This window comes from Muscardinus avellanarius, assembly GCF_963383645.1.
Source record: "Muscardinus avellanarius genome assembly, chromosome: 13".
Taxonomy (NCBI): domain Eukaryota; kingdom Metazoa; phylum Chordata; class Mammalia; order Rodentia; family Gliridae; genus Muscardinus; species Muscardinus avellanarius.
In genome coordinates, this window is record NC_137799.1 from 24,828,094 (window position 1) to 24,972,272 (window position 144,179).

The 144,179-nt window shown below is 40.2% G+C and overlaps 1 protein-coding gene across 1 annotated transcript; it reads left to right on the forward strand.

Annotated features, from left to right (window-relative positions):
• Positions 1–34,977: 34,977 nt before the first annotated feature.
• On the forward strand, positions 34,978–100,244 carry LPAR1 (lysophosphatidic acid receptor 1; the record flags this gene model as incomplete). The annotated part of the gene is made up of 3 exons (XM_080708449.1): positions 34,978–35,022; positions 54,314–55,061; positions 99,943–100,244. The coding sequence occupies 3 exons, from the start codon at positions 34,978–34,980 to the stop codon at positions 100,242–100,244; spliced, it is 1,095 nt and encodes a 364-aa protein (XP_080564575.1).
• Positions 100,245–144,179: the final 43,935 nt, after the last annotated feature.

Here is a 144,179-nt window from a genome sequence, read left to right on the forward strand (position 1 = left end):
GGCTAGTTAAACTGTAGTCAGTCGATCGATTATTAAAACCAAACACAGGCGCACACACCGGCCGCATACATACGGATGATAAATGCCAGGCAAGTTTTGAATTGCCTTTGAACTTTATTATTTGCAGGTGTAGAAGCTCTTGAGTTTTGGCTTGTAATGTTTCTAGAAGCAAAGCGTTCTCTTGAACTGTCTTTGATGATCTGATGTTTTTACATCATGTCTGCTATGCATTTGGAAAACCCTGCAAAATCACTTCTTTAAAGATCAGAGGAATGTTGGATAGAGTAACTTTCCTCCTGATATTTGGTATTCTTGTTCTTTAGCTTGGGATCTGCTGTCAGAGGTCTGTTTCTGGAAGCAGAGGGAAAGTCATGGCATTTTGGGTGAGCTCAACGGTTTCCTATCGTTAGCTGATAATACATATTTAAAGTCGGATGAAAGTGTGTCTTGGTCTGAATTTTTATTCCTGAATAAATGAGAGATTAAAATCTGTGGTTTCCAGTTCAAGGATACTGTAACAAAAAGAAATGTGTATTCTGATGTGGGTTTCGATGTCATTAGGAAGCCAAGTGGCAGAGGCCAAACACCACCAGCTTTGTCCCACTTTTTCTTGCTTACATTGGCTCTTTTCCTTATCTTTAAAGGCCATAGTAAATATTGACTTTTCCCCTGTAATTGCCAATGATTGTAAATTTTAATGTGCTTTAAGATAGGTGGGTTTAGCTCCTACCTTATTTTTCTGGTCCTCTTGCTTCTATTGCTTGGGTTCCCAAGAATCAAAATTGAGACCAGATGTGTGTCAACATCCAGAAACACAGACTGGCCTTCTTGTTCTCTCCCTTCCCAGATATTAATGCAAGAAGGAAACAAGGGCAGCAGGGACAGCCACTGTTAACATTTTTCTGTGATTTCTGCTTTATTCTCCCGCAGGTTTTTTTTTTTTTTTATGAGCTCTGTGTGTATTTTTGTTCTGTGCTTTAAAATTCTTTTTTTTTGGGGGGGGGGTGGTACTGGGGGTGGAACCCAGAGGCTTTCTACCTCCAGGCTATACTCCCAGATCTTTTTATATATTTTTTTTGGAAACAGGGTCTCACTAAGTTGCTGAGAGCCTCACTAAGTAGCTGAGGCTGGCTTCGAACCTGTACGATCCTCCTGTCTCAGCCTCCCAAGCGCGGGGATTACAAGCGTGCGCCACCACGCCTGGCCTGTGTTTTAAAATTCTAACATGTAAAGGTGGTGCTTTCCTATAACATTAAAAGTTTCTGAAAACACTGTACATAAATATGCAAAGTATGTATATTCTTTGCATTTGCTTTCAATTTTGGTTCTGTTGAAATGCAGTTTTCTTGCACACACATTTTTTTCTAATTGCAAACTGGCAAAAAATATAAAATATAAACTACATAAACGGTGCAAATAACAAATCATTTTGTAAAGCATAAAAATTATAAATCATAGTAATTTAGAATCCATAAAAACATCTATTGATGTTTTCTAAAACTAACCCACCCCCCCACCCAGGGTTTATATGTATAATGTATTCAGTAATTGTTTAGAAACTACAGGTAAAAACCATCCACATCCTCACAAATTAGAAATTATTAGCTGGTGACATTTTTGCTATACGTTGCTTCATATACTCAAATACACATATATGCTCAGTACTTTTTTTTTCTATTATTTGTAAAACAACTTTTTCTACTAGAAAAGTGAGGCATGGGGCTGGGGATATAGCTCAGTAGTAGAGCAGTTGCCTGGCATGTGTGAAGCCCTGGATTTGATCCCTAGCACTACACACACACACACACACACACACACACACACACAGTCAAAATAACCACAAGCATACAAAAAAGATTAACATACAAATCAGGACCTCTATAAAATACGAAAAGCATGAATAAAAAGTGAGCTGAAATATTTCCACCCAAACATACACACCAACCATTATTATTATTATTTTTTACCAATTCTTGTGTACACTTTTGTCCATAAGCCCACACTTCTAAAAAATAAAAATGACATGAGTATGTGTTGCTTTGTATTATGTGTGGTCTTTTTTTCATACTTAGGAATATGTCAAACATTTGAGTCAGTACATGCTCCTAAAATTCACTGTAGATTTTCTTTTTTGGTTGTTTGCTTTTAGATACCGAGGGTTTATGTCTCACCCCCTAATCCTGGCATGGTTTGATCTATTATTTCTTTGTTCCTGTTGGTTCTCTGGCTTGGAATCGCCGCTTAGCTATTCACGAGACTTCCCCACTATCATTCCTGCCTCAGCTTCATTCTCAGGTTTCTTCTCTGCCCCTGATCTCTCTCCTGCGCGATTCCTTTGAAGCGATGGATGGTCTTGTTTACCAGTTCTCTTTACAGCTGTACTTCGTTAACTGCCTTACTCACCCATTGAGTTCTAATTTGAAATTCTATGCTTTTCATTTCTAGAAACTGAATCTTTTTCAAATTTTCATGATCATTTTTAATATGCCAACCTTTTAATAAAGCACTCTTTTATTCTTTATTATTTATTGACTTTTTTGTGGTGCTACGGATGGAACCCAGGGGCACCTTACTTCTGAGTGACACACCCAGCCCTATATTATTTTATATTTAGAAACGGTGTCTCACTAAGTTGCTGAAGTTGGTCTTGAACTTGTGATCCTCCTGTCTCAGCCTCCTAAGTATTGTGATTACAGGTGTGTGCTACCATGACTGGCTGTCCCCCTTTATTTTTATTTAATTAAATTAATTAATTTTTTTGCGGATCTGGGGATGGAACCCAGGGACATTTGACCTCCGACCTACACTCCCTGCCTTGTTTTTTATTCTTTATTTTGAAACTGGGTCTCACTGAGTTGCAGAGGGCCTCACTAAGTAGCTGAGGCTGTCTGCAAACTGCGATCCTCCAGTCTCAGCCTCCCGAATGCTGGGATTACAAGTGTGCGCCACCATGCCCGGCTCTTCTTTGATTTTTAAAAATAGTAAAATATTTTCATTTTCTAGTCTGTTTTCGACAATTCCTATATCTATAGACTTTGTGGGTCTGACCCCGCTATTTGTTGTTCTTGACAACTTTTGTAGGTATTGGCTTCTTTCCATTGTTTAGTGATTCCCTTCCCTGCCTGTGAGCTCATGTCTCCAGGAATTTTTTCCTTTGGGGATTCTTTGGGAACTGTAGGTGAACCAGCTTGGAAAAAATTTCCATTTGCGTGTGCTTCAACCATGTCCACATCACTTAAAGTACTCAGCTTAAATGTTTTTGGTGGCTATACATATAGTCTGAATTCAGGCCCCAATTTATTAAGGGCAGGTGTCTGGATATAAATTGTCTGGGGATACTCACTCTTTCTTACCTTGATCCAAGCCTGAGGAGTTAAGTTTCTTCGCCCTCTCCCTCTGTGGTAGAGTTCACCTAGTTCCCCCCCCCACCCCCCATACTTCACCTGTTGACATTCCAGATTTTTGCAGGGATCTTGGGTCTGACTTCTACTTTCCTAGATTTCTGCCTGTAAATGCCCAAAATCAAAGTCACTGAGATTGGGATCTTACTGTTAACCAGAGTCAGTACTCTTATGTTGGTTGGTTTCTCAACATATTTTGCTTCTTGGGAGATTCATTGTTTTTTTCCAATTTGGCTAAGAATTTTCAAAGATTGGAGGGAAGGAGAGAGAGAGAGAGAGAGAGAGAGAGAGAGAGAGAGAGAGAGAGAGAGAGAGAGAGAAAGAGAAAATGAATGAGAATGAATGAATATCTATGCATATGCACATTCAGTTTTAGATGCTTTTGTGCTGAAGGAGTTTTCAGGGTATTTTCCCTTTAGTATTCCTGGAAAAAAAAAGTCTACAGTGTGGCTTTTGAAATGGCAGGACATAGTTCATCTTCTCAGTATATTAAGTATTCAAGTAAGCTCCTTCTTTCGGATTTAAAGTTACCTTCGGTTTCGCTGTCAGTTTTGCAATTGATGCCCTTGTATAGCTATGCTTGCATAGATTGCTTATTATCTCCCTGCAATAAATATCTTGGATCAGGGTTGCCAGGTCAAAGGATATGCTTGTCTGGTGTTTGATAGATATTGCCGGAGACATCTTGAGAAAAGAGCATGATTATTTCACATTGAAATGCTTGATTGCAGTGCTTGAAACGGCTACAGTTTCATTAGCCCATGTATTCTACATTTAGAAAAACTCTCAGTATGTTTTGAGGGAGGATGACATTTTATATTTTTTAAAATTTAGGTTTCTTTGATTCACAGAAACCCAATTTTTCTTATACTCTTTGACCATTTGTATACCTCTTACACATTTCCTGTTTATTAGTCATTTTCCTATTAGCATGCTCATTTTTAAGTTTATTTTTTTTGCCTAAATTATATATTTTAATACACACAATTCTTATCTCCAAAACTCTTAAGATGTTAACAGTTTATCATGTGAGATAAAGCATCTTTCCAATTTTGGACCTTTATTAATCTGTTAGGATATTTTTTGCTTTGGCCTTATGCTAAGATAGGCCCCTCTCATTTTAAGACTATATAAATGTTCTGTTTTCTTTCAGATCTCTTAAGATTTATTTTTCATATGTAGTTCTCATGCATAGAAAACTTGTTTATGAGACTTTAAAGTTTTATCTTGCACTGTATACCACTGTGGATTTATTTCAGTTGCTTGGCTGTCCACCTCTTTGGAGGTAAGATTTGGATAAAGCCAAATTACTTAGGGAAAATTTTGTGTGTTTGTGTGTATTGAGGTTACAACTTTTGTAAATAGAATTGGCATGCAATGGCCAACGTAGATGTTTATAAAGGTAATGCAGAACTCTGAATTCCTGATGAAAAGGGCGGTACGGGGTTTGAGGAAGGAGAAATGAGTCACCAGTAAGCTGGGAAAGGTAGGAAGACTTGGCTACCAGCACGTTTTTCAAGTTGTGTGTTCTTTTATGGTGCATGAATGAACGGAGGAGTTTCCTTGGTCAGGAAGATAGTTGTGTTTAAATACTTATATGTTGGAGTCAACCAATTAATTAGTCCATTCCTAGTGATCACAGGGCCTTTCTTCTTTTGTTATTCAACAAACCTTGAGCACTGTTAATATGCCAGGTTCATGGAGCAGTAAGATAAAGGTAATGATAGTGCTGATTTTATCCTCAAGAAGTTCAAAGTCTTCCTGTGTACCTGCTGGTGAGATTGGCAGTGATAGCTTCATATAAAAGCCTAGCTTTATTTGGTCTGTTTCCTCTTTCAAGATTTCTTTTTCCTCTTTACTCCTCCTCCTACCAGTCTGTTTCCCTCCTCCCTTCACGAGTCCCTTTCCACTCTTCAACTGGTCTTTTATTTTCGTGAATTCTCTTTTCTTTCCTATTTTATCTCTAGCTTCTATGTATAAGAGAAAACATATGACCCTTGACTCTCTGAGATTGGCTGATCTCACTTAGCAGAATAGGATATGTTGTGTGTGTATATGTATATGTCACTTTTAATCTCACTATAATGTGTTACATTGCCCCAATAAAGTAATAAAGAAAATACTATGCAGAATAAATACAATTCTTCTAAATAAAAACTTTAAAAAGTGTTCAAAGTCCAGTAGAGGCCTCATAAATGGATAGAGTTTAGTAAGCTGAATGTTACCGTCTCCTCATGGGGTGCAGAGACGATGTTGTATGGGGACACCGCCAGCTCCTGGCTGGTCGTCATGTGTGAATGACTAGTGATGATGAAGGAGGTTTCTGGGACTTCAGCTGGGCACTGGAGAGTTGAAAAAGAGTTGGAAAAGGCAATAGGGAGAGGGCATCTCAATCAGTGAAAACAGAGGATGAAAAGACATAAAATAGTATGGTGTTTCCTAGAAACTTCACGTAGTTTTGTTCGTAAATAAAAGAAGGCTTGCTATTTGCTGAGGCAGAGGTCGGATCAGGGGAGGTCTGAGTATGTGAAGGCATCCGAAACGTACCTCCTCTCTCCTAAGTCTTAACAATGGAAAGGATTTCCAGAGTTGTATGTAAGAATCTCACAGGAGGTTAAATTGGAGCCGGACAAAGAAGTGAAATGAGATTAGAGACAGAGACTCTTACGATTGTCCAGGGGAGATGACCTGAAATAAGTGATCAGTGGGGGCTGGGGGAGAGAGATTGAATGTGAATTTATCTTAAAAAGTGTTTATCAGCAGGATTTAATGACTTATTAACTGTAGGAAAAACAACAAATTGGATTTGGGATGTATTGAAATTTGAGGTCCTTAAGAGATAAGCAGGACATTTGGAGTATTTGAGAATGTTCTGGAATGGGAATGCATATTTAAGAATCTGTGGCCTCTAAGGGTCTGTGGAATTCATTGGCATGGTTAAGATTGGTCCAGGCAGAATAAGCATAAGGAGAATGGAAAGTGCTAAGTAATGAACTGCAGCGGCAATGGGGGTGGTGGTGGTGGTGGTGGTGGTGGTGACAAACACTTCCCAGTTGTCAGAGGAAGAAGATCCTGCAAAGATGCTTGAGAAAGAGCTCCCAGAGGGTTGGATAAGAATCAAGGGAAGATGATATCATATGTAGGGCAAGATTAGAGAGAGAGTGATTACTGATGCACAGTGCTGCTTGCAAGTCAAGATAAGGACAGGGAAATGTCCTTATTTAAAGGAAAAGAATCTTTTCTAAAAGTACTGAGGAGGGGTGGATAGAAGTTATGGCACATCTTATAAAGGTGCAAAAGCGATAAGCAGAGTTTCTTGAATATTTTTGGCTTTGAGTCAGGAGGGAGAGAGAGGAGGGAGAGAAAGGGTAAGTTGAGGTCAGGGGAGTAGTTTTCTTCTTTTAATAGGGATTTTAGCATCTTTGTATTCTGAGGGTGGGAACTGAGGAGAGAACAAAGCTGAAGCCACAAAAGAATAATTAAGTCAAGTAAACTGTGGTTGAAAATTAGACTAATGGAAAAAATTAAAAAATCAGAATAATGGGTAATGGCTAATTGAGGACTAGGATAGATAGGGCGTAATTTTTTCAAAGTCAGTGCTAGACATAATTTAACTGACTATCATGGGAGCATCTACATTTTGAGATAAGTGTCTCACCCATGTTTGTGGGCATGAAGAACTATGGCCACTGGCTACTAGGTGAATGATAGGCCTTTGATTTTGTTCTCATGGAACGTTAATCAGATCTTCTTCTGTAAGTCTGAATTTCTGGGATAAACTGTTAAAATGGTTAGTGGGACTTTGATTCTACTAACAGCATATGAAAATTACAAGTCAGTTGAACAGCGACCAAAGATCATATAAATCAGTTAAGTTACTTTTGAATTATTGCTGCTTAGCCTAATTCTTGCCCTGAGCCACATGGACCTGAGATATAGCCAAAGGTGTAAGGAGAGAATCTCTAAGGTATGTGGTTCTAGCATCTCACTTTTGCTACCACAAAGACAGGGCTAGTGTTCCTGCTCCTGCTCCCTGGGAGGCCTTTGGGGAGGAGGAAGCTGCTGACCCCACCACCTTGCATTGGCACTTGGGCGACTCTGCCTTGTCCTGTGATTACCACCACCATTTTGTCTCTGAGTCCAAATATAGTAGTTCACTATATTCATCCTCCTTCCTCCAAAGAGAAGATTTCCCTTCCAAGTAGGAAAACTTTTTAAGGCATCCTCAATGATGCCCTTGAGTTTTATAACTCTTTTTATCTTTTTACCAATGATAGCTCTTTCTCTTTTGGTTTGCGTTCTGTCTACTAAGCAAATTATATGAGGCACCTGAAGAGGATGGGTCCCAGGATGATTCCTGCGCTACCCTGCTGTGCACCTTGGATTCTGCTTTACTGTGGAGTGTTCTGCTTTACCTACTAAGCTCCAGGGGTTGGAGTAGCCTAATAATACATTCTTCTCTGCTTGAGACTGAATCTCTGTGGTTTAAATGCTTTCCTATTGATTTCCCCAGGACCAAGGGGTTCCCGGTCTCAATGGGCTTCTGTTTCAGTCAGCACTGTCATTGCTGTGACCAAAAACATAAAAACAAAAACTGGATAACAACGTATGAGACTCATTGGCCCACAGGCGTATCTCTATGATTTTAGGCCCATATTAGATCAGATGAAGTCAATGGAGATCAGAGCATGATGTGGGGAGGAGGGAGGCAGAGAGAGAAGGAGGGGGAGGAGGAGGAGGAGGAGGAGGAGGAGGAGGAGGAGGAAAGAGAAGAAGAGAAAGAGAAAAAGAAAGGACAAGGAGGAGAAGGAGGAGAAGAGAGAGAAGAGAAAGAGGGAAGTAAAAGCTGTGCTCTCATATTGCAGCAAGAGCTCCCGAAGGGGACCACACCCCGTGACCACCTCTCTATCTACACCCCACCTGCCTAGGTTACTACGCAGCAAATCTACTATAATGGATTCATCCACAGATGAGATTAGAGCTCTCATAATTCAGTCATTTCCTCTCTGAACCTTAACACATGCACTCCTCAGGGGGCATGACTTGCTTGTATTTCCAGAGTTCTTCATCTGGGTGTACAAATTGGGTTTCTCTTTTTACATTAAAGAGAAGTCACAGAATCATAGTGCTTTGGACTTTGGACACATTTTTTTTTTAAAGATCTGGCCCTCTTTTATGGATAGTTCTAAGTGCCTTGTTCTATCAGCCTTATCAGCCTTACTAGGAAAAGTCTTAGCTCTGTGATTTTAGGTCCTTTTGGTTTATCCTAACTTTGATTTGGATTGTGATAATAGCGCAATCTACCTACTTCTCTGGCTCAAAAGGGGTGGACACAGCAGCAGGTCCGTCTTCACTGTCTCCTCATAGCTAGTTTACATCTATAGTTTTCCCATTTTTAAAGATAAGTTCTTTAAAAATCTTTTCTCTTATTGGATCATACTTATGGCTTTGTGTAATAGACCTAGTCACTTCATGAATGTTGTCTAGTAAAATTAAGTGGTTATTTTGCCCAAGATATTTAGAGTACCTATACTGTGTTATGTTACTATGATGTATTATTTAGTGTGCCCATTGAGGTGGCTTAGAAGTGAGTTTCAAAATTGGTTTCTCAAGGGATGTGGTTTCACAAAGCATAAGGAAAAATATGTAATTAGAACCACATTGCTTTTCACATAAAATATTAAAGTTTTATTATTAGTTTGTATTTTATCATTTGCCATCTTCAAATGGGATTGAATGCTTTTGTAGTAAGTAGTATTTAGAAGCTGAAATATATTTATATAAAATTAAGGCAGATACAAACGTAGAAGAAAGGAAGTTCTCCAACAGAACTTTTAAAAACCACATGATTTCCACATAATATATTTAATTTTCAAACAAGTTTAACATATATCAAAAGCTAAATCTCACTCTACATGTATCAAATAAGATACATGTATCTTATTTGAAAACAGAGTTCTAGATGGGCTTCTTATCTGTTTGCTAAATCAGGAACTCTCCATAGCTTTCTTTGGAATGGAAGGAATCCAGTGGTTAGTTTTAGGTGTCAAAGAGAACATTAAGCATGATCAATTTTTTTGCTCCTTGTTTTTGTATCTTTTCAGGAAATAATATGCAGCTTTCCCTACATGGGATCCTTTTTCTCCCATTTTCTCTTTTCTTGGGTGGTACTGGGGATTGAATCCAGTGGTGTTCTATCTTTGAGATATATCTCCAGCTCTATTTTATTTATTTATTTTTGGTTTTGAAACAGGGTCTCACTAAGTTGTTGAGGGCCTTGCTAACCTGTTGAGCTTGTCCTTGGTATTGAAGCTGTCTTTGAACCTTGAACCGCCTGTCTCAGCTCCCAAGTCCTGGGATTTTAGGTGTGGGCCATCTCACCCAGCTACATGGGATTCTTAACAGAGAATAGCAGTGGAAAGGTTCAGAAGTAAAGCTAAAAAAAAGAAGGAAGAGGCAGGTATGACTTCAGAGTGCTTTCCTAGACCAACCAAATCGGGTTTAGGAATCCAAATCCTAGGTCTGGAAACCCTAGGATTCTCTTTCTGTATGTGATGTGATGTTGGGGGTCTCCTCATATACATTTTTTCTTTTGGGCCATCTTGGTCCAATCCCTTTATGCCCCCACTGTAATGTCATGTCTTTCCTATTCGTAAGGTTCTGTGTTGTGATTCCGCACACCTCTTTATGACTAGCTCTCAACAAATATCACATCACTTTCATTGAAGCTTTATCTAAGCCTTGCCCTTCAACAGGTTGTGCCCTCCCCTTCTGTTTATCTTGGCTATTTGCACCCTTAACATTTCCATTTTAAATTTAGGATCAAGTTTTCCAGTAGAGTATTTTTAATTTTGAATATAGATAATCATTTGGTGACAAAAATAGTTTTGACTGTTTCTTTCCATTCCTTATGTATTATTTATGTAGTAGTCTTATTGAATGAATTAACTAAGCTGCCCAGGACCATGCTGCATAATAGGGGTGACAGTAGAATTGTTGTTTTTTCTTGTATTGACAAATATACTTCTGTGGAGAAACCTATTCCTTTTTATGAGTATTATTTAGAACAGCTGAGAATTTCCATATATTTGTTTTTTTAACATATTAAAATAGAAAACACACAACAAAAGGAATTACTTGTGAGTTTACCACCTCTGGAGGCTCTGTGCCCTGGCTTCTGAAACAGGGATAAACCCTGTCTCTATTCCCCAAGGCCATTATTTCCTAAGTTACAAGTCAGCAGTAAGAGACTTGGCCCATGACGAGGAAATTCTTTCTGAACACAGCTCACCTTCTAGAACTGGGTTTCTGTTTTCCCATATTTAGGAGGCCAGGAACCAAGCACTGGATTATTTATTGTACTTATTGATGTATAAGAAGGCTTCTTTGCATAGACTTCCTGAATGTGATTGAAGAAAGGGACGAGTGGTGTTACAGACTTGTGTTTATATCCCCCAAAATTCATGTACTGAAATCGAGTTCCCAAGGTCATGGTATCCAGAGGCAGGGCCTTTGGCAGATAATTTGTTTGGGAGGACAAAGCCCTCGTGAATGGGGTTAGTGCCCTTATAAAAGAGCCCTCACAAGAACCCAACTTTGCTGGTCCCCTGATCTCAGACCTCCAGCCTCCAGGACGATGAGAAAGAAATGTTTGTGGTCCTACAGATGACAATTTGTCATAGCATCTCTCATTGACTAATACAGATTGATAGCTGTCAGGCTCTTTCTGAAAGCAGGGCTGTGGTGTGGTGCTTCCTGTTGATTGTGTTTGTTTCCATAGTTCTGGTAAACGAGGCAGAGTCAGGAGAGGTTGGACCCTTCTAACTTTGAGTGTTCTTTTTTGGGAAGCAAAACATTCATTGAACACCGATGATGCTTTTAATGCAACTTCAACTTTACTGTACTTACAAGTTACCACTCCCAGGTTCTTATAAATGGCTGGCTACTCTTGGGTTCAGAACCATTTTGCATTTTTGTCTATGTGTGTATTTTCACTGGAAGTTGGGTGGAGACATAGGGACAATCTGGGCTGATGTCATCTTTATTCAGAAGTCATTTTATAACCACTTGCAGGATTTATTGACTTAATCACAGTTTTTGATCCTAATGAAGTATCTCTGGGCTGAATTGATCCCAGTGTTTCTTAAGAGGATTGATCTATCCACCTAGAGAGTGATGTAGTAGAGAGGAACTATCCTTTCACAGATTAAATTCCATTTGTAAATTATATAAAGCCCGGTTGTATTCATATTCCTCGGCCTTCTCTTAGAATCATATTTTAATAACTTAAAAAACCTTGTACAAATTAGCTGTTTCCTTTCCATTGAGCTATAGCACAATCTTATGCTCATGAATAAGAAGTGCGTTTAGGACGCCTCTGGCTTGTTGATCAGTCTTTTCCCTGAAGGAGACTTTGCTATCGACTCTTTCCAAACTAAGCCTTGTATTAACATCCTCCCTTACAGCTACTGAGTGATCGAACAGGATATGACATAACAGCAGAGTGATGCTACCACAGAAATTAAAAACACTGATTCCTGGGTGCTGCCCAAAGCCCACTGTATTAGACTTGGTGTGGTTGGGAGCCAAGAACCTGTATGTAAAAAAAAAAAAAAAGTTTTATTGGTGCATTATAATTACACATAATAGTGGGCTTTGGTATTACTTATTCGTACAAGAATCTGTATTTTGTTGTAGAATGTCCTCCACCATGTAGATGGACAGCACCGACAGTTTCATTCTGCAGGTCAGTACATATGATGATGGGTGATATGTTTTTTGTTGCTCTTTTTCTGGTGGACACATGCTATGTTGAAGTTGTGTTCAGAAATAGCATGTTCTTAGGTGTTTCATTAAGTGTGTGTGTGTCTGTGTCTGTGTGTCTGTTTAATGACTAAGCTTTATAAAAGGTAATACTTGCTCTTTGCTTTGTTCTTCCTCCATCTGTAGGGTTTTAGCTAAAGTTTTTGCTGAATAATTCAAAAGTTCTCTCCTAAGAAAATGTCTATAGTTCTTTATACTGGAAGAGGTGAAATGGTCTTCAATTTGGATTAAAGTCCAATTTATTTTATTTTTCTAAAGAAGATACCAACTTTTCCCTTTTATGTTGGGTATAAGAAATATATGGAACTATGTTTAATCCACAACACTGAATACTTGAGACACTTGTCAAAGGGTATGATTTTAAATTATTTACTTTCCAGTTCTATCAAAGGCTGTTTAAAGCCACAGATACATTTTCAATGGATAGTCTAGTGAGTGGTTCTCAAAGTGAGGTCCTAGGTCCAGCAAATGTAAATTCTTGGGTGTACCTTTTCTGACTGAATCAGAAACTCAGAAGGGTGGGGCCCAGCTACCTGTGTTTGAACAAGCTCTCCACTGGATTTGGGATGCTGCAGGATATAGTTTGAGAACTTCTGGTCTCAGAGTAGTTAGCACACCTGGCTTTCAACCTGGACCCACCTTGGACACATGTTAAAAGACAGATTGTTGGCTCTACCCACACAGAGTCTGATTCAGAGCCCAGCAACCAGCGTTTTTATTATATTTTTTGTTAAAGCCTGCTCTACCATCACCTTATATACAGTTTGATCACTCAATAGCTATAGGTAGAATGCAGTAACTGTTTTTTCTTGACTAGGCATTGTGGTGCATGCCTGTCATCCCAGGATTTAGGAAGCTGAGACTGGAAGATCACAGGTTTGAGGACAGCTTCAGCAACATAGTGACACCCTGTTTCAAAACAAAAAAATATAAAAATGGTTGGGGGTATAGCTGAGAGGTAGAATACTCCTGGGTTCAATCCGCAGTGTAAAACAAACAAACACACACACACACACACACACACACACACACACACACACACTTCCCGACATAAGTATCTTTAAAGAATTCTGATGTAATATAATGGCAATATCAATGCACTCAAAAGGTTTGCTTCAGAATTGCTTAAGGAGGTTTTTTAGAATATGTCTAGTCTCTACTAAATCAAAACCTCTGGTTAAGTTATGGTTTTGTTTTATGTTTAAGTTTCCTTAAACTATGGATGTGTGTGTGTGTGTGTGTGTGTGTGTGTGTGTGTGTGTGTGTGTTTGGCTTTTATTGAGGATTGATAGAAGAATTGGCCACAATAATTTCTTTGTATAATTTGTGCCCTATGATAACTCTGACCAAGATCTAGTAGAAGAAATTTCTCTCTCCTTTTCTCTGTCTCTCGTTAATGTACAATTCATTGTTTTCTCTTTTGTTTTAGTTACCAGGGAACTCAGCAAAATTTTGCACTCAATTTTGAAATATCTATTTCCCTTGCCCACTTTAATTCATGACTTTTAAAAAAATAATTTGCCTGAAACCTGTTTGGATTTAGGTGAGGTCTGAAACCTAAGCAAATGATGAAACATCTGCCCCTCACTATGAAATGAGCTACTTTTTTGGAGAACCTGCCCCAGCCCTGGGCTCCTCTTTGTCTTTTGTACCTGACGGATGCTCTATGTTCTTTGGTAGCCCGACTGTGAAAGAGTTAAAGCTTCCACTACCAGGCACTGCCATAGGCAGTAGGGAAAATCTGGTTCATTTTGTTTCAAAATACACCATACCCCAAGTAAGTGCAAACAGCTGCAAGGTGGGCTTGGGGCCAAAAGAAATCTGTGTGGGGCTGAGAGCTCCAGCTGAGAGGAGTTCATGTAATATGGATCTCAGAGCAGGCGAGCAGGCTCCATCATGAAACCCTTGCTCCCCAAAGGAGGAGGGTCCTTGAGTGTCACCGCCACAGCCACCACCCAGAGAAACCGAGGTGTTTTTTCAAAGAGGTGGCCTGTTTTTTAACAGCCTCCCTGTCCTCTAGGACCACATTTTTTCTTTGCGATAGATTGAACATGACACATTTTTGTCCCTTGCAGCCTTGAGGTGCAGTATTGTAAAATGGGGAAATATGGGAACATAAAGGGTTTCTAAATTTGCCACCTGGTTATTTTATCTCTCTGACTTGGCTAAAAAGAGTAAACACACAAACCTTGGTTCTATAACACACTGCTTCCTTCTTGAGCCCCAGGAAATTCTTGGTCAGGTAGAAATTGCAGCCACGAATTCTATTTGCCCCCCCCCCCCCCCGCTGCCCAGGTAATACCAGTTTAGCAAATCCTTTTCTCATTATTCCTCCTCCTCCTCTTCCTCCTCTTCCTCCTTCTCCTCCTCCTCCTCCTCCTCCTCCTCCTCCTCCTCCTCCCTCTCCTCCTCCTCCTCCTCCTCCTCCCTCCCTCCCTCCCTCCCTCTCTCTCTCTCTCTCTCTCTCTCTCTCTCTCTCTCTCTCTCTCTCTGTAGTGCTGGGTATGAAATCCAGGAGCATTCTACCTTCAAGCTACACCCCCAGCCCTATTTTATTTCTTATTTGGAAACAGTATCTCACAAAGTTGCTGACAGCCTCACTAAATTGCCAAAGCTGGCTTTGAACTTAGGATCCACCTGTTTCAACCTCCCAAGTACTGGGATTATAGGCACGTGCCACCACGCCTGGCTAAAACATTTCTTTTTCACTTAACAGATTATTTTTATACCAGAATTCCATTTCTACTATCACAGTGCTGTATGTGGTCTGTGGAGTGACTATCAACTGACAGTTTCTGTATCCTCTATTCTCTGCGTACTGGAAGAACCCTCTGTGTGTTTCTGGAGATGGAGAATGGCATATTTCAAGCTGATAAGATGGTTAGAAGTCTTGAAATTGGGGCTTCACAGCAGATTTTAGGGCTCCAATGGGTATTTAGGTCATGTCTCAGGCATAGGGGCTTTGTGGGTACTTTGTGGTTTTACTATCTCTTCACAGTTTATAAGGAAGAAAAAAAGAAAAAAGAATGAGTTTCTTTTCCTTAAATTTTTCTGCTGCTTTCTTTATAAATAACATCAACAGCTTTTAAAAAAGGTGTCCCACTCTTATATTTAAAATTGTTTTATAAAAAAACTGGGCATGGGAGCACACGCTTGTAATTCCAGCATTTGGGAGGCTGAGACAGAAGGATTGAGGTTTGCGAACAGCCTCAGTTACTTAGTGAGGCCCTTTGCAATTCAGTGAGACCCTGTTTCAAAAAGAAAAAAGAAAAAAGAAATAAAAAAGAATAAAAATAGGGCTGGGGGTGTAGCTTGGAGGTAGAATGCCCCTGGGTTCCATCCCCAGTACTGTTCCATCCCCAGTACTGCAACAAAACAAAACAAAAACCCTTTTATAATAGGAAGATAGGAGGTAGAATGCCATTCATATAAGTTAGAGAGGCCCCTTTTTTGTTTGTTTTTGTAATTTGTTACTAAATCATTGTGAATAGGAAAGAGCAATTTAAGTTTCTTTGCTTCACTTCTTGTTATTTCTTTGAGTGGTAATGTTTAAAATGTAGCCCGCAGGATCGTTCTATTAAAGATTGAGGCCAGCCTCTCCTCGCTGACCCCTCCAGTTGGTCAAATCATGGACGTGAGTTCTCAAAGGAAGCTGGCTTATTTTTATATTTTCAGCCCAGCTGGATAGAATCCAGCTTCCCGCAAAATGCCAGTTTTCTTTAGGTTCTCCCTCAATTCTTACCATGTTAAAGCAACATTACGAAGAGGGAAGAATTATTATTGGAGGAAGAATGGTGCCTATTGGAGGCAGGAAAGGGAATAAAATTAAGGGCCTCACTATTTTCCCTACTCAAAGTAGATACGAAGATTGTAGCCAGTAGGTCCTCTCTCCCCAACCCCTTTAAAACTTTGGGCAGAATGTCTAAGTCTGGATTTAGGTTGTATACTGTTTTTTTTTTTTTTAAGCTAACTTTTATTTCCAGTTTAATTGAAGGTTAGTGGGGGAAGCTAGGTTTTTTAGTTGGCTCTTGAACTTTGAAAATAAACAGAGCTTTCATATTTTCGAATAGCACATTGTGGGCCAAACAACATCTGGAACGGATTATTCTCACTAGTAGGCAGAAGAAATCTCATCATCTACCCGTTTTCAAAGAACATGGCACCTTGTCACATTTCTCCTGAGTTCTGGAAGCAGGAAAAGTCCTTAGGGTTACATCTGCCCCTTTCTTTGTTTTGCAAGGAATGCGAATGGGCCTAGTGCTTTAATATTTGTGCAGCTTTTTGCAAAGACAGCGAGGCTTGGTGGTACTGTGCTGCCTGCACTGTTTGCAATGGTCCCAACTTCTCCATTTTCAAAAGACCTATTTGACTTTTGGCAACCTGCCTCTTACACTTCGTGATTTGTCTGAGACGTCTTTTCCTGTCTTCTCGAAAACCAGGCACATGTGTGTCTGGGATAGTAATGCAATTTGTAACGGCAACGTCTACCCAGATTTTAAAAAAAATTAAATTTATTCTCAAGCACGTCTATTCTTACCATTAGTAGTGACACATAATACTTTCTTCTGTTTAAAAATATTTTATTAGCCGGGCGTGGTGGCGCACGCTTGTAATCCCTGCGCTTGGGAGGCGGAGACAGGAGGATTGCATAGGTTCGCAGCCAGCCGCGCTGGTTTAAGAGACCCTGTTTCAAAAAAAATATATAAAATAGGTCTGGGAGTGTAGCCCGGAGGTAGAAGGGCTTCCAGGAACCCCACTATCACACACACAAAAATTTATTGTAGATGTTTCTCTTTCTTCCTCGCTCCTTCCTCGCTTTCCCCATCTCTTGAACTTACAGAAAAGTTGCAAGTATTTTATGAAAGTATGACTAAGCTTTTATCTCACCAAGTCAATTAAAAGTGAGTTATTCACATATATACCTCAACATCCACCCTCTACTACTTTATAAGGTATTTCTCATACACAAGCACACTCTTTCACAATCTCAAAGCAAGCAGCCAATTCAGTAAATTAAAGAGATTTCCCTGTCATCTGACTTTCACATCCCATTCAAGTCTTCCCGGATTGTCACAGCAATACCCCTGCGTGCACAGGCTTCGGGTTAGAATCTTACACGCCATTTCCAGTCCTTCTCTTCTGATTCCTTTACAATCAAATAGTTTCTTGGGAATTTTTTTTTTTTAATTTTGGGGAGACTTTTATGATTTTGATCTTTTAAAGATTATAGGCCAGTTATTTTACAGAACCTGTCAGTTTGGCTTTGATTCGTGTTTTCTCTGGATGAGATGGAGATGTTTGCATCTGTGGCGGGAGGATCACAGCAGCGCTATTCTCATTGCGTCCTATCCGATACCCTACCATAACCCGTCATTCCATCGCAGGGGATGTATGCTTTGATCACGTGGTTAAACTGACACCTTCCAGACTTCTCTACTGTTACATGACTATTTTACTCTTTGTAATTAATAGGTCTTTTGTGAGGAAGTATTTGCATCTCTTTACATACTCATTGTTTTCACTGAACTTTAGTTTATACTAAAGTTCATATTTAGTTTATATAGATTCCCATGTTTTCAGAGTTATAAATAGTTAACCTAGCAGATGCCTTTCAAATGACTTTCCTTGTGCATTTATTTATTGTGGTACTGGGGACTGAATCCAGAGGTGTTCCGCCTGACACCTGCAGTACCAGCCTTGTTTTATTTTTTATTTTTTTATTGTTTTATTTATTTTTTTTTTAGTGGTACTGGGGGTGGAACCCAGAGGCTTTGTACCTCCGGGCTATTTTATTTGGAAACAGGGTCTCACTGAGTTGTGAGAGCCTCACTAAGTAGCTGAGGCTGGCTTCGAACCTGTGCGATCCTCCCGTCTCAGCCTCCCAAGCGCGGGGATTACAAGGCTGTGCTGCCACGCCCGGCTTATTTTTGTACTTTGAAACAGGATCTCACAAAGTCGCTGTTTGCTGGCCTACACCTGTGAGCCTCCTGTCAGCCTCCTAAGTACTGGGATGACAGGCATGCACCACCGTGTCCTGCTTCCTTATCTTTTTCTATGTGATACTTATGATTGAATCCGGGGGCATCCTACCTCTGAGTTATACCCGTAACCCTATTATAGTCTTTATTTTGAAACAGGGTCTTACTAAGTTGCAGAGGGTCTCACAAAGTTGCTGAGGCTAGCCTTAAACCTACAATTCTCCTGTCTCAGCCTCCCAAGTACTGGGTTTATGGGCATGCACCTCCACGCCCAGCTTCCTTGTTCTTTTAATATGCTCCTGCAATTTGCTGAGGGCTGTTTCAACTCTACACTCTGCACAAAGTGTTCTAAGGGTTCCTGTACCCTATTGGCTTCAGCCCTGGAACCAAACATTTCTTCAGACAGACTGGTTCCTTTTAGTAGAGAATGGTATTTAGAGACCAGCCTCTCAGTGCTAGTGTGCTCGTTATTGAGGTATCACTACTTCCAGGCTTCTCACCATGCAGCACACGTTGATACCCAGCCTTACTTCCACTGCTATTAAAAAATGTGAGTCGCCCGGGCGTGGTGGCCCACGCTTGTAATCCCCGCGCTTGGGAGGCGGAGACAGGAGGATCGCGCAGGTTCGAAGCCAGCCGCGCGTGCTGGCTTAGGAGACCCTGTTTCCAAATAAAAATGTAAAAATAGGTCTGGTAGTGTAGCCCGGAGGTAGAAGGGCTTCCAGGAACCCCAGTACCACCAAAAAAAAAAAAAAAAAATGCGAGTCTACACCTCTTTCCAGTTCTCCCCCGGATACACCTTCACCTTTGGGGTTCGATATCCTCCTCACCATATTCTCTGACACCTGGCATTGGGTTTCCTCTGATACATATCTGGGTTTCTTGTTTTGTTAGTTGTTAATAGTCACATTTTCTTATAAGCCAGGGTTTTTCCACTTAAGGAGAACGCTTTTCCAACTTTGTCTTTTTTTTCCTTCAGAAATATAGGTTTTTTTTTGTATACTTTTACTGGTACATTATAGTCTCACATTATAATGCATTTCATAGTGTTGCTGATATACACACACAGCACTTGGTGCCCCCCCCTCCCCACTTCCCTTCCCCATACAGGGTATTGAGATTGACAGTGGTATTCTCACGTATGTACTGTCAATGGAAGCATTTCTTTCATTGTTCCTCTCACCCCTCCTTCTCCCCCTCCCCCAGACCACCTGCCTGGGTTCACTGGAGTTACCCCTCCATCGACCGGAGTATCCCAGTTATATGTACGGAGTATCCCAGTTATACCCTAGCTTCCGCATATGAGAGGAAATATATGACTCTTCGCTTTCTGTGACTGGCTAATCTCACTCAACATAATGTTCCCCAGGTCTTTCCACTTTCCTGAAGATGACTTTTTTTTTCTTTATTTCTAAGTAGAATTCCATTGTGTGTATATCCCATAATTTTGTGATCTATTCATCTGTTGATAAATACTTAGGTTGGTTCCGTAATTTGGCTATCGTGAATTGTACTGCTATGAACATGGATTTTTACTATAAGCTGAAAATTTTGTTCTTTAAAATCTATGAAATAGCTTTAAAAAAATCTAAGACTTAATGCCTTTCTTTCAAGAAAATTTTGTCTGAGGATGGGCATGATGGTGCATGCTTGTAATTCCAGTATTTGGGAGGCTAAGACAGGATCTTAGGTTAGAGGTTAGCCTTAGCAACTCAAAATAAAAAATTTAAAAAGCGCTGGAGTGTATCTCAGAGGTAGAACTTCCCGGGGTTCAACCTCTAGTACCAAAAAAAAAAAAATACTGAGGACATACATAAACATATTTAAAATATGTGATTTGATTTATTCTGACCTATGGGAATACTCTCAGAATTATTACAATCAAGACAGTAAACATATCCATCACCCTCTCCCCCAAATTTTCTCCCATCCTTTTGAAATTCTTTCCTTGTATAATCTCATGCTAATATTTTCAAGCAACCATTGATCTGCCTTTGGTCATTATAGATTAATTTGCATTTTTAGCCATATAGAAACATATAATAAGTGTTGTGGGTTTTTGTTTCTCTTGGCTTAATTGTTTTGAGATTGATACACACTATTATGTATATCAATTACTGCTGAGTTAGTTGTATAGTTCAACAATAGTAGTTGTGTGGTTCTCCTCTCTCTCTCTCTCTCTCTCTCTCTCTCTCTCTCTCTCTCTGATTGAACCTAGGGGAAATCTACCCCTGAGCTATATTCCCAGCTTTTTATTTTTTATTTGGAATCGGGTTATCAATAAGTTGCTGAAAGTCTCACTAAGTTGCTGAGGCCTGCCTCAAATCTGAAATCCTCTTATTTCAGCCTTCCAAGTTCTGGGATTGCAGGAGTATGCCACCATGCTTGGCCTTATTTTTTTTTTTTTTATTTTGAAACAGCTGAGAAGTATCTATTCAGTTCAATTGTGTGTGTGTGTGTGTGTGTGTGTGTGTGTGTGTGTGTGTGTGTTTGTGTGTGTTACAAGGGATAGAACCCAGGGATATTCTGCCTCTGAGCTATACTCCCAGCTGTATTTTATTATTTTATTTTGAAAGAGTCTCTCTAAGTTGCTAAGGGCCTAAGTTGTTGAGGTTGGCCTTAAACCTGTGATCCTCCTGTCTCAGCTTCCCAAGTACTGGGATTACAGGCAGGTGACACCTCACTCATCTCAAATGTCACTTTTTAATTGGCTTGTTTGTTTTAGTGTTAAGCCTCTTGATTTTTTTTTTTTTTACATATTCTAGATATTAGCCCTCTATAATCTAAAAGACTGGGCGGTAAACATTTTTGTCCTTTATAAAGGCTTTCTCTTTAGTTTATTGATTGTTTTCTTTGCTAAACAAAGAAGCTTTTTAGTGTAATGCTATCCCATTTATTGATTTTCAATTTTATTTCCTAAATTTTGGGGCTCTTATTGAGGAATTCTTTACCAGTTCCTAGATGTTGGAGAGTTGATTCTATGCTTTCTTCTAGTAATTACATTATCTCTGGTTTAATTTATAGGTCTTTTCTTGTGTGTGTGTGTGGTACTGGGAATGGAACCCAGGGGCATTATACCTCCAAGCTATACCCCCACCAGCCCTATTTTATTCTTTATTTGGAAGCAGGGTCTCACTGAGTTGTTGAGGGCCTCACAAGTTGCTGAGGCTGGCCTCAAACCTGCAATCCTCCTGTATCATCCTGCCAAGTACTAGGATTACAAGCATGTGCCACCATGCCCAGCTCATTTCTAGGTCTTAAATACATCTTGAGTTGACTTTTGTGTAGAGTGAGAGATAGGGATCTAATTTTATTCTTTTACATATAAATCATATTTTTGGTATCTTATCTAAGAAAACTGCCTGTCTCAACTACACAAAGATTTTCTCCAATTTATGTTTTTCAACTCATAAATAGGAAAGGTCGATTATGACGTTTCAGGCCATGGTTGGTGGATTGTCTTGGTCTGGGACCTCTGGCGAGGTTGTATATCCTGACAGGTAGCACAAGACCGAGCATCCTTTTCCACCACGGGACCCCATTGTGGTTATGTTTTTTGATTATGTTTTTAAACAGCTTTATTGAGGTATAATTTCCAGGTCATGTTAAGTCAACCATCTAAAGAGAAAATTCAGTGATTTTTTTTATATGCTTAAAGCTAGGCAACTATTACTATAATCAAGTTTAGAAAAATTTCCATCATTTAAAAAGAAAACTCATACCCATTTCAGTTACTCCCATTTCTTTTTCCCTACACTCCTGAGAAACACAAGTGTACTTTCTGCCTTATGGATTTACTATCCTAGGCAGTCCTTGTAAATATACAATTCACGGCCTTTTGTGGCTGGCTTCTTTCACTTAACAATGTTTTCAAGGTTCTTTCACACAATAACATTTATTGCTGCCTCATCTTTTTATTGCCTGACAATATTCTATTGTTTGGAAATACCATATTTATTTTTTATCCATTCAAAAACTGATAGATATTTGGATTATTTCCATTTTTGATTGATTTTAAAAGAATCAACGCTTCTAAGAACATTCTTGGAAAAGTTTCATATATTTTCAGGTTTTTGGAGTCCAGAAATAGAAATTCTGGGTCATATGGAAACTTCGTTTAGTATTTTGAGAAACTGGCATAGTACAGTGGCTGTACCATTTCACATTCCCATCAGCAATGCACGAGGGCCCTAATTTCTCCATATACTCATCAGAACTTGCTGTTATCTGCCTTTTTTGATTACAGTAGTCTAAGTGGCTATGAAGTGCTGTCTTATCCTAGATCTGAATTTTATTTTCCTAATGGCTAATGATGTCACATGTCTTTACACCCTTACTGATCATCCCCTTTAATTTAGAAAAAGATATTAGTATGTCAGTTCATTTGAAAAATTTGGGGATCCACTTGAAATTTTTCTGCAGTTCACTAATACTCTTTAAACTCTTCATTTTGGATAGCATCTCGTTTTCCTACTTCATTTGTCTTCTGCAGTGTCTAATTTTATGTTAAATCTATGTTTTTAAAACATTTTATACATTGCATTTTTTGTCTCTACAAGTTTGATTTGGGACTTTTAATATCCTTTATGTATCTCCTTAACGGTTTGAATACCTGGGATGTACTTGTAATAACTGTTTTAATGTGTTTGTCATTTCTGTCAACTGTCAATTTTGGGTCTTTATCAATTGTGTGTTTTGTTTCTTTTTCACCATTGAGAATCATATGTTCTTTGATGGGATACCAGGCTATGTGAACCTTACCTTGTTGGATGTTGATCCTTTAACATTCATATAAATAATCGCAAACTTTGTTCTGAGTCATGGTTGCTCGGAAACAATTTGCTTTTCTTCTGTCTCATTTTTAAGATTTGTTAGGCCTGATCAGGTCAGTGTTTAGTCTAGGGCTCATTATTCCCCACCACTATAGCAAGATACTTCTGAGAATTCTATCCAAAGTCCCATGAATTTTGACATTTTCCAGTCTCACCATAGGAGCAGAGATTGATTCCCAGCCTGTATAAGACAAAGGACCATTCCCCATAATCCTTTCAGATATATTTCAGGGTATTTCTCTGGCCTCTATACACTTTTCACACATGCATTCCCTGATCAGTTTTCTGGTGACTACACAAAGAAGATACTTCACAAATTTCTAGAGTTTTGTTTTTCTCCCCTCCCTGGTACTCTGTTCTGAGATCTCTATCTTCTGTGGGCAGCCTGGATTCTCAGGTCTATCTCTTCAATTCCGTAAGTGTCTGGGATTCCATACAGATTTCCCCTGGACTGTGGCTACAAGTCTTCAGGCAGGGAGTGGGGTGTTTGGAGAGCCCATTTATTCTTTTCACACCTCTCGGAGCTCATGTTCCTTTATCGTCCAGTGGCCAGTTCTTTGTATGCTTTATTGTATCATTATTTTTTTGGGGGGGCGTTTAGGCAGGCAGCTATGTCTGGTTTACATGACATCATCTTAGCCCTGCGTGGTGTGTGTGTTTGTGGTCCCGGGAAATGAATGCCCAAAGGCATTCTACTTTTGGCTATACTCCTAGCCCTTTAAAAAATTTTTATTTGTTGTTTTGAAACAGGGTCTTGCTGGGTTGCTGAGAATCTTGCCAAGTTGCTGAGACTGGTCTTGAACCTGTAATCTTCCTGTCTCAGTCTCCTAAGTACTGTGATTATAGCTGTGACCCACCACGCACAGCCTTGTATGTTTTTTTTAAATGAAAACCAAACTGTCCATAGCACCTCAGAGTACAAGACATATGTATGTATTATTTTTCTATTTGTGTATGTTTTTCCAAGTACGAGATAGATATTTCAACACAGTTAAATTTTACTGGCTATAGAAGATCAGATTACATGCAAATACACAGGGATTCATTTCAGTAACTCAGCTGGCTAGCAGCATATAATTGGATGCTTCAGTTATAGCTAAGATTTTTAAGTTGCACATGATTTTGTATTAAACATCCTTGTAGCAAACTTTTTACCCTTGATAATCTTACCATAGTATGTGGTGGAGTTATGTAGCCCCTGATTCAGCGAACTTTTTAGGACCTTGGGCATAGTATACACACACGTGTTCTCAATGCATTGCAGAAAGGTTGTAACAATTCCATCTACATAAGAAATACTTTTGAGTGCCTATTTTTCTATTATGTACAAACCCACCAAAATACTCTTTTAAGCATAACTTTCTTATGTTGAGGTACAGTTGTAAAATCACTTTTTAAGAAATCTGAGCACTCAGGATTGATTTTGATCCAAAGGTGCTTGAATTTGGAGCAACTTGGGAGTGGAATTTGGAGCTACTTGAATAATGGGAGCTGCTTCTGCTACTCAACAGAACCCTCTGCTATGAAAATATTAATTCTGGGCTGAACACTGTTCTCACCAGCCGTAGACTTCTACGTTCGGACTCACTGTCATCTCTTTGTCCCCACCCCATTTGGTCTCTCTTTTTCCCTTCCTCAATTCAATAGTGTAAATCTGTATCTTCATATTCCTTCTGTTTTTGGCTGTGGGGGAGCTACTTCTGATGTTAGAAACATGCATGGACTCGTAGAAGACAAGATCTTTGAGCCGGGCGTGGTGGCGCATGCTTGTAATCCCAGCATTTGGGAGGCTGAGACCGGAGGATCGCGGTTCACGGACAGCCTCAGCTACTTCGTGAGGCCCTCTGCAACTCAGTGAGACCCGATTTCAAAATAAAGAATAAAAATTAGGGCAGGGGCTGTAGCTCGGAGGTAAAATGCCCCTGGGTTCCATCCCCAGTGCTGCAAAAAGAAAAAAAAAAAAAGAAAAAAAAAAAGAAGACAACATCTTTAAAGACTCTTCGGTCAGCTGTGGCTGGAGGAGTCAAGCTTGTCTGACGCTTGCTTACAGAGGTTGTAATTTTCATCTTGAAAACTCTGGGTCCAAATCACCCAGCTTGGCTCAGTGGCTCCTTCTTCAGTACTCTGCAACAGCAATGTAGCCACTGCGTCCTTTCCTTTAGGGCACTCACTCCCTCAGGTGCAAATCCTAATTCCCATCCATTCTAGTACCGCTCTGAGTGGCTGTGCAAATGGCTGAGGTCCTGGCTGCAGATACAGAGAAGATGAAGCTTTAGGCAGTGTGGCCCAGGGAAGTGTTAAGTCCGCCTCTTACCCAGAGGGAGACTCTGTGGTCTTCCGGTGTTAGGAAGGTTTCCCTAGTCTTTAAGAGGATTTTCTCAATCCCGTCTACTCACTTCTTTTTCCTCACTTCTTCTTCTTCAAGTGTACATTCCATCCTTTTCTCTCTTTCTCTCCCTTTGTGACTGATCAGATATACTTGAGTTCATTCTTTTCTAACTCAGACACCCACAGTTCTAGCCCTTTCACGATCTACTATTCCTTCATGGGAGACTCTTCCCATTTTTAAGCATCATAACACAAAGTAGCTTGGTCCTGAGACTGGAGATAGGGTTTGGCTGGCACATCCTTCGCCCTCCTCATGGTGACTGTCATGGAGTTATTTCCTAAGTTGCACCTTATAATTCCTGGCTATTTTGATAATGAGTTTTAAGACAGCATTTCTTCCCATCAGAAATTTTTCTCAAATGAAAACTGTATGCTTGTCCATCCGATCTTGTAATCAGGATAACGAGTTTCTTTATATAGCTTTTGGCCCCTTTTTTCAGTATGTAGACTCTAACCTGACAAATTCTTATAAAAAACAGTGGAAATGTGGCAGTCGTTTCTCCTCCTGCAGTCACCATCCGCAGGGTGGTCTAGCTGTGTTTCTTCCCTTGAACGCGTTGGTGTTGGGCCATTTAGAAAGAACGATTGACTTTGACTTTTAGGTCAAATGCAGATTAAAAGTTGGAGTGAACAGTTGGAGAGGCACATGGGAAAATTGATTCTGTAGGCGGGGTGGGAAGATTTAAGAATATGAACTGTATTGCACTTCAGTGAGTATAGTGAAGGTCTTAGGCTTGGTACTCTAAGGGAGATTTCTGTAGTCACAGGTAGAGATGGTATTTTGAAACAGAACATGAGAAACTGACTTGGTTTGAGCACTTTTCTAACTTCTTAGTTCCAGTTTGTGTGAAGCGTGCGGACCAGGATCAGTCTCCTTCCTCCCTATGTGGGCCATTTGCAGGAGGCCCTGGTGCAGACGGGTTGCCCAGGCGAGAAGGTTAGGGTGGCCGTGCGCTTCACACCCCCTGCTCCCCTATCCTCTTGGCCTCTTTAAACTGGAAATCATGGCTTTTATCAGCTTTAGAAACAAAATGGTATTTATTAGCTTTTTCAACAGAAAGTGAAGATTTTCTCCTTTTCCTTGTACTTTTCTGCATCTTATATGCATTTTCCTCGTGTAGCTTTGTCAGTAGTTACAGTTACGTGTGTGTCACAGGATCACAGGTGTTTCTGTGGATCAGCTGCTCATGCCCAGGCTCTTCTGAGCACGCGATTGTGATTTTATCAGATGAGTGGTTGCTCTGTGACACCAAGCGCATTTTTCAGGGTGAAATATGTCCTGGTTATATTCTTCTTAGAAGGGCCTTGTTTTTGCTATTGCAAGTATACTACAACCTGGCTGAATGCAGACTTTTTAATCATTATTGGAAGTTGTTCCTCTGTCTTATCTGTTGTGGTCAGGATGATGGCTGTCTGGCTCAAGCTTTTTTTCCCCTTGTGATAGGATTTTCTTCTCTACCTGATTTTGTTTTCCCATTAAGTTTAAGTGAATTAAACCTGTATTTCAACTGTAGATTATTTACTTAGTATTTTTCCTGGAAGGTGCTGAGTTATTTTTTTTAATTGTGATAAAATACATGTAATATAAAATTGACTCTCCTAACTCTTGAAGTGTACAGTTCAGTAATGTTAGGTACATATGTCTTAGTCTGTATTATTTTCCTATACTAAAATACTGGAGACTAGGTACTTTATAAAGAATAGAAGTTTATGTGGCTCCTGGTTCTGGAGACTGTGAAGTCCAACGTCAAGTTGTCAGCATGCCATGGGAGCCTTCTGCCAGCATCATAACATGGCAGAGGGCATCATGTGGAGAGAGAGGAGCAGGTGTACTAGCTTGGGTCTCTCTTCCTTTTCTTAAAATGCCCGTAGTGCCATCACAGGACCCCACTCTCATGACCTCATCAGATCTTAATTGCTTCCCAGAAGTGTCCCTATCTCCAAATACCATTAACATATGAATTTAGGGATTAAATTTCTAACTCATGAACTCTTGTGGTACATATTCAAACCATAGCATGAAACCAATCTCCAAGACTCTTTCCATCTTATAAAACTGAAACTCCATGCCCATCAAACAAGTTCTCATTCTTCCCTCTCTTCCCAATTTCCTACAACCACTGTTGTGGTTTCTGTCTCTATAAGTTTTGACTATGCTGAGTACCTTATAACTAGAATCAGACAGTATTTATCCTTTTGTGTCTGGCTTATTTTATTGGCAAAATGTCTTCAATGTTCATTCATGTTGTAGCATGTGTCAGGATTTTCCTCCTTTTTATGGTGGAATAAAAATCCTATCTATTTCTCTCTCTCTCTCTCTTTCTCTCTCTCTCTCTCTCTCTCTCTCTATATATATATATATATATATATATATATTGTATATGTACATATACATATGTACATTTTTATATATGTTTCTTCATCATTAGACACTTAAGTTTTCTCCATCTCTTGGCTATTATAAATAATTTGTGAACATGGCTATAGAAATAGCTCTTTGAGATTCTGTTTTTAATTTTTTGTAAGTATATCAAGAAATGGGGAGTGTAGCTTTTCTATTATATTTTAGACAAAAGGAAACTGGCTTATAAGGGATTTCCTCTCCCTCCATCTCCTTTACTAGTTTATTATAGAATTCCTCTTACTTGGCTCTTAGACCTCCCGGACTAGTTCTGTTTTCTTTTACTTTATTTTTTTTTACTCTACATTTTGGATACCTTTTAAAATTTGTATTACAACTCTTCTACATGAGATATTGGTTTTTAAACATCTCGTTTTCATCTCAGCGAGAGCAGTATCTTTTTTCTGATGTTAATATTGTTGAGGATTTTCATTTGCGTAGATTTCAGAAGCCTCTTCCCGTGTCTCCTGCCATAGATGATGTCAGTCTGGTGTCAGATGCTATTTTGCTCTGGAAAGGGAGAGAGATACTAAGAAAAACAAGTCGCCGTGGCTCTGATCTGTTTGGATCTCATCTTCTTCATCTTCCAGCTATGAAGTCTGGGCTGTGTTTCTACTTGGTTTCTACCAGACTGTTCTTTTTTTCTCTGCAGAATGATATACACATTTCAAGTCTGAAAAATTTCCCTTTTGGATCTGAATCGTGTATCAGAGCAACAGTTCTCTGAAACCTCTAGGATAAATTTATCCCTGGTGTCAGTGTTAATGGTATCTTCCCCCCCCCCCACCAGTACCTTCATAGTTCCTCTTTTCTGTTTTGGGCTGGCAGCTTTAAAATATTCACCTTCGTAGCTTTCTTCCCCATTTGACGCCCTGGTTTGTCTTCTGCTTCTCGGGTTTTTCTAGTTTCTGTTTTATCGATTGTGTTTATTTAGGTCCAATAACTCAGATTTCCCTCTTTTTCTCTTTTTGGTTAATGCACACCCATTTCTGACCTCAGATTGAAAGATGTTGCTGTGTCTGCAGCAATTTTAGGAACATGAATCAAGACTTTTCTGAAGTTTTTCCTTTTAAGCACTACCCTTACTTCTTAAGTAAATATTTGCACTGATTCGAGAGTCTTTCCTTATTTTGCACTATCATGCTATGTTTTATCGGCACAGTTAAGTTTGGATTTTTCTCTGTTGCTTATCCTGAGAGACAGGGTCCTGTGCATATTCAGAGTCAGGTATTGCTCTGTGTTTTTTCAAGAGACTTCTATGAGTCATTGTTTGACTGTAGTCCAGAAGAAGGAAAAAGGTTAAGTTTGTAGTAGATTAATTTACCAATTAGAACTTCATCTTCCTGTGGGGCCCGGGGAACGAGCCAGTATCAGCTCCATAAGTAATTACATGGAAGTTTCCCTCTATCCAGAGACTTTCTTACATAGTTGGGGTGGCACTCGGTAATTAGCCAGGGCATTGTCCCCTGGCATGGCTGCCCTCCTGGAAGCCAGCTGGTAGTGTCCTTTACTCACATGTTTTCTGGGGCAGTCTTGGTAGCCATATATAAATCAGGAGTAAAGATAGCCAGAGAAAACCTACTTGGCTGGCTTCTGGAGCCAGGAACCCTTCTTAAAGAGTTAGGGTATTTTGATATCTCCCAACTATTTACCTGGCTGAATTTGCTCCAGCCCTTGTCCCTCTGAAATAAGGCACCATTCTGGATCTGTTGGGTTCTCATCTGCTTATTTTCTGTAATGCAGTTTCACAGGAAGGAGGATGATGTTTTCTGGTGTGTATTTTTGGCGGTTCAAACAGTAATTGGGATCAATCTGTAGTTTCAGGGGCTGACTCCCCATAATTCCTTATTATAATCAGCCGACTATTTATTGGGCAGTCTAGCACAGAGGAATGAGCCTATGCAGCTTGTTTATTTGGAAATTATGCTTTTGTTTTCCCTAAAAGTATGCCTTTAATTGTCTGTGATCCTTGCTAACCTATTTTATTTTATCCTTTGATTGTCTACGTATCATTTACACTTTGCCCTTTATGTAGTGAACACATTTTAATGTCATTCCTTCCCGCTCATGTGCATAACCCTTCTTCTCTAATTATTTCTGTGGTAAAATATACATAACACAAAACTTACACACTTAGCCATTCTTTAAGTGCACAATTCAGCAGCATTAATTACACGCACATCGCCGTCCAGCCGTCACCACTCTCCATCCATCTCCAGAACTTTTCCTCATCTGCCACTTTGAAACCCTAACAGCCCATTGCCCCTTCTTCCCCTCCCCTGGTACCCTCATTTGTCCTTCTGTCTTGATGAATTTGTATGTCTGTATTTTATACACCTGTGGCTTGAATTGTAGGGAAAGTTATTGAGGTTATTCATAACCAACGAATGTCGGGGAATGGATGAGCGGTCCAGTAAATAAATGACAAAGCTCATGTTTTGGAAAATGAGAGGTGTTCGAGGTGGTTTTATGGTTTTGACGAGAGTGATATAGTCCAGAAATGTTGCCTAAAAGAGTGGAAAATGGTGACAACTAGGGAAAAAAAGAAGAGGCAACAGTAATGACCTGATGGTAGCTGGAGAATCCCATGAATGTCTGTGGGGTAAATCCACACTGCTTTGTGGTTCTCTGTGCCTGGACCAGTTTGGAGGTCAAGATGCATCAACCTGCACCTCCTGATGGCAGGTTGGCAGAGTGGCAGGACAGGTATCTAAGTACTTGAAAGAGTTCCAAGAAGGGTGCAGTTCTTTTTGAAAGCTCTTGGGCAACTCCATAATTGACCATGTGGGGCCCTGGTAAGGCAGGGGTGAGTATGTCAAAGTGAACCAGTTGACTCTGCTGGAGAGTGAACACACTATTACTTAGGAATATTGACTTTTTGATTTGTGCAGCTTTGTAAATAAATTGAGAGGTAAATAGGTTTCATAGTGAGATCTGATATGTGTGTGTGTGTGTGTGTGTGTGTGTGTGTGTGTGTGTGTGTGTTGTACTAGGAATCAAAAACCAGGGCATTTTTCATTTGAGGTACAACCTTAGCCCTATTTTATTTTTTGTTTTGAAACATGGTCTCACTAAGTTGCTAAGGACCTTGCTAAGTTGCTGAGGCTGGCATCAAACTGTGATCCTCCAATCTCAGCCTCCCGAATATTGAGATTACAGATAGGCACCACCACACTCAACTCTGATTTATATATTTAAAGTAATGCTACTTAGCCCTTTTGGGGGGCATAGTTAAGTAACCACACATTATTTTCTAAAGGGTGCTTATAATGTGCAAACAGCTTCAACAAGAGGCTCAAAAGTAGAGATAGATCAAACACTTTAGGGTTAAGAAGTTAATCTTATGTTTTATTTTTTTTCTTGAAAACAAGAAATTAAAAATCTGTCTTATTTACCGGGCATCTCAAGGGTAGAAAACAAATCAAAGCGAGGGCAAGTGAGAAAGTGTCACGGAGACAAAAGCGGCCATGGGTCCTCTGTCAAAGGTTCACTGTGCAGGCCCCTGGCCGTGGCCCTGCTTTCTTCAGGACTAGCTGAAGGTTTTTGCTTTAAGACATTCTGTGCCCTTTCTGTTCCTGCTCCCTGTTCGCCTGTGGGAGGTGGCCTGGGCCTTCGAGCTGTTCCTTAGCTTTCTCCTTTGCTGATTGTGGCTAGGGGTATGGTGCCAACTTCTCAGAGCCTCAGATGTCTTCTCTATGAAGTGAGCTGACAATACTCGCCTCACACTGTGGATGGAATGACCGCCCCAGAGCACTTTCATTAAACCCCAGTGTTCCCTCTCTTTTTGGTTGTCAGCAACGATGTTAGATGACATATTGGTGGGTGGGTCACATCCTTTCCTTGTTACAGGTGAGTTGCCTGTAACATCTCTCCTGGACAGTTCTTTGTAGTGTGAATATTGAAAATATCTTAGGATTATATCGCTTTATGACTTAGCTTGGCTGAAATGAATTGGACTTGAGCATACTATATGAGTATTTAAGGAATCTCATTTGCTTGCTTTCTTCTTCTTCTTTTCTTTTGGTTATCATGCTGTTTATATATTCATGTGTCCCACCTCACAAAGAATAGAGCAAGATAATGTAAATTATAAGTACATAAAGGCTGAGACAGGAGGCTCGCTGGTTCAAGGACAGCCTCAGCAAGGTAGTGAGACTCTCAGCAATCTAGCAATACCTTGTTTAAAAATAAAAAATAAAAAATAAATAGGGCCAGGGGTATAGCTCAGAGGTAGAATGTCCATGAGTTCAATCCTCAGTACCAAGGCAGAGGGGAGTACATGAGAGAAAGAAAGAAGATGTAAAAGTAGGGATGGACACAAAATGACTTCAAGAGTATGTTCAGAGCCGGGCGTGGTGGTGCACGCTTGTAATCCCAGCATTCGGGAGGCTGAGACCAGAGGATCATGGTTCGCGGACAGCCTCAGCTACCTAGTGAGGCCCTCTGCAACTTAGTGAGATCCTGTTTCAAAATAAATATTAAAAAATAGGGCAGGGGGTATAGCTCAGAGGTCAAATGCCCTGGTTCCATCCCCAAAGCTTAAAAAAAAAATAATATGTTCAGTATAAAACAGTGCACCATGGGTCCTATCATTTTCTTGGGGTTAGCTTAACATTCTGGGAGTCATCATGAACAGAAGAAAAGCATTCCTCTATACCTACCCTTTTCCTAGGCTGTTTGTTTATCACAGCATGAAAAACATCAGGGTTTTTTTTTTTCCCCTCTCCAAAAAATAGTACTAAGGAGAACATTGGTGTTGTCTCAGGATAGCAATGGAATTTCTGGGTTGATTATCATGCCAGGATAGTTTGAGAACTTTTCTACTTCCTTGTTAATTGAAATAATCAATCTCACAGAAGAGAAGAAAACAGGAATGTCAGCAACAGTTCAAAACAGTGAAAACCTAAAGTGACTAAAGCTACAGTATAAAGGGTATTGTGCGAATACAGAGTGAAAATTAAAAATTGAAATTTCTAGAAGTTGCTGCGAAGCCTAGGTAGTTTTTTGAAAAAGCAGTTCTCCTGAACTTGTCATTTGCTCGGCATCATTGAGTCAGTATAAACCATAGGACTTGGGGGCAAAAGACTGGGATCAACAGTCCTGTTGTGCTCCTTCTACACCACTTGGATCTTAATGATCTCTGGTTCATAATTTTTTTTTTTCATGTGGTACTAGGGATTGAACCCAAGGGTGTTCTACCTCTGTGATACACCCCAGCCCTATTTTTATGTTTTTAGTTTCAAACAAGGCCTAACTGAGGGAGGGCGTCACTAAATTTCTGAGGTTGTCCTTAAACCTGGATCTTCCGATCTCAGTTTTCCAAGGAGTAAGATTACAGGCAGACACCACCAAGCCCGGCTTCATTACTTCTAAGGTTTGGAAAAGTATCAAAATGTCATTCTCCAAGAGTTTAAAAGTGTTTAGTTATCACTCTGCATGTGTGTGCCAATTAGAAAATATATTTAGAGCAAAGGCCGACAGTCTTATTAATTACGTCTCTAGTTCCCTGTAGCAGCTCCATACATATCCTTTGAGTAAGAAGAATGGAGGTTTGCTGAGTAAGGTGGAATGAAAGCCACCAATAATGATTTTTGTTTTCTTAAAATGAAAGACTTAATTTATTCGAGTGAAAAATTCCCCCTTTCCCGGGACTAAATTGCAGTGCAGAAGTCATCGCATCAGTGTTTTGGTAGAACTTGGGCCGTGTTCTGCTGCTAGAAATTTAGCATCTTTCTGAGTTTTCTTACTGAACACACGAATAAGAGGAGATTTGGTGGTACCTTGTACTTACTTAGCATCCTCTTTTTGAGGACATCAGAAGAATTTTAGGCATGCACTCTTCCTCCCACTTGTGGAACTCTGATTTATGACTCCCTCCCACCTCTCAGAGTACCTGATTTACTCTGTGGCTGACCCCTGTGGCACTGGGGCATCTTGCCCTTTTTATCTATCTATCTATCTATCTATCAGATATCTATCATCTATCTATCTATCTATCTATCTATCTACCTACCTACCTACTTTTTATTTATTTTTTCAGTACTGGGTGGTGAACCTAGGATAGGAGCATTCCATCTCCAAGCTACAGCCCCAGCCCTATTTTTTAGTCTTTATTTTGAAACAGAGTTTCACTGAGTTGTAAAGGGCCTCACTAAGTAGCCGAGGCTGGTTGCCTAGCCTGTCTCAGCCTCCCAAATGATGGGATTACAAGCATGTGCCACCACGCCTGGCTGTCTTGCCACCCCCCCCCCACCTTTTGGTGGTACTGGGATTCCTGGAAACCCTTCTACCTCTGGGCTACTCTCCCAGACCTATTTTTATACTTTTTTATTTGGAAACAGGGTCTCTTAAGCCAGCGCGGCTGGCTTCGAACCTGTGCAATCCTCCTGTCTCCGCCTCCCAAGCGCGGGGATTACAAGCGTGCGCCACCACGCCCGGATGTCTTGCCCTTTTTAAATCTTGAAAGTGGTGAGTAAGTTCCTTGAGGACATGTATTTGTGGAACATACTCACCTTCTTACATTTCATACCAAACCGGGCATTGGGGTTGTTGCTCTAATTCTGGTTCTCCTGTTAACTAAATAGTCCCTTCTCTAAGACTCAGTTTTTCCATCTATAAGTGAGTAGAGATGAACTGGGTGATCTCTAACCACGTGATGGTTTTGTTCCCTTTCTCCTTTGTCTATAAACTGTCAGCTCTTGATTATGGATCATCAGTCATCTTTTTTTTTTTTTTAACTGTTTAGTGACAGGATGGTTTATCTCCCCACCCTGCCCTTTCCCCATCTTGAAACTGGCTCCCCAGAACATCTGGCCGGCACAGAAAACTGAATTCAAACTTAGGAAAACACATCCACTCAACATCCTTTGGGCAAATGATACCAATGTCGTGGCTTTTAGATGCTAGATCTTCTCTGCTGGGTGCCCATTTTGTTAAACTAGCATTTGACACTTGGTATAAGGGTATACTTTGCTCCCTCTGGCCAGTCCTACTTCACCTTCATGTACTAGTCCTCTTGTTCTAACTGTGGGTTTCCACTGTTCTTTTCCAGGCACACAGTTTCTCCTAGCATGATTGGCAGCCACCAGAACTGACTCCTGTGTCTGGCACTGTGGTGCTGGGACCTGAACACCACCCACAGCTACAGAGCCGCCATGGCCACTGCCTCGACTTCCACCCCCGTCATCTCACAGCCCCAGGTAAGTGATGCAGACTAGCACAGGGTTTGGGTTCAGCATCACTTTGTTTTGTCAGTTATTTAAATTGAGGTTCGGAAAGGATGTTTCACTCTGGGGATTTTGTACCACCACCCCCTCCTCTGGTTGGCAGGGGAAGCAGAGAATGGTGCTTTTGTGAGGGAGGTACCATTTAGTTCAGGAAGCTGCCAGAACAATGAACAAGTGATTTGAGTGAACTAGCCTTTATGCACAGGGGGCCTTGGTTTTCCACGCTCAGGACACGTGTGAGTGTTAGAATAGGCATCAAACTACAAAGCGAGACAAGCGAGTTGTAAATTCTGTCGCTTTATTTTATTTTATTTTTTTGAGGGGGGAGAGTGGGGCTGTTAATAGAATACCTCTGGGTGGATCTCATTGTCCGTCTGCTACATTTTATTATTTTGCCTTGACCTGTCCTAGGAACTTTGAAAACAAAGTACAATTCCAGAAGCTTCTAAGCAGTGGCCCTTTGAGGTGACCTTTCTGTCCACTAAAGAGCAGCAATACCACAGGGACACTTGTCTTTGTTTGGATAATTGTACAACCTGCTCTGAGGGTGCACTGGACTCTTTCAGGCTCAGCAAGCAGTGATACAATGAGGAAAGAGACTTTGGAGCCATTAAGCCTCGGTTCCCACCCCTGTGCCTTGGACTGCTGGGTGAAAAGGGCTTAGTCATGCCACCCTCTGTCTGCTTCTGTTCCTCTCCTGTATTTGTGGACTTCACACGGTGTTTAAATGGACCAAACAGTAGAACAGATGTAGAGCACACAGACAGCGCTCAGCAAGAGCGCTTTCCCACTTTCTCTTCCCTTACATTCCCTCTTCTTTTTAGAGGGTGGCATCTCAGGGATGACAGTCATTTTCAGGCTAAGGGTAAAGAAAAAATGAACTGAGATTCGGATCTTGCTGATGAAGAATGTCCTGCCGCATTTTTATTCCTGTATCATTGTGCAGGCTATTGGATTCTGCATGCGTTCTACTTTTTCTTTCTTTCTTTCTTTTTTTTTTTTTTGTGGTACTGGGGTTCGTGGAAGCCCTACCTCCGGGCTACACTCCCAGACCGATTTTATACTTTTCCTTTTTTTAAATTTGGAAACAGGGTCTCTTAAACCAGCGCGGCTGGCTTCGAACCTGCGTGATCCTCCTGTCTCCGCCTCCCAAGCACAGGGATTACAAGCGTGCTGCACCACACCTGGCTCTATGTGTTCTAAATAAGAGTGTCTCTGCAAAAGAAAGAGTGAAGAGAGAGAGAAAGAAGGAAAGGGCATTTTGTATTTCATTTACTAAAAAAGTTCACGAGGGGAAGTTGTTAAATTTTCAAGAATTTTGTGAGTCAATTGACTTGATGCTGATAACTTGGGACTTTGATCATATGGATAAAGTCCCTACTGTTCTTCAGAGCTTTTAGTAGTATTCTCTAGGACACATCGTGTTACCTCCATACTGTGGATTTCTCTTCCTGCTGAGTGGATCATCGTCCTTTCTGTATCCGTTTGGTTTGTATATTTGGTTTCCCTTACCCGCCATACTTGTTTTTGGTGCCTAAGAGACTTGGAGGAATGAGTAAGGAGATTTAGTTTGTTACCTGGGGTCACCTTTTCAAAGTCCAGGTAAGGACTATGTTTAGCCATTGGAAGGCGAGTCAGGCCCTTGTCCAGGTTTTCTGGATGACGTGTTTGAGCATCCCAGCGTTGCTGCCATCTGTCAGCATTTTCAACAGCATCCGTGTAACCTCTGCATCTTCCCTGTTGCACACACTATCACCCTGGTAATATGCATACTTTAAAATGACTCATTTAAGTAAAATGGTTAATACCACCCAAGGCAGAAAGAGGCCTATTAAGTATAAAAGCGTGGAGAAATGTGTGCTCTTCTAAATTTTCGGTGGGAAGATAAAGCGGTACAGCCAATCTGGGAATGGGGTGGAGTGGTAATTTGATAGTGTATATTAAAATTTTATACCTGTTCCCATCTTGGTGTGCACACATGAGATGAGGAAGTATAAAGCTTTCTGAATACCCAGTAGTGAAAGGACTTAACTCAGAGATGTAGGCATGTTTGGAATGTCATGCAACAGTTTAAAAAATAAGGACATCAACACAGTAATATTACTTAAGATATTTTATAGACAGAATAGAAAGCAAGGTGCAGAATAATCCTTACAGAAAGATATCATGAAAACTGCAAAACAAGACTATGTGCTTTTAGGCTCAAACATATGGTATGTAAATGGAAAACATATTAAAAGGTCCAACATATATATTTTCAATGGAATGATATTGTCCCTATGAGGCCCACATTGAATTTTGGGAGTCAAAAAAAAAATCCCTCTAAAGCCTAAACCTACCCAATGAAATCTTATTCCTTAGTATTTAATTTTTTTCATTAAGGATAATTTAAACTTAATTAAATTTACTCCTTGAGGGTCAGTAAAAATCAAGAAACGCCAGTTTCTTGACACATGTACATGTTGTCTGGTTACACTGCTGGAGTTAAAATCCTGGCTCCCCCGTTGACTGGCTGAGCCCGAGGGGAACAATTCTGATGCTCAGTATCTCTGTTTCCTCACCTGCCAAATGAACAGAGCAATAATGAAGCCAACCTGGCAGGATGGTTGTGAAGAGGACCTGAGAAAACACGTAGAAACTTAGAGAAGTACCTGGCACATATTCCCCATGCAGATTAGCAAGTGTCACCACTACTGTTTAGCAAGCATTGGCGCATGCGGGGGTTACAAGAGTCAGTAAGATCAAAAAGGATTTTTTTCCTCCTAGAGTTTAGAAATCTGGTGGAAAATACACAGAGAAGAAAACAAAAAAAAATTACAATACTACATCACAAATACTAAGACTCAGGGGGTATGATGTTCTAGGAATAAAGTAGGAAATACAGGAAAGAAAGACTTGGAGGGTGAGGGAAGGCTTATTGAAGGAAGATCACTGGACCACAAACTAATGACTGAATATGAGTGATTTTTGGCAAGGGAGAAGGAAGAGCACTTGTGAATGTCAGGTGCCCCAAGGTGTCAAATGCCCCAAAGTGAGAGAGAACATAGCATTTAGACTTTAGTTTGGGGTGCTTGCAGAAGGGTGAGACATGGGGTTATACATAGTGATGTCCTTAAAATCACCTCTACCAGTTCGCAGTGGGAAGTTGTTAGATTTTCAAGAATCTTGTGAATCAATTGACTTGATGCTGATAACTTGAAATCACCCACTGTACACGACAGAGACAAAGTATCCACAAAGATGAATTAGGTTATTAAGCTGGAGATTTTGCAGGGCCTTGGATGGCATATTAAAGAATTTAACATTGATCTTAATAAAGCCTGCATAGTAGCTACCCAAGCCCTGGAGTCTTAGACTAGGATTTAAGCCCTGACTTTTGACAATTCTGTTGAAGGATTATGTAGTAATGTCAACCTGGGTTACTGAGTTTCATTGTTCTCATTGTATGTTGGGGGCAGTGATCGCCTCTGATGGTTGAGGAACTAAGTCTGTTTGGAAGAGTTGGCTAGAAGCTGGGGTGTAGGTCACAAGGAGGGAGGCTTATTCTTCAAGAGAAATGGAGATGCTTGGGTCTCTTGGTTCCAGGACTTTCTGGTTGAGGCCGGGCCTCCTGATTATGTGTTAACTCTTTCCGTATTAGTAGTCCAAAGCTGGCTTGCCCTGCCTCCAAGGCCGTACTGTATTCTTTCCTCTTTGCAGTTTTCTCCAGGTTCAGGGAAAGGATAAAATGACCCAAACAACTCATCCTTAGGCCAGGGATGGTGAGCAGTTCACTCAGTCAGCAGAGCCTGGCACTGTTTGGCCCATCCACCCAACTGTTCTTTAAGAGTGAATTCAGGGACCTACAGATAAACCCACATTCAAGTGCAAAAGGCCTGAACATTCTTTTCCAAGGCAAAAATGATGACTTTTTAAAAATCTTTTTTTTTTTTTTTTTTAGTAACAAAGCACATTTTCTTAGTTAAGGCTGCCTAATATTCGACATAAACTCATTAATATGAGCAAATAGCTTGTGATTGTTTTAAACAATAATAGGGGAAAAAAACCTCCCATTGTTACTCCCGCTAGCACTGCTATTCAGTGAGTGAGAAATGCCTTTTGCTTTGAGGTGGGCCACATTCATATTTTCTGCTTTACTCCTGCCTGAACCGTAAAATGGATTTCTGTTTTCTTGTGCCGAGAGAGAGAGTACTTGTTCTTACTAAGCTAGGTGAATCCCCAGGTGAAGCCGGATGAGCAGTGATATCTCTGTGTTTGCGGCTGATTTATGGTTCTCTTTTGCCAGACACTGATAAAGAGCTTCCCGTCCAAGGATGTGTTTGCAGACAGGAACCTGTTCATCATTAGGTGATCTTAATGCGTTCATGTCCTGCAAACATTCAGGGAGTGCGGATGGGGCAGGAAACCAAAAAAACTGGACTCGCCACTCTCAGCCATTTTCTGTTTCTAGAACGCTGTATTAAGCCCTCCCTTAATTATGCTGATCAGGTTTCCATGGATAGAATTTGGATTAAAACTTATTTTTATTTTTGACATTTTTTAAATGACATTTTGCCCATTAGATTTTATTTATTTTTTTAAATTTATTTTTATTGGTGCATTGTAATCATATATCACATTGGAATGCAAGACTTGAGAGGATTAAATACTTTTATTGGTGCATTGTAATTATACATCATAGTGAGTCTGAAAGTGATACAAACATAATTCACACTTCACTTTGTGTATCTCCCTCCACATCCGACCCGCTCCCCACGTCCCTTCCCGTAACACGTTAGTGAGATCGATGGTGATAACTTCGTAGATGGAATAGCACTAGCTGAAGCCTTTTTCCTCAGTTCTCCTTTGTCTCATCTTAACTTCCCTCCCCCACCCCTCTTTCACTGTTCTACTGGCCTCTCTCATTCATCTGAGGTCTCTTTTGTTTTCTATTTTCTCTCCAGCTTCTACACAGGAGAGAAAACACATGGCCTTTGACTTTCCGAGAATGGCTGATCTCACTCAGCCTAACATTCCCCTAGCTCCATTCCCCAATTTTTCTTTCTTTAAAGCACTTGGGATTGAACCCAGGGCCTCGCACATGCTTTGACACTGAGCTATATCCTTCATCATTTTTTAAAAAAATGATCTTGAGACAGAGTCTTGCCAAGCGGCCCAGCCTTGCCTCGAGATTCTAATCTTCCTGCCTCAGCCTCCCCGGTAGCTGAGATTACAGGAGCATGCCACCGAGCCCATTTCTATTTTTAATGGAGGTGTCGTCAGTTGAACATCTGAATGCATGACTTTCTTCTCTCAAACGAAAGGTTGGTAATAGAGAACAGAGCAGGTGTTGCAGAACTTAAGCTTCTATACCTGATTCCAGTAAGGAAGAAATATTTTCCATTATTGTTTTACGAGGTGTTTTATTCTGCCTGTCGTGTGCTAGATGACCATTTTGGATTTTTGCCAAGGACACAATGATATTTTGATCCTACCCAATAATTTCCAGTAGCTTTTATGAAAGGTGTGAATTTGAGGAGATTTTCTAATGTCTTAACAGATTGTTTCTCTAATCCTTATCTAGTGTTCTAGTAAAAGGTGACGGGTCTCTGCTTGTCATCTGTGTTGGAAGATAAGGGTTTTTTTTTTTTTTCCTTTTAACATTGTTATTGTTATCTGTAGATTCTCTCCAAATCCATTATCTTTTCAAACTCTACATTTACAAGGGTGATTTTTTTCTCTCCAATATTAAAGACCTAGTATTTTTTTTTTTCCCGTGGTACTGGGGTTCCTGGAAGCCCTTCTACCTCCGGGCTACACTCCCAGACCTATTTTTACATTTTTATTTGGAAACAGGGTCTCCTAAGCCAGCGCGCGCAGCTGGCTTCGAACCTGCGCGATCCTCCTGTCTCTGCCTCCCAAGCGCGGGGATTACAAGCGTGCGCCACCACGCCCGGCTATGGTAGTTTTTAAACATTTAAAAAATAAAAAGAATCTTCTTCTGAATCTCAGTGTGGCTTCCATTTAGACCCCACGGTTATTGATACTTTGGCACACTTGCTCTGTTGCCCCCACTTTGAGGGGGAAGAAGCATTTTAGAGTCAATCCCTGGACTCACGCCATCTCATCTCCAAGAGATAATTTGCTTACACATCATAATATCATCATCATCACCCTTAAACTTAAAACAACTCCTTAACACCACTCTATATTCAGTTCACATTCAGTTTTATCCTGTTGCTTCTCTGAAAAGTGTTTTTGCAGTTGGCACGGGATCTTTTCAAAAACACTGGTGAGATCAGTTTACTTCTGCGTAAAACTATTCAATGACTTATAAGGTTTAAAAAGACATTTCTGGTGTTTTTTTTTTTTTACTTTGTTCTCAGTGAGAAAGAAGATTGGAAATATAGCCAGAATATGTCCACCCCTGTGGAATATAAAAATGGGACATCCACTGAAGGTTCCAACATAAAGGAATTAAACGGTGGTGGCAGTTCTTCAATTCTGAGTCTCTAGTGTCAGCACCAATGCATATCTTCTTGATAGTGCTTTCTTTGAGACTAACATGTAAATAGTGAATTGCAAAAGGAGAAACAGTTACGATGCGTGAACAGTTCACTGTAGTGGGAAGTTTCTAGTGCCACACAGTGGAGACACAGCACCGTCTGGCTTTCCACTAGCATGGAACTGAGGAAGAATGTGTGTGGGCTTAGATCCAGGTGGATTTTGATCCAGATCTACATCATTGTACGCCGTAGCTAGGAGGTCTCTCAATATAGGTATCTCAGCTTTATTTTTTAATATGTAGAATTAAAATAATATGCACTGTGCTCACAAATTAAAATGGCCAAACATCTGCCAAGTGCTTCGTGTCATATCAGCCTTTTAATAGATACCAGACATATGTTCGTTCTTTCTGTTTTCCCCATGATTGTTCTGGTATTTCTTTACAGGGAGAAAGTGGTTAGCGCTACATATGGTCTGTGTATATGATGTGCATATGTATTACGCCAAAGATCCATCAAGGGAACGCCAACCTAGATAAACACTGTACAGAAAACTTCAGGGTGTTGCCAGAAATAAATGCATGTGGAGATAAACATTGAGATTTCTGGCTTACTCCATCTTGAACCATGTTTCTATTAGAAATTAAATTTGTTCTCATATTGCCATTTAAATTCATATATGCCCCTTTTGTGTTTATAAACTCAGATAAAGTTTGAGAGGATATCTTCTTTTGGAATCTGAGAGCGCATTTTGAATTTTCTTTTCATAAGATAAAATTGTACAGGGGCAACTAGGGTAAACCACAAATGATACCTTTTATGTTTGCTTATTTTTCTTTCTAATACATTCTTTTTAATTGGTTTAGTCTTTAATGATTCATGGAGCTACTCCTCCATCTTTCAAAGCATATGTGGCTTGTGTTTTTTTTTTTTTATTATTACGCAGTATGGTATGGTTTTTTTTTCTGTTCTCCTTTTCCCACTCCTAGGTTGGTTCTCCAATTCCTTGTCTTTGGCCTGCCTGCCTTCCTTCTTTCCTTCCTCCCTTCCTTCCTTCCTTCCTTCCTTGGATTGAGGCATTCTACCACTGAGCCACACCCCCAACCTTATTTTAGTTTTTATTTTGAAACAGGGTCTCACTAAATTGCAGAGGGTTTCACTGAATTTCTGAGGCTGGCTGTGAACCTGCGATCCTCCTCTCTCAGCCTCCCAAGTACCAGGATTACACACATGGACCACTGGATGTCTTCGAAGTTTTGTTGCAAATTTTCCAGGAATAAGCTTTAAGGTGGAACAATGACCTGCTGTTTGTATCATAATCCTAAGAGTCCAGTGGATAGCTGTTTTTTTAATCTGTACCTTATCGTAGTGAGACTATCATTTTATAAAGACGAATCTGCATTTGCTGTGTGGTGACACTGCCTTTTGATAATTGCACAGCATCACTTATACACTGCCCTGAAGACAAACTTCTCCCATTTTGTAAATGATCGTTCCAGGCAGGTTCAGGCTGAGAAAGAAGTTGAAGTGTTGATCTCTGCTCCTTAACAGCAGAAGGGGCTGTGGAGTAGGTTAGTTCCTGCAAAGCCTAGGTTGGCAATAAAGCAACTTTTAAAGATTCAACCTTCAGTGGCAAGAGACAGAGTCCTGCAGCAAGAAGAGTGGCTTGTCTTTGAACTAGGTGGCCACTTGATTTCAAATCATTGGCATTTAGATGAGTCTCCACCAGCCAGCAAGGGAGAGCGTTTTAGAATCTTAATTCAGGCGTGGAGGAAGCATTCATTTAGAGTCAGGCGTGAGCCCCAACTCTGAAGCTTTTGCATACTCTAGAACTCTGTTTAGCGTTAGCTTAATTGTGGTTCATCAGGTTACCAGACAACCTGGCAAAACCAGTGGCATGAAGAACCCAGGGAGTCTTCCAGCTCCATGGCCCAGTAGCACAGGTCATAGTGCTGGTTTACCTCTGATGGACCTGCTGGTTGAGTAGAAATAAAATGGACAGGTGCAGTGACTCAGCTGCTGCTCAGTTCACTGTCTCTTTGAAAAGTAACTTGGAACACATTGGGAATTCCCCTCTATCGCAGTGAAAAATGAAAAGGCAGAAGAAACAAGGTGGAAAATGATAGTGAATATCATAAAATAGGAGGCTTATGGTATTGACAGTTAAAACTTGGAAACTGAACTGAATAGGCACTTCTTAGAAGAAGAAATATAGTTGGCCAATAGATACATGAAAAAATGTTCGACATTACTAGCAATTAGGAAAATGCAAACCGACGCTACACTAAGATTCCATCTAATTCTAGTTAGAATGGCAATCATCAAGAATACAAACAAAGCCGGGCGTGGTGGTGCACGCTTGTAATCCCGGCATTTGGGAGGCTGAGACCAGAGAGGATCCCGGTTCGCGGACAGCCTCAGCTACTTAGTGAGGCTCTCTGCAACTCAGTAAGACCCTGTTTCAAAATAAAGAATAAAAAATAGGGCAGGAGTTGTAGCTAGGAGGTCGAATGCCCCCGGGTCCCATCTTCAGACCCGCAAAAAAAAAAAAAAGTATATATATATATATATATATATATATATATATATATATATATATATATGGAATGAAACTACCATATGACTCAGCTATACAATTCCTCCATATCTTTCCAGAAGACAGCCTCAGCTACTTAGCGAGGCCCTTTGCAACTCAGTGAGACCCTGTTTCAAAACTAAAAAGACTAAAAACTAGAGCTGTGGTGTAGCTCAGAGGTACAGTGCCCCTGAGTTCCATCCCCAAAAGAATTTTACTCAGTCAGGAAGAGCAAAAATTATGTCATCTTCAGGAAAGTGACAGAAAATACTCTGCTCTGTGAGATCAGCCAGTCTCAGAAGGCCAAAGGTTGTAGTTTTCTCTCATCCGTGGAAGCTAAAGAGAAAATAGGAAGCATATAAGGGGCTTTACACAATGCAGAAACCTGTAGAGTAATGGAGGGGCTGAGGAGGGGCTTAGAGAGAGCAATGGGAGGATGGAGGAAGAAAGCAGTTCAGGTAATGCTTTGGTGATACGGGAAGGTATGGCTACCAGTTTCACTAATGTGTGTGGGGAGGAAGGAGGGAGGCAGGGTGGGGTGTGAAGCCCCCGACTGCTGTGTGTTCTCATCACAGGAACCTCTGTGTGTGATTGCAATGAGCTAATAAAATAATTTTAAGAATAAATTTAAAAAGGGGATCTTAAATTCTGTCAGTGTTTGTGTCTTATTTAGAAAATTCCTTCCTCCATGCATAGGTTGACAAATCTATTATTTTAATTTTCTTCTAAAAGCGTTAGATTCTTAAACTTTACTTGTTTATCTTAGTATGGCACAAAATGCATTTCTGTATATGATTTTTGGACTTAGTCTTGCCGGAAATAGGTTTCTGTGTATGACATAGATTTTTTTCCCCCCAAATGAATGGCTATGCCATTTTTTAGGTTGATGGGGAAAGCCATGTGTCTCTCAAATCAAGTGTGTGTGTGTGTGTGTGTGTGTGTGTGTGTGTGTGTGTGTGTGTGTGTGTATGTTTTAGGTTTTCTGTTCTGTTCTTTTGGGCTGTTGTGTGTTTCTGTGCCAATATCATAATGTTTTAAGTATCCTTATGCTCAAATAATATATAGCATGCAGTAGGGTCTCTAGTAATTATTTTTCCAAGTTGTCTTAGTTTTTATTGTTCTTTCACACTTTTTAAACAATGTTTTAGGAATATATGTCAAGTTCCATGAAAACCCTTTTCATACTTTTCATACTTTTACTTTATCACTTTAGGCTAACCTATCAATACTTGGGAAATTAACAATCTGCATATTTTTGTGTTCATAATTTTTTTCCTTAAATTACTTAGCTTTTCTTGTGAGTTTTTGAATATTTAGATCTATTCCTAGATACATAAGAGCTTTGTTGATATAAATGTTCCTTCTTGAAGTAAAAACCTTAAAATGTTTTTTTCTGGTGTTTCTGGCTTGATGTTTCAGACAGCAAATTTGCTAAACTCATTTAATGGTTTATTTATAGATTTCCTTATATTTTCTATATAGCTGATTATACTATCTGAGGATAAAAATAACCTTTTTTTCTTTTTTCTCCTTTTTTTATTTTACTGGCTTGACATGACCACTATATAAAAAAAATTGATGCTTGAGTTAACTTTCTTTTTCTTTCTTTTCTTTTTCTTTTTTGGTACTGTGGATTAAACCCAGTGACATCCTACCTCCAGACCCCACCCCTAGCCTTGTTTTATTCTTTTATTTTGAAACAGGGTCTTGCTAAGTTGCTGAGACTGGCCTCAAACCTACAATCCTCCTATCTCAGCCTCCCAAGTACTGAGATTACAGGTGAGTACCACCGTGCTCGGCTCCTATCTTAATTTAAAAGTGAGAACTTGGAGACTCAAAGCAGGTGGAACACAGTGAAGACCTAGTTAGCTGTAGGTATCAGGATCAGGAAAACACCTGGTTAGCAAAGGCCACGTTTCAGCTCCTCGCCACTCCACTGCTATTATCCAAGAGGGCTCCGGGTAGCCCTGATTTACATCTTGTTGCTGGTGCGTTTTCCTGCATGGATTAAAAACCTCTTTGAAAGTAAGTTGTCAGAGTACTTGTTTCCGTTCTTACCTGAACACTTAGGAAATCGCATAGGTGTAATTACTAGTTTCCTTTTCCTCTTGTCGAGCACCTATGTAATTGTGTCGCAGGAGATTAAAAGGCACGTCAGGTGGACCGTGCGCAGCTGCAGTGCGGATGTCTGCTCAGGTCTATGGACCCGGTGCCCCTCGGAGGCAGAGTGCAGCGCCTCATCCACACCTGGCATGCCGTAACTGCTTGTGAATGTGTAAATGAATAAGAAACGCCCAGTGCAGTGCTCCCTGAGCGTGGCATGGCAGATGTGTGACCTGAGATCACCGGTAGGGTGAGTGGATTTCTGAGATTTGGAACATCTTCTCTGTGGAACAGCCGTCGCAGCCCCCTCTCCCCAGCCCGTCATCCTGCCAGGTGGTGATTAGAGTATGCGAAAAAGGGCCCGAGTGTGGACTTCTCGCCATGGAGGAGGATTTAATTTTGGAATAATTCTGTCTTTTCCTTTTTGGTACTGGGAATTAAGCCCAGAAGCATTCCACCTTGGAGCTACACACCCAGCTCTTTTTATTTTTTTAATTTTTTGTTTTGAAAAAGGATCTCACTAAGTTGCTGAAGTTGGCCTTGAACCTGTGATCCTTTTTTTCTTAGCCTCCCAAGTACTGGGCTTCCAGGGGTGCACCACTATGCCTGGCATGGAATAATTGTATCTTATTTATATTTTTTTGTCTCTCAGGCAGGGCAAAATTTGGTAACTTCTTACTATAGAGAAATTTCTAATTGTAGTGATTTTTATTTTATTTTATTTATCTTTTTATGGTACTGGGGGTTAAACCCAGGACATTTTACCTCTGAGCTATGCCCTCAATCTTATTTTTTTATTCTTTATTTTGAAACAAGGTATCACCAAGTGGTGGGGGGCCTCACTAAGTAGCCGAGGCTGGCAGTGAACCGCAATCCTCCTGTCTCGGCCTCCCAAATACTGGGATTACAAGCGTGTGCCGCCACACCTGGCTTCTGATTTGGATTTAAAAGTAATTAAAATAAACGGCCCTGTGGTTGCTGGAGGCCATTGTGCAGGTACAGCTCTGCAGTGGATACAGTGGGCCAGAGCCATCCTATGATTTTTGCATGGGAGCTGCTGTTTCTCAGCGTCTGCCATACATGGTACATGGTCATTGGTACATGATAAAAAAAAGTAATTAAAATAAAAACAAGTATTTACTGAGTTACATCTGAGTGTAATTTTGTCCCTCCTCCATTTTTGGTAATAGATATGACATTTCTAAAGATGAGAACTCATTTATAATACTACTTAGAGAAAATATACAAAATTGTTATATATTTTTCCTTTCTCCTCTTTCACTCTGCTCTTCTATACTAATATAAAAATTCACTATCCTACTTTACTGTATTATTTAATTTGGTACTTTTAATTTTTTTTTTGTGTGTGGTATTAGAGGTGGAACCCAGGAGTACTCTGCCTCTTCACTCATACCCCAGCCCTATTTTTTCCTTTTATTTTGAAACAGGGTTTCACTAAGTTGCTGAAGCTGACCTCAAACTTGAGATCCTCTTGTCTCAGCCTCCAAAGTACTGGGATTACAAGTATGCACCACCACATCTGGCTAATTTGGTACTTTTAAAATCAGTGTATTTGAAATGCATTTTTGAAAATTGCCAGAGTTTATATATATTTATATTCTGTTCTCCTACTTCAGATTTTTATTGGTATATTAAGTGGTTTGTTTATTTATTTATTATTGGTACTAGGGATTGAACAACGAGGAGCATTCTGCTTTTGAGATAGGCCCCAAACCCTTTTCATTTTTATTTTGAGGGCTGGGTAAATTCTTAAGTTTTTTTTTTTTTTTTGGTGGTACTGGGGGTGGAACCCAGAGGCTTTTTACCTCCGGGCTATACTCCCAGACCTTTTTTTTTTTTAATATTTTATTTGGAAACAGGGTCTCACTAAGTTGCTGAAAGCTTCACTAAGTAGCGGAGGCTGGCTTCGAACCCGTGCAATCCTCCTGTCTCAGCCTCCCAAGCCTGGGGATTACAAGTGTGTGCCACCACGCCTGGCCTTCTTAAGTCTTCTACTTGCCATTTCTGTTTTCTAATTTTTTTTTTTTTTTTTTTTTTTTTTTTTTTTTTTTTTTTTTTTGGTGGTACTGTGGTTCCTGGAAGCCCTTCTACCTCCGGGCTACACTCCCAGACCTATTTTATTTTTTGGAAACAGGGTCTCTTAAGCCAGCGCGGCTGGCTTCGAACCTGCGTGATCCTCCTGTCTCCGCCTCCCAAGCACGAGGATTACAAGCGTGTGCCACCACGCCCGGCTATTTTCTGAAAAATTTTTGACTCCGCTTTATTGCCTGTGTGTTGTTTTTATTTCAGCAATTGTTTTCCAGTGTGTTCCGGTAGGCGCCTGATGATGCTCCCAAAGACATCGTTACCTGATCCTCTGGACCGCCGAGGGTGGGACCTGATATGGCAAAGGGACTTCTTGCTTGTGGTTCTGTTAAGAATTTGGGGAGGGGGAGATTATTTAATTAGCCAGGTGGGTGTGTAATCACAGTGCGCTTTTGGTATGAAGAGGAACCCAGAAGAGTCAGTGTGAGGACAGCACACTGTGAGAACGACGTGTCTAGCGTTATTGGCTTTGAAGGTGGAAGGGGCCATGGGCCGAGGAACGTGGGCAGCCCGTAGACGCTGGGAAAGACAAGAAAATGGGTTTTCCCCTAGAGGCCCTGGAAAGGATCATAGCCTTGGATTTCTGTCCTCCAGGACTATGTGATAATACAATTATGTATTTAAAGCATTCATTACAGTAGCCAAGAAAACGAATACAATCTCCATGTAGCTTTTATTGTTCTCAAATTTTGTCTTAATAATGGCTAGCTCTGTTTGCAATGCTAGGGTCCTGATCAAGTACAGGAAGAACACAAGTTATAACTATTCTATAATTAATTAGTTAATTAATTTATTTATTTGATGGTACTGAGGATGGAACCCAGGGGCCTTCTTTCTCTGGGCTACAATCGCTACACTCCCAGACCTATTTTATATTTTATTTGGAAACAGGGTCTCGCTAAGTTGCCGAGAGCCTCACTAAGTAGCTGGGGCTGGCTTCAAACCTCCGTGATCCTCCTGTCTCAGCCTCCCCAGCGCGGGGATTACAAGCGTGCGCCACCACACCTGGCCAACTATCCTATAATTTAACTTATTCTTTTTCCCTCTGGCTCTCTATGTCTCAAAAATCTGCTTCAGCAGGCCGTGTTTTAGTCTTCAGGGTGAGGCTGCATTTTTTTCTGACTGTGTTAGATAAACTTTTTTGTGTTTTCTGTATCTTTACATATCATTATAGCCGGGACTATCTTATTGGATTATGGTCTAGTTGTAGTTAAATCAGATTCTCCCGACCTTGATGTGGGTTTTCTGCCTGAGTCCATTGGTCCTAAAGAAATATGTTTGTTTGTATGACTTTTAACCACACTATGATGTGTAATTACAGTGCACTAATAAAAGTGTGCCCGTGTGCATGCACGCGCTTACACACACACACACACACACACACACACACACACACACACACACACACACACACACACACTTGGAGATTGCCTAAAGGGAATGGTGACTAGAAGAAGCATTTCACTACAAAATTCAGGACAAAGTTGAAACACTCAAAGTGTTATCTTTGGACCAGCAGCATTAATACTCTCTGGGGTCCCACCTCAGCTCTACCGAATCCGAATTTCTTAGGGATAATAGTTGGCAAGCTGTGTTTTACAAACCACTGTTTTCACTGATGCTGAGAACCGGAGATAAGAGAGAACAGCACATTGAATAGGGCTGAAGCAGGGATTTTGAGGTCATTGATAGCTTGAGTTGATGCTGGAAAAACAGGTAAGCCCAATAAGAGGGTTGATGGGTTTAGATTTTTATGTTAAGTGCACCTGTAGGTCATTGAAGTATTTTTAGTAGGAAAATAGCTTGGTTAACTTTGTCGTGTGTGTGTGTTACTATGGAATGAGCCCAGGGGCCTTCTACCTCCGAGCTACACCCCAGCACTGTTTTAGTTTTTAGTGTGAAACAGGGTCTCACTAAGTTTCTGAGAGTCTCACTAAGTTGCTAAGGCTGTTTTTGAACCCATGGTTCTCCTGGCTCAGCCTCCCAAGTGCTGGGATGACAGGCATGCATCAGTGCTCCTGGCTAACTTTATCTTTGGAAAAGATCATCATTGGAGCTGGGTAGAAAGAGCATAAAGGAAGCCAGTGCAGTAGTAACAGGGATGCTTATGAGGCTGGACTAGACAGGTGAGTAGAGTAGATATGAAGGGAGAATTTGTAGGATTTGGTTATTGGTTTGCATGATGAGCATGAGGAAGAAGGAGGAGTTCCCAGGTTAGCTCTCAGGCCACTGGGGGATGATAACGGTTTTCTACTTAATGGAATAGAGAATATAGGAGGAGCAGGTTGAAGGTCAGAGGAAGATTTCAAGTTTGCATTTGGGTTTGAACACCATAACTGGATACTTATGAGAGAGTCACCAGAGATATAAGTAGATAATTCAGTATTTGCCTAGAGGTCAGGAAGGAAGTGTAGGTTAAATATATGCATCTGGAAGTTTGGGGCTATATTAGGTAATTAAAGATTTGAGAAATAACTTAATGAAAATGTGTTAGATGAATGAAAACATAGATAGTGCAGAAATATATATATTGGGCACAGAAAGAAGAACCCTCAACAGTGAGGAAGAATAATTAAAACCCAAGAGACTGATGTCATGGGAGCTAAGGGAAGAGAACTTTCCAAAAAGAGCCTCTCACTCACGTGTCTGATGCTCTGGGGTAGCCGAAGGGAATGACTGAATGGCTGGTGTTGGAATAGCTGCTCAGAGGTAAGAGTGACTTTGGAAACTTAAATGAGTTTCAACAATTTGACTAGGCGTGGAGTTTAATGAATGGGTGGGGGTAGCAGTCATACCATGAGAAATCAGTGGCAGACACACTAAGGAAGACTTGGCTTTAAAGGAGAAAAAGAACCGAATCAAGAAGAAGGAGAATGTGAGATCATGGTGGACTCTTTTTATTTTAATTTTTTAAAAAATTGGTACTAGGGATTGAACCAAGGGCATCATACCTCTGAGGTACAACCACAGCTCTATTTTCTGTTTTTAATTTTGAAACAGGGTCTCACTAAATTACTACATGCTGACCTTGAACCTGCAATCCTCCTGCCTCAGCCTCCCAAGTGCTGGGATTACAGGTATGCACCATGGTCTGGCCTGGCCTGACCCTTTTTAATTCCCTCTCTCTATTTTGTAGATGGTAAAGAATCTGGAACATTCATGGGAAAGAGTGGTGTTGGAGGGATAAAGAAAGGAAGGAAAGGAAGGAAAAGAAATGAGATGAAAAGGGGAAAGAGACTGAAGATGGAGGAGAAAATGTGGCTAATAGCACAAGGTCCTTGAAATAGTAGGACAGGGTAGACTCAGAGCCGTTTGGGTGGTAAAGAGCACACAGCCGCTGTCGTAATATAAGAATATTGAATAGGCAATGTTATCTTTTTGTAGGAGAAAGGGAAGGAGTTCTAATCTGATGGTTTTTATTTTCCTCTGTTTAGCAATTGCTGATGGAAAGAGGGAAGGGGAGACGCAGAAGTTTGGGAATAGAAGATCTGTTTCTAATAGTCAGTGTGCAGAAGATAGAGAGTAATAATTAAGGAGAAATCCAGGTTGTCATGGGACGTTCATGACCCATCGAGGAAGAAACATCATAATCTTCTACTGGCATCAGTCTGTGGATGTGTGAATTTTCTCAAAGCTTTCTCAGAAGTCTTAGTACATGTGGAAATAGCAACAAATCGGATTTGTCCAAGACTGATATTATTCTAATATTTTGTCCTGAAAGCACAGTGGGACAAAGAGATTAAAAGATAAACTCTTCTGCTACCTTGCTTCAGAGTCCTTCAAGGAACTCTGAAAACTGAGGGGTTATTGTAAACTCATTTGATGGTGAAGCTTGGAATTGATTATATGTTGTAGCCTTCACTTATTAAATTTAATATGCTTATATGTTTTGCATCACAAATTGATGTGTGCGATTTTGAATTCTAGTGAGTATGCTGTAAAAAGAATACACGCTATGAAACTGTTCTTTTTTTTTTTTGGTGGTACTGGGGTTCTTGGAAGCCCTTCTACTTCCGGGCTACACTCCCAGACCTATTTTATATTTTTATTTGGAAACAGGGTCTCAAGCCAGCACAGCTGGTTTCGAACCTGTGCGATCCTCCTGTCTCCGCCTTCCAAGGGATTACAAGCGTGTGCCACCACGCCCGGCTATGTAACTGTTCTTAAAACTAGAATATTTCTGAATCTGAAGGACATTTAACTCTAATGCCATCAAGAAGAGACTGTGTTCCTGTGTTAGCAATACAAATGCTAAATTAACTACTATGGAATCTAAGCTAGATAAGAGAAAAGGGGAAGATGGGGAGGGTATTTCATTGGGAAAGCAGAAGGGGCAAGGAAATAGATTCCTTGGAAGAACTGAAGTACTGGGGGTCAAATGAGAGAATTTGAAGAAGGGAAAATTGTAATGAGCAACTATTCCTAAGGGAGATAGTTACGGGTGTTTCCAGAGTTCAGGGTGTGACCATGGCTGTGGGCAGTTGAGCTGTAATGGAATAAAAGGTCACTAAAGATGAGGTCAAGAAAAAGAAAGACAAGAAAATTAGATGGATCACCCAGAGTAATGGCAAGATTGGAGTAGAATGGAATAGCCAAGCCAATTTTTCTGATTTCTAATCAATGAGGCTCCGTGATAGCAAGAGGGGTGGGTAAGTATCTTCTTTCTTCTCCTGGAATGTGATTTCTCCAATCAAAAAAAAAGTAAAGAGATTAATAATTATACAGCACCTTACATGCAAAGTTAGAAGTGTCATCTACAGCTATTAAACTCTTTATTAGACTTTTGATGTCTGGACAAATCAAAAGATAAACCACTTACACATTTCACACTGTTTTGAAATTTTCAGTGTTTGGCAAACTTGAAATCCATCAGTTGAATATTTGATATAAGTGGTGGTTAAAACTGTCGTGTGTGCTAGATAATTTAGTAAAGCCAAAGCAGAAGGAAGATAGGTACGTGAATTGTCTTCAAGAAACATTTTCTATTTCCTGAAGTCACAGACAAACTTAAGGTTTCAGGAAGACTGATTTAGTCTACAAAGTGTAATTTTTCTAGTTGGCCCTTTGTTGCTCTATTTTCAAATTTCATTTTAATAATTTTCTTGACTAGCTATATCATTCTAGTTTAGATGGTTCTCAATACTTTCTGGATTCAAGTGAGAATACAAATAATAAGCAAATACATTCTGACCACTGATGTTGAATAATAACCATGTTAGCAGTATCACTTCACGTTTGAAAAGATAGACTTCATCTAATCTAAAAATGTTTCACTTCTTGTAGAGCAGTGTCAGATATCAGCTATTCCTTGGAGGTTACATTAGGTCCCCCAAGAAGAAAGTTCTCAAACGTCATAGGCCGGCTGATGAATGCTATTCTGGGGATGAGGCATCGTCGGGGGAGGCTGGACCGACCACAGGAATGTTGAGCAGCAAATGCTGGCTTTGGCCGGAGAGCCTTTGGTGCATAGTGACCTCTTTGAAATGTTGGGACTGATGGTGCTTGTGGGAACCTGCGTTACAAAATGTGTGTCACAGATTGAACATACTGTGTGAGAAAAGAAACACAGAGTAGTAGTGCAATGATACCCTATCTATAAACCACCTGTGTTTATAGATTCCCTAAATAACAGGTCAAAATAGATTTCCCAATGGTGAATAGTCCAATTACAGTGTTCTGCAAAATTTTGTCTGTCTCGTGTATTTTAAGCAAGATTTCTGGACCACATGCCATTTCTAGTAGACTTCAATGACAAACAGCCACCAAGTAGAGACCTTGCTGTTAATTTAACTCCAACTGTCTTTGATCCTGGGGACTACGCGAAGCCTTAGGGTTTCAGTATAATTATAGGATGTTCTGTAGGATCAGATGTTCACATTCTTTGCTTTTGTTTTTCTGCTGTACGTACCAGAGAAGTTTTGTGTTATACCCACACCTTTAAGTTTGGATCTGTGGTTTCTTTTTTTTTTTTTTTTTTCATCTTTCCTTCTTTTAGTTCACAGCCATGAATCAACCACAGTGCTTCTACAATGAGTCTATTGCCTTCTTTTATAACCGGAGTGGGAAGTATCTCGCCACAGAATGGAACACCGTCAGCAAGCTGGTGATGGGACTTGGGATCACTGTCTGCATCTTCATCATGCTGGCCAACCTCCTGGTCATGGTGGCAATCTACGTCAACCGCCGCTTCCATTTTCCTATTTATTACTTAATGGCTAATCTGGCCGCTGCAGACTTTTTTGCTGGGCTGGCCTACTTCTACCTGATGTTCAACACAGGACCCAACACTCGGAGACTGACTGTCAGCACGTGGCTCCTCCGCCAGGGCCTGATTGACACCAGCCTGACAGCGTCCGTGGCCAACTTACTGGCGATTGCAATCGAGAGGCACATTACGGTTTTCCGCATGCAGCTGCACACACGGATGAGCAACCGGCGGGTGGTGGTGGTCATTGTGGTCATCTGGACGATGGCCATAGTTATGGGTGCTATCCCCAGTGTGGGCTGGAACTGTATCTGTGACATTGAAAACTGTTCCAACATGGCGCCCCTCTACAGTGATTCTTACTTAGTCTTCTGGGCTATTTTCAACTTGGTGACCTTTGTGGTCATGGTGGTTCTCTACGCTCACATCTTTGGCTACGTTCGCCAGAGGACTATGAGAATGTCTCGGCACAGTTCTGGACCGCGGCGGAATCGGGATACCATGATGAGTCTTCTCAAGACCGTGGTCATTGTACTCGGTGAGTCTTGTCTCGACTGTAGCCTTATGGATTCTCAGTGTCTTTATGTAAACCACATTGGTAGTGGTCAACAACAATCTGAATATCCACCAGGTGTACATGTAGGAAATTATACCTCTAGATCAGATGTCTGTGGCAAAGTCAGTTTACCAGTGTACATGTAGGAAATTATACCTCTAGATCAGATGTCTGTGGCAAAGTCAGTTTACCAGTCTTTCTACAGCTACATAATCTGCTAAATATTGGTGTCAGTGCTTAGTACAAGTGATGGTGATAGGTACGATGTCCTTGAAGAGTTCGGCTATCTAGTATTGAAAATTCCACAATATGTAAGGCCTTGGGTTCAATCCATAGGACCAAAAAGAAGAGAAAATACCTGAATAACCAACCAAATTTACTAAAGCTTTCCTTAGAACCTAAATAGTGGAAACCTGCCTTGCAGTCTCTATATCACAGATTTGCAGAATTCAGAATGCTTTATATGATACAAACATACTTTCATAAGTAATTATTTTTAGTCTATTTTTAAGTGAGTTATTTTTCACAAATTTTCTAATTTTTATCAGATTGTAGGCAAGTATGAATATTTAGTAAAGGTTTAATGAACAGCCATTGAAATTAATGATATTTTGTGGCAGTAATCATCATGAAAATTTGTTTGTAAAAGTTAATTTTCTCCTTGCAGTCATGGAAGTTAATTCATATTTCAAAGTAAAAGCCAATATTTTATTCTTTCTGTAGACTAAAATAACTTTTGCATTTGAATTTAAGCTATTAATTTTCCCGGATGAAAAATTACAGTGATGATGATGAGGAATATGGTCATACAGTTTTATGCTCCAAAAATAGTTGAAGAGCACCTAAATAGTCCTAAGCTCTGGGTTCGCCCATGGACTACCCAACAAAAGGACAGACACAGAATATTTCTTTTGGAGCTTAAAGTAGAGTAACTATTTTATAAGTTATTCAGTGGGAATTATTTTAAATTGAATTACATGTTCTCCATAGATTATATTCAGATTAATGTTGATCATATCCTTTAAGTCCTTAAAAAAACAACTTTTAGGGGATGGACATGTAGCTTAATGGTAGGGCACTTGCCTGATATGCATAAAGCCCTGGGTTCAATCCCTAGCACTGTAAAACAAACAAAAAATTTATTTCATTTTTTTCCTACAGAAATTCATTGGAAAGTTCCATAATTCTCTTTGCTCTTTGTAAAGCAGTACTGAGGGAATGTCACCGGGGATGGTGTGGCTCTTCTGAAACTCTGCAAGTTCCATTTATTTTAGTCACTGGAAAGAGGCAGAGGGCTAGTTAGAATTAATATACCAGCATTCAGGTTGAATTTTATTTTGGTTTTGATGAATATATTGTGAATTTCACCTCTAGCTATATGAACTTTGGCCTTCTTATAGATCTGTAAGAATGAGAACTAGGCCTTGAAATTGTTGGCACAACTAAAGCCCTAAATCATTGACTAATTCCACTTAGGTAATACACCCACTGGGGACCTCATCACCTCGGTTATTATCTTATTCCATCCTTACAGTAAAGTTTAGTGAAAGTACAAAAATAGTTTCCCTATATGTTTAATTATCAAGAAGACTTTGGGCATCCCTGTACCAGAAGGACTTATTTTCTATGATATGGATGCAGCACGTCCTAGTTTATCAAGGATACTACTTTTGCATAAAATTAAATGACATGAGGCATTTTGTTTCTGTATCAACTCACAAGTTCATTTGCTGATGGTCTGGATGTTGACTGACACTTTTTATATGCGTGTGCTTTTTCTATTGTGACACCAAGTGCTGCTTATAGTTCCTGGAGCCACCGGCAGTAAGTGACTGCTAAATTTGGACTATGAACCTGCCAAGTTCTTGTTTTAATTTTGACCTTTGTATAATATCTGGCACATTCCATCGTGCAGTATACTTAATGATTCATGTAAAATTAATGTATGTGCCTCATTGGGCTGTTTTGTAGCTTGTGATAATTACTTTGAGGTCACAGAGGGTGACAGTTTAGTGTCTCCTAATCATCCCATCTATACCTACCACCACCGCAAGAACCCCAAACTTAAAAATAGAGAATTAATACTGCCCTCTGGGATATTAAACTTTTTAATAGAATGTGAATGCAGTTAATTTCTTTTTGACTTAATAACATTATTTCTATAGCTAAAACATGAAAGAAGTGTTAGAACATGGAAAACTCCAATTAGGGTGACAGGTGAAGACATTTGACAAGCCAAGAGGGGAATAATGTGAGTGTCATATAGGAAGCCACAGTTAAATAGATGGATGGTTGCCTTTTAGAGAAAAGCAGCAAGAATAGGATGGGTATATGGAGCAGTTGGAAAGCTTAGAGTGGGGAATCTGCAATCTAAAGAGTCAGATGCTTGCCAAGGTGGCACCTATTGCCATTCGTACAGTGCACGTCCCTGTGTGGATTGTCTGTCCCTACCCTATGTAGGCATCGTTAGATGGAAGAGACAGGAATTCAATTCTGGTCTACCAGAAGCTCATCTTTGTTCATTTGTCTGTTTACAATCTGTTTCTTTCCGTTAGTGTGTGTGTGTGTGTGTGTGTGTGTGTGTGTGTGTGTGTCTGGGGATTGAACCCAGAAGCACTCTACCTCCAAGCTACGCCCCAGCCCTGTTTTATTTTGTTTTGAAATAGGGTCTCACTAGGTTACTGAGAGTTTTTGCTACACTGCTAAGGCTTTTTTCAAACCTGTGCTCCTTCTGTCTCAGGCCCCAAGTACTGGGACTGCGGTACTCGCACCATCATGCCCGGCAGTTTTTAGTATGTAATATCTTCTCTGCTAGATGGTCAGCTTTGTGAGGGCATACAGGAATTGTCATGTTTTGTTGTCTGTTGTTTTCTACATTGCCTGTCATAGTTAGCTGGCACAAAGTAAAAGGATCAATAAATAATTATTGAGTGAATGAATGTGGTGATGAAACCAAGTTTCTGAGCCCTTGAAACTAAAGACCAGAGAAAGCCGTACTGAATTTACTATGAGAAACACTGCTTCATTCAGCTGTGTGGCAGCCATCTTAACTATAGTTCTATTAACTACTCATGCCTTCTAATTATAATTCAGCAGCTTGGAAAATGACTGGCTACAGTGGATGCTGAGTAAATTTTAAGTTTGACTTATATTCATTTATCCTGAGGTTGATTCCACCTCTAGGCTACACTCCCAGACCTATTTTATATTTTTTTATTTGGAAACAGGGTCTTTTAAGCCAGCGTGGCTGGCTTCGAACCTGAGCCATCCTCCTGTCTCTGCCTCCCAAGCACAGGGATTACAAGCATGCGCCACCATGCCCGGCTAAAATTATTTTTGAAACAGGATCTCACTAAGTTGCAGAGGACCTCAGTAAGTAGCTGAGGCTGGCTGTGAACCTGTGATCCTCCTGTCTTGGCCTCCTCAGTACCAGGATTACAAGTGTGTACCACCATGCCCAGCCATGTATTTATAATTTAAATGAATTACTGTGAGGTGGTAGAAAACTGTAAGAGAGTCGGGGCCTAGTGGGAAAAAAATCAATCCCTGGAGGCACGACTTTCGGGACTGTGTCTTATCAGTTGATCTATCCTCTCCCTCTGCTTTGGGGGTACCAGAAGCCCAGAGGTTTTGCTCTGCCACACCCGCTCTGTCTGGGTGCTCCGGCTCACCGCTGGGCCATAATTATAGGCCTGGCCATGGACTGAAACCTCTGAAACCAACCCTGACTTAAAAGACATCTTTCTTCCTCTTTATTATTTTTCTGGTGTATTTGTTTCAGCAACGAGCGGCTGACTAATACATCTTATTTTCCAGGTGGTGAAAACAGGTGCTGAGAGCCCTGATAACTTGCCCAAGGCTGTGCAGCTAATAAGCACATGAGACAGGATTCTGACCCAGCCACTTGGGCTTCATGTGTTTTGTACTTCCGTGCTATCCCAATTTTTTTGGGAAAAAAAATAACCACCTCCACATGCTGTATTTTGTAATAAAGTTTGCACAGCAGTGTGCTATTAAGTCAAAACATTGAGATCCAGCATTTTCCATTGATACTGCCTCTCCCGGCCTGTGCTTTGTTTCCAGGACAGAGAAATCTTCAAGGGAGCATTCCTTTCTTTGGCTTCTGGGGATTCTCACGACTCTCATTTCAGTTGCCCTTTCCCTCTGTTTGGTGTTGTGGCACCAGTAGCCCAGGGCTTCTCATGGAGGGAGTGCCTTCCAGGTATAGTTGACTGGATGTCCATTGTCCCAGCAGAAGTCACCTCTCCCCTGGGCCTGACTTCTCCTGGCTTGACATTTTACCAAGAATCCCTTTTGCATCTGTTGCATGCTGGCATCAGCGGCAGGCAGGACGTTCTTCCTTATTTGAGCACAGGCTGTCTTGAATTGTAGGTCCTTCTCTTTCCTTTTCGGCTCTATTTTCTGTGGTGACACATCCATTTGGGGATAATTAGAAAAGAAGAGAATTTGGAAAGAGAAAATCATAGGGGAAAACGTGGACGTTTTTACACTTGAGTCATGGGAGGAGCATACAGTGAAATAAATCCAGGCGGGGCTTCTCTCTCTGGGGAAGAAGAAGACAACATTGTTTTTCTAGTGTAATCTGTTTGTGTTGGAAATGATCGCCATTGAAGCTAAATTACCCTTTATTACCCACACACTTGGTGCCAGAGTCAATACTCCACACTATTCTTGTGTTGTTTGTACCTTGCACCAAGGAAAGTTGCATTTTTCTCATTTCACACTGAAGCCGCCGGGTTAAGAAAGACTAATTTGTTTCAGGTCACTCTTTTTGTAAGTGACAGAACTGGAATTCAGCTGTAGGAATGTTCTAGACCATGCCCTTCGACCACAGGACACCAACCCTGTTTTCCTTCTCGCTCCAGTTCAGTTCAACAAACGTGTTGTTGAGGGCTAATGATGTGCAAAGCGATAAAAAGTGAACGAGGAAAACTCTTTATAGGGCTGATGTTGTTGTAGAGGATACTAAGAAAGTGCTTCGAAGGAGTCAGGTCCTTGAGCTGACACAGGTATGGGCAGAGTGACCCTGAGTGGAGGGAAGGAGGGAGAAGCTCTTGTAGGAGGCGGGAGCCATGTGTGAGCCATGGTACCTCCCTCGGAGGAACTGAAGGTGGTCAAATGTGATGGGCTTGCAGTGGGTGTGCTGGATGGAGTTTTGACTGAAAGGTCAGAGCTTTTGTAACATACTATGGAGTGTAGGCTTCATCCTGTAGGTGGTAGGGGAAGCAAAAGGATTCCTCGGGATACACTAAACATTTTTATATAGGTAGGGCAATGCTGCAGTGAATCCCCCAGCAACAGAGATGTTGGTATTGAAAACAGACATTTAACTGGTTGGGATGCTGGTACAACAGGCCTACGGCTGTTCTGGGCACCCCAGGATATATGATCACCCTCCTCCTAAGCTTTGCTTTCTCCTTATTTATTTGCTCATATTCTTCTTAGGTATTCTTTTTTTTTTTTTTTTTTGGTGGCACTGGGGTTCCTGGAAGCCCCTCTACCTCCGGGCTACACTCCCAGACCTATTTTATATTTTTTATTTATTTGGAAACAGGGTCTCTTAAGGCAGCGAGGCAGACTATGAACCTGCGCGATCCTTCTGTCTCCGCCTCCCAAGTGTGGAGATTACAAGTGTGCGCCACCACGCCCGGCGCCTTAAAGGTTCTTGAAAATCACTCCATCTACCTCCTTCATCTTATGAATGAAGGGACTGAGGCTCCCAAATTAACTGTGATATTTAGTTCTGAGTTAGTGCATTACCCAAACCAGGATCCAGGTTTCCTGACTGCCACTGAGGTGCCGTTTGCACTGCACCAAGGCCTCCAGCTTGCTCTGTCCCTCCAGCGCTCCATCATTTTCTTTCTTGTGAACATCAACACATGCTTATGTGGCTAATGGGATTAGGTGTAAGCACTGGGGGTATAAAAGTAACTGGCTTCCATAGAAAGGGTCTCCTTGAATTTGGCCTCATAACTTAATTGATAGTATTTGTAATGAAGTTTTGATGAAAGCTTTTACACATATTAGTGTTCCTTTACCTTTATTAATAACTGCGGTGTAGTACTGATTTTATTCAGCTTTTTAATTAAGTTCAGGCATGTGTGTGTGTGTGTGTGTGTGTGTGTGTGTGTGTGTGTGTTTGTGTGTGGTCATTCATTGAAGCAGGATGCCTCAGAGATTATCACTCTAGCATTAACTATTTGAATTATTCTGTGTAAATTTCTTTCTTTGTTAATTTCTCTGTAAGATGAAGTTGACCAATTTGATTTCCAAGGTTATTTGGAATTCTATTTATTATTCTATATATAAAAGCATAAGGACAGTAACTACTGTAGATCAACCATATACAGCTTTCTATGGAAAACTTGAGCTGGGCACAGTGTGCATACTTGTAATTGCAGTACTTGGGAGGCTAAGGTAGGAGGATCACAGGTGGAAGGCCAGCCTCAGCAACTTAGGGAGACTGTGTTTCAAAATAAAAAGAGCTAGGGTATAGATTGGAAGAGGAATGCTTCTGGGGTCAATTCCCAGTACAAAAAAAGAAAAAGAGAAAGAGAAAGAGAAAAGAAAATTTAGGAATGGTATGCTTTCTGCATAAACGGCACGTACCACTTTTTGTGTGTGTGTGGTTAACTGGGGGTGGAACCCAGAGGCTCTTCTACTACTGGGCTACACTGCCAGATCTATTTTATACTTTATTTGGAAACAGGGTCTCAGTAAGTTGCTGAGAGCCTCACTAAGTAGCTGAGGCTGGCTTCGAAACTGTGCGATCCTCCTGTCTCAGCCTCCCAAGTGTGGGGATTACAAGCGTGCGCCACCATGGCCGGAATATCACTTTCTTTAATCATTGACTCTTAGATGCTCTATGTTCCCATTAAAGAGAGTGATTAATTCATTGCAGACCAACTCAAAGAGGTAAATCCTGGGGCTTTGCTTTCTGTGGAGAGGCTTGTGGCAGGAAGGGACAGCTTCCCAGTTGGCCTCATTGCTGGGACCAAAGAGTGGACACAGAGTTTCTTATTCCCTGGCCACAGGTGACCCGCTGCACATCCTGTTGCCCTGACAAGGAATTGAATCTCTCCAGGTCTCCGCAGGCCCCAGCGGTGTCTCTGTGAAAGAATCTTTGAGGAAAGGCCTGAGAGGATTCATAAGCGCCTTGATTGTTTGGCTGGCTGCTAGCTGGCTTGGCCCGGTTGGCCGTGACCAGGAGAGAGACGCCCCACAGGCAGTCCAGACCCAAGCCCCAGCTCAGGTAAAAAAGAAAAAAGCTTCAAACACCAGCCCTGTACACCCTCTTGTTGCCCATCTCCATTCAAATATTTTAACTCAGAAGAAACTAAAACAGAAACAAAACCCCCAAACCACAAGAACCCAACAGAACTCCTTTTGAGGTGTGGACAGAGCAGCCAAGACATGAGGCCCTTTCTCATTTTAGATCTATGGGGAGTGATTCAGGCCTTGCCTGGCAGAGACTCCGAATGTCGCAAAGTTAGCTGTCCTTGTCACTAAAGGGGACGAACGATGTGGAGAGGCTTTAGTTGTGGGGACCACCAGAGAACCACTGTGGCCTAGGGGTTGAAAATTCTGATTTAAATCAGATTGGCCAGTTAAAAATCTTGGCTCCTCATTTACTAGCTCCTAACCTTTAAAAGGCACCGTACCCCTTTAAGCCTCAATTTCAGAATTAGTGAAATATGGCCAGCAGGACCTTTCTGGTCCAGTGATTAAGAGCATCAGGTAGACTGATGTCCATACAGCATGTGGTTCAGCGTCTGGCTTACAGAGTACACTTTCTAATGACAGAAAATGTTGTTAGTTCCTTTTCCCTTCCTCTTCTGGACACACTCTTTGCGCGTCTACTATCGTGTCGGATGATGGTGGTGCTTCATTTCTTTGACAGAGTATAAAAACACCATCATGTGTTAGTAGCTGGCTCTAAGTTGTGTCTCCAGTGGCCTTTGGTTTTGCCTTCCCAAAGATGTGCCTTTGGCTGAGGAGCTGCCGGTGTCTTATTTGTTGAGCTTCAACCCTGTGTATGGAAAGTCTGGTTAGCATCACAAGAAATGGCAGTTTTGACCTGCCAGCTCTCCCCGGATGAGTGAATGGTGTTGTCTATTGAAGTGAATTTCAGGATGGAGTAGGCCTCTTTGTCAGTATCTATTAGAAGGTTCATCGGCTTCTTCCCTTCTGAAGGCTCTGCAGTACTCAAGGTGCAGCCAGCAGCCCGAAAGTCATTTACGACACCATTCCCTTTCCTTTTGGGGCCAGGTCTGAAATACATGGAAAATATGGCAAAAGGGTAGACTCGTGAGGCCTCATTGCTGTCCTCCGGCTGGCCCCAGCTCACAGTGCGGCCAACTCTGAATCCTCAGTCAGGATTTGACTACCACTCATTTATCTGATCTCCCACTAATACCTCATGAATCCTTTTGGAGAATCACTGTGGGCGTGTCATGATAGCAGGAATAGGTAAATAAAAGGTACTCTCCAATTCATAGAATTTTATGTTTGTTTCTCAGAAATCATGAGCAGGTAATTTTGTGTACCTTTGTGTCAAAACTGAATGTTGTTTACCTCTAAGTCAAAACTGATTTTGTCAAAGAAATCAGTTTAAATGAAAAACTGAAACAAAAATTTTTTTCATATAAGCAAAAGATGCTTTCCCTGTGTTTGTACCTGTTTTCCCCTCCTCTTTCTTCTAAACTATATCACCTCATATCTCTGAGAAGCTACGTTTTATTGGTGTATTTTAGTGAAGATGGTAGTGTCTAGACTGACTGTGGTCATGGCTTTACTTAAACCGTGGCAGGTCTCATCCACCAATAGAGGACTTATTGTGATGATCCAAAGCAAATATGAAATTCCTCATGGGGTGACACAGCAATAACAGGGTCTTTTTGAAGAGTGGGATTTAATCTGGCATCAGGAGACTGGAAATTCGTGGCTTCAACTATTTATCCTGCCCAAGCTGACTTTTGTTGACACAAAGAACACTGCATTTTAAAGTAGGGGTTTCCATGAGTTCATTCTAAATGGGCATTTCTGCACTTTAGAAAGCGTCTCTTTATGTGGTAGGCCTGAACTCATTCGCAGGAGCTATTTTCCTTTCTCTTGGGAGAGAGATGATAGCTGAGTGGGAGCCTAGCCTTAAAGGACCTGCAGAAGAGACGGGTGAAGCAAAAATCAGAGGAGCTATTGCCATCGTCAGCAAGTACTCACCATTTTGTAAGGGATTGGCTTTACTGACCTCACTGAGCACATAGTATATAGCACCGTTCTTTCCTATATTGGCTCAGGTCCGGAGGAAAAGCCAAGCTATAAAATGAGGAGCCGAAAGCAGTGTGTTTCTGAATGAAAATAGGAGAAGTCGTATTTTGACATCCTTTAAAGTGTGTGTGTGTGTGTGTGTGTGTGTGTGTGTGTGTGTGTGTGCACGCGCGTGCGCGCGTGTTGAGTAAATAAAAGTTGGGGAGATTAGAGCACCAGTTTTATTATACTTGGCAAATTCTCATGTTTTGAGGGACAAATGAAGATGTTTTAACTAAAAACACTATTTCTAAAGCTTTATGCTTTTATTCCAGAGAGTTAACAACTGCAATACATGGGAACAATTTTTTTAGAGTGGGGGAAATGCTTTAGAAACCAAGTTTAATTAGTAAGGCTAATTGTAGTGTATATCAGTCTGTTATAGTAAGAAAACAAGAGTGATATAATTCTCTAATGGAATTTCTTAATATTTTAGTTCATGGATTAGTTCTACCACTTCTAAAGAAAGAAGTCTATCACTAAAGCATTCATAAATTAAAATTTTAATATTAAAATTAAGAATAAAAACAAAGTACAGTCTCAACATTTATATATTGATCTGTTTATAGTATATTGCATAAAAATGATTTATTGTTATGTTTAATGTGTTATTCCTCAACAATTTCTGATTTGTAACTTTAATAATAATGTTTATAGCTTCACTACTAGATAACTTATTGAGATCATAGGACATTTTGATCCATTGCTTTGATAGGCTTTGAGGACATCTTTGAACTATTTTTGTAAATATGTATATTTGAGTCAGAATTAGAGTAACATTGATTTTCATTGAGAAGATATTTTCTGGAGTATATATTATTAACCTATGTTAATCCTCTCAGTTAATAGGACTGAAGTTAAAATATTTTCAGTTTTCTAATAATTTTTTAAATTTAACTAAAATTTTCCTAAGTAGCAAATCTTTTTATATAAACTGTACAAAGATTTAATTTTTGATCAGTTTTTGGAACATAAATTGTAACAATTAAAGCCTCTACCACTGTGAATTTTTATTTTTCTTCTCACATTTACTTTTGCTTGGCCCTATTTTATAACTAAGTTTAATTTAAAAAGTAATTCTTCTTTTAAGTTTTAATATACAACAAATATATTTTTGTATACAGTTTGGCTGCTTTTAAGTTTATTTTTCAGTTTCTTCTACCAATATTAACTTTTCCTGGGTCAATATTTTTAGTTTTAAGAGTTCTAAAAAAAAAACAAAAAAAACTTGGTGATAGTTGAGTGCGTACCTATCATCAGGACTCACAAGTCCTACTTTGTCTCAAATAGAAAGTAATTTCTAGTGAGAATCTCATCTGCCAAATATAGAGCACGCTTTTGTAAAGATGATATGTGATAATGACCAGCAAAATTTTTCTTATAGGAAGTGGCACACACATGTAAGCTTTGAATACTTTTACAGCTGCTACTTATAGGGCAGTGATCTAAATTTAAAAAATGTTTGGAATGCTAAATAAGAAATGTGATGTAGTGGGCAAAGCCACTCACTGTCTCCAGATTTGCTATTTTTGGTGGCTGTGACCATGAGCAATTCTCTTAGCCTTTATGATGACTTCCTTATCTGTACCATTAAGTCCTGTACTATATCAGTGTTCCTTCATGTGTGGTCCAAGGACCACCAGCCTCAAAATCACCTGGGAGGCTTGTTGAGTGGTCTGAGTTTTGGGCCTCATCCAAGACCTGCTGTAGCAGGATCTTTGTGTTGGCATCCAGGCATTACCACCTCACTCACCCAAGCCACTAGTGTGGCAGTGCTATGGGTGTTTGGCTTTGGTTTAAGTTAACATGGCATTCCACTTGCCTTGATCAATTTTCAGCTCTATTTTTTGCTTTTTTCACTGAATAGGATATATTTTTTGGTGCCATCCAAACGTTAGTGAAGACTATGATTGCACCATGCATCTGTGTGTGTGCACAATTTACTTTTTAAAGAGAAGATGAGAAGAGAAAGGGAAAGGAAGGGAGCGTTAGACTGAAAACCTAAATCTATTAAGTCAAAATTCTCGACTTTGGAAGAGCTCATTTGATGAAAATTTACATTTTCAAACTAGATTTTCTTGAAATAGTTGAAATAGTCACACTAGATAGAACACACTAGAAAAACTTGTTACCTATATCCTAATGATTGAAAATGCAACTGACCTATTATAAAGATACTTACAGAGGCTATAGCTCATTTAAGAACATTTCATGTAGGCATGTAATTTTATGTTATCCTAAAGAGAAAGCCCTATTCCCCAGAGAAGAGATGGAGCAGTGTTAATTTTTGCATAATACCAATTGCATGTGTTTGCACGGAGACTTTTGTAAAAAAGGATAAGTCAATCATGTATTTGCTCATAGTCTATATGAGGAATGGGCCACTCTCTTTCATTTTATTCTTGACTCAGCATGATGTAACAAATAGTTTAGGATCTGGACTCACATGTAATTGGTTAAAAATCTTAACTATGTGGTCTAATTAGCTGTGTGAGTTTAGTCAATATGTTCAACCTTTCTAAGTTTTTGCTTTTAATCTATAATTAGGAAGGACACTTGCCCTCAAATGGGGAGATTTTTTGGGGAAATTCAATGATATATATTCAAGTGCTTAGCATACAGCCTGCCATATGTTGAGATGACCATAACCTGCTCCTGCTGTCTCCGTGTCTTGCATTAATGATGGTATCATCTGTCACCTGCTGCAGTTAGTGGTTGGAACTGCTTTCCCAGGATGGTCACTCCTTGGAGCCATCTAGCTTTTTCATGAGCCTCTTTAATAGTGAGTGACATTTCCTACTCTCTATGAACCAAAGGGTTTATGTGGAGACTCAGTCTATTAATTTGTTCATTCCTCCATCAATTTAATCATTCATTTATTTAGCCAGTGAATGTAGAATCCAAGCAATTTGGGATGAGACTACCAGAGTTACATAGCAGGTGTTTACATCCTCTTCCAAAGCCAGGATTGAATTGTCTGGATAGTAACGATGATAAATGGTTTTCAGCATCTGCTTGAACATCTTGGATGCTGGGAATGATCTTATCCTTCAGAAGCCAGACTATATTCAGGTAGATGGACTATTACATATGCCTATATACTACACACACACACACACACACACACACACACACATACACACAAATATACACGTCAGTCTATTTTCAGATAGATGTAGTATTTTCCATACATGTGTTTATATACATACACAAAACAAGAAAGACTTATATAAATAATTTTTTGACTTAGGTATTAAAATACAGGGGGAGTTTGGGCAATAAGATATTGTATTAAATTGCATTTATCCCTTTAAATACTGTTTTAATACTATTTGTTACTTTTTAAATTATCAAAGTAGTGCATATTGATAGGGGTAAGAAAATTAAAATTACTTAGAATGTTACTTTCACACAAAAAAATCAAACTGTTAAAATAAATATACTATTTCTTTCTAGTTCTCATTGCTAATTAATAGTTAAAGTAGAAATCATTCAATGTATACAATTAAATAATATGATTTCTAAAAGTATGTTGAACATTTTTATGCCATTAAGTAATCTTTAAAAACATAAAATTTCTACACAGATTTTATCCATATGATAAATGCCTAGTAAATATATATTTTGTTTTCTCTCTTGCTATCCTAAATGACAATTGAGGAGATAATCTAGTATTAATCTTCACACCTATGGCTTTATGAATTTGCTTACGTATTGTTTAATGCCCTTCTGAAAGTCTGTGCCAGTTTACACTGTTACCGCAGGGAAGGAGAAGATGCTGCCACATTCATATTAATATTTGATGACTTTTTAAAGTGATGCTAGGTTGTAACCATTTACATTATTTTTATTTATAAACATTATCAAGCCGGGTGTGATGGCACATGCTTGTAATCCCAGCATTCGTGAGGCTGAGACCAGAGGATCTCGGTTTGCGGACAGCCTCAGCTACTTAGCAAGGTCCTTCGCAACTCAGTGAGACCCTGTTTCAGAACTAAAGAAAGACTAAAATATAGAGCTGGAGGTGTAGCCCAGAGATACAATGCCCCTGGGTTCCATCCCCATTACCACAAAAAATAATAATACTAAACATTATCAAACCCAAAAAAGGAGATGATCACTCTTCAAGGATTTAGAAACCAATGATAAATAAAAATAGGAATGCATTTGGTCATGTTTAAATATATGTACTACTTTGAAGTACTTCCTTCTCTCTATAATTCTATATTTACCCCTTCAGAAACCCGAAGGCCTAACAGCTGTGCAGTACAACATGGTATTTAACAACGTTACTTCCTGGATTCTAATCCTGTTACTACCACATACCAGTGGAATCGATTTGGACAACATATTCAGTTGCTCCGGGCTTCGGTGTTCTTGTCTGTAAAATGAGAGCCAGGGCAGAAATAGCAAGACCTCAAAAGGTGAAGTAAGATTATGATATAAGATGCCAAGCATATAAGTACTTGGTAGGTACTCATAAAACTCAAGATGCACAGGCTGGTGCTCTTGGCAAGTGGTCCTTTGCTGTGCTGAAACCTGAAGTCCCTGGGTTAATCCTCACTGTGCCTCAGAAGGGTGGGGACCAGTCTTGCCTCTTGGACTCAGGGACCAGGCCTCCTTGGACTGAATGTTGCTGCTGTGTCAGAGAATCCTGAGAGACTCTGAAATCAGATCTGCACTCACTTCTGAGATCCACTACTTTCCTGTTTTCCCTGACAACTTTTGTTCCTAATTAATGTTACTAGGAGTTCTTGGCTCAATATTCTTACTGTCTTGATAATTTTTCACAGTGCCCTAGTCCAAAAGAAAGACATCCCAGTTTCATATGATAAGAGGTTATATAAATTCATATATATATATATCTTATTTGTTGTAGTTACGAAGATGTATATGTCTGTTGGGCAGTGTACTTCTCAAAATTATACTCAGATGGGATACCACTATTCCTCACATTGAGTTTACACAATACTTTTTTTTATCGCACCTGACAACATACTAAAAGGCATTACATCATCGTAGGGAATATAATGCCATCTAATGTTGAAACTGTGAATTGCCTCAAGCTAATAGTTCAGGGGGTATCACTCTTGGTTTTCCCCAAATTAAAAATATCTGGCATGCTCCTATAAATTCACTGTAGCACCCAAAGGTTTTTTCTGGATAGTTTGGGGACTAGGAGGGTCCTACTGTATTCCTTGTTTCTGATTATACTCCAATTTTGTTTTCTTTCGGCTGGTCATTTCCTCTTGTTCCCTAGTTCCCATTTTTATTTATTTCTTGGTTCTAGCCGTCTAGTTTCCTTTCTCTTTCCCCAAGGTGGTTCTCTGCTGAGTCACCATCATGTGGCAGCGGTCTCTGTGCTTGCTTCTGGACCTTTGCAGATGTGCCGAGTTCCTGGCTGGGTTCTGCAGGCTCTAATGTAGCTTGTAACTGGCTCTAGGTCAGTCGATATATTCCAAATCCCATAGGACTTATTCCATTCAGTGCCCTGGGGGATTCATTTCTATCATAGGATGACTTAATGGCTTGTCATTAGGTGTGCGTCTTGTGGTGGTTCCTCGGCAGTGTGGGTAGCTTGCCAGGGACATTCTACTTTAGAGCGACAGAGACCACCAGTGGGCTCAGACCCCATGCCATCACTTTTGTTCTTAGAGTGTTGGCCCAGCAGAAAATATATTTGCAACAGTTGAATGGTTTAATGTGGGCTCTGGATTAGACAGCTTGATTTTATATCCCAAATTTACCACTTCATGCTCAGATACCTGAACGCTAGTGTTCCTTACTTGCCATGCTGCTGCCTTTAATATTTCAAGAGTTAAAAATGGAGGTGGAAGGAAGAAAAAAGAAAGATTGTCTTTTCTGATCTTTTTACTCATAAAATTTTGCTATTTCTGCTGCATATTGTATCTTTAAGTGTTATAGTGATCTTAATTAGTGTATAGCAGTAACATCAATTGAAAAATGTCAGTGCTTTGTTGTTAGATAAAATTCTAAAACAAAAAAGTTTGTTGGCCCTGACTGAACAATATGTCCAAAGTGTTATATTCATAAGTTGAAAAAAGCTAATATAAAAATTAAGTTTGATTCTCAATTGAAAGAAAAATGCTCTGAAAAAGGCAACTTTCCCTTCCCCCCTATTTTCCTTTTTTTCGACCCTAAATGTTCACATGCCTAACCCTTTCACCCAGGCTGGGGCTGTTGCTGCCTAACCGCTTTCTGGGCACAGTGGCATGGAAATACATCATCAGGGTATAATTTTGTGCAGAGCACAGAGAACATGCTATTATGAAATGGAGTCTCAGCTAAATAGCCTGGGCATAGACTGTGTTTTGATCTCCTTGTTACAATGGAGATGTAACAATGCCTCCTCCTCTCGGTTCTGTGGGAAGTTTGCTGGTTCTCTGCTTATCTAGTGAGTTTCATGCCCAAAGAGCAGGTGAAGAGAAAATCAGTAGCCGTGAAGCTTTGGGGTCGAAGACATTGACCAGCTGCTGGAACAAAGACTCAAGATCCTTATGTTGCTGGGTGACTGTGACAGTCTAAACATGTTGTGTGGCTCTCTAGGGGCTGACTAGAAAATTCATAGGCTGACCAGGTTAAACATTTCCTGGCCTATTCAAGGCAGTTTTCTTTGGTCAAGCAAGGAGGGTCCCCACAGTGACAATATGGTGGCTCTCTGGTGAAGCATCGTGGACACGGTGGCAGCAGCTTTAGTTGAAGGATCTGGGATATCTTGTGTGGGTAAGTGTGATGTGGGAAGTGAAGAGAGGAGTCTGAAGTTTCTTTTACATTTTTTCGTGCTTAGTTAATATTACAAGGCAATTCCCACACAAGTTGGTTCTCTTTCTCTTTAGATGTAGTTTTGGTTTTATATGCTGTGTAACAAGTTGCCCCCGACTTGGTGGTTTTAAGAACACTCATTTATTATCTCATAGTTTCTATAGGTTAGAAATTCAAGCATGCCTTTGCTGGGTTCTGTGGTTAGGGTCCCCCAGGCTGAAATCAGCATGTCTGCTGAGCTGTGTTCTAATCTGGAGGCCCAGCTAGGGGACGATCCGTCTCTAGGTTCCTTAAGTTGTCAGAAGAATTTACTTCCTTGTGGCTGTAGAATTTACCACAGCTTGCTTCTTTAGCAATAGGGTGTGTGTGTGTGTGTGTGTGTGTGTGTGTGTGCACGCGCTGCCTCTAGTCTCTGACCCTTAACTACTTAGCAAAGTGCTTACCACATTAGGTCCAACTGACCCAGAATAATCTCCCTTTTGATCAACTGAAAGCCAATTTAATTACATCTGCAAAACCCTTTCACCTTTGCCATTTAGCAGAACCTAATAAAGGAGGCAGCCTATCATTATCGTCACATTCTATCTGTTAAAAGCAAGTTAGAACATGGCAAAGAAGAACAAAGAGGCAAGTTACAGGTTCTGTTCACACTAAAGGAGGGACAGCTGCACAATACGGGTGTGACTCCTTAGGGGTCACCGCGGGCATTTCTGCCATGGATGTATCATGTATTTTGAATACAGTTGGAAGAAAAATTAGCTCCTAAAGAGTGCCATTTATTTTTAATATTCTTTTGGTGATGTAATTACACTAATAATGGAATTCTGAGTAATAAGGACATACATGCACACAGCACTTGGTGAGCGTCCTTCTACATCCCACTGTACATGCTATTGAAATTATAAAAGGAATTAATGTTATTAGGTTGAATCCTAAGGGGCATAATGTAATTTTTTAAAATTTTATGTTTATTTTTTTACAAAAGGACTTGTACCAGAAATGTATGTCTTTCCTAAAAGGGTGTGTCATTTAGCACTCTTCCTTGAAATTGTCTCTTCTTTTGGCTACTGAGTCATGACTCTTTCCGGAGTCTCCTATCTCTTGACCCACTCATTCATTTGCACTTCCTCCTCCCTCCTTGTTTGTGTGTTTTTGAAATGCCACATCTCTAACCTGACAATTCCCTTTGTCCACTCACCTCGGGATGGCTGGAAGTCTTATGCTCCCCAGACCACTTACTTCCTGAGCACAGTGGCGTGGAAACACATAATCATGAAGTAACGGTGACCCTGCAGATAAGCCAGCAGCTCTGCTGGGGTGAGGGTGTAATCCGAGTGTCTGCAGAGTGGCCTGTGGGTGACAGATATTAGACTAGATCTCCCCGTGAAAATAGAAAAGAATTCTTTTTGGTCTATAAGGCGACATGATGGTCCTATTCGTGTATGATGATTTTTTTTTGAGTATCCAAATAGCAGTATTATAAACCGACATGTGCAAATTATATGCCTGTGTTTGTTTATATTTAATCTTATATAACAAAGGGATTTATTTAAGACCGCTTAAAAAGTTGCATGCAGTTCAGAGGACAAAGTGGAATTTAAAAAGAAGCAAAAAAAAAAAAAAAGGAGGGAAGGAGGAAAATGAATATAAGAAAGTTCATGGGATCAAGTAAAGAAATACTTTCTAGCAGTTAATGCAAATGTAAGCACAACTGGATTCATGATTTCATGGTCATAAGGTCAAGTCAGGAGAAAAACACCCTTCTAAATACCAAGCCCAGAGAGATAGTTCTCCTATGGGTAGCCCTCTTTAATAGACATATCACCATGGTGGGATGTGCTAGGCAATTCAGTGTCCTTTACAGAGCATGCAGGGCCATGTCCTATAAGGTCATTTTGTATTCTCTAATGAAAGCTGGTGGCCTGTGACCACAGTGTAGTTCATTAAAAGAATGTTTATGGTGCTTAAGAGATACAGCTTAATCACTTGACTTTCTAAGACTGTGTATTGGTTGCCTTAATTAGGAATCATGATTAGCGTAGTGTTTCTTAGTTGTTGTTTTTTTTTTATAAACATATTGCTCTGGCTCACAAAATTTTAAGAATATCTAAAATTCTTTCGCAATATCATCAATTATATTTAAAAAGAAGTTGTTCTATCGTCCAGCTGTTGTTACAGTATTGAAAATAATCACACCCAAAGCTAATTATTCTCCTCAACAGGCCTTAAAAAAATACTGATTTTAGCTTATCTGAAATAATGAATTCTATTAATATAGCATGTGTATTATAATTATTTCTTTAAGGTTTTACCCCCATATTATTGTTATAGGTTACATCTAGACGTACTTTGAAATTTATTTTTAATTATATATTAAGTGTTGAGGAGTGGAGTTTTTTGGAGAGGTGGGTAATTAACATTCTCTAGAGGAAACTTGAGCTTATAAGGACACTCTTCCGCATCAGCTGGAGGGAAAGGAGAGGGAGAACCTGCAGCTAATCCAAGGGTCACTGCATGACCATAATGACCATAATGGGTTTCCTGTAGAGCAAGGGACTAGTTGATTCAGTTCTCCTGGCACTGATCCCAAAGGCTGGATGCAATATTTATTATTCACTCATTCCCGGTTATAAAAGTAAATCACACCCGATTCCAATGTTTTATAACATATAGAAACGGTGAAATGAGAACAGTGACCTTAATTTATTCATTTGTAAAACAGAGAGAGTAGGAGTGTGGGTTTCATCAGATTTTGGCAAGGATTACATGAAAAGCATATAGTTATATTCAACGAACTTAGCACAGGTAAGGCAGACAATGTAAGGCAGAGCCTAACAGAGGCCGGCTATGATGTGTGTGTCTCCTTACAGCAATCTATAGTAGTGCTATGATATATTATACTCAATGCATCTTCCTTTCTCCTTGCAATTTAAAATCTAACATATGACCAGTATGCTGATCTTTTTTGCTTGGTTTGGGTCATTGATATTATGATTTTTAAAATTGATAGTTTGATAATTTATCGAAGTGTTGTATTGCTTGACAACCAGCAAAATCAGTGGAGAGAAGGAAAAGAAAGCAAATGTGATCAATTTCACTTCTTTTACAGGGAAGTCAGTTACCTTTTCACTGATGATAATTATGGAAAAACAAGCTAAACTTCAAACTGTCCATACTCTTTTATATCTTTGAACTTCTAAGAATTTATTTTAAGGAAAAAGTTACAAAGAGATGTGTGTGGTTATATTATATGTGCATATACATATGTGTGTACATATATGCCTATATTTTGTATACGATGCTCACAGATTGGATTCCAAAGATGGAATTATAAAATTCTATGGAGTATTTTATATTTCAAATGTTCCACAATTTATTTATGACTTTCATGATTATAAAATAGCAATAAATACTAGCAGTTTTTAAATGAAAGAAGGTAAAGATAAACCAAAATAAAAAATACAGGTTAAGGTGAGCATGGTGGTGCATGCCTGCCTGTAACCCCAAGTACTTGGGAGGCTGAGACAAAAGAGGACTGCAGGGTGAGAATAGCCTCAAGTAGTGAGACCCTTAGCAACCTCGTGAGGCCCTATTTCAAAATTTTAAAAGATAAAATAGGGCTATGGGTGTAGCTTGGAGGTAGAATGCCCCTAAATTCAATACCCAGTGCCACACAAACAAACAAACAAATGCAGATTAAGAGTACAACTTATATAAGGAGTTTAGAAACAGTTTAAAGTTTCTAAAAGTGGAGGACACCTCCACCTCCTAAACAGAGGGCCGGCTGCTGCACATCAGCGTAGCTTGCACAGAGGGGCACTTACCACCCTTCTGGTCACTGAATTCTGTCCCTGTTTGTTTTCAGCTTTTGAGGTCTGTTTCCCTCAAGTTCCTAAGTGAAACGGGCAGTTAGCACTATGGGTAGTTTTTCTTTTTAAGAATGGAATTAGCTTGAGAGCGCCAGTGTTCATTTTTAAGAAGGAGAAGTGAAACCCGGAAGTACCGTCTCTGTGAGCAAAATAAAAGAAGCTTTTCCCTGGGGTCTTTAGTGAATAAAGGAAGTGGAAAAAGATGAAGGAGAATCCTCTATGTGTACTTCCTTAGGCATCTTCCAGGTAAAGTATCAGCCTCTCGTGAGAAGACCACAAGTCTGGGCAAAGAAGGAAACCCAGGTCTCCTCACAACTAGAATTAACCTAGAAGTTTGCAGAGCGCATTTACTAAAGATGTTTATGCCCACAGTGGTAAAACAGTTTAAACGTTAGGGAGACAGTGACGTAAGATGGCATCAGAGGACTTGATTAGGATCCCTTGAGGCTCAGGAGCCTGACGGTTCTTGGATGTAAATTGATTTCCTTTGGGAGGTGGCTTTTGAGGGACTGACGTCCTAACTGGGAAGGAAGCAAGGGGAAAAAGGAACAGGGAAATTCTTTCTGTTCTGAATCTTCTGCTAAAGGTAAAGGGTAGTGAGACTTCTCAAGCTTGGGAATGTCTTGTTAGTACAATCTAGTGACAATCAGCCTTCCTGTGGAGAAATAAAGCAGGTACCAATGAAACTTCACATCCAGAGTCTTCTTCTTCTTCTATATCCTACAACATAGTCACTTTGAACTTCCTAGTCAACAATATTTATTTATTTATTTATTTATTTATTTATTTATTTATTTATTTATGGAACTGGAGATTGAACCCAGGGGCATTCTACCTCTGAGCTACACCCCCTGCCCTATTTTTTATTCTTTATTTTGAAACAAGGGCTCGCTGAGTTGCAAAGGGCCTCACTAAGTAGCTGAGGCTGACCCCGAACTGTGATCCTCCTGTCTCAGCCTCCCGAATGCTGGGATTACAAGCGTGCGCCACCACACCCGGCTCCTAATCAATAATTTAAATAGAGCCCCACCGCCCAGGGAGGAAAGTTGAAATCTCCTAACCTTATATTCTCATTCTTTCCAAACCATATTGCAGTCTGGCCTGCAGCCTCACATTCTGTTTCATTCAAAGTGGGCTTATTTTTTCTTGGGCATTTTATACAGGTTTATCTGCTGATCTACAATGATTATTATAGTTTTGTAACATCTAAAGCTAAAAATTGACATACTCATTAAAATAGAGCTTAATAGATATGTAATACCTTTCCTCAATACTTTTGTAGAAAAATTTTTTTTTGGTGGTACTGGGATTCCTGGAAACCCTTCTACCTCCAGGCTACACTCTCAGACCCATATATATATATATTTGGAAACAGGATCTCTTTAAGCCAGCGAGGCTGGCTTCGAACCTGAGTGATCCTCCTGTATCCACCTCCCAAGTGTGGGGATTACAAGCGTGTGCCACCACACCCGGCCTCTTGTAGAAATTTGACAGAGATTTATAGAATCAAATATGTGTGTGTATAATAGTAGGTTGGTTGATTTTTATTTTTACATCAACATGAACACATAGATATGTATTTCCCAAGGCTGAAAATCCCTAGTTGACCAGTTGCTCAGTCCATCCAAGGTCAACTCTTAGGTTCACTGGAATGGTCTCTAGAGAGGCTACATAGATGGGTATACATATGGGTATATCAATATATAGGTACTTACATAAATGCATAAGTATGCAGGTAGGTAGGTAGGTAGGTAGATGATGGATGGCATCTATTACATCAGATGAATAAGTCAGAGAATGGTCTTTAGACCATCTATTACATCAGATGAATAAGTCAGAGATTATAATGGTACATCTAGATTTGAACACAGATTCAGTGTAAAAGGTAGCTTGACAAGCCAGTTAATTTCCACTGTACATTTCTCATCTGGGAAACAGCAGAAATGATTCGACTTTAGATGCTGCGCTGAAACATATATGACAGATGCTTGCTGTGGAGTCTTTACTCAATGCCTATTGGCCTCCTTGCCTCCTTCCTGCATCAGAATTTCCCAAGGTTGAAAATCCCTGGTTGACCAGTTGCTCAGCCCATCCCAGGTCAACTCTTAAACTCACTGGAATGGTCCCTAGAGAGGCAAGATTAGTATCAGGGAAGTACAAGGGGTGCTTTTCCTCTGGAGGGTAAATGAGGAAGGACAGAGTGTCCTAGTGACATTTGGAGTGGAATCTCCAGAGCTTCTCCCTGCACAGAGTTTGGAGTAAAGAAAGCACAATGATACTCAGATACTGTCTTCAGTAAGAGACTGATGGTTGTATTTTAATAGTTGGTTCAAATTTAGACTATGCCCACTTCTATAGTTGGTGAAAGTCTGAACACCCAAACACTAGCTCCATTCATCAAAGTTCATTGGTCTCTGAATTATGGATATATAAAAATGAGTTTTATTGTGAAAAGAGCTCATTCAAGTTTTCCTCTTTTTTAAAAAAAAAATTAAATGAGAACTCTATAATCAGCAAAAAAGATCTGTGCCCCCCCAATAAATTTTCATATTTTACAAAAAGTCATTAAACGATAAATTTTTCTTCTTCAAAGTTTTATACTCTAAAAAGGTTTTATATTCTATGTTTGAAGTTGGGATCAGATATTTACATTTGTAAAGGAGTCAGACTTGCCTTTGAGGGTGGAGAATCCTGGCAAAGTTCAAATTCCCAAGCTCCAAAGCTCCCTGATAGAAAGTTCTAGTCATCTGACACAAGGGGTTACAGCAGAGACCTGGCCTTCTGGGTGGTCAAGAGTAGGGTGTGTTTGGAGAGAAGCTGTGTTTTCCTTTCCGTCTCCTGTTCTGAAGTATTTAAGAGCTGCGATCCATGCCTTTGTTTCAGTGCCGCTCTTGTACCTCTTCTCCCTTCCACAGTCTTCCCACCTGTCTGTCCACCTCCTCCATCACTCAGTGTTTCTGCTGTTTCATTTCTTTAGACTGGCGTCGTCTCCCTAGGCTTTCTGCTTTATGCCTGCTCCTTAAAATAGAAACCCAGCCCTATGTGTATGGGAAGGTTTAATTCAGATTTCAGTTGAGAAATGGAACATGGCAAAGGTATAAGAAGATGTCAGCAACTTCCATACTTTGACCACCCCGGTGTCAGGTCAATAGTTCAATGGAAAATGAGAGTCTCATTCAACTTTTTTCTAGGTGTGAGTGCACAGCCCTCCTGGAAGGGTAACCGGGCCGGCCTGCCCCTTCCGTCTAGTGTTTCTTCCAGTGCCATGGCTTCTCAGCAACCTTAGGAGCATCCCTTTAAGTTCCAAGGCCTCCTGGGAAGTTGTGCTCATGTCAGGGAGTTTTGGGTCCACAGAGGAAAAGGCATTTCTTCACAGTGTCTACTGAAACCCACTACTTAATGAGCCCTTCTCCAAGAGACTGCTGTCTTTATTCTTATCAATGCAGTTACTAAAAGGGATTTATTCTATTCAGTTATTTTGTTTTATATTTCTCTTTGGATTTCTTTCAAATATTTTATGTAATAAGGCATTAATTTAAATAAGAATTTTCTCTATTAATACTTAAATAATTAGAGCTAAGATAATTATAATTCGATATATTTAAATTTTAATAGTAAAGTAGTCATCTAGATAATAACCTCATAATATTGTATGAAGCATTAATAAATTGTTATAAATTGCTCAAATAAATGTCTAGAATTTTTTAATGAAAGTAAAAATATTACTAAGTATTTTTAAATATTTAAATATTTAAAATTAATAGTGATTTGTAGTTTACATGGAAAAATTTCCTGAAATATACTTAAGGGGAAAACAAGAAGAAAGAGAAAAACACACTGATTAGTTATTTCCCAAGAACAAATAAACAAAGAACTATTGAAGAGAAGCCAAATTATTTAGATGGGAAAAGTGTATCTTCAGTATCATAATTTTCTTATGAAAAATTTCCGCTTTTTGCTTTTCCCTAAAATTAGAAAAGATGCCTGTGTGTGGCTTACAAACAAATCAGTTTTGGTATAAAAATGTTAAAGCAATTAAATTGACATAAATCAAAGTCTCAAATATTTGCTGCGCGTGGTGGCACACACTTGTAATCCCAGTACTTGGGAGGCTGAGACAGGAGGATCGCACAGGTTCAAAGCCAGCCTCAGCTACTTAGTGAGGCTCTCAGTAACTTAGTGAGACCCTGTTTCCAAATAAAGTATAAAATAGGTCTGGGAATGTAGCCCGGAGAGGTAGAAAGCCTCTGGGTTCCATCCCCCAGCACCACACACAAACAAACAAACAAACAAATAAATAAATAAATAAATAAATAAATAAATAAATAATAAAATATCCTTTGACTAGCAAGCCATCTTTCTACTCTCTGTAGTTCTTGTTTTTTTTAAAATTCTGCTTTATTCTCTTATTATTGTGAAATTTATTTTCTTCTACTGTGAAGGTAATACCTCATGGGCTCAGATAAATTATAAAATATTGACAAAAGTCAAAGAAAAAATCGTCATCTACAGTACCATCTCACAGAGATAATAATGCAGCCTTTATCTGAGAAAATCTTTGTTGTCTAGATAAGTGAATGACAGGAGAGAATATAGAGTTAGTAGCTCAAAAAGTTTCCTGTAAACGCTTAGAATTTTTCTGGGCCCTGATTTTTTTTTTAATGTGTCATAGAAAAAACTGAGGTCGGCCTAATTATCCTCTCTTTACAGGTAATCTGTTAATTTTGGCCTAGCTGATAATGTAGTTCTTCATTGATTTTTAATTTTTAAATTTTTAAATTTTTTTTTGTTGCACTAGATATTGCACCAGGGGGCATTCTACCTCTAAGCTACACCTCCAGTCCTGTTTTATTTTTTATTTGGAAACAGGACCTTGCTAAGTTGCTGAGGGCCTCACTAAATTACTGAGGCTGTCCTTGAATCTGTGACCCTCCTGTCTCAACCTCCCAAGTACTGGGATTATAGTCATTGCCACCACACCCAGCCTTCTTTATTGATCTTTATAGTTTTTCTCTCTACACACTTCCTTCTACCAAAGATACTGTTCCCTGGAAAACTGGGAACTGTTGCTCTCGCCTTCTTACCAGTACTCAGGGGAGCTGAAGCATCAGTGGTTGGGCTGGCCATTCTCCAGCACACCATTCGGGGTGGTTCTCCTCTCATTCTGTCTTGCTTCTCCTTCTTGGATGTTTCCAGGATGTTATCCAGGCACAGTGTGTTATCAGAAACATGTCTATGACATGATGACCATTAAATTCTCAAATAAAATTTAGTTCCTTTTTGGAGATGCTATCCTTCTTTTCTCTTTTGCTAAAGTGACCCAATGCAGTTGTTAACTTTTTCAAATACATGTTAACCTTTTGAATACGATTTTGGAGCTATATTGTAATACTAGAACATCTATAAGCATTTAAAGAAATCACTCTTAATTCTAAATTTTTTTAATTACAGAAATAAAATAAGTGAGCTCAATTTGCCTCAATGAAGGCTTTCTTGCATAGATTCCCAAAGTGGGCAATACTGCCCCCTTGGGGGGACACTGGAACAATCCAGCATCCAGAGGAGTGGTAGTAGCCTTAAGCGTGATTGAGGGGCACTGAATAAAATAAGGGGACAGTAGAAAGTAGAAGTGCCAGGGAGGGTTTGTGTTGAGTAATTTTTCTTTTTTGAAAATGGGGCAATAAGCCAGTAATTTTGGGAACCTGTGCATAACTTTTAGAATCTTTCTTTATCCTTAAGTTGACTCATATTACTATAGACACTTTGGTCTAATATATAAGATATATAATTCATATACTTCATATGATATATTTGTTATATGTTATATTTGCTGAATATATTTACACATTTCAAGTAGAAAAGTATTTTAACTTAAAACATTTGTCCTAGAAGAAAACTAGCTGTTTTGAAAGTACTTCAAGAGGTACTTGTCAACTCTAATAGTTCTGTTGCTGGGAAGCACTTTATTTTGCTGATTGTGAGCGTCAAACTCAAGAAAAATGTTTACACATAAAAAAGTTCTACCACAGAATGATTAGAATGTGCATTTTCCATTAGACAAATTTTGAGGTCATCGTTTTAGTGTAAGTTGGGTTGATATTTAAAAAAAAACAGAAGAACTTGCATTTTTAGCACAGGCTAATATTTTGAGATGATATCCTTTTGATTCCCACTGATTACATGTCTTTACTCAGAAGTTTTCTCTTAAAGAAAACATATGGCTTGAAATAGCTTTTTAATGAAAATTACTGCATTATTATACAGTATACACACAGAGAAGTAGGATCTTACCTACATTACATGAAGGGGGTTAGTACTCTCCTATCACAGAAGACAGAGAATGGGCCAGCTATGTATTCATGAGATTGATCCTAAAGTCCCAAACAGGAGCACTAGCAAATTTGGGCTTTAGAGGTAACATCTGTCTTATCTTTTGAACTTGATGTATTGCTATATGCCATGACTGTAACTGCAAGGACATCTTTAAGTCTTTCACTTTGTATCCAAAACTATTGCCACCTCTGTTAACAAAGCTTCAGACAAAAACGTATGGAGGAACTGAGGCCCAGGATATTAAGCCACGACACTCAGCCAGTAAGTAGACATTTTTATAGCATACTGTAAAGGCATATTTTTAAGCGCGTTTCTTTGTCTAATGTGGCACACTGTCTATCAATGACATAGCACTTCCCAAAGGTAAGTTGTCTTTGAACGCCTTTCGTAGACTTGGGGTAGGATAGCGCGGTGAGCCGAGAGAAGAAGGAAGGCATGCTGAGTAAGTGTACCATACTTGCATCAGCCAGTTTCCGTATAGTTCTTTTAGCCACAGAGGTTTGACACAGATTGATCTAAGGTGACCCTAAGTGAACAGCAGTACGTAGTTGCCTCTTCCTTGCTTTACTTCCGTTCCCTACCACTGATAGAAAGGAACGAGTGATTCCTCTAGGTGGAAATGGCCCATGCTCCATGGTCTAAGCTACATTTAAGCGTCTTCCTTTTCTCCCTCTCCTCTCTACTTTGGGATCCATGAGAGCTCTGGGTGTGTCATATAAACCTTCAGTGTGGAAGCTTTCAGATTGTGGGTTTTCTTGTTTGCTCATTTCTAGTATACTCTCAGAGATTTCTTAGTCACAAAGATTAACACAGAATGGGTGGTAAGATTGGAGACTTATAATAATTTATAGAATTAGCACTAGAAATGGGACAAGTTGTCATATAATCTCATCTTTGAAGCATTCCTACTTCAAAGATGCAGAACCTGAGGCCAAAAATGTTCCAATCTAAAGTTATAGAGACAGATCAGATCCCACTCTGGGTTTTTTCTGAGCTTCATGGTTTCATTTGCATGTAATCATGTAATATGCAGAATCTCAAATAGATATTCAGGAATTTAGGACTGTGTTTGACATATCTATGGTAATTATTAGCATAATTTTCTTTTTAGTTGCTGTCTCATTATACTATGTGTGTAATTTGTCACAGCCTATTAATATCAAAATTTATCACTATGAAATAAAGAAACCTTACTTTCACTTAAGGTCTTTTACCTTTCCACCCTTTAAATATAATTGTCATGAGTCTCAAATGCTCTAATCTAATGTTTTTCAGTCTTCTAATGCCTTATGAAGTTTGTGAGGAGTACATCTATTATGTACTCCTGATCCTTTTATTGTTCTTTGTTCTTTATTAAAGCTCCAAGATATTTTTTATCATCTCTTTTCCGTTTGAAAAAAATTAGCTGTTCTTTAAAGGTAGGTTTACTTGCAACAGATTCGTTTAGTTTTTCTTCATCTGAGAATGTCTTTATTTTCCCTTCATTCCTGGAGGATAGTTTTGCTGGATATGAAATTTGATGGTGACAGTTCTTTATTTTGAGCTCTTGGAAAATGTACCATTCCCTTCTGGCCTCCATGATTGCAGGTGACAATTTTGCTTCTATTTGAATTAGTGTTCCTCTTCTGGATAATATACTATTTCTCTCTGAATGCATTCAAGATTTTTTTTACTTTATTTCTTAAAACATTATGTCTTGGTGTTAACATTTTTGTTTATCCTGTGTAGGATTCATACAGCTTCTAGAATCTAAAGGCTTATTATTATTTTTTTGGGCCAAATTTTGGAAATTAAAAAAAAATTTTCTAAACTGTATTTAGAGCTGACAAAATATTTGGAACTGACAAAATCTACCCAGAGACAAGACCCTGAGCACAGAGCCTGTCTCCATCATGAAAGTTTTACATAAACCGTACAGGATAATATCAGCAACGAATCCTCTTTGGCACTAAAACAGATAATTCCTTAGCTGTTCATGCAATAAAACTGCACATCACATTTGATTCTTGGTTAACAGATTAATTTTACATTTCAATTTTCTTACAAAGTTAGAAGTCCTAGCTAAGTTTTTCAGTATCAAAAAGGTAGTCATAGCTCAATATTCAGTGCCTGAGGTAGAGTCTTCTGTAAGACATATTCTAAGAAAACATAATTAAGTGAAAAATTAAAAAATGTTTTTAGTCCTGGAAGCATGTAGCCAACTGTCTGCCTGGTTCCACAAGTCAGCCCTGAAAGGAACACTTCACTATTTTTTTCTCTGTAGTGTTTTGTACTGGAGTTTGAACTTTGTCTTGTCTGGACTTCTAGATTTTAGAATACTGTGGGTTGCTTCTTTAAGGTAGAATGTGCATAAACCAAACCCACTTTAATAATGTTATTATAAACAGCAACAAAACTATAGTAGGGAAAACAGCAAATGAAAATATTTTAAAGTCTTCATGATGTGGCTAGAATGAGTGATAATATATATTTCAACCCATGAGTCTAATGTTTGGTGGTGATTGAACTACTAGATTTATGATATATAGATGACTTGAAATTCTACTTCCAAACTGTACTGTATAGGTGAAGAAGCCTTGTTATTATGAGACGGTATGATTCTGTGATGGACTTCATGATTTTATAGATAAAATTAATCTAATACCTGCAACCTTCCAATCAAAATGTCTAGCAACTGTGTATCTTTGAGTTCAGATATTTTCTTCAGTTGAGAAAGACCTTTGATTTATAAATAAAAAGGCATTTGTTACAGCAGGTTCAAGTATATCATACTTTTTACCAAAAGCTGGCCAAAAGTTTATTGTCATCCACAGATGTGATTTTTTAGAAGTGGACTATTTTATTTTTTGTACCAGAGATTAAACCCAGGGACAATCTAAGTCTGAGCTCCTCCCCGGCCCTTTTTTCCTTTTGAAACAGGGTCTCACTAAGTTGCTGAGGGGTCTTATATCTACAATCCTCCTGTCTCGATCTCCCAAGTTCTAGGATTTAGGCCTGTACTTTTTTTTTTTTTTTTTTTTTTTTTGGTGTTGGTACTGGGGTTTCTGGAAACCCTTGTACCTCCGGGCTACACTCCCAGACCTATTTTTATACTTTTTAAATTTGGGAAACAGGGTCTCTTCAGCCAGCGCGGCTGGCTTCGAACCTGCGCGATCCTCCTGTCTCCACCTCCCAAGCGCGGGGATTACAAGCGTGCACCACCACGCCCGGCTTAGGCCTGTATTTCTGTGCCTGGCTAGAAGTGTATTTCCTCTTAAATAAACAGCATAAAGCATGGACATCTAAAAATTTTTGAAATTTTTAAGTCATCATTTCTCCTAATTTTTTTTAAAGCATACTCTTTTTCTCCTCTCCTCTTAGAATTCTTGATGTAAGTGTTGGCGGTCTTTGTTATTATGTCAGAGATATTGAGGCTCTAGTTTTCATTTGTTTTTTTCTTTCTCAGTCATATTGAATAAATTCTGTAATTCTCTATTTCTGTTGATTTGTCCTCAGATTCACAGATTCTGTCCTCTGTCGCTTTCAATGTGTTTATCGAACCCCCTATGTTTATTTTTGTTACTGTAATTTTTTAGTTTAATTTCTTTCTAGCTTCTTTATTTTTTTATAGTTATGGAATCTTTGTTGAGATTTTAATTTTCCTTTGCCTCTCAACCATTTGTAATTTGCTTGCTAAAGCATTTTTTATGACGGCCGCGTGAAAATCTTGTCAAGGATTTTATCATCTGGTTTAATTTCGATTTTAGTGTCAATTGGGTGTTGGTTCTCAATCAAGTGTGAATTTCCTGGGTTTTAGTGAGGTAGGCGACTTTTCATTGTATCCTGGACATTTAGCTATCATATTAGGAGACTTAAAGTCCCATCTTTGTCTTTCCTTTTAGCCAACAGTCATCCCACTTAGGTTTAGCACACAGGTCCTCTCCTAATTTTATGAGCTGTGTTTCCAGTGACAATTATGTTTTCAGAGACTGTGGTGCTGTCGTGGTCTGCTTGGTTTATCTGGGGATGCTGGGGCTTCTTTTGGTCCTTTGGTGATCCCTGGGGTGGGTGAAGATGAGGAGTACCCCTGGGTAGAGCCTCTTAATGCCTCTCTGGTGGGAGTGAGGAGGGAGATGTGCATTTGTTAAGCTGGCCCCATCCTCAAAGATAACAATTCCCACATGAAATCTTTTTTTGTGGCAGGATCCCCATTGCTGGGGCTGCCAATCACTCGCTGTCTGTCATTGGGAGAAAGAGCCCTATGCACATTGAGTAGAGGGAGTGCTTTTCCAGGCCACTGGCCACTTATTCAGCAGGGATCGTGACCCATTGCCCTTAGGTGCTGCTGGCTAGCCTGGTAGTGCTGGTGGGGCCTCTGCTTGACCTCAGGGGAACTGAGCCTACCTGGGCTACCTGCTGTTGCTAGGTTACGGATCTGGAAACCTTGGGCCTAGGTAGTCTTGTGTGGTGATACCCTGTCAGTCTGGTCTTTCTCTAGTCCTGGGGTTCCTAACCAGTTCACCTTCCTTTTTCCACCTCTCAGAGTTCTGTTTGGTCCCTTAGAGTTTTAGATTGTTTGTTTGGTACTGAGGATTGCACACAGGGACACCCTCAGCCCTTTTTTATTTATTTATTTATTTATTTATTTATTTATTTATTTATTGCAGTACTGGGGATGGAATTCAGGGGCATTGTACCTCTGAGCTACACCTGCAGCCTTATTTCTTAGTCTTTTTAATTTGAAACAAGGTTTCTCTGAGTTGTAAATGGCCTCACTAAGTAGCTGAGACTGTCCACAAACCGCGATCCTCCAGTCTCCACCTCCTGAAGTCTGGGATTACAAGCGTGCACCACCATGCCCGGCTTATTTTTTTTATTTTGAAACAGGATTTTGCTAAGTTGCCGAGGCTGGACTCAAACCTGCAGTCCTCCTGTCTCAGCCCCCCAACTACTTAGGATTACAAGTGTGAGCCATCATACTCAGCTGTTCCTTGTTGGTTTTTTTTTTTTTTTTTTTTTTTCATGGGGTTTATACTTGTCTGGGAGGAGCAGATAGAAAATAGTCTACGCCATCTTTTCCAGACTGGAAGTTTTACTCAGGGATGTTTTAGGGGTTGGGAACCCTTATGACTATCCATAAGACAAAAATGTGTTTGATCAGTGGCTTCATTTCAGCAGAAAGTACTCTTAGGAATTCCCTGTTTCTACCTTTTAGTTGTCTGTAAATAAAACTGAAATACGCTCTGTCCTCCTGTTCCCTTCCCTTCTGCCTGTCCCTCTACAATTGTGCTGCCCCTGTGGGCGTCAATGAGGGCAAAGTCCCTGTGTCTTCAGGCGAGCCCAAGAAGAGTTAAATTTCAGCTTCAATTCTGGTTCGCCACTCCTGTTGCTGTGGGAAAGTGAGTCAGCAAGTCCTCCGTCCTTGAGCCACAACTTCTCCTGCTACCTTCCTCCCAGATGCTCTGTCAACCTCACCGCGCTTAACCTCCCAAGCTTGGGAGAAATGGGCTCTTAGGGGCAGTTAGTCAAATCTCATACGTCAAACTTCAAAAGAGAATGAGACTGTAAGTGTAACTGCTGTCTGGCTCTATTTGCTCATTATTTGCCACCGCCTGCGGGAACACTTGAGCAGATAAACGCTTTTACTCTAAAGAACAGTTTATAGAAACGAATTGAAGAAAGAATTTGTTTAAAAAGATTTAGAGCTATAATTAGATTCAATTAACGTTGTCACTAAATGTTCTTAGGACGCCCCAGCCCTGAGCGTATATGAGCAAAACGTAAAAATACTGGGAAGTTGCTGATGAAGGTGTTGATGTTCAAATTCCCTTTTTATTTTTTTGCTTTTAAGAGAAATTTTGAAAACTAAAGGAAACGTTAAAAACAGTTAATATAACTTTACAAATGGAATTCTTGAATTCTAAGAAACATCCAAAATTCACAAGCAAATGATATTTTCTCATCTGTTGGGTATTAAGATGTAATTTTATACTAGTGATCTGAACAGGGTTGGGGGAACACGGGCAATGCCTGAGAACTGAAGCATTTCAAAGTAGAAAAACTCGATTCTTCTTTAAGTTGGACTTTTATGTGGGTGAAAATGCTCCAGAATATTCTTAAGCATGGACGTACTTATAGCGCAGAATAAGATCACAGCTCTCTAGGACTTCAGGGGAAAACTGTATCTTAAGTTACTATGGGTGTGGAATTATTTATTTTGCTATTGTGCTCTCAAGTTTTTATTTTACTATTATGGGAGTGAGAAAAATGGCCCATCAAAGATGTCCACATTTCTATTCCTGGAATCCGTGAATATATTCTCTTATATGGCAAAAGGGCCTTTGCAGATATGATTAAGGCCTCGGGATGGGGAGATCATGTGGGAATGATGGCTTTGTAGGTGGAGCAAAAGACTGTGAGTCTTGGATGCACTGGCCTCTGGAAGCTGGAAAAATCAAGGAAACATTTTCTGCCAGAGCCTCCAGAAAGAAACCCAGCCCTGCCAACACTGATTTTAGCCCAATGACACCATGTTAAACTTTCCATGTCTAGAACTGTTAGATAATATATCTGTGTTAATCCGATCACTGAGTTTGTGGTAATTTCTATTGCGGCAATAGAAAATTAACGCAGATACCTGTGCTATTTTAAAGGACGTTGCTATTCACCTCATGTCACTTATAGAAAAGCATTTTTAGGTCACTGATTTTGCCCCCAAAAGGATGTTTGGCAATATCTGGTGATATTTCTGACTTTTAAAACTAAAGGATGCTATGGCATCTAGAGGCCAGAGGCCAGGGGTACTGTTAACTATCTTAAAATGGAAAGACCAGCCCCCCCACCCAAAGAGTTATCCAGCCCAAAATGTCATTAGTGCCAAAGTTAAAAAACCCTAAACTGTGTTAACTTACATTGTCAAAGCATGCAGGAAATTCAGGCCTACCATGCAGTTTATTCTAAATCATCTATCTAGTATAGAAATGTGCTTACTGTCCAGTAGGGTTGCTGTTAGAGACATGGTCATTTAAATTTAAATGTGTGAAGGTTAAATACATTTAGAAACTCAATTTTTCAGTTGCACACATCAAATTTTAAGTCCTTGCTAGCTGCTAAGTTACTTTCCCACCTGTGGTGATAAAAGTTCCAACTCTACTATGTGCTAACCAATACTTGTTAGGGCCAGTCTTTAATTTTAGCCATTCTAGTGGGTTGTAATATCTGTCTTTAACCAGGCATGGTGGTGCACACCTGTAATCCCGGTATTTGGGAGACTGAGACAAGAAGATCACAGGTTCAAGGCCAGTCTCGGCAACTTAGGAGGCCCTCTGGAACTTAGAACCTGTTTCCAAAAAAAAAAAAAAAAAAAAAAATTAAATAGGGTGAGGGGTGTAGCTCAGAGGTAGAATACCCCTTGGTTCAATCCCCAGTCCCCTTCCACACACACAAATTTCTTTACTTGCAGTCTTTAATTTCTTTCTCATTCTCTTCTGAATCTTCCCCAGGCAGACTTTTTCTTTCATAATGCGTTAAACTCGCAACTGTGACCTCATTATTATATTCATTTTTAAGTTCCTTACATGTATCCTTGACTCTTTGCATTCTCCTCAAAATTCAACTTGCAACATATCAGCTCAGCCATCAGAATACATTGGTGCTCACCACTTTCCCATAGCGAGGGTATCCCTTACTTCTGGTGTAGGCTACTGCAGGAGCCTCTGCCACCCTTTACCTTGTCTACAAATGCCGTCCCCTATAAAAACAGGATACTTAAGTGATAGGTCAGGTCCCTCCCTCCCCTACATGACCCCGCAGCGGGGACAGGAGGCAGAACCCCGAAAGCCAGAAGTGGAGATAACGCTAGAATCCAGGTGTCTCGAGACTCCAGGCATCGCAAGGCTGACTTCAGAGGTCGTGAGACTACAGATGTCGCAAGAGGACCGGCATTCTAGCCCTACCCCAAGACCCGGCTATATAATACCCTGACTTCCACTTCGTCATGTGACTCTGCCAACCGACACCGTGACCCTGCTTGACTGCGTGGCTCTGCTGCTCAGTCATCGGTCCCTTCCCCCGAGGGCAGCAGACCTCACCCAAAGGCACCGGATTTGAATAAAGCAGCAGTTTTTGATAACCTGGCTGGTGTTTACCTTATTCGTGACACCCCCAACTCAATTTCAACGTTAAGTTTCAGTCAACCTTATCATTGCAGGGATATAAATATCTGACACACAAAACTTAGAAAAACGAACATATATTTGGGGCTCCCAATTCCAGGGGTCTCAGTCCATAGAGCGGCTCTGCTTTGGCGTCAGGGTCTGCTCAGGGAGGTTTGCTCTCCCATCATGGAGGGGGAAGCAGGAAGATGAGAGGAGGAACCTGGGGGCATAAATGGTTCCTGAGACCACTCCCCCAATGGCCCACCTCCTCCATGCCCCACCTGCCTGCATGACCACCCATAAATCTACTCAGATCATTAATTTATCAATGAATTTACCCAATGATAAGATTAGAACCCTCATAGTTCGGTGATTTCACCTCCAAACTTTTTAAGCACTTTTACTGGTGCATTATAGTCTCACATCACAATTCATTTCCTAGTGATAGTGGCCTACATGCACACAGCACGTGGTGGGCTTTCCCCAGCCGCCTCCCTGCTCCCCCCCTTCCCCTACAGGGTTTTGACATTGTATTCTCACATATGAACGTAATGTCAATGGGACTGACCCCTTCATTGATCCCCCCAACCTAGGCACATACAGCCCTGGATACACTAGAATACATGAGTTTTCCCAGGGTCATTCTATATTCAAACCTTAACAACTTATTTTGTTAGTTTTTTTTTTTTTCATTCTTTCTAGTCTCAGCTCAATGAGGGCATCGAATTTTTTTTCTCTTCAGTTCACCGATGCGTCTCTAGTACCTAGAATAGCAGATACTCATATTTAAATGAGTTTAAAAAATTCAGTGGAAGGTTAGTATAGTATAGCCTTTAGGCCAATAATTCTGCTATTCAGTTATCAAGAATCAATTATTTTGTTCCTAAAACTATTTATTTTAGTTACTAAAACTACCTTAACTCTATAACTACTAAATATTGTATAATATAAATGAGTGCAAAAGAGAAAATATTTTTTCTGTGAAAATTATATGAATCCTTTGTTAATATTCAGTTAGAGCAAGTTGCAAAAAAGTTTTTTTTTTAATTTAAAATAGAGAAAACAACTGTTAACATGTGGAAAACCCAGAAAAATCTTCAAGGCTTTTACAGTCAGATTGCTTTATGAGAATTGTAAGTGCCGGCTCCACATTGAAGAAGCCAAGTTGGAGGTAATATGTGAAGCTTAACTAGTGTGGCTTTTGCTTGGAAGATGACACAGAACTTTAGTTAAGTGACCCATGTTCAAATAAAAAGTCTCGGCTATATATCAAAGAATTGGCAAATGAATACAAATATATATATATATATATATATATATATATATATGTTTTAAGTCAAAAACATGTTTAATGTATCATTTTTATGACTTCTAAACATTTTTAAAATAGATTGACTATCAGCCTCAACTGGGGCTTATAACAGGTCTTCTGTCCACACACTCTCTTTGGGTTGTTGCTCTTGTCAAAGCAAAATTGATAGGTTAACTATACATATTTCTTGTGTCTTGTTCTTTTTATCAAATATATCTTGGAGACTTTGTATCAGTAAGGACAGAATATCTTAATAATTTTATGGTTTGGGTATGGTTCTAATTTGTAGGCACAATGCAATTTATTTTACCTCTCGTATTATTTTCTTTTCTTTTTTTTTTTTTTTTTTGAGGTACTGGGGATTGAACCCAGGGGCATTCTACTGGGATTAAAAGTGTGTGCCACCACTCCCAGCTTATTTTCAATTTTTGAATAAACAACACTTCAAAGAATTTCTTACACATGCATACTTGTACTGTGCATGGTTATATCTATAGGATAAACTCCCAGAAGTGAAATTGTTTCAGTTTATTTAATTTATTTATTTATTCGTCTATTTATTTATTTTGTGTGGTACTAGGGATAGAACCCAGGGCATTCTACCTTTGAGTGACACCCCCACCCCTATTTTTTATTCTTTATTTTGAAACAGGCTTTCACTAAGTAGCTGAGGCTGTGCGCAAACCAAGATCCTCCTGGTTCATCCTCCCGAATGCTGGGATTACAAGAATGCACCACAATGCCAGGCTGTTGCAGTTTATTTTGATGGCTTTAGAATATATTGACTTTTGCATATTATTTATGTGCGCTGAGATTTTTTTTTTTTTTTTGCAGTACTGGAGATGGAACCCAGAGGCATTCTACCTCTAAGCTGCACCTTCAGCCCTATTTTTTATTCTTTATTCTGAAACCGGGTCTCACTGAGTTGCAAAGGGCCTCACTCAGTAGTTGAGGCTGTTGGCAAACCGCGATCCTCCGGTCTCAGCCTCCCGAATGCTGGAATTACAAGTGTGTGCCACCACGCTCGGCTGAGAATTTATTTTGTGATATTTAGACTTGGTTTTGTCTATTTTGACCCACTGGTTATTTTTCCCCTTCACATATGTAGTTAAAATCACAATGAAATCATGTACAAAAAAACGTTATGATTGTGAATCTTGAAATTTTCAGAAATCTATTTCTCAATTGAATTATTTTCTTATAGCCTATTTAAGTTTTGTCTTAAAAGACAGCTTCATAAAAAGTTTTTGATAGCCAGGCGTGGTGGTGCACGTGTATAATCCGAGCATTTGGGAGACTGAGACAGGAGGATTGTGATTTGTGGACAGCCTCGGATACTTAGTGAGGCCCTCTGCAACTCAGTGAGACCCTGTTTCAAAATAAAGAATAAAAAAATAGGGCTGGGGGTGCAGCTCAGAGGTAGAATGCCCCTGGGTTCCAGCCCCAGTACCACACACACAAAAAAAGTTTTTGATAATGAGAGATATCTTAGGCAGACAGCTATCATATTATAGAAGAACAGACTGTACTTCCCTTCTGCTCAGCCAAGAATCTGTGTTTGTAAAGAGCAATCCAGGACATCTGGCAACTGTAGGAGACATAGCTGATCTCAAAAAGAATGATCGCATTTACAATTTTGGCCCTTCTTCTTTTCATGTCTTTGGACATTAGAAGAAAATATATATAATAAACATGTTAGGTTGTGAACGTATTTCATAAAATTGTCTGAACTAGCTCTTGGGTTAAAATTTTATTTTTCCAATTTTAATAGTAAGAAAATGAATTGTAAGTGAAATTTCAATTGTTTCTCTATCATTAAAGTTTGTCTTTGGAGTAATACATTGTTCACAAATTGTGAAAAAAATTCACAGGATTTTCTCATCTGTGTATTCTATGAGCATCTTCAGCCAGATTTTGGTACTTGTTTAGACTTATATCAGTTTGGAAGAAACTTAGTTCATAGCTGAAAAATTAAATGTGTTGCAAACCCATTTATAAACTTCCTGTTAATGTTGAACTTTTGCTAGGGAAAATTCTTGGGGGAATTTCATTTATCCTTTTAAAGGGATAAATATTATTCAAATCACCCTGGTAACACTGGACCACAGTCATGCAATACGTTTAGTATTGCTTTCTAAGTTAGATGGTGTTGGTCTGGAGTTGACAATATTGATTTTCTGTGAGATGGAAGATATGTTACTTTTATAATGAGGAGTGAGGGGAATTTGTTTTGTTTTTTAATTTATAATCTATCACTAGATTTAGGGGTTGAAACAAATTTAACTATTTTGAGAATGGTGAATTATTTTCCATGTAAAGAATGTATGTAGAGTCATCTTTTAAAATTGAGTCTGATAGCATACTACATATGAAAGAAAATATCATCATCTTTTCTGGGACACTAAAATGAAGGGACTGTTCCAAGTATACCTATGTGTGTGTGTGTAATGCACATTTTGATGTATATGCCTTATTTGTATGGTATATTTGTGTGTATATATATATATATATGTATATGTATGTGTATATATGTGTGTGTATGTCTGTATATATGTATGTATGTGCATTCTAATTGATTATATATTTATTTATTTATTTATTTATTTATTTATACCAGTTTAAAATACATCTGTCATTTGCAAATAGTAAGGATTTACAAGAAAATCCTTTGGCAGGCCTTGGAGTAGATTTGTTTTTTGATTATTGGTATGTAATATGCACTCAGGAGTCAGTCTTAACCTCAACCACCTTACCCAAGCCTGAGCTGGGGAGAAATCAGAGGACATGTGTAGAGTGGAAAGGAATGGTAGTGGCCCATCTTAACATGTTTTGGACTGATATTCATATTGGTTTTGTTGAAAGTAAATGAAAATATTTTCTGTTTTGTATACTTACAGAGGAGAAGCCTCACAGGTCATGCTCTATTACAGAGAGTGGTCGCTACTACTAGAAGTAGCCCGTATGTGCTTGGAATGGTATATAACTTTGCACATCTAGGAGCTAATTAGATAATTTTGCTACTCCTGTATTATTTGAGCATTATTGTGACAGTTTTCTCTATCCATAGATAAGACTTTCAGAGGATACAACTGTCTTGTTAGGACATTTTGCCTACTTGTTAGTTGGCATCACTGGATGTCTTAGATGTAGAAAAAAATGGCTTTGGTGGCAATTTGTTATGCTCTCTTTCAAAATTAAGGAGGCCCCTTGTTTCTTGCAAAATGAGTAGACAAAGCCTGAAACAAGGTGCCTTCCAGTGTAGTGCGTAGAGCACCATCTCACATGGCAACAGTGACAGAACAAAGAACAGGAAATAGCTGCAAGTAAGTTCTAATTAATGGTTTTACACATTCAGGAAGATATAGTGTTTACTAAATTAGGATGCACTGCTATAGTAAAACATCATTCATTCAGGTAACAAGAAAGTGTTGCTAAAACTTAAAGAATCCGATTTCCTGCCTTCCTTCACCCATCACTAACCTGTAGGTTAAACAGCATTACCCAATAGTAAAATGGACCAAAGACTAAGTGGTTAAAGATCAAATGTCTGATCTGGAAAATAAGTCCAGGGAAATCTCCCAGGATTCCAAATTAAAAGGAATAAGTTGAGGCTGGGCGTGGTGGCGCACGCTTGTAATCCCCGTGCTTGGGTAGCAGAGACAGAAGGATCGTGCAGGTTCGAAGCCAGCCGCGCTAGCTTAAGAGACCCTGTTTCCAAATAAAAATATATAAAAAAATAGATCTGTGAGTGTAGCCCAGAGGTAGAAGGGCTTCCAGAAACCCCAGTACCACCACCAAAAAAAAATGAATAAGTTGAAATACAAATAAAAAATTAAGAAACTTTCAGGATCAATCACATTTTAAACATAGGTTCTAAAACTTTCTGCTATTCTTTGTAAAAAGAAGTCTCAAAAAAGGGAGACTCAGCAAATTAGCAAGACTTAGCAACCTAGTGAGGGACTTTGTACCAAATAAAAAATAAAATAGGGCTGAGGGTGTAAGTCAGAGGTAGAATGCCCCTCCGTTTAATCCCCAGTACCATTAAAAAAGAAAAAAAATTGGCATCAAGGTAGAGATAACATATTGTTGAGATATCTCAGCTGAATTCATTCTGTCTTTTCAGTGGTCATAAAATATATTTTATAATTAATCTAGGTTACTCTTTTAGAAAACAAACAAAATTTAATTTCAAAATACTGTAACATGCAGCCTTATTCTAATGATCCCTTAGCTGCTATGCCAAAGGGATAAGTTTGTATTTATGGTCTGTGACCTAACATAGCTTGCTTGGTTTCAGATCTGTAACATGAAAGGATTTTCTAGCTAACCATGTACCTTCATAGCAGAAACTGCAATATAACTGCAGAGATGAACTAAAATTTGATTGGACTGTGGTATACCAATCAGACAGAATATACAATGTTGTGGCATCAGAAAATGTCCTTTCTGTATTGGAACACTCTTCTCACTGGATCCCCACTGCAGACTTCTGAGCAGGAGCACCGTTTTTTTTTTTTTTTTGAAATCCTCAATTGAGAGTGAGGCCAGGAAGAGGTCATCTTGGGCCCAGTGCTGGTGCAGAATTGATTTACCTTGACTCGTTTCAGGTCTGTGGGATGTCTGAATGTTTTGCAAAAACACAGTTTACCAGCCAGACTGGAAACGTGTTCTTTTCTTTTTTTTTTTTTTTCCATCAAAAATTCTTGGGCTCTTTCCCTCGAGGTCTTTTCTGGCAGGGCCCATTTTCCTCTTTAACTTTGGTTTTTGCATTCCATATGTAAGCAAAAAGGCAAAGTTCAACTAGTTAGAAAAAGTCATTCTAGAAAAAAAAAAAAGACTAATTGTGAGACCAGATGGTAGGCATTATTCAGCGGTTGGGTTGCGTAGATTTGAGGAAAGGTGTGGTAATATGATCTTGGGCTGCAGCTGTGACCTGTTGGTCCAGAACAGCCCCCTTCCTCGCTGGCCTTTGCATCCACATTCCAGCACCTCTCCCTCCATCTTTGTGGGCACCAGGGCCCTCCCAGATAGCTTTGACAGATGTACATGAAAGAAATGAAGCTTGTTCAAGGTAGAGCGACCCATGAACGTGCTTTGAGTAGACTCCTCTGGTGTTCCTTGCAAAGCTGATGAACCAGGACCAGGGTTCTACCCACAGAGATGTACTTCCCCTGCCATGAGCCCAGCATGCTGTCTTTAAGGAATCACATAGAGAGTCAAGTTTCAGATTGCCGTGAACCTACCATTGCTATCTTTAAGGCCTCTCCCCTGTCTCACAGGAACCTCAGATTAAACACACCTGCGGCCATCAACTATTCTTACTTCCCCAAACAAAACACCAGCCATCACTTTCTCCTGTTTCTTCTCACAGCCAAAGGTACCATGATCCCTCCTCTATGAGAACTGAAGTCTGGGAGACATCCTAGTCCTATCTTTTCTTCCATCAAATACAGTCTACCTCCTAAATACTTTTCCAACATTCTATACTCTTTCCTAATACCACTGCCCTCACTCAAACTCTCATTCTTTCTCTCCTGGAATTTGGAAAGATTTGATTTTATTATTAGCATTATTATTATTAGTCATCTTGATCATTTTCTTCTTTCTGCCAATAATATTTTATCTTTTATTTTTGTGGTACTGGGAATTGAACTCATGCACTTTACTTCCAAGTTACATCCCCAGCCCAATTTTTTTTTTTTTCGACACAAGTTCTCACGACTTTCTGACGTTCTTGCTAAGTTGCTGAGGCTGGCTTCAAACCTGCGATCCTCCTATCTCAGCCTAGTATATACTGGGATCACAGGTGTGCGCTACCATGCCTGGCTACTAATGTTGTATCTTTAATAAAAATCTGAGCAGCGAGGTCCACGAGGTTGAAATCTCTTGGGAGGGATGGGAGAAGATCATTATCTCACCAAAGCTCTGCAAGCTATTGTCGTGGGTGGCTGGGGTGAGAACCAGTGCCGGGCTGGAAAGATTTACAATGTGTTAGCCAGGTACACAAGGCCTTCCTGGCCTTGATATCTTCTGGTACTTCTTCTAACTTCACAATAAACAACCATAAATGGTTTGTCCTTCCTCTTAATTTCATCCTGCAACACACCATTCCTTGGGTTTTTAGGGATTCCTCCATCAGAAATGTTCTACCAAAAGTACAGCTCCTGCGCAGTATCATACGATTTTATTCTCCACCTTGGTAGGTGTCCAGTTGATGCTTGAGGGTCTCCAAAATCCTCCTGGGCTCTGATGTTTCCTTGTGCTGCCCCTTTCTTTTCCTCACACCTGAGGCAAGTGCTAGGACTCCCTTGTCATCTGATGGCAGATGGTATAGTCTCAGAGCTTTAGGAAATGCTAGGTCTCTATGGCCCAAACCAGGCTTTCCCGTCTTGCCCTGGGGGGATTCTGTCCTGGAGTTGGGTTGCATTCAAGCCTCCACCCCTCCTGGTGCAAGTCAAATCGAAGTTTGATCCTCACCACTGTGCCCCGTGGAGTAGGCAAGGAGCTCTTACTTCCTCACTTTACAGATGCTAAGATAGAAAGTTTTTTTTTTTTAAACTCATAACATGTCTCACTGGTGTACCCTTAACTCTCTGCAGACTGTGTCTATGGGGTCTGTGTTATATATCTCAAGTCTGAGAACCCCACTGAGTTATAGTTGGCCGGTTTTTATTACAAGGGTATGATTTATTTTTGCTTTTAGAAGCTTGAAGGGGAATTCATAATGTGAGCAAACTTGATTTCAGAATTTTCTTCACTATGGCTGAAGAGCCTAATCACCTTAGAATATTCCAGGCCCCCTATTCCACTTCTGTTTGATCCTTGGCAGCTCGGTGCAAGAGGAGGAGGAAGAGGGCAAAATCGCATATGGTTGGTTTTAGATGTTGATTTCTGAGGTTGTACTATGAGTCACTGAAACTCTGTGATGGAGTCTCGAGGATACAAATAGAGTGTGGTTGGCTCCCATCATAGTATCAAAGCAGTCCTCTGATTTCCTCAATGGACTGTCCACATGTGTTAGCCTCTGCCCAGCTGTGGGATTTCCCACTCACTGTGGCCAGTCCAGAAGGGCTCCTTGCCTTTTTTCTTCCTTTCTTTCTCTCTTTCCTTCCTTCCTTCTTTCTTTTTTTTTTCTCTCTTCCTTTTTCTTTTTTTCCTGTCTAAAAGTAAGGCCCATAGGCAATTTCTAAGACCATGGCTCTTTGGGGAAAGCTTTTCCTCCTTTTGAATTCTAACACTGGAAGAAATCATAAATGACAAATGGCTCTGTTTGTATTCATTCGCTTTTGAACAAAGTCAAGCAGCTTTAGCAAGTCCATGAGAATAAGAAGTATTCCTTTCCGCTTGGAAGGAGAAAAAGATCTTTTTATTTCAAATATATCTGTGTGTTCTGGTATCTAATCAGGCTCTGAGTTTGGGCTTAATTAGAGCTTTGATAAAGGACAGGGGAAAGAAAGGAAACTTGAGAGAATGTGCCCCTATTCTTGAGGGAGGCACTTGTGTGTGTTTTTAGTTTCCAACTAAATGAATAACGGGACCATGCATTCTCCATCCAAGCATTTTCCACCCTGAGAATAATTCCCTTCCTGGCTTCTCCATGAATAATGTATTATTGCAGAAACCCAAGAGGCATTCCTTTGATTTTCCTTTATGTTTAGCTTTCTGAGCGATTTTCAATAAAGGAAATCCAAGGACTTGAAATGAATGCTTTATTAACATTTTTGTTGAAGTTCAGATAGCTCCCTGGCTATTATCTCCTGATATTTGGAATACTTTTTTCTCTCTAAGGAAAGGCTAAGGTATTGTGGTTATTAGAAAATGAAGCACCTTGGACAATCTTCAAAGTGAACAGCGGTTTAAAACCAATACACATTTGTGTTGTAGAACAAAGAGCTCTGTGGAGGCACTTTTTCTCCACACTTTATTTTCAGTTCCCTGCTGAAAAGGTTCAAAAGAGAAGGTTCACATTCAAAACCAGGGTGTTTGGAGACTAAATCTCCTTTGTTTACATTCTGTGAAATTCATTCCTTGAGGTTGCTCCAAAACTGAGACTTTATCTTAAGTAAGCCTACGTCCTCCAAAACCGGCATCACCTGAATCTAAAGATTCAAAAGCATATTAAGTAAATCAATCTAAAGGTTTAGAGGCACTTCTGGGATCATGCCTCTTCCCCATCTGCTTATTACGTAGCCTGATTATTCATCCATCGGGGGCCCACTAGGTAATGTGTAATGGGACACATCGACCCATTTGTTGTACTGACTCAGGTCCTTAGTTTTTTTAAATACTGGGGATTGAACTCAAGGGTTTCTACCTTTGAGCTAAACCCAAGCCCTATTTAACTTTATTTTTTATTTGGAAACAGGGTCTTAATAATTGTTGAAGTACCTTACTACATTACTGAGGCTGACTGTAAACCTGTGATCTTCCTGCCTCAGCCTCCCAATCCCAAGTACTAGAATTACAGGCGTGCGCCACCACACCTGGCTTTATACATATATAAAAACATATATATGTATATATATAAACATTATATATATTATATATATATTGTTTTTTTCAGATGAGAAAAGTGGGATAAAAGAGTAATTTTCCTAAGTTTACCCGGTTTTTATTAAACTGCAAAGCAAAAAAAGATTTGAGTGTAGGCAAACTGAAACCAGAAATTGGGCCTTAGCTACACATCAAAGGACATTCTCACTGGTGCTTATCTTTTGCTTGAAAAGAACCCCTGGCTATTAAAAACCATGTCTTTATAAGATGTGATGTGTTTATCCTGAATGCAGTTTTTCAAGTCCCAGTTGCTTATCAAATTTACTATGTTTTGCTCAAAATCATCGTCCTTCTTGTCTCAAATACTCAATTTTAGTCAGGTCTGGATTCATGAACTGTTATTAAGTTGATTATTTTATCATTCACACTTTTTCCCGCCTATTTCAGAAATCAGCATCAGCATTTCATTTGCAATGACGATCGGCGGCTTCTAATTTGTGTATTTTTAAAATTGCGATGAAGTTATTTCACTTTGCGGTTGCGGGTGTTGCAGTATCTTACCGTTCTCTTTCTTGTCTTCATCGTCCCAATCCCCTCCCCGCTCCTCGCAGGCGCCTTCATCATCTGCTGGACTCCCGGCTTGGTCCTGTTGCTGTTGGATGTGTGCTGCCCACAATGTGACGTTCTGGCCTACGAGAAGTTTTTCCTTCTCCTTGCTGAATTCAACTCGGCCATGAACCCCATCATCTACTCCTACCGAGACAAGGAGATGAGCGCCACCTTCAGACAGATCCTCTGCTGCCAGCGCAGCGACAACACCAACGGCCCCACGGAGGGCTCAGACCGCTCCGCTTCCTCCCTCAACCACACCATCCTGGCTGGAGTCCACAGCAATGACCACTCTGTGGTCTAGAGAGGGAACTGAGTTGAGCCAGCCGGCCTCCGTGGAGAGGTGAACAGCTCCCCCCACCCGATTGCCAGGGCAAGGTGGGGAGTCAGAGGGGAGAGGGAGAAACTCTTGTACCTAAACACTAACCAATAGCAGTATTTGTTCCTAGACTCCAGGAGACTTGACATAGGTTGAAATGTGGCTATGTGACAACCTCTCATCCTGATCCCCATTCCTTTTGAAAGTAAAGTGGAGTTCTCGCAGTGAAATTCTGGAATGGACCTTGGAGTATCCATTTAGACTACACTAACTAGAAAGACTTGAAAAGATTTTGTGTGATTTGGTGCAAGTCAGAATAAGTTCTGACAAATTGAGTCCACAACTTATATGTAGGCTCCCCCCCCCTTTTTATTCTTCAAGAATACATTTCATTTAGTAAACATGTTTGTCTATCAGCATGTTTGTGATGGATAAGACTATAAAAACTGTTAAACTACCGTAATTTCATGTTTGCCTTACATAAGAAAACTGTAAATTAGAATTATTTTTGTTTAGGAAGCATGCATATAATGTATGTGTGCCTTGCGTAAAAGGACAAAAGGATGCTAATTTTAAATCTTCTAGGAAGTAGAAGAACCTAGTTGTCAAAACCAGTATTTGTTTAGACTATGAAAGAAACCATTGCTTTAATCACAATATTACCTTCTTATTAAAGTGTTGTGAGAAGTAGAAAGCAAACGGGGAATATAAGTTTGTTACCAAAAAATATGTATTCTAAAAATGTCATAGAATTCAAGTGCAGTGATGTTGTTCTTGCATATTTAAAACACTCAAGTGTATTCTTATTGCCAGTGCATCAAAGGAAAATTTTAATAGCCTGTGTTTTCTGAGTTATGAAATAATACATACTTATTGTAGAAAACTTGAAAGATGAAGAAATGTGTAAAAAATGAAAAAACTATTACCAGTAATATCACAACCCAGAAGTAGGCATCTTTAACACCTCCCTCTATGTATGCTTATATGTATATTATATGCTTTTTTACATAATTGGGATCATATTGTAAACAGTTTTATAACTAGCTTTTTTATTGCTGAATTGCCAGATTTTTCATATGGCATTAAAAATTTTACAAAAACCTAATTTTAGTGGCTACATAATATTCCATTTAATGGATTGAACTCGGTTCATTTAACCATTACCATATTGTTGACTATTTAGGTTAATTTCTAATTCTCATTATTATAAAGTTGAAAAATTTTTGTGTATATAAACCTTTGTCCATATAATTGATTAGTTTACTTAGGACCTATTCCCATGAAGGATATCTTTTTTTTTTAATGTGAAATGTCTTCTTATGCTTTTACCTTTTACTAAAAGGGATTTCCTGCTTTTGTACAGCATGCGTGGCAATTGTGAGGAAAGCCAGCCAAATTACCTTTTTTTTTTTTTTAACAAAAGAAATACAGTGGTTACTTTGGTTGAGAGTGACTTTTTAATATAATAAGATGGATCAGAAGCAGTCAACTGTCTCAATAACCACGACATCCTAATATATCTAGCAATTAGCAATTACAAAAAAAAATTTTGAGGTACTAATTATACTGCTCTTGGTAGCCACCAGTGTAATGGAGAATCGAAGAAAATGCAAAGAAATCAAATGTGCTATGTGAATAAAGGATCGGAGCATTGAATAGCCTGGGGCTCTTCAGGAGCAGAGGGACAGAGTATCCATGGCTACTGTGTACCCTCCAGAGCTCACCCCGATAAGTCTATTGCCGTCCTACATCAGACCAGTTTAACACACCGTCCAGGTAAAGTAGTGATTACCTCAGTTTGTTGCAACAAGTAACCCAGTCTTGAAGTAGCCCAGTCTTGAAGCAGGTGTGGGGAGGTGAGGAGGATGTCTGAGAGAAAGAAGCCCGGAAGAACAGCTGTCTAGGAAGGAGGACGTCCGCGCATGCGTGGAGCCCGGTGCAGAGCCCACCGTGGGAAGAGCTCCGGGAGCTGGTCAGCAGGAAGGTGTGGGCGCCCGCATTATGCAAAGTAAAGAACAGAGCATCTTCTGCTGGAGGCGAGAGAAGGACACTTGGACTTTTACTGATATGCCTGTTTTTATGGATGAGATATGAACTATTTGAAATTAAAAGCATACTAATTGGACCTTAATAAATCATTCTCGGTGTTTGGTAATGTGTGGCTCTGGTCGGTACTGTTTCTCTTGTTTGCTAGTCCTGTGGCTGGCATCGCCTAGTGTCTTCTCCCTGTGCCTCCTCGGTTGTCCTGCTACCAAGGCTGCTGAGCTCTAGAAGAAGAGAGGATGCCCTCCCTCAGCCCCCAGCCCAGAAATACAGAAATGCCATCATCTATCTATCATCATCCATCCATCTATCTATCATCTATGTATTGTTGTTGTGCTGGGGACAGAACCCAGGGACTTTCTACCTTTAATATACACCCCAGCCCGTTTTTGTTTTTTATTTGGAAATGATCTCCCTAACTTACTGAGAGCCTCACAAACTGAGGTTGGTCTTGAATCTGCAATCCTCCTGTCTCAGCCTCCCAGGTACTGGAATTATAGACACGCGCCACCATGCCCAGAAGAACTGTTTTGTATTTTTCCTTCCTTCTTTCTTTATTTCTTTCTCTCTCTTCTTTCTTTCTTTCTTTCTTTCTTTCTTTCTTTCTTTCTTTCTTTCTTTCTTTCTTTCTTTCTTTCTTTCTTTCTTTCTTTCTTTCTTTCTTTCTTTCTTGTCCTAAGGATTGAACCCAAGGCCATTCTACCTCCAAGCTACACCCTTAGCCCGATTTTTTTTTTCCTTTATTTTCAAACAGTGTCTCAGTCGCAGGGAACCTCAATAAATAATTGAGGCTGTCCTCGAACTCAGATCCTCCTGTCTCAGCCTCCCAAGTACTGGGATTACAAGCATGTGCCACCATGCTCAGCATGAACTGCTTCTTTCAATATGAGTAATAAGTCTTCCCAATGCTTAAGAGATGGTGGTTTATGTTCCATGAAAGGAGGGAATGTGTTTGGACAATATCCTACTTTAACTGGATAACTGTTTAAGTGGATTTAAAAAAAAAAAAAAAAACCTCTGAGTGCATAGCCTCAGCAACCTAATGAGACCCTGTTTCAAAATCAAAAAATAAAATAGGAGGTATAGCTCAGAGGTAGAATGCCCCTGGGTTCCAACCCTGGTACCACACACACACAAATTACAGGGCTCCTATTACCAGATTGTTTTCTAATAAACTGTTTAATAATGAAACATATATCTATTTTAAATAATAAGAATTCATAATCTAAGGCCCATCAGCCAAATCCAGCTATTTTTATATGACCTGAAAGTAAGGACAGGTTTTCCATTTTTAAGTAGTTGGGGAAGTGTTTTGTGACACATGAAAATTACATGAAATTCAAAGTTCAGTACAAAATCAAAATACTTAATCATCAGATGCTAGTAAGGATATGGGGCAACGGGAACTCACCGTTACTGTTGATGAGAGTACAAATGTGAGCGCCTTGGAAGACAGTCTGACAGCTCCTTATAGAAGGAAAAACTTACTTTCGTCACATGATTCAGCAATCATACTACTTGGTATTTACCTGAATGGGTTAAACATTTATGTCCACATAAAAACTTGCACATTAGCCCGGTGGTGGCGCACGTTTGTCATCCCCGCCCTTGGGAGGCAGAGACAGGAGGATCGCGCAGGTTGGAAGCCAGCCTCGCCGGCTTAAGAGACCCTGTTTCCAAATAAAAATATAAAAATAGGTCTGGGAGTCTAGCCCGGAGGTAGAAGGGCTTCCAGGAACCTCAGTACCACCAAAACCAAAACAAACAAACAAAAAGCAAACAAAAAAAACTTGCACATGAATATTCACAGAAGCTTTATTCATAGTTGTCAAAACTTAAAAGCAACTAACAAGTTCTTCAGTAGGTGAATATGCAAATGACTTAAAAAGAAATGAGCTGTTAATTCATGAAAAGACAAGGAAAAAACCTTAAGTGCATACTATTTAGTGAAAGAACCCAACTGAAAAAGCTGGGTATTGTATAATTTCAACTATATGACATTCTGAAAAAAGACAAAACAGTAAGAGTAAAAAGACCCATGGTTGTCAGGGGCTGGGATGAGGAAGGGAAAGACAAATTTATTGAGCACAGAGGGTTTTAGGGCAATAAAAGTATTCTGTATAATACTATACAGTACATATATTTTTTGAAACTTTTGCCCAAACCTGTAGGAACCCTAATGAAAACTAGAGACTTGGAGTGATGATGATGATGTCAGTGTTGATTCACCAGTTTTAACAAAGGTACCATTCTGGGACAGGATGTCGATAGTGTGGGGAGGATTGGGGTAGATGAGAGCTCTGTACTGCCTCCTCAATTTTGCTGTGAACCTAAAACTTCTTTAAAAGAGTGTTTGTATGTGTCCCTTCCTGTTTCTGCTTTGTCCTCATGGGTATTTTTCTTCATCGCATGGTTAATATGATCTCCATTTCTATGATGTTTTCATTTTTTCCCCCTCTTTTCCAAACACTGCCAATTCATCCACTTTTGTTGTCTTCTCGTTTCTTTATCAAGCCTTTATTTGGGCCATAAGTTCATGATACATATAAACGCTATGTGTATCATCCGTCTCTTAGAACTCATGGAGAACTGGCATTGTTTTTCCTCTGCTTTATAGCAACATTATTCTGCTCTTCTGCTGTGTGCTCTTCAAGGCTCTGCGTTGATTTCCCCTTCCCTGGGACTCCTCAGAAGATTATCTGCAGGTTCCTGCTTGATTATTATTCATTGTACAATATAAAGAGTTCCTAGGTCTTGGCCTGGATTTTTTTTTGTGTGGATGGACAAGATAGGAAAAAGACTAAGGGTGTTTCAGGTGGCAGGAAGTCTTCGTGGGCCCCAGAGAAAGCTCTTTTAGTGTAAAGATCTCTCCTTCTCTCCTTCCTCCTCCTCCTCCTCTCTTTCTCTTTCTCTCTCTGGATTCCCTACATTAAGGTTCCTCATGATTTAAGAAAAGCAAAATCCCTAATGTATTTTCAGGTTTTTGTTAATCACAGCTGAGTATATTTCTTTTTATACAGTCATTATAACACAATCATTATTTCTACTTATCTGTTTTGTTTCAAAAATAGAACACTACTTTACCTTCATTTTTCTAAAGTTTTAAACATTTTTGCAGCTCCTAGCAAAGCATTTGTTCAGCATATATTTTGTTACACATAGTCCACATATTTGAGAAAGCACTGTAAACAAGGTACCTATCTTCACAAATCTTATGGTCCAGAAAGGAGCAGAGCCATTGGGAGGGTAATTATTACAAATGAGGTAATCTTTTCTGAGCTTGAGGTTAGATTATAAACAAACCTTCCCTGAGAAAGTAACTTAAAGCGTGCAACTGAGGGCTGGATAGAAGTTATCTAGGTGAATGTGGGAGGGGGTATGGAAAAGCCAATGAAATGTCTTGTGCAGAAATTTTAAACTCTATACTTAAAGGACTTGAGAGATTATAGATATGGAGCCTGAAAAACAGGGGCTAGAGTTGGGATAATTGTTAGGAACGACATCAGCATGGACCCTGTAATTCACGCTAAGGAATTCTTTTCTTCATTCTAAGGAATGAGCCCCTCCAGGCTTTCAAGACCAAGAGGGAAATGATGAAGTGTGCAATTTTAAAACTTGCTAATTGGATAATGGTGTAGATGGGAGCATGAGTCAATGAAAGGAGAACAAGAGGAGACTGCAAACGTATCCAGGGGGGACAATGAAGTGACATGGACCGAGGCTGAGGGTGGGGTGGGTGGAAAGAAGCGGGCGTATTTCAGATATATTGAGTAGAAAAACCAACCAAGGTGTAGTGGTTGATGGAATGTGGGTTAGAAGGGGAAATAAAATGATAAGAACAATCCCTTTGCTTCTGGAATAAGCACTTGCATGGGGAGTGGTGCCCTTTACTAAGATGGGAAACAATTGTTAGAACCTATTTATTTCAACAAAGATATTCTGATGGTACTGTTTCTGTTAGAAGGCCGTTCTTCTCATTCTTGTTTCTCAGCTCGGCTCCTGTTAATTTACAGCATTAATTTCTTAATACTGTAATTAATTTTATCAACTCTAAAGGTCCTTTCAATTTGTTTCTCTTTTGTTTAAGTCAGACAAGGTAAGATTTTACTAGAGCACAGAGAGCCCTAAAAGATGCCTCAAAATGGTAAATTTAAAAGTGTGTCAAAAGTTGGGTGTGGTAATGCACACCTATAATTCCAGTATACTTGGAAGGCTCAAGCAGGAGGATCACAGGCCCAAAGCCAGCCTCAGCCACTTAGCGAGGCCCGGTTGGGGGTGTAGGTTGCGGTAGAATGCCCCTGGGTTCAATCTCCAGTAACACACACACACACACACACACACACACACACACACACACACACAAAGTTTGCTAAAGAAAATAAGAATGTTTAGTGTAGTGGACAATTTCAAATAAATACTATACAAAAATGAATTCTTTTTTCCTATATGGCAACAATTGTCAATTAGAATATAAGAGAGAAACTATTCCATTTAGATTGTTAATCAAAATATAAAATGTATAGATTAAAAACACTTACCAAATGGGTAGGAATAGCACCAAAAAGTCTAAAATATCACTGCAAGACTTTATAAGACTTTTAGAAGTTTAGAATTCCAAGAGATACATAATAAATATTCGGGATGTCAATTCTTATCAAATCGTTCTAGTGTCAATTCCACAGTAACTCTTTCCTGCCCACACATGTTACTATGCCTTCTCTATTCTGCCTCTTCTCCCTAAGCAATCTCATGGCCTCAGCATTGCTATTTTTGCTTATGTGCTTCAGTGGAAGTGTTACCTTTATTAATTCTCCACCCACCCTCCCGCCACCTTTACTCTCCCTGGAACCCCTCCATCACTCCACGGGGTTTCTCCTTCTTTATCTGAAGTCCCTCTTGTATCCTGATTACTCCCTAGATTCTGCATATGAGAGAAAATATACGACCCTTCACTTTCAATGACTAGTTAATCTCACTTAACATAATGTTCTCCAGGTCCATCCATTTTCCTAAAAATGACATAATTTTGTTCTTCTTCGTTGCTGAGTAGAATTTCATTGTGTGTATATCTCATTGTATTGTAACCCAGTCATCTGTTGAGAGGCACCTAGATTGGTTCCATAATCATTATTACTTTTAGATGTTCTTGAAGAATTCCAGTTCTTAGAGAGTCCATTTCCCTATGTCTTCATCAATACTGATTATAAACAATTCTTTGAGTTCAACCAAATTGAGTTTATCTCTAATTTTTAACTTTTATTTCTTTGCTTATTGGTAAAATTGATCATTTTTTTCATAAATTTATTTTTCTTTATATAGCCTTTATTTTTAGTGAGTTGGTCTTCCTGTTAACTTGGGAGCATACTAATGATTTGTCTTATATATCGTGAGTGCTTTTTCTATGTTTTCTCATTCACTAGATTTTTTTGTTTGTGGGTTTAAGTACAGATATCTCCATGTACTAGTATTTCCAAGATTTCTCTTGTCTTCTTCATTCACTTTTTAATTCTATGGGATTTTTGGAAATGTGTCATATAAAAAGCAAATACTTGTCTTTATTTTACCATTCATTCTATGAGGCTTTGCATAATTGGCTATTTAGTGATTTCCTTTCTTTTTAGTATGCTTTCATACATCATTATTTTTCTTTGTTCTAATTTGTCTTCTTGAAGTTATTTTTCTAGTTATTTTGAAGTGGTGTTTTTAAAAAGATGTTTTTCAAAAACATTTTAACCTGTCAATAATGAGAATATATTTGTGTTTCTCTTTTCCAAGTTCATAAATTTGCCACAAATTTACTTCCTTCCTACCATTTTCCCTAATATTCTTCATCTATTAAAATTGCATATTTATTTCCAGATCTTTATTTTTGCATAATACAGACCCTCTTCGAAAGGTCTTTGCTAACATCTTCCAGGGAGACCTTAGATAACTCTACTAGTCAGTTCCTTGCTAGGTTTTAAAATCTTATATCTTTCATTCTTTACTTTTTTAGGCTGAATCCTTTTTCTTGGGGGGGTGTCTTCTATAAGTAATTTCTTCCCTTTCAGAAATCATACTTTGTAACAGCTTGTATGTGTGAAAAAAGTCCTTCCTCTTACATGAACATCTTTTTTTTTTTTTGGCAGAGTTAAGAATTTTGGGATAATTTTTTTTAAGAAAAGTTAAAACACTGCTCAATTGTTTCTAGTATAAGTGTTTGGGAGAGTGTAAAAGGATGATAACTTGGTGTATTATCATAGTGTAGGATTTTGTCTTTATAACAGAAACGAGAGTCTCTATCTTGGTTTCTATCTTCTAAATGTCTCTTGTATGCTTGAGAGGAGCTGATATTATCAACTGGTTGGATGCACAATTCTGTATGTTTTCATCACATCAGGCATGTTCATTATGTTTTAAAACTTTTCTCCTTTTCTCTTCTCTGCTTTTTCTGTCATCAGTTGAGAAAAACATGTTGAAACTCCCTATTTTATTTTATTTTTTTGGTGGTACTGGGAGTGGAACCCAGGGGCTTTCTACCTCCGGGCCATACTTCCAGACCTATTTTATATTTTTATTTGGAAACAGGGTCTCACTAAGTTGTTGTGAGCATCACCAAGGAGCTGAGGCTGGCTTCGAACCTGCGCAATCCTCCTGTCTCAGCCTCCCAAGTGTGGGGATTACAAGGTTGTGCCACCACGCCTGGCAAAACTCCCTATTTTGATGGGCACTTGTCATTTCTTCCTTGGGTTGGGTGCCTGTGAATTCTGCATTATATATTTTGAAGCTGTTTTATTAGGGGGATTTATGTTTAAAATTATCTTCTTAATGAGTTAAAATATAAATCATTATGTAGTGGTCTTTGGTTTCTCTAGTAATGCTTTTTGAATTAAAAGGGTTTAAAATTTGATATTAGTATAACCAAATGCTTCTTTCCCCTTTCTGCTGAGGACTCAGTGACTACTCCTGTAAACCTCAATCAACTCAGAGAAATTTTCTTCTATTATTTCTTGCATGCATTCTCTAGTTTTCTTCTGTAAAGCCTGATCTTATGGTTCATTTTCATCTATTGTTCATATTATCATTTGCTTCTCTTATCACTTGTTCCAGTGTTTCTTTTTGCTCTGAATTATGTAATAACGCCCCCTGAGATGGAAGTCCTATGGGACCGTGGATTTATTTGCTTCTTGTACTTCTGGTGCCTGGATAAAAGCCAAAATAGAGAACAGAGGAAGCACTTACATCATATTCATTGAAAAGGTGAGTGAAGCCGGGCGTGGTGGCGCACGCTTGTAATCCCCGCGCTTGGGAGACAGAGACAGGAGGATCGCGCAGCTTCGAAGCCAGCCGCGCGTGCTGGCATAGGAGACCCTGTTTCCAAATAAAAATGGAAAAATAGGTCTGGGAGTGTATCCCAGAGGTAGAAGAACCCCAGTACCACCAAAAAAAGAAAAAAAAAAGAAAAAAGAAAAGAAAAGAAAAGAAAGAAAGAAAGAAAGAAAGAGAAAGAAAGAAAGAAAGAAAGAAAAAGAAAGAAAAGGTGAGTGAATTCCTGGGATGCTATTCTAATTTGTTTTTCAGACATTCTTTGTTCATTCTGTTATTTCGGACCTCTTATTTTTAATTTAATATAGCACTTTCTCTTTAAGAACTAATTATTGTTCTTGGTCCCTTTTCCCATAGTAACTGATGTTATTTTTATGCATACCTATAGCCTATCAAATTGTACTGAAAATTTACATAATAATTATTTTAAATTTTTTCTTATTTATGCTTTTAATTCTGGTTCTCCGAGAGGAAGAGCATTACACTAAGCTAATGATCCTCTCTACTGCAAGATACTTTTGATGAATATCTTTTTCTTTAATCAATGAAGGATAAGCTTAATCTGTATTGGAACTGACTTGAACCCTTTCAGCAATCATATATATATATATATATCACTTGTTGGTGTCCCCAGTATGGCTCCAACTGGTCAGTTACTGACTGGTAGCAGGTCTGTAACAGGTGGTCAAGAAGTGGAAATAGTAACTAAAGACAAAATTGTAGAAGTTAAAAAAAAATTCTATCCTGCTCTTTCACAATATCGGGCCAATATGGAAATGGAAGAGGTACTAAAACAGCAATGAATGGTGTGAACTTTGCTGTCACAACTTAGCAGCAGAGCCTTCTGCATGCCAGATGCCCAAATACTATCTTTCTTTCATGAGTTACTTTTATGGATTCTTTGGAGATACTCCAGGGACTTTTGAAACAGCACTACTCTTTAGCATAATAATGCGCTCTGAGCCTGCCACTCTCAATATCTTACCATCAGCTCCTGCTTCTTGGGTTAGGTCTATAGTGTTTCTTATTACCAAGGTCTCTTGGCCAACTTCTTGGGTAGAGACTTGAAAGATGACTCAAGTCAGGCATCAATGAACTGCACTGCTACTCTGAGATAGTCTGAGGTTCCTATTTAATTTATTGGACGGTTCTCAGTCCAAATACTTAAGGATAAACTACTCTGGATCTTTGTTTTGCAAGTAGCTTCAGACAAGAGTAAATTGCCTTGGACTTTCTAAATTCCAGGGAATATAGTATAAATTCTCCATTTGAATTCCCCTTTTCATAAAAGCCACGTTAATTTGAACTTGGGAAAAAAACAGTAAAAAGTAATTCCTCAAGGAAACTTTAAGGAGGCATGCTTATATCAATTTATAACTCTGATTTTTGAGTATTTTTCAGGATTTTCTTGAATTCCTATTGTTTACTGTCCTGATCACATTTTAAGTTTGGTAATTGTTACAGTAGTTTAATATTCTTAGAATATTCTTAGAATATTCTTAGATGGCCTTGGAGAAATATTTTCCCTTTGGGTACAAAATTTTCATCTCTGAAAGGTTTTTCAGTGAGCTACTATGAGAGGAATTCGGAGTCTGACCTCCCTTGATTAGTTCAAGGCTTCAGCTTGCCTTTTCCAGGGGGAGTTAGGTTCTTGCCCGTCCCTACCCTAAACACCCACACAGGGTCTTGCAGTTCAGCAGGCTTTAAATACATTTGGTAGTGGCCCATTGACTCCAAAAGCTGGAGGTATTGTAGTACTTAATCAAATAGGAATGGGGTGGTGTGGTTAGAACATGACACAGAAAAGTTTAAGGAAAGTCAGGTTCATCACAGAGAAATGATGATGTTTATGAGTGTCTGCTGGTCCACACAGTGACTGAAATTTCTAAGAAACACCTCACTACCTTTGACCAACATAGAAAACTATTAGGTCTCATGGACTAATTTATAAGATTGTTGGAGAAAACCATGATCTGTCTTCCTGTTTACACTGTCAAGGCTCTCTTTCAAGGGACTAGTGAATAAAATTTGGAGTCTTAGAAAGAGCCATATAAAATTTATAAAGTGTCAATTTATGGTCAAGAATTGGTCTACACTGAGGACCCTCTAAGTCTTTCTACTGGGGAAAAAATAGAGTTGAGGGGAAAAAATCAACATTAAATGCTTTCTGGGTACAGGCTTTCTTTGCTTTTTATTTTGGTGCTAGGGATTGAACTCAGGACCTTGAACATGTTAGGTGAGCTCTCTACCACTGAGGTACATCACCAGTCCCAGGATTTTCTTTCTTAATGAAATTAAGGACTTAATGCCGGGATAGAATATACAGACACTCTACTACTCTTCAGAGACAGAGCCCCCTGAGAGTGAGGTGTTTGCGGGGTTCTACAAGGCAGCCACATTCTGACTCTGATCTGAATTTTTAATTACTCACAGAGAGACTCTGCCACCCACATTTTCATTCCTCCTACCATGGTGGACCCTAGGGTGGACTGGAAGCTCATTCCTTGGTTTAGGTTGAGGGAAAGATGGATATCTAGTGGTAGTTTGCAACCAGAAGGACTATTAGCAGGGAAATAATTTCAGTTTCCCAAATCTGAGAGATCCTGTAGTGATGGTCAGGTAAATATTGAATTACTTCTCCAGGAATTTGCCTATCTCTAAGCCTCAAATTTAGTAAAGGGAAACTCTGGTCCTTCACTGGGAAGAAATCCAGCATGCAATTATAGAAGATTATAAGTGATTATAGAAGAAAGAGAGTGGTGAAAGCAGACTGTAAATAAGTTTCTGACATCTCCATTCATGTAAGAATTTTCTTGTGTGTGTGTATGTATGTGTGTGGTGGGGGTGGGGTCATTTTGACTACCAGGGCAGGAGACATAACAAAATTTATTAATCCGTGTAAATCATTTCAACATCTCACCTTTCATGACAGAAATCTGTTTTCTCAACTTGGCCTTTCTCCTCTACCATCCTCTGTTGAACATATCACTCTGCTTTACCAGCTCCTGGCAATAATGAAAAGGGAAATAATGAAATAATCAGAAAGACCTGATGGGGATATGAGCATACGAGGCAGGGAGAAGCATGAAGTTAATCTCCATGGTAACTCAGAGGAAGGCAAAAGTTTTGAAATAGTTACCATTTCACTTTTGTTGTTATTGCTTTAAGAGGTCTCTGTTTAAGATTACATCTTTCGGCTGTTTTTTTTTTTTTTTGAATGTGACATCCCAGAACCAGAGGAAGCACATCCATGGTTTATAATAGTTATGGCTTCAACCCTTACTTCACATCCTCTTTGCACCTTATTTCTAATGTGAGTGCAGAAATCTAGCTCTTTTCTGAAATCATCCTCCAAGCCAGTGCACATGAACATCTGACTTTGATCTTCCTGTTTCTGTGGGAGGTTCTAACAAATCAGGTTCCTGATGACATTCTGTTTCCAGTGTTCTGGTTCTATCATCTCTGAGGAGCAAGAGCCAGGTTCCTGCCCTTTTGCTTTGTACAGCTCTATATTCAGTTTCATTAGTCTTCAAAGAGAATATTTTTAAAAAAGACATTCTGTCTCTTAGTTATTCCTTTGGGAACCCCATATTAATTTCTTTGTTATTATGCACTGGTTTTTCATAAACAGATTATTTCTAATCCTAGACCCTGGTATCTATGGATTATATTTATAACATAATATCATGAATATCTATTAAAAGAAGTAAATTTAGGTAGGGAAATATATTTGTTTGTTTCCTCTCACCATTCCATCCTACTCTACACTCTGCTTTATAGTACAGACAATGCCAGAGATATATGCACCAAAATAGAGCATCCCCTTTAGATAGTGACGATTTAATACTAATGGGAGATGTGCACAGGTATCAAGGAAAAAAATATTTCTTTACTGCAAAACAGAACTTGAGAAACAAAGCCAAATAGGGATGTTGAGTTAATTTGAGTAACTCAAGCTGACAATTAATTTTAACACAGAGTTCATTATGAACAAGTTTAGGACCAGCTGCTTTCATTTATGCTATATAGACAGTGCCTATGGCCAACAAAGAGGGTAGGAACGGAAGATTTGGAGATGAGGTCTGAAAACGCATCCAATGACATGTAAATGAGCACAGAAGCACTCAATCAAACAGAGCAGTGCATTTGCTGATGGAATATTTCATGGTCTTCTGCAGATGACTGTGTATGATGTGCATGTTCAATCAAGAAAAACAGCCAGGGATATATCACTGGCATGTAATTGAAGTAAACTGTAATCTTCTCAATTGTCATGAATCAGAAAGACTGTAGTCTGGGTGAAGTCTAGAAATCCAGAGCTATGGAATAGCTTATCTGTCTGCAACCCAGTTTGGAGAGGGGACTGTGATTGCCTGGGGTGAGTAGTGGTCCCTTTGGGTGGGGGATCCTTATGGGATTGTTCAGTGATGTTCCTTCGTTGTTTAGTTCTAGTTCCATGCTCACTGAGAAAACTTTCTTTTTTTAAATTTCTAGCTTTTATGCAGAGATATTATTTTGTGAGACATTTACTGTGTTCATCATACAATTATATATTTAAACTGAAGTATTCAAGACACTTAGCACCAAGAAAACAAATAACCCAGTCAAAAAAATGGACAAGTGAACTAAATAGACACTTCACAAAAGAAGAAATTTAAATGGCCAATAAATGTATGAAAGAATGCTCAACATCATTAGTAGTCAGAGAGATGCGAATTAAAACTACCCTGAGATTTCACCTAACTCCAACTAGAATGACAATTACTAAAAATAAAAACAACCACAAATGCTGGCAAGGAAGTGGAGAAGTGGGAACTGTAATACGCTGTTGGTGGGATTGTGAATTAGTGCAACTACTTTGGAAAACTGTATGGAGGATCCTCAGAAGAATGGAATTAATTTACCATATGACCCAGCAATACCACTTCTGGGTATCTACCCCAAAGAATGGAAACTATCAAACTAATGCACGTGAAACTATGTTCATAGCTGCACAATTCACCATTGCCAAACTATGGAACCAGTTAAGATGTCCATCAACAGATGAATGGATTACAAAACTTTGGGATATGCACACAATGGAATTTTACTCAGCTATAAGGAAGAACAAAATTACATCATGTACAGGGAAATGGATGGAACTGGAGAATACTATGATAAGTGAGATTAGTCAGTCACAAAAAGTAAAAAATCAAATGCTCTCCCTAATATGTGGAAGCTAGGGAGAAAGAGTCATAGGAGGAAGTCTAGACGAAGGAGAAACCATAAATGAGCAAATAAGGAGGCCTAATTGGGGGTAATGGGAGGGGAAAGAGGGAAACTTCCTAATGTTCCTGATGTACATTCATAAACATATCAAAGTCAATCACTAAGCCAAACATGAGGAGGGATGGGGAAGCAACTGGGTGGGAATTGGGTAAGAGCTGAAGTGATGTGTGCATATATGCCTTTAGCATCTTGTACTCCGTTAAGATGTATGACTACAATGCACCAATTTAAAAAAAAACAGAAACTAAAATAAATCTTAATTTCGAGGCAGGAGTGGTGGCACATGCTTGTAATCCCAGCATTCAGGAATCTGAGACTGGAGGGTTGCAGTCACAGACAGCTTCAGCTACTTAGCGAGGCCCAACTCAGTGAAACCCTGCTTCAAAAAATAAAAAGATTGCCGGGGGTGGTGGCGCACGCTTGTAATCACCGCGCTTGGGAGGTGGAGATAGGAGGATCGTGCAGGTTCGAAGTCAGCCTCTCTGGCTTAAAAGACCCTGTTTCCAAATAAAAAATATATAAAAATAGGTCTGGGAATGTAGCCCGGAGGTAGAAGGGCTTCCAGGAACCCCAGTACCACCAAAAAACAAATAATAAATAAATAAATAAATAAATAAATAAATAAATAAATAATAAAGAGACTAAAAAATAGGGCCGGAGGTGTAGCTTGGTACTAGAGAAGGAACCCAGGTAGAATGTCCCTGGATCCCTTCCCTAGTACCATCCCCCCAAAAATCTTAATTTTATATACCAATAACCACTTTGGGTATGTGTTTTCTATCAGTCCATTTTTCTAGAAATAAGTATAATAATAATATATAAATAATTTTGTCTTCTGTTTTTTTCACTTAACAGTATACCATAATCATGTTCCAGACAGCTAAATTATAATCAGAAACATTTGTAATGTGTCCACAAGGAGTATCACAAAGTGCATTGTACATATAAAATGCAAAATAATTAAGTATAAAATTCTGCATCACCAGGTGAAAAGTTTTACAGTAGAAGTTGGCCATGTCAGAATGGCTGTCTCTCACCTATGCCTGAGGTTTTGTGGCTTTCTAAACAACTGTAGCAATGCCTTTATGAGTGTGAGAATGTGGTACCCAAGTTTCTTTTCTCTGTACTCATACCAAGATTCTCTGTCTGCCTCTTCCTCTGGGTTTGGCAGTGAGTTTGGACTGTGAGCCAGTCTTTTAAACTTAGCATCTTCCCCATACAGTGCCTTTCAGATTTCTTCTCTTACCGACAAATCTCTGAGCTACTATCACCCTTGCAAGACACAGCCTTCTGAAATACATGGCTCTTGATGGAACCTAATTCTCAAACCTTTGTTTTTGGCAAGAAATAAGCTCGTCATCCCCGCGCTTGGGAGGCAGAGACAGGAGGATCATGCAGGTTCAAAGCCAGCCGCGCTGGCTTAAGAGACCCTGTTTCCAAATAAAAATATAAAAAATAGGTCTGGGAGTGTACCCCGGAGGTAGAAGCGCTTCCAGGAACCCCAGTACCACCAAAAATAAATAAATAAATAAATAAATAAATAAATAAATAAATAAATAAATAAGCATTGAGAAAATGAAAGTAGTTTTTTTCAAGTACTCCAGATTCAAGAGGGATGGAGTTCTCCGAATAAGCAAGGTTCAACCAGTTTATTCATGGCAGAAAAATCAGATGTTTCTACATGTGACTGTCATATTAATTATAAGTAATACATGTGTAGTCATTGGTCTTGTAAATATTAAGAATAAGTTGTTTTGTGTTGCCGACTAATCTCAGTTGGGTCGTTATTGTCAGCTCCCGGTGGCAGTTTTGGTTAGAGAATTAACAGCTTAAAGGAAAGGGCTCAAGGCTCCATTTATTGGGGGCGGGTGGATGCTGGGGAGGGTGTTTTTGCCTTTTTAAAAGACTTTATGAGCTGTGAAGATGGCAACATAGAGGGAGGCAGCAGGATTTAGGCACAGTGTGACTCCAAACTCAATCACCAAGATTCTTGACAAGGGAAGAAAGGCAGTGAAAAACTCAACAAAACAACTCAAGTTGAAAAGTGGCAGAATCAGAAATAGAAGAAAGAGCAGAGGACTGTAGAGAGCTCCATGTGTCTCACCTGGAGAGCAGAGTGTTGGAAGTGGCAGCACCAACTTGGCCAGGCTGTGCTGGGGAGGAATGCTGCCAACACCTTGGCCCCTAGAGACCTCCAAGAAGGAACTCAATTGTTGTGAGGCCAGAGCCTACAGACCATCATTAAAAGGGGCTGGCATTTTGCTCCATGCTTGACAGAGACTCCACTGCCCAGAGGACCCAAAAGGACCCTGTGACTGTGGCTGATTCCTGCAGTGATCCAGAGGGGAGTCCAACAAGACTGTAAGTTAACAAGCTGTCCTAGCAGGAGACTGCACTGCGAGACCACAGAGTTTTGCAAGGCAAAGAAATAGACTTGCAGGGGTCTGAGACTTTGCAAATCACCCCTGCAGAGGTGGGGGTGGGGGCTCCTGTCAGATGCAGCAGAAATGTGAATTAGGAGATAGCCCCTAGAGACATTCTAGTGGGAGGGAACTGTAGTCCACAGTTTGCCAAGCCCTACTAGGGCCTCAAGGGATCACCACTGGACACTCAGCAGTGGAGTCTTGGGGGAGAAATATCACAGTCTACTGAGTTGCAGGCTCAGAAAGCAGTGAATTGGCACCTGGGCATGTTTGGGCACTGCAAGCGCCAACACCAAAGAATAGCAAGGGCTCACGTGATTGCAGCCACTCAGGTGGTATCTCCAAGACTAAGAAACTGAGGCACTCAAGCCCCTGGCTTGGAACTGTGTAATTTCTCCCAGCTAGACCTTGTACATTCAAAACCACATTAGGAAAATTGTATACTATGACCAAATTGGTTTTATCCCAGGAAAGCCAGGCTGGTTCAACGTGCACAAATCAATATATGTTATCCAACATATAAATAAAACTAAGAGCAAAGATCATATTATCATCTCAGTAGGTACTGAAAAAGCATTTGACAAAACCCAACACCCATTAGTGTTAAAAACTGCAGAAGCTGGACATGATGGCACATGCTTTTAAGTCCAGTGCTTGGGAGGCTGAGATAGGAGAATCATGGCTTGAGGACAGCCTCAACTACTTAGTGAGACCTTCTGCAACTTAGTTAGACCTTGCTTCAAAATAAGGAATAAAAATTAAGGCCAGGGGTGTAGTTCAGGGATAGAATGCCTTGGATTCCATCCCCAATCACACACACACACACACACACACACACACACACACACACACACACCACTGCAGAAAATTGAAATAAAAGGAATGTATCTCAATATCATTAAGGCAATATACAATAAACCCAAAGCCAACATCATATTGAATGGGAAAAAACTGCAGGAATTTCCTTTAAAATCAGGAACACGACAAGGATGCCCACTATCATCACTCTTTTTAAATATACTCCTCGAGACTCTTGCCAGAGCAACAATACAAGAGAAGAATATCAAATGAATCTTAAATAGAAAAAGACAAATTAAAATTATCTATAAGGCCCACCCCAAAACACTCAACCAAAAGACTACAAGAGCTGATTAACAAATTCAGCAAAGTAGTGGGTTACAAAATCAACATAAAAAAATCAGTAGCTTTTCTATATGCCAACCATGAATCCATGGAGAAAGAAACACAGAAAACAATTCCATTTACAATAACCTCAAAAATAATAAAATATCTAGGAATAAATCTAGCCAAAAAAATAAAAGACCTCTACAATGAAAACTATAAAACACTAAAGAAAGAAATTGAAGAAGATCTTGGAAGACGGAAAGATCTTCTTTGCTCTTGGATAGGCAGAATAAAAATTATCAAAATGGCCATTCCACCAAAAGTGATCTACAGACTCAATGCAATCTCTATAAAAATACCAATGTCATTCTTTATAAAACTATAAAAATCAGTCATAAATTTTATATGGAGAAAAAAAGATCCAGAATAGCCAGAGCAATTCTCAACAAGAAGAACCATGCAGGAGACATCACAATTCCTGACTTCAAATTATACTACGAAGATATAGTAATAAAACATGGTATTGCCACAAAAATAGACACAGAATAATGGAACATAATAGAAGATACAGAAACAAATCCACACTCTTATAGCCAACTGATTTTTGGCAAAGTTACTACACATATATGCTGGAGAAAAGACAGCCTTTTCAACAATTATAGCCAGTTGATTTTAGACAAAAGTGCCAGACACATATTCTCGAAAAAGATAGCCTTTTCAACAAATGGTGTTGGTAAAGCTGGCTATACATTTGTAGAAAATAGAAATAAATCCTTACCGCTTACCCTACACAGGAGTCAACTTGAGATGGATCAAAGACCTGGAAGTTAGACAAGAGACTGTGAAGCTACTAGAAGAGGGCATTCGTTCAACACTCCAACATACAGGCCCAGGTAGAAACTTCCTCAACAAGACCCCCAAAGCTCAGGAAATTAAAACAAAAATTAAACAAAAAGTTTTTGTTAATCAAAGGAAACCATCAAGATTCTAAAGAGAAATCCAATTAAATGAGAGAAGATCTTACCAGCTATCCCTCTGATAGAGGGATAATAGCTAAAATACAGAAAGAAATTAAAAGACTCTATGCTAAAAATTAATAAATGGGCAACTGATTTGAATAGGTACTTCAAAAAAGAAGAGATAGAAATTGCCAATAGATACATGAAAAAAATGTTCATTAGCAATCAGGAAGATACAATTAAAAACTTACATTGAAATTTTATCTAATCCCAATCAAAATGACAATTATCAAGAAGTCAAATAATTATAAATGTTGGTGAGGATGTGGGGAAATAGGAACTCTTCTATACTGAGATCAGTGTGGATATTTCTAAGAAAACTGGAAATGGATCCACTGTATGATCTGGCTATACCACTCCTGGGTATCTTTCCAAAGAAGTTGAAACCAGAGAACTACCATAAAATATGCTGCTACAAACTTATGCTCATAGCAGCACAATTCACAATAGCCAAACTATGGAACCAACTTAGGTATTCATCAACAGTTGAATGGATCACAGAATTATGGAAAGTACACAATGGAATTCTACTCAGCAATAAAAAAGAATAAAATTATGTCATTTGCAATAAAATAGAAGGACCTGGAGAACATCATGTTAAGTGAAATTAGACAATCACAGAAAGCAAATGGTCATATATTTTCTCTAATATGCACAAATTAGGGAGTAATTGGAATACAAGAAGGACTCCCGTTAGTAAAGGAGAAATCTCAGTGGCGCCAGGGAGGTCTAAAGGAAGGGGAGGAAGAAGACTGAGGTTCATTAATAGAAATAACCACCATCAGCCGGGCGTGGTGGCACACGCTTGTAATCCCCGTGCTTGGGAGGCTGAGACAGGAGGATTGCACGGGTTCAAAGCCAGCCTCAGCTACTTAGTGAGGCTTTCAGCAACTTAGTGAGACCCTGTTTCCAAATAAAATATAAAAAAAGGTCTGGGAGTATAGCCCGGAGGTAGAAAGCCTCTGGGTTCCACACCCAGTACCACCAAAAAATAAATAAATAAATAAATAAATAAAAAATAACCACCATCGACTATGTGCACATATGCAAATATAACAACATAAGTCTTAGTACTCGGTAGAGGGAAGGGGGGTAGGAGTGGGGGTCATCAAGTGCTGGGTTTATTTATGTCATTGTCAACATGATTTACATTGTGATGTGAGATTATAATGCACCAATAAAAGTATATTTTAAAAAATATTTTATTAAAATATAAAATTCAGTCTTGTGTCTGAATTTTGTGATGCACTTAATAGTAATAGCAGCAGGTCAAGGTGCCAATTTTGCTTTCTAATTTTTCTTGGAGATAAGCATGCAAGGGTGCTATGGGAAGGCAAAATAGGGGAAGGTAAACCATACCAGTTACATGAGTTAATCTGTTGCTACAATACACCAAATAATAAGCAACTCATCTGGGCCCAGTGATATACACCTGTAATTCCAGTACTTGTGAGGCTAAGACAGGAGGATTGTAAGTTTGAGGCCAGCTTCACCAACTTAGACCCTGTTTCAAAAAAAAAATTTTTTTTAAAGGACTAGAAGTGAGGCCGGACGTGGTGACACATGTTTGTAATCCAAGCATTCAGGTGGCTGAGACTGGAGGATTGTGGTTTGCGGACAGCCTTGGCTACTTAGTGAGGCCCTCTATAACTCAGTGAGACCCTGTTTCAAAATAAAGAATAAGAAATAGGGCAGAAGGTATAGCTCTGAGGTTGAATGGCCCTGGATTCCATCCCCAGATCCGCAAAAAAAAAAAAAAAAAAAAAAAAAGCCTAAAAGTGTAGATTGGAGGTAGAATGCCCTAGATCCCATTCCTGGTATCTCCTCCAAATTAAAAAGCAAGCCCCCAATTTCTGTTTCATGTATCAATAAACATTTACCTTATTTGCCCATGAGTTCTGTGAGAGTCAGCTGATTGAAGTTGGACTCAGGTCAGCTCTCTGGTAAAGTTCTGTTCCAGGTCAGGTTAAGGCTTGAAACTGTCACATTATCATCTCTGCTTCTGTGTTTTGACCAAAGTAAGGCAGAAGCTAACCTCAAAGTTAGGGTGTGTGAAAGTACACTATGATCATGATGACTCCATGGCAAAAACAGAAATGCATGAGGTTGTGAACAATCACGTTTCCTAATGCAATCTGTCACACAAGGGCTCAGAGAAGACTTCCTACAAAAGGACAAATAAACTGATTGGAGGAGGATCAGCCAAAGGTAAGCAGTGGGGATTAGAATGGTGTTTCACCAGAAGGAAAAAAAGTAGGAAGGCAAGAGTGCATGGAATTGCAGGTTGTGTTTGGGAGAACAGTAATAATTGAGGTGCAAGGGATGTGGGATGGGGATTTAAGATGAAGTATGTAAAGGTAGGATGAGACCAGATCATGAATGGCCTTATATACAAAGAAGCTTAACTCACTCTAGAGACACAGAATTCTGCTTAACAGTCTGAGTTTTGCCTTTGGTAAAAAGATCATTATGGGAGGAATATGTGAGAAAAATTATGTAGTCAAGAAAGATGTCTTAGCTGGGCTTGGTGGCGCACACTTGTAATCCCAGAATTTGGGAGGCTGAGACTGGAGGATCGTGGTTCGTGGACAGCCTCAGCTACTTAGTGAGGCCCTTCGCAACTCAGTGAGACCCTGTTTCAAAATAAAGAATAAATTGGGGCAGGGGGAGTAGCTCGGAGGTCAAATGCCTCTGGGTTCCATCCCCAGACCCACAAAAAAAAAAAATAAATAAAAAGAAAAAAGAAAGATTTCTCAATCAACATTCTCCCTACTACCAGTACAATTGACCACTGACCACAAAACTTAGGTGAAAGAAAATTTATTTGCTCACAGTATTATGGAGATTTCAGCTTCGGGCCATGTGAAGTTGGAGTTTGCCGAGCTCAGGGAATGGTGACAGAAACCAAAAGGAGGGAGAGAGCAAAGGCTCTGCTTTCATATCATGGAAGCCAAAAGAAGAGAGAACAAGCAAAGGGTGTCAAAAACAAAAACACAATCCCGAAGGCCACACCCCCAGGAATCCACCTCCTCTAGCTACACTCCACCCATCTAGATTACCACCCAGTAAATCGACTACACGGATGAGATTATAACCCTCGTGACTTAATCACATAAACTCTGAGCATTAATACATGAGCTCTTCAGGGTATATTCTATTATCTAACCATAACAAAAGATCAATGGAGAAAGCAGAGGGGCTCCTAAAGAAAAGAGATACAATCTTGAATTAAGACAGCAGAGGTGGGGATGATGAGTAGCAAAGGGATATAAACAGGGTAGAACGCACAAGTTTTGATGATACAGTTGTTGAGATTATGAAAAGAATCCTTGTTTCTCAAACTTGTTTCTTAAAGTGTGATTGATATAAAGCTGCTAGAAGATGGTGGTGGCTGTGGTTGCAGTGGTGATCGCGGCTGCCGAAAAGAACATGCATTCTTCGGAGAAGCCCTGGACACCAGATTTGGGTTTCATGTCTGATTGGGACAACTTAAGGAGACATTTCCAGTTGTGACTTCCTATCTAGAATACAGAAGAGAGAGTGGATAATGGTGGAATTAGAAGCAAGATGACAATGAGGTGCCTGCCATGCAAGAAAAGTGATTTTTGGAAGAGCATCCCAGAAGAGATTAGAGAAAAGACTACTTCAGCTGTGCATGCTGGGGAACTCTTAACAACATACCTGTAAGAAAAATGAACTGGGAATGATGGTGGGAGCCTAGCAGCAACAGGCGGGAAGCCCAGCCGTGCGTCTCGGGGAACTCAGTGTGCCTGGCTGCCCCGCTCCGCTTTGCTGCGCTGGGGGCCATGGTGCGCTTGGAACAGCAAATCCTGCTCTACACGGTGAGGCTGTGGCCTCCACTTGTGGAGGGGAGATAAAATTCATTGCTGCTGAGTACTCGATCCCACAACTCTTCAAAACACACATACTGTCTTCTCTTATTAAAAAATGTTGAAGAGGGGCCAAGATGGTGGCGGTTGCAGCCAGGATTCAGGAGATGCAGACAAATCCTATGCAATCCACCTTGAACTTTTGGGAAAAAAAATCTCCGGGAAGGGGGACTGCTCCTGCCGCACATGCTTGGGACTTCTGGACATCATACCATGTAAGAAAGGTGCTCATCAGAGAACCAGGAGAAAGGCAGTGGCAGCAGGGGCAGCAGCAGCCAGTATTTGGGAGAGGCAGAGATCCGATCCAATCCACCTTGAACTTTGGAAAAAATCGCCCCAAAGGTAGGCTGCTATGGCCTACCTTTCAACTTGAGTTGTTTTGTTGAGTTTTTCACTGCCTTTCTTCCCTTGTCAAGAATCTTGGTGATTGAGTTTGGAGTCACACTGTGCCTAAATCCTGCTGCCTCCCTCTATGTTGCCATCTTCACAGCTCATAAAGTCTTTTAAAAAGGCAAAAACACCCTCCCCAGCATCCACCCGCCCCCAATAAATGGAGCCTTGAGCCCTTTCCTTTAAGCTGTTAATTCTCTAACCAAAACAACTTATTCTTAATATTTACAAGACCAATGACTACACATGTATTACTTATAATTAATATGACAGTCACATGTAGAAACATCTGATTTTTCTGCCATGAATAAACTGGTTGAACCTTGCTTATTCGGAGAACTCCATCCCTCTTGAATCTGGAGTACTTGAAAAAAACTACTTTCATTTTCTCAATGCTTATTTATTTATTTATTTATTTATTTATTTATTTATTTTTGGTGGTACTGGGGTTCCTGGAAGCGCTTCTACCTCCGGGGTACACTCCCAGACCTATTTTTTATATTTTTATTTGGAAACAGGGTCTCTTAAGCCAGCGCGGCTGGCTTTGAACCTGCATGATCCTCCTGTCTCTGCCTCCCAAGCGCGGGGATGACGAGCTTATTTCTTGCCAAAAACAAAGGTTCCTGAGCTACATGCTCAGGAATTCTGGACAACTTGCTGTATGGGAAAAGTGTTTGGGAGAGAACTGAGATGGTGGTAGTGGCGGGGATGGTGACAGCGGCGGCGGTCAGTATTTGGGAGAGGCAGAATTCTAATCCAATCCACCTGGATCTTTTCAAGAAATCTCCCCAAAGGTAGAATGCTACCACCGCACATGCTCGGGAATTTGGGACAACATGCTGTGTGAAAAAGGTGCTCGGAAGAGAACTGAGATGGCAATGGCAGTAGCAGTGGTGGCCAGTATTTGGGAGAGGCAGAGATCCAATCCAACCCACCTTAAAATTTTAAAGAAATCTCCCCAAAGTTAGACTGCTACTGACGCACATGCTTGGGAATTCGGAAAACATGCCGTGTGGGAAAGGTTTTCAGGATAGAACCGACATGGTGGTGGCAGCAGCAGTGGCAGTGGTGACCAGTATTTGGATGGGCAGACAGATCCAGTCCAATCCACCTTGAACTTTTGAGGAAATCTCCCCAAAAGTGGTCTGCTCCTGCCACACATGCCCGGGAATTCTGGACAACATGTTAAGTGGTAAAAGGGTTTGTGGTTTGTCAGAAGGAGCCCTGCATAGCTGGGTTGGGCTGCCATGCTGCGAATTCTGGGAGACATTAGCCCTCATGGCCACCACGCTCCTCTTTGCAGCACTAGAGGCCAGGGTGCACATGGAACGGCAGAGCCTGCTCTCTGAAGTGAAGCTGTGGACTTCTGCCTTAGGAGGGGAGACAAAATCCATTGCCACTAGGTATTTGGGGTCCCAGCTTTTGCAAAAGACATGTACTCATTTCTCATAGTTAAAAAAAATGCAAGAATGCCAGGTGTGGTGGCATACGCTTGTAATCCCACAATTGGGAGGTGGAGACAGGAGAATCACACAGGTTGAAAGTCAGCCTTGCTGGCTTAAGAGACCCTGTTTCCAAATAAAAATATTTAAAAAATGGGTTTTTGGGAGTGTAGCCCAGAGTTAGAAGGAACCCAGTACCACCAAAAAAAAAAAGGAAGAAGGAAGAAAAAAGGGAACATCTGTAGATGACCTGCTCACAGTGACAGAGAACAGAGCCCATGGCACAGCAAGGCCAGTGCCAGGGCCTCTGAGGCCAGGATAGGAGCCTGCTGGGTGGTGAGGCCAGTGCTGGGGCCAGGGAGTCCAGGATTGGTGCCTGACATAAGGCAAGGCTGGTGCTGGGGCCTCTGAGGCTGGGATTGGAGCCTGCTGAGGGGTGAGGCAAGTGCTGGGGCCTCTGAGGCCGGAATCAGAGCCTGCTGAGGGGTGAGGCCGGTGCCAGGGCCAGCGAGGCTGGGATTGGAGCCTGCTATGAGGCAAGGGCTATGCTGGGGCCTCAGAGGCCAGAATCAGAGCCTGCCTAGAAGCAAGGCTGGTGCTGGAGCCTCTGAGGCCAGGATCAGAGCCTGCTGTGAGGCAAGGCCTGTGCTGGGGCCTCGGAGGCCAGAATCAGAGCCTGCTGAGGGGTGAGGCTGGGGCCATGGCCAGCGAGGCCGGGATTGGAGCCTGCCGTGAAGCAAGGCCAGTGCTGGGGCATCCAAGGCTGGGATCGGAGCCTGCCGAGGGGTGAGGCCAGTGCCAAGGCCATTGAGGCTGGGATTGGAGCCTGCCATAGGCAAGGCTGGTGCTGAGGCCTCTGAGGCCAGGATCGGAGCCTGCCATGTGGTGAGGCCGTTGCTGGAGCTAGCGAGGCCATGATAGGAGTTTGCCTTAAGGCAAGGCAGGTGCTGGGCCTCCGAAGCCGGTATCAATGCCTGCCATGAGGCAAGGCTGATACTGGAGCCAGCGAGGCCAGGATCAGAGTCTGCCAGGTGGCGAGGCCGGTGCTGGGGCCAGTGAGGCTGGGATCGGAGCCTGCTGAGCATCGAGGCTGGTGCTGGGGCCTTCGAAACTGGGATCGGAGTCTGCAATGCGGCATCCACAAAGATATATCACAGAAAATAAAAAATTAGATGCTTTCCCTAATATGCAAAAACTAGGATGAAATGGGAAATAGGAGGAAATCTAGTTGAAGAAAGGGCCCTATGGAGAAGCAATTAAGGCAACCTATCAGAGGGGATTGGATGGGGGAAGATGGAATCTCTTTAAAGCACATGATGTACTTAAACAAATATATCAAAGTCAATCACTAAGTCAAGCAAGGGATTGAGGGAGTGGGAGGGAATGGGATGGGGATTTGATAAAGGCTAATTGGATGATGTGTGCTTTTATATCCTCACAAGTCTTGTATGTCATTGAGATGTTTGACTACAATACACCAATAAAAATATATTTTAAAAAAGGTGTGATTGATAGACTAGTGGCATCAGCTTTACTCGAGGAGCTAATTTTTCTGCCTGGGAGAGCATTCTTGACCATGGAAGCAGATGTTTAGTTCAGCTTGTTGATTATGGGTTTCCATGGTTTTCCCAGGTGGAGATGTCCTGTCAATTGTTCTGGGTCTCAGGATACACATCTGGAACGTGTATCTGAGACTACATGGGAAATTATTTAAACCCAAATAAGTGAGTCATAAAGATAGATAGTAGAAGCATAAGGTGGAATTGAAGAAAAGGACAAGAGGCAGCTAACAAGTAGGAGGAAAACCAGGAAGGTAGTGTCATGAATGCCCAAGGAGGAAAGGTAATTGGTAGTTTCCAAAGCCATGGAGTGCTTAAATGAGATTTTAATAAAAGAGGCTATTGGACTTGAGAATCAGCAGGCTATTGGGGACATTGATCAGGCTGATTTTAGTGGAGTAAAGGGTTAAGTGGCTTGGTCAAGATCATACATAATATTTAAATGAATAATTTTGGGACTCAGACCAAGGATTCTAAATCCAAGTAAGTTTTTATTTGGAATATTCCAGATGCAATTTTTTGGGGGGGGATGCTGGGATTGAACCCAGGAGTATTCTACCTCTGAGCTTTGCCCCCAGTACTATTTTATTTTTTCATTTGTAAACAGGATCTCATTAAGTTCCTAAGGGCCTCACTAAGTTGTTGAAGCTGACCATGAGCCTATAATCCTCCTGTCTCAGTCTCCCAAGTACTGTGATTACAGGCATGCACCCAGCATGCTGGTTTATTTCTAAAGATACTGACATCTTAGCACCGGACTCTTTGTATAAGAGAATGAAGATGTATAGATGATGGTTAAGTCAAGGCTCTTGGATATACTGATAGCCCCTAGTTGAGCAGATACATTTGGTCTCCTGGATATACAAAGGTGAGGACTTCATTCAGCATGGGTCCTTAGTGGCTCCAGCAGTCTGCCAGATGCTTGGTCACAGCATCATTCTGTAATTTCCTCGAAGCCACACAGACTTCAAAGGCCCTGGCATCCTTTTTTCTTCTTTACTCGGCACAACTGGAGGTTTTAAATAGTAGGTCAAGAAAAAGAGGAAGGTATAATATTGGCTCTTAGCTTTTGTACTCTCCCTTTGCAAAAGTTGTCTCTTTTCCACGTGGGTGATAAATCCTGCAACTAATAAAATGTCAAATAACTGTAACCTAAAGATCCATAGAAAATACTCTCCTCCTCCTTCCAGTTAAAATACTGACACACAAAAATAAACTGTCAGTCTAACATTGTGGTTTCAAGCATTTTACAGGCAAAATGAGAGAGGGAAAAACATGCAAAGAATTTTAACTGGTATGCATTCTTGGGAGATGAAGCAGGACTTAATGATTTCCAGTTTGTGAGGACTGTTGAGCCTAAAAAGCGGATTTGGGCTTTAACTCCCCACTCCCACCATCACCCCCCTAACACATATTTATCTTCTTATTTCTTCATAGACCTTTAGTTTCTTGGATTACTGAAGTTTTTTATTGCCAAAATGATTTTAAGTTGACTTTTCTATTTATACAATCTATTGTGTAGAGATAATTCTTTTTCTTTTTCCAAAGAAACCTCATTTTTTAAAACTAACTTCTTGTGTTGGTACCACCAAAAATAATAATGATGATGATGACAACAGATATATCTTATTCTTTATTACTTCTGTGTGTCTATTCACTATTGCAACTACTTGAGATAGAGAGGTAAGATTCTTCTATTCTTGTTTAGTAAGAGGTTTTTTTCAGGGATCTATCTTTTTCTTACTTTTGAAATAGTATTATCAAATGCTTTTTTGATGATGATGATGATGATGATGATTTGTACTGGGGACTGAACCCAGGGACATTCTTCTGAGCTACACCTCTGACTCTTTTTATTTTTAATTTTTTAAAGATAGGTTCTCACTTGGTTGCTGAGAATCTCACTAAGATTCTGAGGCTGTCTTTGAACTTGTAATTCTCCTGCCTCAGCCAACTAAGTACTTGGGATTACAGACATGCATCAACATGTCCAGCGATATTGTTTTAAAATGATAATTATTGATATGATACATTATTATGAGGTTTATTCAAATTGAACCATCCTGCCGGGCGTGGTGGCGCACGCTTGTAATCCCCGCGCTTGGGAGGCAGAGACAGGAGGATCGCGCAGGTTCAAAGCCAGCCGCGCGCGCTGGTTTAGGAGACCCTGTTTCCAAATGAAAATGTAAAAATAGGTCTGGGAGTGTAGCCCGGAGGTAGAAGGGCTTCCAGGAACCCCAGTACCACCAAAAAAAAAAAAAAAAAAAAAAACCAAATTGAACCATCCTTACATTCCTAGCATAATTCCTACCTGTCTATGAGCTTTCATTTTTGTAATACAACATGGTGGTATCATGGTAGAGTAGTTAAGAGAATGTGGTTTGCTTGTTTGTGGTACTGGCATTCCTGGAAACCTTTCTACCTCTGGGCTACACTCCCAGACCCATTTTTATACTTTTTAAATTTGGAAACAGGGTCTCTTAAGCCAGCTCAGCTGGCTTCAAACCTGCGCGATCCTCCTGTCCCCACCTCTCAAGCATAGGGATTACAAGCCTGCGCCACCACACCCGGCTAAGAGAATGTGTTTTGAAGGCAGGCTGCCTGAATTTCAATTTTGGTTCTGGACTTACTAGTTGTATAAGCGTGGACATGTGTCTTGACTACTCTTCATCTCAGTTTCCTCATCTCTATGGTGAGGATATTACCTCCTGTCACACAGGTCTGTTAAAAAGGTACCATAGACTATACAAGGGACACACTAGTGTGATGCCTCAGATGAAAGGAAAGGGGTGATAGCTAAGTGAAGTGGGATTTCTTTGTAGGGTAATGAAATGTTCCAAAATTGATTGTGATAATCAATGAACAATTTCAATAATATACTACAAAGAATTGAATTTTACAATTCAAATAAATGACTGAATTGTCTGTTGCTAACCAACAATGTGCTAGCAAATTATTATCAGTAAAAATATTTAATGCTATTTCCTTCTAACATTTTTTTTCTTTCTCCTCAATAGACATGTGTTTTTATATATTATATATTAAATATGCATAGTACATGTAATATAACTGTTAATATACATTATATAATACAATTTACATGAGTAATTAACAAAATGGGATTATAGTACTTCTCATACTATGTTACAAGATTTTAAAATTCAGTGATCGAATGTGAACATCTTTTCACATTCTTTATTATCCTCCAATCTTTTAAAGAGGTACTTGTCAGTCCATCTGATGTACTGATATTAATTTATACTGACAACATTAGAATGTTTCCAAGTTTATGTTATTACATATAATGCAGTATAATATAAAACATATTGATATTTAGAATAATAAAATTAGCTCAAAAGTTAAAGTAACTTATCTATATTTTGTTCTAGTTTATCATTTGGACCTTATCTGAAGGTTTTTTTTTAAATTTTGTATTTTATTACATTTTTTGTATTTTATTTATTTATTTATTTATTTATTTATTTATTTATTGGTGCATTGTAATCATATATCACATTGGAATACAAGACTTGAGAGGATATACAAGCACACATCATCCAATTAGCCCTCATCCAGCCCCCATCCCATTCCCTCCCCTTCCCTCTATCTGATGCTTGTTTGGTGATTAACTTTGATACATTTGTTTATGTACCTCCTGCGTTTTAAAGAGGCTCCATCCTCCCCTATTCCATACCCTCTGATTGGTCACTTTAGCTTCACTATAGGGCCCTTTCTATAGCTCAACCTCTTCCTGTTGCCCCTTTCCTCCTAGTTTTTGCTGATTAGGGGAAGCATCTGATTTTTGTGTTCTGCGAAATTTCTGTGGGCATGCCGTGTTACAAGTACCGATCCCACTCTTGACAGCCCCAGTAATGGCCTGGCTACCTGGTGGACTGATCCAGACCTTGCTGGCTCAAGTAGCAGCCTTGCTTCATGGGAGGCCCCGATTTTGGTCTTACTGACCCCGACACTGGCCTAACTCTCAGCTGGCTCCGATCCCAGCCTCGCTGGCTCCAGAACAGGCCTAGCCTCAAGGCAGGCTCCAATATCGGCCTCGGAGGTCTCAGTAGTGGCCTTGCCTCACGGAAGGCTCCGATGTCAGCTGCTGGCCCTGACACCGGCCTAACCCCTTGGCAGGCTCTGATCCTGGTCTCGGAGGCCCCAGCTCCGGCCTTGCCTCACGGCAGGCTCCAATCCCGGCCTCGCTGGCCCCAACATTGGCCTAACCCCTCTGCAGGCTCCAATCCTGGCCTCGGAGGCCCCAGTAAGTGGCCTTGCCTCACAACAAGCTCCGATGCCGGTCTCGCTGGTCCTAGCACCGGCCTAACCCCTTGGCAGGCTCCAATTCTGGCCTCGGAGGCCCCAGTAACAGCCTTGCCTCACGGTAGGCTCTGATACCGGCCTTTGGCCCAGGCATCAGCCTAACCCCTCGGCAGGTTCCGATCCCGGCCTCGGAGACCCTGACACCAGCCTGGCTTCACGGCAGGCTCCGATGCCGGCCTTACTGGCCCCAGCACCGGCCTAACCCCTCAGCAGGCTCCGATCCTGGCCTCGGAGGCCCCAGCACCAGCCTTACCTCACGGCAGGCTCCGATGCTGGCCGCGGGCCCCGGCATTGGCCTAACCCCTTGGCAGGCTCCAATCCCGGCTTCAGAGGCCCAAGCACCGGCCTTGCCTCATGGCAGGCTCCGATGCTGGTCTCGCTGGCCCCGGCACAGGCCTAACCCCTCGGCAGGCTCCGATCCCGGCCTCAGAGGCCCCAGCACTGGCCTTGCCTCACGGTGAGCTCCGATCCTGGCCTTGCTGGCCCTGGCACCAGCCTTGCCTCACGGCAGGCTCCAGTCGCGGCCTCACTGGACCCAGCATCGGCCTAACCCCTCGGCAGGCTCCGGTCCCTGCCTTGAAGGCCCCAGCACCGGCCTTGCCTCACGGCAGGCTCCAATCCCAGCCTTGCTGGCCCCGGCACCGGCCTAACCCCTCAGCAGGCTTCGATCCTAGCCTCGGAGGCTCCAGCACCGGCCTTGCCCCACAGCAGGCTCCAATCTCAGCTTTGCTGTGTCCGTCGCCGGCCTCACCCCTCGGCAGGTTCCAATTCGAGCACCCTCTTCGCCCAACCAGTTGTCCCACATTCTCAAGGGTGTGTGGTGGTAGCATTCTGCCTCTGGGGTTATTATTTCAAAGGGTCCAGGTGTAATGCATCAGATCTCTGCCTCCCCTGAGTACTGGCCACTGCCATTGCCACTGCCTCCACCATTTCAAATCTTTTCCAAGCTCTTTTTCCACTTTGAATGTTGTCCATTGTTCCTAAACATGCACAACGGTAGCATTCGACATTTGGTGTATTATCTCCAAAAAAATAAGGTTGGTAGGATCCAATTTCTGCTTCTCCTGAATGCAAGTCTCCACCGTCATTGTGGAGACCACTTTCAACACCGCCTTTCTCCTTGGTCTCCGCTAAACTCTCTCCTTACAGGTGATGTCCAAATTCTTAACAATGTAGAGAAGAAGCAGTCCTCCTTCATGGGGAATATTTTCCCAAAAGTTCCAGTTCATATGGATAAGTTTTATCTGCATCTCCAGTATCCTGGCATCTGCCACGGCCTTCTTGACCCTTCTCCAATATTTTTCTTTTTTCTTTTTCTTTTTCTTTTCCTTTTCCTTTTTTTTTTTTTTAATAAGAGAAGATAGTATATGTGGTTTGAGGAGGTAGTGGGATCAGGCACTCAGTAGTACTGTGACCTGACCCGGTTTCCCCATGGGTCCAGTGTGCTCCGCACTACTCCGCCTGGGGCCCAGCATCCTGTGACCCGGGCCCCGGCTGTTCCGGGTTCCGGCGTTCCCCGCCCAACCCCTGCCCGGGACCCAGGGTCTTACTGGGCCCGGTTTCTCCAGGGGTCTGGCATGCTACGCGTGGTCCTGCCCGGGGCCCAGAGTCCCGCGACCCGGGCCCAGGCTGTTCCGGGGTCCGGTGTGCCCCACGCGACCCCTGCCCAGGACCTAGGGTCTTACTGGGCCCAGTTTCCCTAGGGGTCTGGCATGCTACGCGTGGTCCGGCCCAGGGCCCAGGTTCTGGGCCCCGATTGTTTTGGGGTCCGGCATGCCTTGCATGAGCCCTGCCGGGGACCCAGGGTCTTACTGGGGCCGGTTTCTCCAGGGGTCTTCTGAAGGTTTTTTGGTTTGTGTGATTGGTCACCAGCTAATCTCCCTCCTTCCTTGAATTGTGCAGATTGGAAAATTAAAACCTGCAGTTCCCATATATCTGTGCAACTAGTGTTTTGTTTTCTTCTCTTCCCATTTTTTTTATGTGTGTGTGTAGTGCTAGGGATTGAACTCAGGTACATTCTACTTTTGAGCTACACCCCTTGCCCAAATTTATTTTTCATTATAAAACAGGATTTTGCTATGTTGATGACGGTGTCAGTTGCTAAGGCTATCCTCAAAATGTGATCTTCCTGTCTCAGCCTCCCAGGTACTGATATTATAGAGTGTGGACCTCAGGAGCTGGCTCAAACTATTGTGGTTTAGGTTTTGTTGGTTGAATATACTTGTGTGGGACTTAAATTTGCAAGGAATTATGGAGAGAAAGTGAAATGGTATCCATTTCACATAAGCAGAAACTAGCAAAGTCAGTTTGTTTTCAGATCTGGCAATGGTAGAAACAGCATAGCAAATTGGCACCAATTCTCCTAGCCCAAAATTGCCATATGGCTTTGGGAATTGTTCCTGGAAGTACTATAGTCTTTTTCCTCTTAATGATTCTGTAAGCCATTTACTGGGCTTTGTAACTGAAAGTGATAGATACACATGGGTTCTAACTTTACTTTTTCTAAAAATAATTGACTAATCTATCCCCTTCTCACTGACTTGGAATGTAATCCTTATCATATGCCAAATACTCACATATATTTAAGTCTGTTTTTAAATGGACCTTTTAATTTATTATATTGCCAGTACTATACTTTTATGATCACTGTAGCTTTATGGTTGTTTTTAATAATGTATTTGAATAAGTGCCCTCTTATCCAACATACTAATCCAATATTTTATGGACCTCACGGGCTTCCTTTCCATATGAAAGCTTTTGCCAAGTCTTAAATGTATCTTTGTTGAGTTTGAAATCAGGAGATAGCCTACATTTGATAGTATTAGTAGTCCCCTCTTAAAACCTATTTTTTCATTTAAGCAGTCATTTTTTCCTATAAATAAAACTTACTTTTTGTTGTTGCTGCTACTGTTTGTATACATCTTACAAATTTGTTTTCATGTCCATTCTTAGATATAATTTCTATTTTGAGAGTAATAGTCTCTCTACTGAATTGAAACACTAATCTCAATCAGTATTATCTACAATGCTAATTTGTACATGTTTGCTTTTAACTCAAATAGTTTTGTATGTTTCATCAGGTTTAGTTGCTCATGGGCTATCACAGTGGTTAGTTCTATTTGTAAAATGATGCTTTTCTCCATTACAATACATACTCATGCCTTATTGTCTAAAGTTATATATAATAGAGTGTGATGGATTAGGTATTCCTTTGATGGGTCAGTTTTGAACATCAGTGGGATCCCAGGAAGTGGAGCATTTTGGGGTTTGGACATTTTTGGGGGGACTCAAGAGAGTCTACTAGTTTCCATTCCCCTCTCCTCTGGTGCAGCACACACACATACATGCACCGCACTGTCCATTTATTTAAACATTCCCTGGCTCGGCATGACCTTATGCTTCCTATTTAGCCACCAATGATCTCATCATTTTCCCAATGGAAGATAACCCAAATTTATATCAATAGGAACCTCTGTTCTCTGAGTTCAGATCTCCTCCTGATACCCATGGCTTCTGTATTTCCTTGGCAAAGCCCTAGTGTGTGGAAGCTATTTCTGAATCCAGCAGCCACTGAGATATTACAGGGAATTTAAAAAAATTTGTAAGAATGGAAACATCTAGTGTTAGTAAGAGTGGAGAGAAACAGGCACCTATTGTTGGGTAAATGGATCCATGAACTTTCTAGAGAACCACTTGGCAATTTGCTTCAGGATCTTTATAATATGCATTTGCTATGTTAATAATAATTCTTAGGTCATAAGTAACAGGAAGCAACTTGAGTTGACTTAGGAAAAAAAATTCTGGGGCATTCACTATACAGAAGGACCATGGCTAGTCCAAGGACAGAGTGGTGGTGGGGCCTTCAAACAGCAGTAGAACCAAGATATGAGAGGTGTTAAGAGATGGGTCCTTTTTGTGGTGGGGAGTAGATACTGGGAATAGAACTCAGGGCTATTCTACCTCTGAGGTACACGCTTAGCCTTTTTTATTTTTTATTTGGAAACAGTATCTCACTATATTGAGGAGGGCTTCATTAAATTGCTGAGGCTGGTTATAAAACTTGCAATTCTCCTGTCTCAGCCTCCCAGGTACTGGGAGTTCAGGTGTGGGCCACCATGCCCAGCTGAGAGCTTGCCTTTTGAGGTCATGCCTCTCTTTGTGCATCTGCTTCCCTCATCTGTACTTGTCTGTTACTCTTGTTTATTCTTGCCATAGACCTTGACCCTGAGAAGTAAGACGTGTGGTTTTGAGTACCCAGCATACAAATCACCAAATCCTTTGGCTAGAGCTCATATGCTCCTTATTGACTCTGCCATTAAGCCTCCCTCTAGGGCCACTTGGTATTATGAGCTCTTACGTTTTAGCTCCAGGATTCCCTCCACTTTTGCTCAACATTTACACTTTGCCATTGTCTGTCTTCTTCCAGGCATCTGATCTTGTTTGGGGGCTTTGTCCCTACTGACTTAAAAGTAAACTCTTTCTGGCATCTTATCACTATAGTATCCCAAAGTACTATTTCAATGTGGATATAAGTAACTTTTAAAAACTTTTTTAGCCTGGCAGAGTGGTGCATGGTTGGATTTCCCAGTACTTGGGAGGCTAAGGCAGGAGGATTGCAGGTTTCTGGACAGCCTCAGGAACTTAGTGACGTTTCTTCAACTTAATGAGACCCTGTTTCAAAATAAAATAAGGCTTCGGTGTAGATCAGAAGTAGAAGTTTTCTGGATTCAATCCCCAGTAACACACACACATACACACACACAGACACCAAAATTTCCAATTATACATTTATTTTCAAGATAAGTTAATAAGCCTTTTTATATCTAGCGTCAGCATGAGAATGGAGATACTATACTGGTTTCAGTGTAGGTTCTAGGATTGTTCATTTTGATTTGGGGCTGCCAGTCTCTTCCCCAAGACAGCTGGTCTTCTCATTTTCAGCTTTCTTGGCTTATAACTGAAATGACTCGGCTTGGGATTTTAGGAAACAATGAGTCAACCCCAAACTAAGAAATGGAGAATGGCACTTACATTTAGTTTAATAAGCATAGTCATCAGATCCACCCTCTCTACCCTTTTGCTCTATATTCATGTCTGTGATGTGACTGTATTGTTAATTACTATTATTGTCACTTGATTACTGGGGAGATATTTTTTTTGTGTGTGTGGTACTAGGAATCAAACCCAGGGCCTTCTGCATGCTAAACAAGAGTTTCACCACTTAACTACATCCCCAGAACTGCTTAGATCTTTGTGTGTGTGTGTGTGTGTGTGTGTGTGTGTGTGTGTGTGTGGTACTGGGGATGGAACCCAGGGGCATTCTACCTCCAAGCGACACCCCCAGCTCTATTTTTAATTTTTTATTTATTTTTACTTATTTTTTTGGTGGTACTGGAGTTCCTGGAAACTCTTCTACCTCCAGGCTACACTCCCAGACCTATTTTATACATTTATTTGGAAACAGGGGCTCTTAACCAGCAAGGCTGGCTTCGAACCTACGTGATCCTCCTATGCCTCCCAAGTGCGGGGATTACAAGTGTGCGCCACCACAGCTGGCTTTATTTTTTAATTTTGAAACAGAATCCCACTGAGTTGCAAAGGGCCTCACTAAGTAGTTGACGCTGTCTTCGAACCATGATCCTCCTGTCTCAGCCTCCCAAATGCCGGGATTACAAGTGTGCGCCACCACGCCCGCTGCTTAGATCTTGAACTCAGAGTGAGTACTGCTAGACATGTCTTCCCTGAATAACATCTCGTGTTAATTAGTGCACATGAATTACCTCTTAATTTTAGACAAGATAAAATGATTTCATAGAATTTTCGAGTTTGTAACAAACCAAGTTTAATCTTTAAGATACTTTTTGCTGCAACTATGGGATTTCTTCAGCTTTCCCCATTTTTCTTGCTTTTGGGGGGTTATTTATTTATTTTGCTACCTGTGAAATGTAGCAAAGCTGATATACTGTCTGTTCTATACTGCTAATGGTAAGAAAAAAAGTCATCTAAATGACATAAAGTCATGGTGGGAAAAGGTTTAGAACCTTCTCTGCCTTTGGCAGGGAAAAGAGTATCTTGAAAGTTAGATATTTTGTACTGGCATGGTGATGCATACCTATATTCAATCCTCAGTAAAAGGCACACACACACACACACACACACACACACACACACAGACACATACATACACACACACATACACACATACACACACGCACATACACACACACTCACACACACACACACACACACACTTTGGATGTTTCCTGAAAGACTCTCACACTGATCAGAAAGGCTTTTTCATGCAGTTGCTTTTTATTCATCAAAATTTAACATTTAAAATCCTCGTGGGAACTGGAGGTAGAATATGAGCTGTGTCTTCTGGCCTTTCCGGGACAGAATATGAGCTGCTGCCTTTCTAAAAACGGTGAACTTCATTAATTAACATCCAGCCTGTTTATGGTTTCACTGTCATTCCTTTGCATCTCTGACATCTTAAACATGAGCATGGGTAGGCAAAGATGTTTCTAATAAACAAGACAAGCTAATTAGCAAGGTGATAATAATCTAATTGTAAGAATGGCAGAAGGAATTGTATCGAAACAATCTGAAGTCTTTAAAAAATGTTTCTCACTCATCCTTGATAGCGCTTTCCCAAAGACTGTTAATAGTTACCCTTGCTCTTTCCCTTGGAGGGCATTTAGAGTAATAATCCACCTTCCTCTTTAAAAATTGGCTCCGATAAATAGGCTTTCTCCTTTTTTCAACCAAGCAAGTGAAGTTTTGTTGCATTGGCTATTTTGGTTATTACTGAACTTGCCAATTGTGGTTAGCAGATATTTTGTATAAAAAAATTAATTGCCTTATTCTTTCAATTAGCAGTCTCCCTCAGAGCCTTGACATTTTCTATTTATTATTTTTGTTGTGTTTGGGGATGCTGTTCGGTCCACACACCCCTAATCTTCTCAGAAGGGTGTCAGTGGCTGGTCCCTAGCCAAATGTTGACTCACTGGACTCAGCACCGCCAGGGCCTTTTCTGTGTGATTGCCCTCCCCTCCCAATTTCTGGAGACTTCGATTCCTCCTGAATGCCCCTGTCTGGGAAAGATTATCTTGGCAAAGAAGGGGGACTCTGGGAAATGAGAGAGGGCAGCTTCTCTGCTGCCAAGCAGAAGTAGAGCTGCATGACTTCAGAGGATGTGGGCGGGAGGCGCGGGAAGTTGAGAGCTGGGCGGGGACCTCATTCCTCTCCTTAAATGCCTCCAGCCCCGGAGCAAAGAAGGGTGTCTCAGAACTCAGAAGTCAAGCTGATCACTCCTCTTTTTTTTTTTTTTTTTGGCACTGGGGATCGAAACCAGAGACACTCTACCTCTGAGCTACACACTCCCAGCCCATTTAATTTTTTTATTTTGAAACAGGGGCTCACAAAGTTGCTGAGGCTGGCCTCAAACCTGTTATCCTCCAGTCTCAACCGTCCAAGTATTGGGATTACAAGCGTGTACTAAGATGCCTGGCTTGATCAATTCTCTTTTGACATAACCTCAGACGCACTGAGATGCTATCCAACTATTATTGCACTGCATGATTCAGGGGCACCAAGGTGACTCTCTGAAGATGCAAAAAGTCATTGGATGTGTTCATCCAGTTTAGAGAATTTTGTTATAATTGCATGTGTCATGGCTATCCATGGGCAGAGTAGTGATCAAGTGAAATGGACTAGGGGACAAACCAGTTATAAAAGTGTCAGAATACTTCATGGAGCTTTGGGCTGTTCCTTGGGTCCATGGAATGTTTGGTGAGACTGAGCTTCCTGGCCTCCTGTGGATGGCAGCCTTCCAGCTCTGTCAGTGCCTAAGCCATATTGGTAAAATTGTGACCATCATTTCTACTAACAATCTTCTTTCAGTTATTCTTTCCACCAATTGATTCACTCATTTTTAATTTATTTATTTAACAAATACTGGTTACATGCTAAGTGCAAGGCTCGGGTCAACACTACATGTGTCTCAAACAGCATTATCACTGCTATAATTCAAAATGCCTGACCACACAATTAGAGGAAGGAAGATTTATGTGCTCACAGTTTGGGGGGATTTGGAGGTTCAGTCCATGCGAGGCTGATGTATGTGGTGTTCAGCGCATGGCGGGAAGCAGAGAGAGGGTGAGCACAAGGGTTCTGCTCTCACATTATGGGGACCAGAAGAAAAAAGAGCAAGCAAGGGAATTCAAAGACAAAAGCAAGGTTCCCAAGGTCACACCCCAGGGACCCACTTTCTGCAGCCCCACCTCACCTGCCTAGGTCTCCATCCAGTAAATCCATCACAATGGATTCATCTATTGATTAGATTACAACCCTAGTGGGTTAATTATATCAACAGACATTAATCCTTGAGCTTTTCAGGGGACACTCTAAATGTAGCCACAATATCTCTAACCAAGGTCCATTTCATTCAGGTATAGAGAACAAGCAATACACATGAACACAATATGTGAACAAACAAGCTCATTGCAGTAGTAACGTGCTAGGATCGTGTATGGAGATTGTGATGGAGAAGACTTCATTAGGTAGAGGGTTCAAGGAAGGCCTCCCAGAGGAGGGGCATTCACCCTAGACTCTGTTGGGCTCACACTGGGTCCAAGAGTCAGCAGCTGTCCCTGTAGCCCTTTCTCATGTGCTCACACTCACATCCACAAGCCTGACTTGGGGATGTTAAAGGTTAAAACAAAGGTTAAAACAAAGGCACACAGCTTTTTTCTGCACCACATTTGCTCATGTCATTGGGTAAAGGAAGTCACATTGACGAACCAGAGGCAAAGAGAGGAGGTGCCCTGACAGTGAACAGAGGAGGATTTGGAACAGGTGAGGGCTGAAGAAATGGGATCGTTAAAGCAACCAATCAACCGAGTATTCTTCAATTTTTTGCTCTTAGCTAAAATATTAAAATTTTTAGAACCTTATCTTTTTCATTCTTAAACTTTTGGACCTTTAGTTTCTTCTCAAACTCTTCTGACAATAAGAATACATACATAAATATATATTTATATATTTATATATATATTTATACACACACACCCACACACACATATATTGCAGAGCTTCTCAGTTCTGGGGAAATTGCCTTTTCCTCGGAGGACACCATTATCTTTTGTAATTTTCTCTTTTCATGAGTGCTATGATTCACTGCTGATTTTTTTAAAGTATGTGGAACATATTGAAAATGGTATACATTCAGACTGTGTTTGGTACCCTCTTCCCCACTCCAGTTACCCTCCCCCTCCCAAAAATGAGTGTCCAGGTTAACCATGCTATATTCAAATGTTTACACATATTTAGATGTAGCTTCTCCATTAATCAACCTCACCCTTCTTTCTCTCCTATCCTTTTATTCTAACTTTGCTGAGATTTCCCCTCCATTATCTGGAGTCCCTCTGGTATCCCCAATGCTCCCTACTTTGTGGATATTAGAGAAAACATATGTCCCTTCTCTTTCTGTGCTTGGCTGAGCTCACTTAACATAATGTTCTCCAGATCTTTCCATCTTCTTGTGAATGCCATGATTTTGTTCTTTTTTATAGCCAAATAGAATTCCATTGTGTATATTTCCAATAATTTTGCAATTCATTCATCTGTTGATGGAGACTTAGGTTGGTTCCATACTTTGGCTATTAGGCCCCGATGGGTTTCCAGCTGAATTCTAAAAAACCTTCAGTGAAGGTTTAATACCAATACTTCACAACTTGTTCCAGGAAATTGAAAGAGATGGAATTCCTTCTATGAGGCCATTATCATATTAATCACCAAACCAAATAAGGAGACCTCAAGAAAGGAAAATTATATACCAATATCCTTAATGAACATAGATGCAAAAATTCTAAACAAAATACTAGCTATATGCATTCAAAACTATATCAAGAGAATTGTATACCAACCAAGTTGGTCTCATCCCAGAAAAGCAAGGCTGGTTCAACATACACAAATCAATACACGTTATTCACCACATAAATAGAACTGAGAACAAAAACCACATGATCATATCAATAGACGCTGACATGTTTGGGTCTCTGTTCCTTTTGTGAAGGTCTGAGTCAGGCAACATCAGGCACAGCTGTGAGCTTTTACTCTAGACCCTTCCTCTAATGGCCTGGCCTCCAGTAGGAGAGCTTGCTGCAGCATTGACTTATTTGCAATGCTTTTATGCAGATAGCAAGGGGCAAACAAGCAGGCCCTTGGCAAAATGAGTATTGTTTCACTCTGAGGTTTCAGGATTCACAAGGACATTCCTGCCCCATCCAGGTAAACGATTTGATGTCTTAGAGAAAAGAACTTCTAGCCGGGTGCAGTGGCACACATCTGTAATTCCAGTACTTGGGAGGCTGAGACAAAAGGATTATAGTTTTAAGGCAGCCTTGGCACCTTAGGGAACCCCTCAGCAACTTACCAAGACCCTATTTCAAAAATAAAAAAGATAAATATAAAGGGCTAGAGGTGATGCTTAGAGATAAAGTACCCCTGGGTTCAATCCCAATACCCCTCCCCCCAAAAAATCCCACAAACCACAAAAACACCAGATAATAGCTTCCATATTGGAGCTGCTCCTCATGTCAGGGTCCTGGGAGTGGGATGTGTTACTGAGAGGAGCAGCTTCCCCGCTCTCTTTCTCCTCCCACTCGCTATACCTGGCTTGGCTGGCCAGAAGCCCCCTGGGGTTTAGCCAGGAAGAAAAGCTTCCCCTTGCACTGTCTCCTATTTTATTTCCTGTACTTATTTTATCTGTCATCATGACCCATCTGCTTTCCATCTTCCAGAACTTTTTAAAATCTGTGGTTCACTGAGGCCCCAGGTGATGAGGCAAACACACGTTTCCTCTTCCGTCTTCAACTGGAAGCTCATTTACCATTTACATCCCTGCAGTTAAACCTCTCCCAAATTTAGATTACCAAACATGAAAATTTCAAGTTAAGAATCATGAGTAAGTGAATTTATACTTAACACTGACCATTTTTTTGGTCACTTATAACATCATCTTGCTACTCACTTTTTCCTTTGTACCAAAAAAACACATCAGTTTTATGAATTTCCTTTCAAAAGGTCATACCCACAGTCCACTCTTGGGTGCTTTTTAGAGCTAACTATTCCAGAAGCAAATTGCCCAGAGCAGTTAGAGGTTTAACCCAACTTTTAACCCGACACTCTTGTCCTTAAAACTGTCTTAGAGCTCTGAGAAGTTTCTGTAATCTCTTTGGGAAAGACATTTTTCGATATGAATAAGAGTTCTTTTGAAAGCTCGCTACTTAAATTAATCTCAAATAAAACGGCTCCTCTGCCCTCATCCTGCCCCCTCCACCTGCTCCCAGCAGAGTTGTTTCCTGGAGATAAATTGTTCTCAAGCCAAGGATTGTGCCCTAGGGATTCCAGTCTCCTAAGTACTTCGGGTAAGTTGCCCACCCGGCTCTGCTGGTCCACTGCCAGGGATTGTCCAACAATGCGAGGCTCTAGTTTAAATACCCCCATCTTTGAGTTTAAGATTTAGGGAGGGTAAGCCATTTTTTCATCCCTTTGCCTTGAAGTTTCGGTGGGATGCTTCTCCCTCTTTATTGGCTTAGAGAAACGAAAAGCAATTTTCTACACTGTGCATACCATGTCATTGTAAAGGGCTCTCAACATGTTCACAGTAGCACGCTCTTCTTTATTTTATCAGAGCTTTGGAAAACTTATCTCAGACTGGAATTTCATTTGACCATTAAATTATGAAAGGTGGATAATGGTAATTTCAAGAATTTAAACAAAAACTATTTAGGGTTGTTTTGAGATCTGTTAACTTCAATTAACCAGCACCTCCTGGGAGAAAAAAAGAATGCGAGTTAAATCTGTCCGGCCTCTGCACACATGTCGCCACCTGAATTCTGCAGTGGGCATTGTTGTACCTCAAACATCTCTCAACATTTGTATTATCCCCAGCTAAACTATTTTATTTTGATTGAGATGCTTTTGTCATGATAGGTAGGAGGCAGAGACTTTGGGATGGAGCCCAGGAGCTTGGCCCATGCGCTCTGCTCTCTAGTGTGAGACCAGCCCTTAGGACTCAGTTTCCAGGGGACATGCCACAGGCTTCCTGCTCTAGGGACCCACAAGGATGAGGGGCACTACCTGTAATCCTAGATACCCTTTTTCTACTTTCATGAGGTCAGGTAATCCCTTTGGCACCTGTCCAACAGATGAGTCAGTTCATTTGAGAATCTGAGAGCCACAGAATGTCATACGAGGTGACTGAGTCCCTAAGGGAACTGCTTAAATGTTAGAAAGCGAAAAGTCAATTTCCTCTCTACACAGCAGGTGGGTATACTGGAGGAAACCATAAAGAAACTGTGTTTATTGGCTGTATTTTATCTGAATAGATCTGCGACTTCGACAGACTGTAAATTGAACTGATCTATTTCTACAGCTTGGGAAACAAGTCTGTTCACATTTCTCATTTTTTCCAAATACTAGTGCAGATGCCCACACATCTTCCACTTGGCTTCTCTTCTTGATTATCCAAGGACTCCAGCCCAAAGGGACCAGCTCTGCATGGCCCAGGGGGTGCTGGCTCACAGTGACAGTCACTGCCTTGCTAGTCCAAGTCCATGGCTCCCCTTTTGCAAAGATGTGAACTAGCAAAGTTTTTCCTTCCCACTTCAGCCTTATGCTGCTACAGAACCAGCCTCCCCTCCCCAAATTCCACAACATGTATTAAATTCTTATACCTAGTACTGTACCAAACTTCTTTTCTCATGAGAATTTTTTCGTGTGTGTGTGTGTGTGTGTGTGTGTGTGTGTGTGTGTGGTTGCTTTCTTACTCTTTCTTGCTAGATCATCTTGACTAAACCACCATGATCCATTTTGACAAATTCTTCTAATTTGGAACCTCAAGCATAAGAAGTTAAGTTTTCAGGAACCACTGGCTTCCTGAGAATTCCTCATCCACCTTTTGGGGTATGTAAAGGGAATTTTTGACTCTATCAAGTGACAAGAAGGTTCTTTTTTTTTTTTTTTTTTGTCCTTCAGGAATGAGTTAATGAAGATCTTGTATTTCCTTAACTAAGCAGGGTTCCTCAAGTGATATATCCTGCTTCTGCTATCTGAATTCATCGCAAAGA